Source organism: Quercus suber, unplaced genomic scaffold, assembly GCF_002906115.3.
Source record: "Quercus suber isolate HL8 unplaced genomic scaffold, Cork oak 2.0 scaffold_542, whole genome shotgun sequence".
NCBI lineage: Eukaryota > Viridiplantae > Streptophyta > Magnoliopsida > Fagales > Fagaceae > Quercus > Quercus suber.
In genome coordinates, this window is record NW_027069990.1 from 339,409 (window position 1) to 483,234 (window position 143,826).

Sequence of the window (143,826 nt, forward strand, 5' to 3'; positions counted from 1 at the left end):
GAGTTTTTCAACCAAGAAAAGAAAAAGTAATGTGATAAAACTTATCTTGGAAAGTGAGAGTGAAAAAAAAGATTTAAAAAATAAATAAAATATTTTTTTTCTTAGTTTTGTGTGGCCACGTGAAGAGACAGAGGGCTTCTTCAACCAAGAAAAGAAAAAAGTAATGTGATAAGAGTAATAAGACTTATCTTGGAAAGTGAGAGTGAAAAAAAGATTTAAAAATAATAATAAAAGATACTAAAGATACTGGAAGAGAATAAAAACTAAAAAAAAATAGTAATAATTGTTGGCAGGTACACCGCATACTTTAGCTTGTATATGTACAAGAATTTGAGTAAAAAAGAGATTTAGAATTAGCCTTATAATTTTTTTTTTAAATGTCTAGTTAATTAAACAAAAATTCACATTTATTATTAGTTATATATATATATTAAATATATAAAATAGCGGTAAATTTGAAACGGTATACCAGTATTGACCGGTATTCGAAATATATCATACCGGTGACTACTCCACATTTTTTAAAGTTTTTTTTTTCTTAATTTTGTGTGGCCACGTAAAGAGGCAGAGGAGTTCTTCAACCAAGAAAACAAAAAGTAATGTGATAAGACTTATCTTGGAAAGCGAGAATGAAAAAAAATATTTTTTTTCTTAGTTTTGTGTGGCCACGTGAAGTGGCAGAGGAGTTCTTCAACCAAGAAAAGAAAAAGTAATGTGGTAAGATTTATCTTGGAAAGTGAGAGTGAAAAAAAAGATTTAAAAAATAAATAAAATATTTTTTTTCTTAGTTTTGTGTGGCCACGTGAAGAGGCAGAGGGCTTCTTCAACCAAGAAAAGAAAAAATAATGTGATAAGAGTAATAAGATTTATCTTGGAAAGTGAGAGTGAAAAAAAGATTTAAAAATAATAATAAAAGATACTAAAGATAATGAAAGAGAATAAAAACTAAAAAAAAATAGTAATAATTGTTGGCAGGTACACCGCATACTTTAGCTTGTATATGTACAAAAATTTGAGTAAAAAAGAGATTTAGAATTAGCCTTATAATTTTTTTTTAAAATGTTTAGTTAATTAAACAAAAATTCACATTTATTATTAGTTATATATATATATATATTAAATATATAAAATAGCAGTAAATTTGAAACGGTACACCAGTATTGACCGGTATCCGAAATATATCGTACCGGTAACCACACCGGTACAACTTCCGGTACGGTATTGACTTCCTTGATCCATACTCCATATTCACAACCAATAATTCAAGGAAAAGGCACTAGACTACTAGAGGCCTAGAGGGTGAGTGCGAAGCAATTTATTAGATCAGAACAATCATGGTACGGACATGGATTTTTTTGTTGTTGGTTAGAAATGGCATCCAATAAACAAATGCCATGCATGACACATTTATGATATATGAAAAGAAAATAGAGAAATAACATGCATGATCGGTAGAATTTTGAATTTTAAAATAATTAAGATGCGTTTAGATATTGTTTATTTTACTAAAATTGATAAATTATCGCTAAAAGTACTATAAATAAAGGTAAAAATTAATTTAAATAATCTAATAGGGCTCTTGAATAGTATCAAAAAGTATAATAAACCTTATAAATAGTAATAAAAATAATAAAAATAGTAAAATAATTTTCATTTATAATTTCAATTCAATCGCATGCTTAATAACGCCCTATTTTTGATACACTAACCCCACAATGATTAGCTTCCCAATATGAATGAGGAAGCACATTTTGAGAGAGTTGAGTCATGACAATCAGTCAAATTACCAATAAAGCAAGTCATATATTATATCATTAGTTAAAGTTTGGATTATTGATAATGTATAGTGTATAACTGACAATGTCAACATCTAACACATGTATAAAAGATGGTTTCACTCAGCTTAATTGTTGTGTAATATAATTAAGGGTTGTATTTATTACATACAAATTATTATGTACAGTTTTACACATACTTATTTTTGAACGAAAAACATGATTTGTAGTCACAATTATTAAGCATTCATAATAAGTGGGGATTCCTTTTATTCGAATTATTGGCTAAAAAAAAGAGAGTAAAAGACTGAGTAAAAAATTGCCAATATAAAGCCAAAGAGATTCTAAAAGAAAAAGTTCTATTATTGAGGTGATCAAAAGTATATTAGTTAAGAGTAACGCAACTTTTTTATATATAAAAATAAAAATAATAAATAAAAAAGTTATAATGAAACTTTAAACATTAACATCCCGTTTGGTACATGTGTTTAAAAACTAAAAATTATTGTTTGAAAATATTTATAAAAATACGTGTAGGTGAAAAGATGTGTTAAAATGCGTGAAATGTTGTTTAAAAATTAAAAATAATTGTTTGAAAACTATCACCAAACACCCCCTAAGTGATTAGATTATAAATCACATACACCAAACATCTAAATCAGATCTCCGCAAATAATCGTACGAGAGAATGTCGATTGATATAGAAGAAAAAAAAAATTTTGTGTTAACGGGCACCGCACGATATCCGATAACCACAAAATTTTTTTACTTTTTCCTGACATAATTTATGTCTAATTTTGCCATTCACGTTATTTTTTCAGTTTTGCAGGTACTATTCACTTTGTCCAATAATTCACGGGAAAGACACTAGAGGGGTAGAGGGTGATCAGTGCAAAGCTATTTATTAGATCAGAACAATCAATCAGGGTAGGGACACGGATTTTTGTCGTTGTTGGTTAGAAATGGCATCCTATAAACAAATGAAATCAAAAATATTGATAGAGAAAGAAATAGCAAACTTTATTGAAATAGAAAAATATCTATATATTATATACAGCCCCGGTAATAGTCTTAGCCATGTGACAACCAAATAGCCAAATTATGCTAGTTTAAATAAACTTCTCTATTACATTCATAACATCTTAAACCAATTAGCTCTCAGCAAAAAATTAGCCTTGGCTATAGATGGCTTTGGTTAGAACTAACAAAAGTTACAAATTATCTTTGAAAATGATGCAACTTTAGGCATATCTTAAAAGCTTGTAAGAGCATTTGCAGCAGTGTAGTTATAATGCTATATTGCTATATTTTAGCTACACTAACCCCAAAATCATACTCACAGCAGTGGAGCTAAATCTATCATTTTTAGCTCCATTGCTACAGTGCACATCTATAAATAGATGTGCACTGTTCATGAGAGCTAAAAAAAATATTATTTTATTAAATTTCTCTCTCCTCTTCCATTAAAAAAATACTTTCTTTCTTTTTTTTCCTCTCTCTCTCTCTCTCTCTCCGGCTACTCTTCTTTCTTCCTCTTTCCTTCTCATTTTTTTTTTCTCTCCCTCGTCTACTCTCTGCTTCATCATCGCTGATCTTCATTGTCATCGCCCATGTTGCCGTCCCCCACTGCCGACCCATCTCACCCAATCCTCCATCTCACCGCTCACCGAACGCTGACAAGCCTAGTCCTCCATCTCACCGCTGATCCAAGCTCCATTGCTGACCTAAGCTTCATCATCGATCCAAGCTCCATCGGCACAACCTTCATCAAACTCAAGAGCGCCGTGGGTTTGTGTTTGATTTCAAAGTGGGTTTGAGTTTGTGATTTGATTTTGGGTTTGTGGGTTGGGTATCGGTGAGTTTGGCAATGGGTATCGATGGTTGTGGCAGTAGGTGTGGGCGGTGGTGGCTGGTGGCGGTGGGTTGGGTTGGGTTTTGCAGTGGGTTTCAGTTTGTTTCACAATGAGTTTCGGTGGATTTCAGTGTGTTTTCCAGTGGGTTTTGATGGGCAGTGGAGTGGGTTGGGTTTCTAATGGTGGTGGTGATGATTTGTGTGGTAGTTTTTGGTTGGCAGTGGTTGTTGTTGGGTGAGTGTGGGCGGTTGTTCTTGGTTGGCCGTGTTGATGGATCGGTTTGTGGTGTTTTTATTGTAGTGAGATAGATTATTTTATTGTAGTAGATATTATTTTATTATGACGTTTATATTATTTTAAAATAGATTCACTGCTGCAGCATGTGTGTAGGTAAAATATATAAAGTAACTTTTATTGGTGCTAAATAGCTAAAATTATAGATCCACTGCTGTGGATGCTCTAAGGATTTCCTCTACCACTTAAATTCAAAACTTCAAAGAGTTAAGGAAGCCAGCGTGAAAGTCTCCTATTTCATAACTTTAAAACAGAGTGTATTTCCCAACTTTTCAAACTTTGCAACAACAACTTGTTGACCCATAAAATCCATGGATCTAGCTGAGATTCCCTCAAAAATATTTAATTTAAATTATAGTAAAACATCAAAAGTGCCGTGAGACTTTTAATAATCATCAGAAAACAAAAATTATTGTGAGTCCATTATTAAGTTATCTGTTTGCCTTTTTTTTTTTTTTTTTTTCAAATAATATGTAAAACTTGTTCATGAGAGCTAAAAAAAAAATATTATTTTTATTAAATTTCTCTCTCTCTTGCATTAAAAAAATACTTTCTTTCTTTTTTTCCTTCTCTCTCTCTCTCACTACTTCTTTTTTCTTTTCCTTCTCATTTTTTTTTCTCTCCTCGGTCTACTCTGCTTCATCATCGCCGATCTTCATTGTCATCGCCCATGTTGCCGTCCCACACTGCCGACATCTCACCAATCCTCCATCTCACCGCTCACCGAACGCCGACAAGCCTAGTCTCCATCTCACGTTGATCCAAGCTCCATTGCTGACCAAGCTTCATCATCGATCCAAGCTCCACCGGCCAGCCTTCACCGAACTCAAGAGGCGCGGGTTTGTGTTTTGATTTCAAAGTGGGTTTGAGTTTGTGATTTTGATTTTGGGTTTGTGGGTTGGGTATCAGTGAGTTTGGCAATGGGTATCGATGGTTGTGGCAGTGGGTGTGGGCGGTGGTGGCTGGTGGCGGTGGGTTGGGTTGGGTTTTGCAGTGGGTTTCAGTTTGTTTCACAATGAGTTTCGGTGGTTTCAGTGTGTTTTTGCAGTGGGTTTTGATGGGCAGTGGAGTGGGTTGGGTTTCTAATGGTGGTGGTGGTGATTTGTGTGGTAGTTTTTGGTTGGCAGTGGTTGTTGTTGGTGATTGTGGGCGGTTGTTCTTGGTTGGCCGTGTTGATGGATCGGTTTGTGGTGTTTTTATTGTAGTGAGATAGATTATTTTATTGTAGTAGATATATTATTTATTATGATGTTTTATATTATTTTATTATGTTAAAAGCTAAAATAGATTCACTGCTGCAGCATGTGTGTAGGTAAAATATAAAGTAACTTTTATTGGTGCTAAATAGCTAAAATTATAGATCCACTGCTGTGGATGCTCTAAGGATTTCCTCTACCACTTAAATTCAAAACTTCAAAGAGTTAAGGAAGCCAGCGTGAAAGTCTCCTATTTCATAACTTTAAAACAGAGTGTATTTTCCAACTTTTCAAACTTTGCAACAACAACTTGTTGACCCATAAAATCCATGGATCAACTAGCTGAGATTCCCTCAAAAATATTAATTTAAATTATAGTAAAACATCAAAAGTTCCGTGAGACTTTTAATAATCATCAGAAAACAAAAATTATTGTGAGTCCATTATTAAGTTATCTGTTTGCCTTTTTTTTTTTTTTTTTTTTTTTTTCAAATAATATGTAAAACTTATTCTTCTTAGCATTTTTTTTTTAATAGAGAGCAAACTAATCTAAAAATATGGTAAGGGGGCAAATAAGCGTTAAACTCCTGTTTGAGGAGTTTGGGGGAAGGTCAAAGGGGGCATTTTCCCCGCCCCTTTGGCTCTGCTTGGGCCTAACCATAATATGGATAAGCCATTAGGTGTTGGTAAAATGGGAAGCATGCCTACTTGCCATAAAACCCTAACTCATGTTAAAGTCGCAAGTTTTAATTAGCTCTAATAAAATTTTTTATAAACTTAGAATTCGAATCCCGCTTGCACAAAAAACTAATTAGTGTATTGCTCGAGTTAAAGAAAAATCTAATAGAGCAGATGATAGGGTTCAAATTATATTATATCTAATAAAATAAAATAAAATAAATTGCCAAGTTATATTGAATAAATTATGCTTAATCATTGTCACAAGATTCACAACTCGCCACAAGACTTACTATTAAAAAAAAAATGTTCATAACTCTCTAAGAGGAAAAAAAAGCAGCTTCCATGTTTGAGGCCAAGCTACATTTGATATTTGTTTTTAAGAATTCGTTATTTAAATATTGACCTGCAGTTTGTGCTAATGGGTGTTAGACCTTTTCTAATAGGTAAAATGTTAAAGTTACTATAAATGTTACCGCATTTGATATTTGAACATTTGATATTTGAATTGTTTGTTTATAATTGGTGAGTTCGTTTGACCATTAGTCAACTTGATGAAACTTGGTCAAATAGGGCATTGGTTATTTTGGCACGTAATTTATGAAGTTGGTTAATTTGGCATCCAATCAAGACCAATTAAATCAACCACCATGATCCGCATGATCCTAAGGTTAAAAAAAAAAAATGTAATTCTTGAAATTTTTTGGATTCAATTTGGGATTTCAACACCTACAAAAAAGACAAACAAAATATAGATTAAGTCTACTATCACAACAATTTTCTACAACTTTTGTTACAATTTATCTACGTGACAAATAGTAAGTGGTGGAAATAAAATAGTAGGTTCATGATTCCATCGCTCACGAGTCACCAAATAGTAAAATTGTGACAAAGCTGTGAAACTAATTGTAATACGAGGCTTACTCCAAAATATGATGCCACGTCAATCTTTCAATTTGGAAGTTAAACTCAATTAATGAATCAAAGCAGAATTAAAAAAAAATGAAAAAAAAAAAATTTAAGTTTAGGAGAGGGTTCAAATCTTGGACATCTCCAAAGAACCAACTGACCCGAGAATCAAAATAAATTCATGAATCGCTGACTAGTAGAAATATATCAATTTGGTTAACAAAAGACACTAGCATCTTGGCTACTGTCTAGAGACAACGTCACGTGGGGGGAAGGAAAGAAATGAAAACAGACATAAACATAGCCATCAATCATAAGGAATAGTTGCATAAATAAATGAGATTGAATAGTATATAACAGGCGACCTAGCGATAATCCAAATTGACCCGTCTACTTTGATCCACTATCTAGACATGGCAAAACGGGTCAGAATTTTCTGACTCGACCCGACTCGAAAATACCCGACTCGAACCCGATTTTTTTTTACCCGAAGCAAAAACGGGTTGACCCGTGACCCGACCCGTGTTTTTTGCGGGTTAACCCGACCCAAAAAAAAAAAAAAAAAAAAAAATTTCCCCACAATTTCGGCAACAGTATTGCCGAAATTGTGGGATTTTTTTTTGGGGGCACTCACACATTGCACTCCTCACACGCACAAAGTCGGGCAGATTGGGTAGAGGAATTACGGCAATACCATTGCCGTAATTCAAGTTTTTCTCACTCCTCCAATTTTCTCATTCTCTCTCCTCCTTTTTCTTGAATTTCGGCAACGTCAACCTCTCTCCTCATTTTGCCAAAACACTTCAAACAGTACCTATAATGTAAAAATGTTTTAATTTTGGCAATATTTAGCCAAAAGACTCATTCTACAAGCCTCTTTTTAATTTTTAATTTTTTAATTTTTATGTGTGTTTATTGTAAGCATAGAGAATTGTAATATCTAACGAGAAAGATCTCAAGAGAGTTGCATTAATTCCTATAAAAGATGTAATATTGTATTTTGTTTGAAATATATTAAACATATTAGTGTACAATGTAATAGGTTCAAGCTCACCTATTTTGTATGCAAGGCAAGTCTTCTACTTGTACTAGAAGTCTAGAGTTTAGTCTATTATATATACTAATGTATTAATTATAACACATACTTTGTACTACATTTTTATAGGCCAAAATGGGCTTTTACCCCTTTCACACAAAAAATTCAACATTTTGTCTCATTTCTTAAGCTAATTAGGAAAATGCTCTTGTTTTGAAACATCGAGTTATAGTGAATGTGGACTTACGAATTTTTTTTTTTTTTTTTTGGAACTCGAATACTTCACATGGTACTCGAGTTCATGGAACTCAAGTACTTTACACGGAACTTGAGTTCCATGAACTCGAGTTCCAAATTTTTTATTTTTTTTTTTAATTTTTTAGTTTGCTATAACTCGATTGTCCAAAAATCGAGTTTCAAAATATGAGTATTTCCTTAATTAGTTTGGGAAATGGGGCAAAATGTTAGATTTTTTGTGTGAAAGGGGCATTTGCCCATTTTGGCCAACTTTTATATAATAAAGATGTAGCTCTTAGGGTTTTCTCCGTGAACATAGGCCGTCAAGGCTACACCACATAACTCCCGTATTCTAATGTTCTTATTTTATACTTTCTCTTTCGCATCTACTTTAGCATATATAATATAGTATACACATCAATGCTAATATTTAACATATTTGATGCTACCTTAAGAATTGAAAATGAATTGAGAAGATTTTGTAACTAATTTTATTATTATAACATGCATGATCGGTAAAATCTTGAATTTTAAAACAATTAATGACGCCTTATTTTTGATAGACAAACCCCACAATGATTAGCTTCCCAGTATGAATGGGGAAGCACATTGTGAGAGAGTTGAGTCATGACAATCAGTCTATCACCAATAAAGCAACTCATATATAATATTATTTGTTAAAGTTGGATTATTGATAATGTATAGTGTATAACTGACAACTTCAACATCTAACACATTATAAAAGGATGGTTTCTTTTTTTTTTTTTTTTTTTGCTAAACTATAAAAGGATGGTTTCACTCAGCTTAATTTGTGTAATATGATAAAAGATTGTATTTATTGCATACAAACTATTACGTACAGTTTTACATACCTATTTTTGAATTAAAAACATGACTTGAAGTCACAATTTCAAAGTTCAAAATTGTGATTTTAAATCGCAGTTTAGTTCAAAAATAAGGTGAATTTAATACTGTGTAACAGTTTGTGTGCAACAATTATTACCCTAATGTGAAACTAGGTTTCTATCCATGATGGGTTTGGTAGAAGTATCTTAATTGTGTAGGTAATATCTTTTTGCTATTATGAACACACTTTTTTATAGATTTGATAGTCAAAATAGTTAGTGTACATGTGTTATTATAAATTTATAATGATCGCAAATGAGAGTGAAGGAGAGAGAAGTTAACCGGGAGGACAGAGTGGTGGAGCATCCTCTTCTTTTTGATTTTGCTATTTCTGATAATCAATAAAATCCTCTTTTTTTTTTTCTTTTTTTTCTTTTTTGCAATCAAATCTTATTCCTTTGCGATAGATAGTGAAGGGCAGTCCCTCCTATATATGTGATGGATGCCAACCCGTACATAGCGTATGCGTTTTGGCTTAGAAGGAAAATAATAATAATAATAATAGAAGTGATTTTGAAACAAAATTAAAATTATATACAGTATTATATATCAGAACATGTTCAAGCCATGTACTTTCACATTAGTCTCTTAAAATTAGCATTTCACAATTTGGGATTGTAACTGCTTGTAAAATTAAAATTTGAAAGGTTTGGCCTTGAGGTTTGCTGGAAAATGTATTCATGAAGATATTCTAGTGTTAAGCAAGGAATGCATGGGTTTTGATTAAAGTTTGCACATACCATAGAAAGTTAGGTGTGACAAAAAAGAAGCAAAGGTCGGTCCGTATATTTAACAGTAAACGCAAGTGGGTTTATCTTTACATAACAAGTTTATGTACCTTGTTTAACTTTGATGAGCCTATTTATTGCATTTTACTAGTTGAAGTTTTGTAGTGCATGTTGTGTGGGAAGATGTTTATGGAGTTTATCACTTTGTCTTAATCTTGAAGTCACATGTTATTTGATTGTCGGACTTGATCCTTTTGAGAAAGGTATAAATAACCATCTCACCACTGTTCACTAGCCAATCATAAATACCTTAGTGCATATCATAAGATTTTGTGCTCGAGAAAGTGTAGCACATGCACAAAAAGAACATAAGGTGTAGCCTCGGTTTAATTGCTTAATGCTTAAAATTGGTGTGTACTATTAGGGTTGATGCCATTGCACATAATTAAAATTGATGTGTACTATCAGGCTTGACGCCTATTCACATAACTAAAATCTGTGTGTACATTATGAGGCAAAATTCAAGAAACTTACATGATTGCAAACTTATGTTCTAGGAGATGTGGGGTTTATAGGATGTAACTCTTTAGGTGATAGTCTCTTTTGAATTCTATGTGATGGATTTTGTAGACTTTGTGATTGATTGCTATTCACATATCACCTCACATGTATCTCAAGCTTTTGCTAGTTGCACACACTACACAAGTTACTCTTTGCTAAACTTGGTACATTATATTGTGTGTGATCTTGTTATGGCCATCTAAGATTAAAAGTTCCTTGATCTTAATGCAAAATGTGTTTAATGTTTGCGCTTTGAGGACAAATTGATTGAAAATCTTGATTTTGGAAGATCTGAGTTGAATTCAAGTATTTTTGAAAAACTTTTCGTCTCATACTCATGCATTTTTTATAAAACAATGTGCTTTGAGGAGTTTCTGCATTAAAATTCTTTGTTTTCAAAAATCTGATTTTTCCATACTTTCGATCGATCGAACCTGTTTTTCGATCAATCGAAATTGCGATTAAAATTTTTGGTTTGAGTCTGCCTGACTCAATTGATGTTCGATCGATCGAAACTGAAAAATTTTCAGTTTCTATATTTTTGACCAAAATTTTTTTCATGCATCATTTGTGTTTATGACTCACATGCATTACATTGATTTTTGTATCCATCTTACAGTTTTGCAGTTATATCTCTCATTGTTTTCACACATAACATGCATACACTTTGCTACATTGGGTACTCAACTTGATTTAAAAATTGATTGATTAATTTTTGAGTTTTGTACACTCTAGTATATGCTTTTTCTTATGTGTAAACTGTAGAAAATATTTTTCTTAAGAGATATGATGGATAATTAATGTGCAAATATTTTCTCTACTCATGCAACTGTTTATGGGTCACATAGTGCCATATTTGCATTTTATTGAACGAGAGAATATTTTTTCTTCATGTGTATCCTCACCTTAGTTTTTAAATTTGGTTTGTGTGTTTTTAACTTTGGTCCTGCTGGTGAGGATGTTCCAGATCCTGTTAGTGACACTGCTGCTGCTGCTAATTTTCCCCCACCTCCTTTTTTATTTTCCCCAAACTGTTTTTCCCAAAACTTGTTTTGTTTTTCCTATTTTTATAGGGGGAGAAGCTTGTTTTTAACCTTTGTTGTTCATAGGGGGAGGTGTCTCTATTTTCTATAGAGTTGATTTGTTTTGTGTTTCCTTCTCTTGATTGTCTATTTTTTCTTGACCTTTGTTACTCTTTGTTTGAGTTGCCTTTGTCAATACGTGACAAAAAGGGGGAGATTTATTTGAAATGTGGGAGTATGTGTGGAAAATACAAGAATGTTATGTTTAGGGGGAGTTAACCTTGTTTTGATGTATCTAACTTAGGGGGAGAGTTAGTTTGCATATTTGTTGATTTACTACTTCTGTCACACATGCGTTTATGCATTTTGTTTAGTGTTTCAAGAAATATACAGGTTGATTAAATTGAGCTACTGTCTACACTTGCAACTGATGGATAGTAGTTAGGATTGAATTTTGGTTTATGAGCATTAATTATTTTGTAAAGGGCTTTTTAAATTGTAAACTTTGAGCTTAGTGTTTGTGTTTTGTCATGGATTGCCAAAGGGGGAGTTTGTTAGGTTCTAAAGATTTAAGAATTTATGTATTTAGAACTCTAATTTGTATTGTTGGCAAACTCTGATCAAAACAGGTTATTTAGTCTTGTTTAGACTTGCTCAAAGTTGGTCTTTCATGTAAAGTTGGAATCGAGTGGCTGCAAGATGCATTGGTGCATTTCGGCCTGGCTCGATCGATCGAAGGAAAGGCTCGATCGATCGAATCTCGGGCAAAATGTTTTTCTGCAGAAAATTCTAGCTCAACCCCAACTCATTAAACGTTTTGAGTTTTCTGTTTTTACCCTAGGTATATAAAGAAAAACCCTAGCCACGTTTTTAGAGTTGCTCCAGTTGAGTTGTTGCTCATACTTTTCTGTTTTGTGTAAATCTCTTGTGAGATCTAGAGGAGTTTGCCTTTACACAAAGCTTAGGGTTTTCAAGGTAGAGATTACTTCAACATCTTGATGATCAACTTGGTTACTACCATTAAAGCTTAAAGAATATCAAGTGTGGGTGCTTGTAGCTGATTGGAGAATTCAAGAAAGAAAGAGTCCGTAGATTCGGAGCTTGCACGTGGTCGTGTCAGTAAGTTCTACTGGTGGGTAGCATTAGGAAGTCAAGCAGGGAGCTTGTAGTCCTTCTGTATGAACTTCGATTCTTTCGCATAGTAGATTCAAGTTTACCTTGAGGATAGCTAGGTCAAATCCTCCCCAGGTTTTTACCGTGTGGTTTCCTAGGTGATCATATCATTGTGTTCTTTATATTTCCACTGCTTTGCATAATATCATATATTTGTGTTAACCTAGATTTGTTTAATTTTGACTAAGTAATCACTTGGCTAATTAATTAGATTAATCTAATTGTGTTTTAAGGGGTCTAAATTTCCATCAGATCCTTCTGTGGTGAAGATCGAACCTAATATATGCAAGAAATGAACTTACATCTGGATAAATAATTAAGGATTTTAACTTACCCAGAACTTCCGATTCAAGGAGTTGGCAATAGTTTTCAGATCTGTCTTAACACTTAATGAAAACAAGTGAAGATGCCATTGAGTGTTAATTTCACCCAAATGTGTGGTCCGTGAAACTTGACATAGCTTGGGCTCTATTTAACACTTTTAAAGATGCCATTGAGTGTTAATTTCACCCAAGTATGTGGTCCGAGAGACTTGACATAGCTTGGGATATGTCTAACATTTAATGAAAGACAAATGAATATCACAAAATGCTAATTTCACCATAGCATCTAGTCCGAGGACTCAAGCATGACTATGGTTCATTTTAAATACTTATAAAAGATGTGTTTGTGTGTTAATTTCCCCATAGCATCCAGTCTGAGAACTTCAAGCATGACTATGGTTCTGTTTGAACACTTATAAAAGTTGTCATTGTGTGTTAATTTCTCCATAGCATCTGGTTCGAGGACTTCAGGCATGACTATAGTTCTGTTTGAACACTTATAAAAGTTGTCATTGTGTGTTAATTTCCTCATAGCATCTGGTCCGAGGACTTAAGGCATGACTATGGTTCTGTTTGAACACTTATAAAAGTTGTCATTGTGTGTTAATTTCCCCATAGCATTTGGTCTGAGGACTTTAGGCATGACTATGGTTCTGTTTGAATACTTATAAAAGTTATCATTGTGTGTTAATTTTCCCATAGCATTTGGTCTGAAGACTTCAGGCATAACCATAGTTCTATTTGAACACTAATAAAAGTTGTCATTGTAGAAAGTAAGAAGCCTTTATATAACAAATGAATATATTGATAAAGGAAATTCTCATTAATAATAATACTTTTTCAGGTTGTTTAGATTCTAAGAGCGAGGTATTACATGCTCGTCTAAGTCTTCCAAGAAATACACTCCTATACCAGCCACCAAGGTGATGCGATATAGTTCTTCCCAATTTAGCCCTAGCTTTCCCTACGTGGGGTTCTTTGCAGTACCCAAAACCCTTCTTAACACCAGGTCACTAGGTGCTAATGGTCTCAGTTTCACGTTGGCATCATAACCCTGCTTAAGCTTGTGTTGGTAGTATGCTAATTGGACCATTGCGTTTTTCCTTCTCTCTTCAATCAAGTCTAAACTCTTTTCTAACAATTCATCGTTACTGCTCAGATTGAATGAGCTGGTCTTTAACGTTGGGAAGCCAGTTTCCAAGGGGATAATAGCTTCAGCCTTGTAAGTCATTGAAAAGGGGGTCTCCCCAGTTGACCTGTAAGGTGTGGTTTGATATGTCCAGAGGACATGTGACAGCTCTTCTACCCACTTTTCCTTCGCATCGTCTAGCCTCTTCTTGAGCCCATTAACTATGACCTTGTTAACGGCCTCGGCTTGTCCGTTTCCTTGAGGATAGGTTGGGGTAAAATATCAATTTGTGATTCCCAAGTCACAGCAGTATCTCCTAAAGGATTTGCTATCAAACTGAAGGGCATTGTCTGAGATGAGGGTACGAGGGACCTCAAACCGTGTGACAATGTTTTTCCAAACGATTTTTTTGGCATCCACATCTCTAATATTTGCTAGAGGCTCGGCTTTAACCCACTCACTGAAATAGTCCGTGCCAACCAGCAAATTCCTCTTGTTCCTTGCGGCCTTGGGGAAAGGGCCCACAATGTCCAAGCTCCATTTAGCAAATGGCCATGGGCTTGATAAGGGGTTAAGAACCCCTCCTGGTTGGTGTATATTTGGTGCGAACCTTTGACACTGGTCACAGTTCTTCGCGTATTCTTGGGCCTCTTTTTGCATGTTCGACCACCAGTAGCCTTGAGTGATGGTTCTGTGCGCTAAGGATCTGCCTCCAGTGTGGCTTCCGCAAATTCCTTCATGCAACTCTTCAAGGAGCAATTCAGTTGCTTCAAGATGTATGCATAGCAGGTATGGCTCAGAAAAAGATCGTTTGTACAATTTCTAATCCTCAGATAGCTAGAACCAAGGGGCCTTTCTTCGCACTTTATCAGCCTCTGACTTCTCTTCGGGCAAAGTATCCTCCTTTAAGAATAGCATTATGGGGTCCATCCAGCTGGGCCCCACTCTGACTTGGTGGACATAAACTGCCTTTCTGTTCACCCTCGTGGGCCTACACAAGTCCTCCATAAGGATGACCCAGGGTAAGCTTTGGGCCGAGGAGGTTGCAAGTGTGGCAAGGGAGTCAACATGGGTGTTTCCACTTATAGGGACATGTAACAAGTTGAAAGATTCGAAGCTTGACTGCAAGTGTCTAACCTAGTTCAAGTACCCTTGCATTCTTTCATCTCTCGCTTCAAATTTCCCTATCACCTGGGCACTGACTAATTTGGAGTCTGAGAACATCTCTATTGCCTTTCTGCCCATTCTTTGAACCATGGCCATTCCCGCCAATAGGGCTTTATATTCAGCTTCATTATTGGTGGCCGAAAATCCCAATCTTAATGATTTCTCAATGATGATCCTTTCAGGGGATACTAGTACTAACCCCACTCCGGAACCCTTTTGATTAGCCGCACCATCAATGTATACTTTCTAGGATAGGGGGCCCCGTTGGGAGAGCATACCAACCAATTTTCCATCCATGTGTTATGTTTCTGTTTCTTCTCCTAACGGGGATTTAGCAAACTCGGCTACCAAATCCACGGGGACCTGACACTTTACTAAAGTGCGGGGCATGTATTTGATGTCGAAAGCCCCTAGGACCGTGGCCCATTTGGCAATCTTCCCTGTGTATTTGGAGCAGAGCCCTGAGCGGAAGCTAAGTTAGGACAATAACCGTGTGTGCCTGAAAGTAATGAGGGAGTTTGCATCTGGCGTGTACCACTGCCAGAATAGCTTTCTCCAGCGGCAGATAACAGATCTCGGCTTCATGCAGTGACCTACTCACATTATAAACTAGCTTTTATGTGCCGCCGTCAACTCATATTAGGACCAAGCTTATAGCATGAGAGGCCACGGCAATATAAGCGAATAGGACTTCATCAATCTCAGGGTTGGACATGATAGGAGGCCAAGAGAGATAATCTTTAAGCTGCTGGAAGGCCAAGGCACACTCCTCGGTCCACTCAAACCCCTTCCATTTATTCATCAGTTAGAAGAAGGATCGGCACCTATCCACTGACCGAAAGATAAACCGGTTTAGGGCGGCAGTCATTCCGGTCAGTTTCTGAACTTCCTTGAGATTCTGAGGTGGTTGTAAATCATTGATTGCTTTAATCTAGTCAGGATTGACCTCAATTCCCCTATAGGTCACCATGTAGCCTAGAAATTTGCCTAATCCCACACCAAAGGAACACTTGGAAGCGTTGAGGCGCAACTTGTGTTTCCTCAAAACTTCAAAAGTGCTCCCGAGGTCTCTCAAGTGCTCGGACACTACCTTGCTCTTTACCATCATGTCGTCTATATAGACTTCAATTCTCTTACCCATCTGCGGTTCAAACATCTTGGTCATCATCCTTTGATAGGTAGTCCTCTACAAAGCTCAATGCTGGTCGAGCATTTACTTTAACCCTCTTTGGTTTAGAATTTGAGTCCTCGGTAGGTAGCTGAGCAACAGTCATTATCTTGGAGGGGTAGGACCCAGTCTTCCCAGGAGCGACAAAGATAACATTTATAGTGCCTAAGGGAGGTCTCGTTGAAGCATCTCTCCGTGGTTCCTGGCCAGTCTAGTTCCCTTGGCCACTAGAATGGTGTAAAAGGTTCTTCAATTTCTCTTCTCGGACCAGCTGGTCCAAGTGGTCCCACAAGTTCCTACAATCCTCGATGGTGTGCCCTGGCCCCTGGTGGTATTGGCAGTAAAGGTTCTGGTTGCGTCTTGCGGGGTTGCCTGCTATCTTATTTGGCCATTTAAAGAATGGATCATGCTTAATCTTCTCCAGAAAACCTGTTGTAACAGCTCTCGGAATACAGCATTAACGGCCTGAGCATTAGTAGATCTTGACTGCCCTGCAAAATCTCTTCGTGGCCAGTTGTTATTATATCAGTCCGACCTGAAATCCCTTCTCTTCTGAGGGATAACCTTCTCCTTTCCTTTTCCTTGCAGCTGGTCTTCCTCAACCCTTTTGTACTTGTCAATCCGATTCATGAGTTAGCGTATACTAGTAACTAGTTTCCTAGTCAAGGAGTTCCTTAGGCCATGCTCGGTAGGCTGTTCGAGCTTGAAGGTGCTGACGGATACATCGTCAAAATCACCGTCTATCTCATTGAACATTTTCCAATATCTGTCTGAATATATTTTCAGAGTTTCTCCTTCTCTCATGGACAGAGACAGTAGGGAGGCTAGAGGCCGAGGGACCTTGCTGCACGTTATAAAGCAGGCTCCAAACGCTTGAGTGCGCTCCTTGAAGGAATCAATGGAACTTGCCCTCAAGCCATCAAACCACCTTATCACCACCGGTACCAAGCTAGAGGGGAAAACCTTGCACATCAGGGCCTCATTTCTGGCGTGCACTGCCATCCTCTGATTGAAGTGGCTTACATGCTCCACGGGGTTCGTTTGGACATTGTAGATGATGAAAGTTGGTTGGTGGAAATACTGAGGAAGCGTCACCCCCTCGATCTTACGCATGAAGGGCGACTTAGAAATCTAGCTCAATGCCCTACTCATAGCGTCATTCCTTAGACCTTTGCGAGGTGGACTCCTGTGCCTTTGTTTGTGGTGGTGTTCCTCGTCGTAGGAGAAAGACTCACTGGGTGGGGTCCTTGACCTTCGTCTATAATTGGCATCCTTTCCATCATCAGAGGAAGCACCAAAGCTGGAAGGGGTTCGTTTTCGCTATACATGGCATAGCTTTCTCTTCAGCTGGTCAACCTCCAATTGTAGGGCTCTGGTATCCTTCTCGTAGGAGAGATGCTCGAGAGTGACTTCTACCGGACTGGACAGTGTGCACACTCCCCTTCCGGTCCCTTCTACATTTGAGGTTGACAAAAGGATTTTGATGTTAAGATCCTATGGATTCTACCTGTTGTGGACCTGAACCTACCATCGTTAGCCGTTGCACTCATTATTGCCCAAGTTTTCTTCCCACAGACGGCACCAATTGTATGGACACATTTTGAACTCTTAGCCCAAAAGGTGTATGGACTCAAGCCCAAAAAGCCCACAACAATAAATTTGTAGAGAATGAGTTGGAAAATTGGGCTTTAGTAAATTAGACAACGAAATAATAGATTTTTATGTTAAGGAAAGAAAGATAACAGAAATTTATCATAAGAAAGCATCCTCAGCCAAATCCGAGAAGATTGATTCTTTTATATTGCTTGTGAAATTTTGTTATAGAATTGGATTTAGGCTGCTACAGTATTTCTTTCTTGATTTTCCAATCCCTCTCTCATGGAGGGTCTCTTACGTTATATAGGTCCCTCCCAGTAATCTTGGCCTTTCACTTGTTGATCATCCAAGTCACCACTTGAGTGCCTGTCCCATCAGACACCCTTTCTGGCTTTCTGTGAATTGTGGTAGCCATGGCAATGCCGTTCAAGGGTCTTCTCTACATAAATGCGGCCAGAAAAGTAGTTGCAGTGCATCAAATGTGGTGGTACCAGCTTTTCAATAGGTGCTTCCACTTTTTTAGCACACTTGAGATGTACGTTCCCGTTACTAGAGCTTCTATAGAGGTTATCCTCATCGTGGAACACCTGTCTGAGCTATGCTTGTCAAAGCCGAGAAGGAGATACTCCTCGGACCACCTTCTATCCCTTGCTCATGGGGCTCTACACCAGGGTTCTTTACAACTATTTGTTCCTCCTCTGACATACCAACGTCCTCGGATAAGGCCCAAGGCCCAATATATAACTTTGGGCCCTTACCCTTACAATAGCTATAAGGAATTTTGATATAAATATATATATATATATTTATATATTTAAATGTCATCAACGTAGAAATTATCAAATTAATGGAGATATATATTGTTTTTTGGAATAGATAAAGATTATCAAATTATTGGAGATATATACTGTTTCTTGGGATAGATTTATATTAATCACCTCTTGAAGAATTTGGATTGTGCTTATCCCTTAATAATCAAGTTTTGTAGCTTGATATTCTGATAAAATAATATTAATTTAATAATATTAAAATTTTGAAAATTTAGATGATAAATATTATCTAAATTAAATTTTTGTATGTTAAATATTATCTCCTAATTTAAGAAATATATCCTAACAAATAAAAAATTATGTTAATTAGATGATAAATATTATCTAAATTAAATTTTTATATGATAAATATTATCCCTTAATTTAAGAAATATATCCTAACAAATAAAAAAAAAATAATGTTATTCAAATTTTATTTAATGATAAGAATGAATTAAAGTCCTAGTAATATACTATTCATTTTTAGTTCTTTAAAAATCTAATAATTTAATAAAATTTTTTCAATTTGGTGAAATCACGTGGTGCAACCACGACATCTAAACCTAACTTTTGTTATATAATAATATAATATGATATCAGAAATGTGTCATGCATGGCATTTGTTTATTGGATGCCATTTCTAACCAACAACAAAAAATCCATGTCCGTACCATGATTGCTCTGATCTAATAAATAGCTTCGCGCTCACCCTCTAGGCCTCTAGTATATTCTAACAAAAAGAAATCCTAATATATTGGTTTTTTTTTTTTAATCCTAATATATTCTAACAAAATACTATAGAGCTAGCCAACGATTCGGAAAAGGAAATCATTTTGCTCACACTTTGACCACCGTCCCTCCGAAATCCGAATACGTTGCTTCTCCCGTACAACTAACTCCTTTTCATATAACGCGTATGACCACTAAATGTGAATTTGATCTCAACTTCAAAATTTATTAAAACTTAATGGATACTTTCCTTATAACTATTATTTCAAATGATCCAAAAGAAGAATTAGATCCCAAAAAAGAAAAGAAAAAAGTTTTACATGAGGATTTTTTGGCTTACGGATTACAATATACAAGTCAAGGAATAGAAGAAAGCTTCCAAGAATCTATAACTACTTTCAATTACCAACCAAATGATATGAGCATCGCATATTCAGCATGGGAAACACCCTATTCAATTCAATCTCATCCACCCACTTGACTCATTCATTTGGTCCCTCACAAAACCCAAAGAGACAAAATCCTACAACTGTATTTTTTCTCAGTTTAATTTTCTGATGTCTATAATAAACTAATGAAAATAAACTATCCCAAATGAGAATTTTCCAGTTAGAAATTTTCAAAATAAATCTGTTGTTGAGGCTGAGAGCATATTAATTTGTCACAACTTATTTTTAGCTTATATTCAAAATTTTTTGAATTATGCGCAGCTTTTAAAACTTTTTTTTTTCCTCCCACCGAAAAAATGTCACCCAAAATGAACATAAAATCTATGGACAAGCATGGAAAAATTAGAAAAACTGAAACACCTGTGAAAATGGAAATATCACTATTAGTGATCAACATACATTGCTAGGGTTTGTTTGAATAGAAGGATGAAAAAATAAGGGAAGAGAAAATGTAAAGAGGATAAAAAATATTTTAGTTTTTACAATTTGTAGTTGAAACAGAAAGGATGAAATGATGGAAAATATATATAAATCTCTATGCTTATCCCTTAATAATCAAGTTTTGTAGCTTGATATTCTGATAAAATAATATTAATTTAATAATATTAAAATTTTGAAAATTTAGATGATAAATATTATCTAAATTAAATTTTTGTATGTTAAATATTATCTCCTAATTTAAGAAATATATCCTAACAAATAAAAAATTATGTTAATTAGATGATAAATATTATCTAAATTAAATTTTTATATGATAAATATTATCCCTTAATTTAAGAAATATATCCTAACAAATAAAAAAAAATAATGTTATTCAAATTTTATTTAATGATAAGAATGAATTAAAGTCCTAGTAATATACTATTCCTTTTTAGTTCTTTAAAAATCTAATAATTTAATAAAAAATTTTCAATTTGGTGAAATCACGTGGTGCAACCACGACATCTAAACCTAACTTTTGTTATATAATAGTATAATATGATATCAGAAATGTGTCATGCATGGCATTTGTTTATTGGATGCCATTTCTAACCAACAACAAAAAATCCATGTCCGTACCATGATTGCTCTGATCTAATAAATAGCTTCGCGCTCACCCTCTAGGCCTCTAGTATATTCTAACAAAAAGAAATCCTAATATATTGGTTTTTTTTTAATCCTAATATATTCTAACAAAATACTATAGAGCTAGCCAACGATTCGGAAAAGGAAATCATTTTGCTCAAACTTTGACCACCGTCCCTCCGAAATCCGAATACGTTGCTTCTCCCGTACAACTAACTCCTTTTCATATAACGCGTATGACCACTAAATGTGAATTTGATCTCAACTTCAAAATTTATTAAAACTTAATGGATACTTTCCTTATAACTATTATTTCAAATGATCCAAAAGAAGAATTAGATCCCAAAAAAGAAAAGAAAAAAGTTTTACATGAGGATTTTTTGGCTTACGGATTACAATATACAAGTCAAGGAATAGAAGAAAGCTTCCAAGAATCTATAACTACTTTCAATTACCAACCAAATGATATGAGCATCGCATATTCAGCATGGGAAACACCCTATTCAATTCAATCTCATCCACCCACTTGACTCATTCATTTGGTCCCTCACAAAACCCAAAGAGACAAAATCCTACAACTGTATTTTTTCTCAGTTTAATTTTTTGATGTCTATAATAAACTAATGAAAATAAACTATCCCAAATGAGAATTTTCCAGTTAGAAATTTTCAAAATAAATCTGTTGTTGAGGCTGAGAGCATATTAATTTGTCACAACTTATTTTTAGCTTATATTCAAATTTTTTTGAATTATGTGCAGCTTTTAAAACTTTTTTTTTTCCTCCCACCGAAAAAATGTCACCCAAAATGAACATAAAATCTATGGACAAGCATGGAAAAATTAGAAAAACTGAAACACCTGTGAAAATGGAAATATCACTATTAGTGATCAACATACATCGCTAGGGTTTGTTTGAATAGAAGGATGAAAAAATAAGGGAAGAGAAAATGTAAAGAGGATAAAAAATATTTTAGTTTTTACAATTTGTAGTTGAAACAGAAAGGATGAAATGATGGAAAATATATATAAATCTCTTTTATTTTATTTTTTTGGTTATAGAGAAGAAAAATGAGAACATGTAAAAAGTTATTTTTATAAATTTATATTTTGCCCATCTTATCAAAAAGGGAAGACGAAACCCAGTCTTTTTTTTTTTTTTTTTACTTTTTTTCCAATGATTGAGTCGCTTCTAAATGTTTCTTCTGCTTTTTGGTAGATATGTTTTCAAAAATGGGGACTGCTGGTTTAGTTTTTGACAGGATGAAACAAAGAACTGTTCTTTTTTTTTTAATAGAAAAACAAAGAACTATTGTTTCATGGAATTCTTTAATTGATGTACAAAACGGAGTTCCTGAGAAAGCAATGGCAATTTTTCAGAAGATATTTCATAAAGGGGTTGAAGTTGAACCGACCATTGCTTCTATTGGGATAGTGGGCCTTGGAGCTCATTATATGTTTGGGCATTAGGCCCATGGCCCAGGCCGAGGATAAGGTTTTGTCTGAGGACGGAGAATCTTTGTCAGAAGGCTGTGTTGACAAATCAAAGAGTCAGTTTTGGCCTTAAGAACTCAACAGGATTGGTCGAGGATAAATGTATCCTCGGCCGACCAAATCCGAGGTCAGGAGAAACGGCTTACTAATGCCCAAGAACCTCCCAAGAAGCTTTGTCGGTATGAATAAACATTGCAGAGACAATAGACCGAGAGGAGCCCTAAAATATCTTAAGAAGAAAGCTGTCACCACCGCATTTAATGTTCTGTAGCTAACTTCCTAGTAGCATTAATGTGGAGAAAACCCCTGAATAATGCATAGTTGGCTGCCCCAAGGCATACACAACCAAATATGGTATCTAATGGGACAAGCGCTCAAGTGGTGACTCAGATAACCAACAAGTGTAGGCTCAAGATGCTCTAAAAGGAACTATATAAGAGGAGATATCCTTCATGGAAAAGGGGATAAAAAATTAGAAGAAAAAACACTGTAGCATTCAAGAACCAAACTTGTAACCCAATTTGAGAATAATATACAAGAACAGTACACCTCGAACCTTGCTGAGGACTATTTTTCTTCAATAGAATCTTATCTCTTTTTGTTCTCTTAACATCTGAATCTATTACAACGTTTGTTTGATCTACTAAAGCCCAGTCTTTCAACCCATTCTCTAAAAATTTATTGTTTTGGGCTTTTTGAGCTTAACTCCAACACGTAGTGGGCTAGGAGCTCAAACCTGGTCCTTACAGCTTCTATTATGGAAAATTTGTTCAAAAATTATTGGATGAATTGAAACTTGGATGTGATGTTTATTTGATGACTTTAATAATATTTCTCTGATGATGTCATAATTACTTTAATAATTAATTAAAGTTTGAATATAGATATTAAATTTATAAAACTAGCAAAATTGACTGATATTTCTATATACATGAGGGAGATTTAATGATTTTCAAACATTTATTTAAAAATTTAATAAAATAAAATAATAACCATGAAAACATTAAAAGTTATGATTAATTTTTGAAGTAAAGTTGAATATCTTTGAAGGATTTTGATTATAATTTTTTTTATATTCCTTTTAAGAGATGGATAATTTAATTTAGTAGCATAGAATTGTGTTAAGTTGTTTTTATATAATAATAATAATAAATAAATAAATAAATAAATAAAATTGCTTTAACTTTACTTCAAGTATTTTTTTTTTAATTGTTGATCAACAACTTGCAAGCTTAGCTAAGTGGTACTGGTTAGACTCTAGCTCCAACTCTGATCATGCCTAGGTTCTAAACCTAATAAGCATGCTTTTCTGATTTTTTTTTTATTAATTAACAAGCATGCATTAACCGCGATTGAACTGTCACCGATTCTACATGAAGCGTATGGTCTAACCGTACAAAAGTGCTTGAACCGTGATTGAACCGTCAATGGTTCTACATGAATCGTGTGGTCCAACCACGATTTAAGGGTTTCATAGGATTTCAAATAAATTTGGTTCTCTATGTTTAAAATTTTAATTTTAGTCTGTTTCCAGTTTACCCAGATCGGACCACTCATTCTGGTCCAAGTTTGATGATGTGCATGAAATATATACAATAAAGTACTTACATATCTACATATTTAGCCTTACTTTTATGTTATTTTGCGAGTAATTATATAATATCTTTGTGTTGCAGGTAACAAGAGCCATGATAAAGTTAAAGAAGATGAACCCAATCAAATATAAGTCCAATTGGAGCAAGGAATCAAAGGAAATTTGCACCAAATCCAAGTCCAATTTGGATTAGGATTCCAGCCTGCACATTAGTTAGTATTTTTGGCATAACGTTTGGCTCAAATGTCCAATCGAGATGATTCAAGTTGGTCTGCAAACTTAACTTAAAGGGCTACAACTTTGTAGTTTACCAAGAGCCCGAATTCTGATGTTAAATGGGCCAAAATCGTCAGTTAAGTGAAGCCTAAAAATCTGGGATTTTCTCCGAACTGGAATTCAACTTGTAATAGGATTCCTTGACCTATTTAAAGGCTCTTTAGGGCAAAATTCAGAGGGGACTGAGGCCAGTGCTAGGGCTAAGGGCTGAATTTATAGGGAGTGCGGCTACTTCTTTGGTTTTCTTCCATGACAGCTAGTTTTATTTATTTATTTTTTGTCTAGTTTAATGTTTAGTATTTTATTTTTATGTTTTCTTTCAATTACCATGAGTAGCTAAATTTATAATTAGGGTTGAGGATGAACCCTTGTTAAGGATTATTAGTAATATTTATGTGATTTGATTTTTCCCACAATAGTTGTTCTTTAATGATTTAAATTGTTCTTGCTTCATATCAATTGACTAAGATGGGATTCTACATATGAGTTCAATCATGTTTTTCTCATGATTTAGGATTTATCTTAATTAATTGAATGTTTGGTTTATTAATTCTTGATTATAAAATTGGATATCAATGGATACAATTTATGATATGATTTTTAGAATTTGATAACATTTCCCTTGTGATTAATAACCAATTGCATTTGATGGGTTTAGACTCATGTCAAAACACTATATTTAATCGATTTTAAGGTTACTTTATAATTAGGTTAATTATGGAAGCCTTAGGTTAAATATATAATCATTAATATCATGCAAGTGCAGAAATAAAAATGTGACAAGATATGATGACCTAGGAAATTAATGAAACATGTTGTTTCACAGATAAAAAAAAAAAAAAAAAAAAAAAAACCCAGGGGGACTTGACCTTATCAATCTCATGGTGAACAGATTCACTTTAAGATAGAGATTTACAGTTTAAATAACCCTATTTGTTATAAAACTAACTACAATTATTGAAATGAGTTCTGATTCCCACAGACATCTCTTATTTTAATCTACTACAATGTGAACCTACAATCCACGACCGCAATGTCCCCTGAATGATTTGAATCCAGTACTCTTGATATCTAGAGAGCAACAACTTGATTCCACCGTTCAATGTCACTACAACAAAATGTAGTTTCAGTGACGAATTTTAGTGAGGAAAATTTTTTCCTCACAAAAAGGTACTATATAGCGACGAAAATTAGATTTCGTCCCTATTTATAAAAAAAATTAGTAATATTTAGCAACGAAAATTAGATTTAGTAGCTATATGTTGTGTTGAACTTGGGCGCCAAGCAAAAAATGTTGGCGCCAAAAAAAAATCAGCTACAACGACAAAATTTGTCGTCGCTAAACGTTTAAGTTTTTTGTGACGAAAACTTTCGTCGCTAAAGGTGTTAGTGAGAACACTATTAGGGACGAAAACTATTTCATCGCCGAATATAACATATAGTGACGACAATAAGTCGTCGCTAAAAATAAAATCATAAATATTAGTACATTTTCAGCGACGAATCTAAGTTCGTCGCTATAGGTACCCAATAGTGACGAATCTGAGTTCGTCACTAAAAGTTTTATACTAATATGAACTCAGCACCAAGCAAAAAATTGTTGCGCCAAACTAAATTTAGCTACAGCGAGGAACCTTTTCATTGCTAAAAGTTTAATTTTTTGCGACAAAACTTTCGTCGCTAAAGGTGTTAGTGAGAACACTATTAGTGACGAAAACTATTTCGTCGCTAAATATAACATATAGTAACGAAAATAAGTCATCGCTAAAAATAAAATCATAAATATCAGTACATTTTCAGTGACGAATCTAAGTTCGTCGCTACAGGTAGCCAATAGCGACGAATCTGAGTTCGTCACTAAAAGTTTTATACTAATATGAACTCAGGTGCCAAAAGAAAAATTGTTGCGCCAAACTAAATTTTGCTACAACGACAAACCTTTTCGTCGCTAAAAGTTTAATTTTTTGCGACGAAAACTGTCGTCACTAAAGGTGTTAGTGAGAACACTATTAGTGACGAAAAGTATTTCGTCACTGAATATAACATATAGTGACGAAAAGAAGTTATCGCTAAAAATAAATTCTAGTTAAAAAGTTCATTATTAGCTACAAATTCGAGTTCGTCGCTAAAGGTATCCAATAGTGACGAATTCAAGTTCGTCACTAAAAGCTTTATACTTATATTAGCTTTAGCCCATATTTTTTGTTTTCACTTTTCCCTTTTCTGGTTTTTCTCTCTTTCCCTCACAGCCCATCCGAGTTCGTCACTTCAACCCTCACAGCCGCTACAGAAATCGGCGATTCGGCTCGCCGTCGACGCCGATTCAATGACGCTTCAGCTCAAGGATGCTAATGCGACGCACCTAGCGACGCTTCAACTTGGCGATGCTTCGACTTGGTGACGCTTCGCTCGACGACGCTAAGGCGACGCACCCAGCAATGCTTCGACAACACTTCGGTGACACACCCAGTGATGCTCTGGCAATGCTTCGGCTCCTACCCAGCGATGCTCCGACGACACTTCGGCTCCCACCTAGCGACACTTTGGCTTCCCTTCGCCGATTCAACCTCCCACTTCCAACCAGTGACCCTTCGCCTTCCCTTCACCGATTCCGACTTCTTTTTTGTCCTAACTACTTCAAGTAAGAGACTCTAAAATTATATTTATTTATTGCTTTTCTTTTTTGGTTTCTAAGCTAATCAAAATTCCATGTTTTGCAGCAAATTTGGGATTGCTTTTTGGTTCAAGATGTAAATTTCATTTTGTACAGAGAAAAGTCAAGGCTTGTTGATAGGTAAAAAATACCCTCCCCCCTTTAATTGTGAGAAGAATCTGACACTATTTTCCTTTTATTACTATTAGTACTTGGAAAATGTAAATTTCAAAATTTTTGCTGTTTTTAGCTAGTGGGTATTGCTTTTTCAGTGATTTTAGTTAAAAATAAACATGGTTTTTTTTTTAGTATTATGTTTTTGTGTAATAATTAATAGTTTAATTCCATGTTGATACCCATGTATTCCTTACAGTCATCAACTAAGCTCCTAACTCTTCTTCATTAATTTTCACAAGTATAATTTTTTCTTTTTTATTGTTTCTGGTAGTTGTATCAGTTTCAAGACTGAAGGACTTATAAATTTAAGTTTTCTTTTGCAGGCTAAATACATATTATTTGCAATATCTTTGGATTTTTTTTCTAAAAGTCGTAAGCTTAGCTTGGGCAAAGAAAGTAAATTCTAGTTAAAAACTTATAAAATTTTATACTTGTGAGGTTGGAAATTGGATTTGTGGTGGTATGTTGTGTTGGAGAAAGCGAGTGGCTTGCATGGTGTTATAAAGTGGTTTAAATACATATTGGGAGTGTTTTATATTCCTTTGAATTATGATTGGGTATTGTTGATTAGATGTGATGAATAGTAGATTTCAGTACTTGTAAGCATTATAATTGTGATGTTTGTAATTGGTTTTCTTGTGGATTGTTGGTTTGAATTAGTATTATTGATTAGATGTGATGAATAATATTTTATTTGATTTAAATATTTGTAAAACTCTATACTTGTAATGTTGGAAATTGTTTTTGTGGTGCGTTGTTGTGTTGGAGCAAGCGGATGGCTTGCATGATGAATAGTATTTTATTTGATTTAAATACTTATGAAATTCTATATTTGTGATGTTGGAAATTGGTTTTGTGGTGGGTTATTGTGTTGGAGCAAGCGGGTGGCTTACATGGTGTTATAAAGTGGTTTAAATTCATATTGGGAGTGTTTTTCATTTCTTGCAAATGTGAATGAGTATTGTTGATTAGATGTGATGAATAGTATTTTATATGATTTAAATACTTGTAAAACTCTATATTTGTGATGTTGGTGATTAATTTTGTGGTGGGTTGTTGTGTTGGAGCAAGCGGGTGGCTTGCATGGTGTTATAAGGTGGTTTAAATTCATATTTGGAGTGTTTTTCATTTCTTGCAAATGTGAATGAGTATCGTTGATTAGATGTGATGAATAGTATTTTATTTGATTTAAATACTTGTAAAACTCTATACTTGTGATGTTTGTAATTGGTTTTGTGGTTGGTAGTTGTGTTGGAGTAAGCGAGTGGCTTGTATGATGTTATAAGGTAGTTTAAACTAATATTGGGAGTGTTTGAGTATGCAATGTACATTTGTTTAAATATTAATATAGACTTGTGCATTCATGAATGGGATATTGTGCATAAGTTATCCTTATTTTACCTAAGTAGCTTATAGACTTAGATGTTAGAATACATTATGCATGAGTTGTCCTTATTTTGCTAAAATAGCATTCACCTTGCAATTGTAGTCAAACATGGATAAAAGTTAGATGACAATGGGTAAGACACCTGATGGCACATTAAGTCATCCATATATTGAAGGGGTCAATGCATTTATTAATTTTACAAAGGTAGTTGTGGACTTGAGTGGTAATATTCCATGCCCATGTATTCACAGTGTGAATTGCTATCGACAATCTCTTCATACTGTGCGTATCCATTTGCTTCATCGTGGGATTATGCAATCTTACATTAATTGATATAATCATGGAGAATCTTGTGTATTGAACGAGAACATTCATGATAATGAAATGTAGGATAATGATCATATGGATGGTATCAATGCCTTGGTAGGTGACCGAATTAAAGGGGAACCAAGAAATGTAACCGAAGATGAGGAGGTGTGTCATTTTGACAAACTTGAGGAAGATGCAAAGCGTGAGTTGTATCCAGGTTGCACTGATTATAGTATCTTGAAGTTTGTTATTGAGATGTTGAATGTAACGGTAATGACCAACTTGAGTAATAAGGGGTTTGATATGATGCTAGAATTGCTGACAAAGGTTTTACCGAAAGATAACTTGGTTCCAAGGTCAACTTATGAAGCAAAGAAGATATTACATGACTTGGACATGTCATACGAGCATAAAGATGCATGCAAAAATAATTGTGCACTATTTTGGAAGGAAAATGAAAACCTTGATAAATGTCCGGTGTGTGAGGCGCCTAGGTACAAGGATACACGTGCCCAAGGTAAGAAGATTCCTCATATGGTATTGTGTTACTTCCCATTGACACTGAGACTGCAGAGATTGTACATGTCAGGCCAAAGAGCTAAGGGCATGAGATGGTATATAGACAAACGTGTGGATAATGGGATAATGAGGCATCTGGCTGATAGTGAGGAGTGGAAGGAGTTTGATTTGCAATATCCTAATTTTGCCCTCGAACCTCACAATGTAAGGTTAGGGTTGGCTATAGATGGATTTAACCCTTTTGGGAATATGAATAACAACTATAGTACGTGGCCTGTCATACTTATCCCCTATAACCTATCGCCTTGGCTGGTTATGAAAGAGCCATATTTTATGTTGTCTTTGCTTATTCCTGGTTCCTATCAACCGGGAAATGAGATTGATATTTACTTGAAACCATTGGTTGATAAGTTGAAGGAGTTGTGGGAAGAAGGTGTAGAAACTTATGATACTTATAGTAAAAAGCATTTTCAGATGCGTGCAACTTTGTTGTGGACAATACATGACTATCCTAGATTTGGTAATGTGTCCGGGTGGAGGACAAAGGGTTGTCATTCTTGTTACACTTGCAATGATGAACCATATTCAGAAGCTTTGGAAAGTAAAATTGGATTCATTAACCATCGAGCTTATTTGCCTATGGAACATCGTTGGAGACATAGTCGGTTGCATAATAATTTACCAGAGAAATGGAAGAGATTTTTAGAGTTACAAGTGGGAAAGATACAATAGCAGCTAGATAGAATGCCAAATATAATTTTAGGAAAGTATCCAAGTAACAAGAAGAGACAACTCATTGGGGAGCCAAATTGGTCAAAGGTAAGTATTTTGTATAAGCTTCCATACTGGAAAAATAAGAAGCTTAAGCACAACATTGATGTCATGCATGTGGAGAAGAACATTATGAGAGTACATATGGTACTTTGTTGGGCATTAAGGGGAAGAACAAGGACACTGACAAGGTACGAATAGACTTGCAAAATATGAACTTCAGGCACACGTTGCATTTGAAACAACGTCCTAATGGATCATATGACAAGCCTCAAGCTTTCTTTTCATTAAGCTCCAATGAAAGGGATGGTTTTTATAACTTTTTGAAATCAGTCAAGTATCCGGATGGCTATGCAGCCAACATATCAAGGTCAGTGAATGCAAAAAATGGTAGATTATCTGGTTTGAAAAGCCATGACTGTCATGTGCTACTACAACGAATTCTTCCAATTGGGTTGCGAGGGTTTGCAGATAAGGACATTAGTATTGTAATGTTTGAGTTGGATAACTTCTTCCAAGACTTATGCTCAAGGACCCTAAAGCGGAGTGAATTGGAGAAACTAGAAGAATGTATAGTTCTTATACTATGCAAGCTTGAGAGGTTCTTTCATCTAGCATTCTTTGATGTTATGGTCCACCTTGCTGTTCACTTGCCTCGAGAAGCAATTCTAGAAGGCCTGGTACAATATCGGTGGATGTATTTAATTGAAAGGTAATTAGATCATTTGATGCATTCATCAATTGCATCTTTCCCACATGGTATAAAATGACATATTGTGCGTATTTTTTCCTCATAGGTACCTTGGAAAATTGAAAAGATACATTTCCAACCGAGCTCGACTAGAAGGTTCGATTGCAAAGGCTTACATTCTTAAAGAATGTATTAACAACTGGTCTTTGTATATTGATGGGATCGAAATTGTACATAACCGAAGAGAAAGAAATGAAGATTTTGGTGAATCTAGCTAAGGATTGATAGTTTTTTTCACAAACTGCCCAACCTACAGGTGGTAGGCGAAATGATGGCGACTTGTCTCGTGCATTGCTTGACATTGCTCATTGGTACTTGTTGTACAATAGTCCTGAGCTAGATATTGTTTGATCAATTTTTGAATATTATTTGCAATGATTAGCTAAAAATAAATCACATTATGTTTAACAACGAACACAAAAGCACATTGCATAATCCTACTAGAAAAGTCATAACTCAAATCCAATGACAAGAGTTTCCCAAGTGGTTCAGAGAACATGTAAGACATTTGAAATTTAATCACACACTAACAAATTTAAACATTTAAATTTATTCGTCATTACTTATTACTAATTAATATCACTTGTGTCATTATAGATGAATAGATTGAAAGTTAACGAATCATCAGAAGCTACTAAACAGTTATGGTCATTAGCAAATGGTCCTAAGCCGTATGTGAAGAAGTACACAGTTTGTATGGTCAGTGGTGTAAAGTTCCATACAAGGGACCTAGACAATCGTCGTGTAACTCAAAACAGTGGTGTATGTACCGAAGGGGACCATGAGGGAGAGGTGCACGACTTCTATGGTCATGTGTGCAAAATTTGGGAATTAGAGTATATGTTTCACCATAAAGTTGTTTTATTCCAGTGTGAATGGTACAACACTAGTACCAATGGTCGATGGAGAACAATAAGAACCGATGCACACTGCACGAGCATTGATGTTACAAGTCGATGGTATCAAAATGATCATTTTATACTTCCTAGTCAAGCAAAACAAGTTTTTTACCTTCAAAATACCAAATTGCATGACCCTTAGAAAATTGTGCAATGCATCCAACATAAAGGAGTGTTTGATGTCCCGAAAGTCGGGGGTGGAGAGTCCAATGATAATACAGAATATAGTGATGCATTCCAACAATAAGCAATTGTTGATGTTGTCACTATCAATGTTAAAGACAATATTATTAAGTATTGTATGGGTGATGTTGAAACTGAGGTGGTTCATGAAGGTGGAACTTCAGGAGACGCTAATCAAAATGAAGAGCATGACATACCTGATGTTGATTTTGATATGGATTATGATATGTAGAATTCATAACAATTGTCTTAAATGTTGTGTGTTTGTCTTAAAGTTTTATGCTTGTTTAAGTAGTAATTGTTATTGAGATGTTTTGTACTTATCTTGAACTTGATATGGATATTGATGTGGTCATTTGTTATGTTGAGTTAGTACCAATTGTGTTCAAATTTAGCACTTGTGAATTGCTTGATATGGATAATGGTGTGGACTATGATATGTAAAGTTAGTAGTAATTGTTATTGAGATGTTTTGTACTTATCTTGAACTTGATATGGATATTTGATGTGGTCATTTGTTGTGTTGAGTTAGTAGCAATTGTGTTCAAATTTTGCACTTATGAATTGTTTAATATGGATAATGGTATGGACTATGATGTTAAGTTAGTAGCAATTGTACTTATCTTTCATGTCAATACATAGTTTCAAAAAATGCCAAAAAAGGCCAAATACACTCATAATATACTGAGTTATGAGATGGCAAGATTGGATAGAATGAGGCAAAACCAAGAGAGAATTGATACTTTGGGATTGAAGCACATCTCAACTTCTCTAAAGGATTCAGCTCAGTCCAATTGTGCAAAAGGGAAAAGAAGTAGAGCTAGTGTTGTGGTAGATGATGATTATGTACCACCTATTAGTAGCGATGAGAATGATGTTGAGTTATCTAACTCTTTAATCCATAAGGTACAATAGATGTTCCATAGGGTACAATAGATAATAACATTGTTGTTCTATTATTTTTACTGACTTTGTTGTTCCATTATATGTATGTTTGTTAGTTACAAATGGTACCAGGATGACTTACACGCTCGCGAGGTGAGGCATCTATTCCGGTGGTCCAATCTATGGTTCAATCTACGGAAACACCTCCTGAAGCAAATCCTTTCGCCCAAAGTTATTCTAGTGTGGAGGCTACCGACGCATTAACTACCACGACTAGTAAATTACATAGAACATACTTAATTACAACTACACCCAGTCTTTACTATTGAGATTATACTTAATGTACATAGAATGTATAATTTTTCAACATTCATAATTTTTAAATAGGATCTACTAGCAAAAATACCTGTGGAGCAACACGTGGTATAGCAATACGAGCACTTGTTGAAAAAAGTGATAAACTGCCAGTACATATAGCTGCAGAATATAATGCTCCTGTTAGGAAGAATGCGTGCAAGCTTATCAATCAAATTGGCGTACAAGTGCAAAGTAATTTGTCCAGTTACAACGTAAAAAATTGGAAAAGTGTTGATGCTGCTACTAGAGATGTAGTGTTTCAAAATATCATGGTAAATTTACATTGATAGCGTATAACTCATCTTTGTTGTCACTAAGCATATTAAATTCATATAATAATATTTTTATAATGTATATATACTTCATTTTACAAGATCAGTTTGAGCTAGAAGGAGATTCCAACTTGGTAACGAAAACAATAAATACAAAATGTGGAAGATTATTGAGTTGCAACTCTAACAAGTTGTATCATATTTATAAAAAGCTCGTACAATCCCATGGTGCTGACTATGCAGAAAGCCACCACACCAAAGAATGCGATACTTGAGTAGTGGACTGGACTCGTTGAAGGGAAATGGACCAATAAGGACTGGCTGGTAAATTATTTATGCGTATATTATTATTATCCAATATTTACTATATTATGTTGTCAAATGATTAGATTAATACTTAGATGTAGTAAATGTATATTGTTTTATTCATGATCTAATAAATATCCTGAATGTTCTTTATTAGGAAAAATGAAGAACGAACTCTAAAAATAGGAGCAAAACTGTAAGCAAACATAGATGCGGGACAAAGGCACTTGCTGTTAGGGTTGATGATGAGGTGTGTGTTTTTTTCATTTTCTTAAACCTTAGTATGTTACATGTTGTGATTAATTAACTATAACTAACTAACACTTGAATGTTAATTAATTAGACAAATAATAATTGCGGTCAAGTTCTTGAATTGGCAAAAGTCTACAAAGATGTTCATTTCAATACAAATACAAATAAATGGATACACCATGAGAATGAAGCGACATATGTATGTGTATCATTCCATTCCTATTATTCCATCCTTATCTGTTTGTAAAACTATAACATATGTAGTATTAATGTTGCGATTGTTTTTTTTTTTTTTTCTCTTTCATTGTCAAGATCCTAATGCAATTCCCCTTACACAAAAGGACATTTCAAACTTGGTTTTTAAGAAGAAATCTGGTATTGTAAAAGGACTTGGCATGAGACCTTCCTCTTCTCTAGTAACCACTGCCTCATCTAGTTCTTCGGTGGAGTATATTCATCGGTTAGAAAATGAGATAATTGAGCTCAAAGAGGCAAGAGATAGGGAAGAAGAGGAGCGAGTTAAGGAGTAAGAGGCGCGAGCTAAACAAGATAAGGTCCAAAAGAATATTCTTAACTTTTTGAGGAGCAAAGGTTATGATAACGCTTTTACCTATGGGGGTGGTTCATCTTCAAGTTAAATCACTTATTGGTTAGTACTTTATCTTTAAGTTAAAACACTTCATTTTTATGTATCATTTGAAACTAATTCCTTTGATATCTTACTCTATATACTTCCCATATATGTCTATATGTTTATGCCCAAATGCTATGGTTTAGCAAAATGCTACATTGATTTAGTTAGTTGAGTGGGCCAAGTTAGAAGATAATATGGCCAATTGCAAAGCATTCATCAAAACATTTTTTTTTTATAGGTGCATAGCATTTATCAAAACATGGGTTCCTTTGATGCTGTAGTCATCATATTAGTGCTCAAATACATTTCTATGGTGTGATTGCTATTCCAAACCAACTAGACATTGAAGGACATAGCTCCACAAATCATGGCTGACCCCTGCCTCTATGTCCTGCAATGTACTGTAGGTTTTGGGAGCCAGAATTGACAATTAGGAACTATGCAATATGCACATGATTTTTAATGCCTGTGACCTTTAGCCACCAGCTCTCTCTATCTATTATTATGCACATGATCCTATGGCATGATGTTTATATTTTGTTTGGGCAGATTGTTTTAAGATAATGAAGGCTCTAAAACTAATTGTATTATATTACACTTGATGATTTTAACGTAGTGTTTTTATATTTGTGCAGATTTCTTATTAGTGGCTTTGGGGGGATTTACTTTTGACATTATTTGAAGACATGAGGACATCTTCCGTTTGGTTCTAATTATATTATGCAACATTTTTTGTATTGTTATAAAACATCTTAAGTTATTGTATGTGTTGCGAACAATTATTGTATGAAAGGAGTTTGAATTGGATATTTGTTTTAATTTTAACTTGTGGAATGTACGGATCAATTTTTTATAAATGTGTTGTTGAAATAAATGTGTTAATCAAATGTGAGGTTTTAATAATGTAATGACAGGTTACAGGTTAATATCAACGCTATGAAAATAATAAAAACAGAAAATACATTTTAGTGACGAATTTTTTCGTCACAAAAAATACATTTTGTTATAGTGTGTATGTGAATGATCACTGATAGTGACTTGAAAGGGCAATAGTTGCTAACTTTTTAGATCTCAAAATGAGTAGCTCTAAAGTCTTGGAAAACATGCATCAAAATTTTCTTATATACTTATTGGCTTAGGTTAGAAACCCTAATTATCGGATGGGCTAATGGTTTGAATATTTGATTCTAAAAATATGAAGTTTGATTGGTTGAACTTCAGTTTTGATCAGTCAAAACTATTAAAATTTCTGATCTTTGAATCACTTGAAATCTTATTTTTGCACACTGAATTGCAGTACCTTGAGCATAGTCTAAACATTCTTATAGATTATATGAGCTATAACTAGACAAGTTTTTATTCACTTGTTTGCGAACAAACTATACCAATTTAAAACCTAACAACATCGAAATAAATTCTGGATTGAATTTTTCCTAGTTCTAACACAAATAATCTTTAAAAAAAAATATCTATGCAAAAAGCATTGGTCACTCAAACAATCAATAAAAATACAGAATTCTTAGTACATGGAGTCAAGGTATGTATTACAATGCAATAATATAAAAACAAAAAGATATGTATCACAATGCAATAATATAAAGATAGAATCATATAAGCAGTAAAGCAAGTGAACATAACATAATAAGTCTGATACCAAATATAGAGTTACAACTCAGCTCAAAACAAATAAAAGCATAGCGTATCAAGACTAGACAAAATAATATACAAAAAAAACAAATCCAAATAAAAACATAAAAGTTCTCCCCCTAAAACCTTCAACCCCCATAAAACACCAACTCCCCCTTTTTGGAATGCATTGCCAAAGGCATACACAATGGCAAACTACATATAACATACGTAAAGGAGATTATTCTTCTTTCCTATCATCAGTGTCACTCCTAGTAACTTTTATCAAAAGGCAAAATGGGTAGTAAAGGATGTAGCGAAGAAAACGATGGTGTAAGGAACTGGGAAAACAAAGTGGAGAAAATAGTATCAAGAGAGTAAGGTGGACGAATGAGCCAATGATTAAAACTAGATAGGCAAGCCAGTTGAGGTTTCTTAATACTAGATAATTACCTACCATGAATGCTACGGAGACCATTGTTAGAGCTAACCCAAAAATTGGCACAGCGAACTTAAAGGCAGCAATAATCAAGTTAAGATCACCGAGTTGTGCCCAGATGAGAGTGACAACAACAGCAATGGCACTATACATAGCTATGGTGTTGCAAATTACGAACACTTGGAACATCTGCTTTTCTAGAAAATTTGCCACACCTCCAGAGCCGTTGTAACCACCGGGCACCGTGAAAGACGCTGCAAAGGTTACAGTAGCCACGAGGGTTGCAACCAACAAGAGAGTGCCAACTCTGTCCTTGTATTTGTCTTCGCTGTGTAGCTTCAAAGGAGGCATCATAATTGGCATGTTCTTGCTCGTAGTGCTTCGAGGAGCTCGTGGGACGCCGGCATATCTCAAGGCTTCCCGTGTCAATTGCTGCATGGTGAACAAGAAACTTTTTGTTATGATCATATTGTTCATTTCTTGGAATGAATAGGAATGAATAGCACCTCTCTCTCTCTGTCTCTCTCAAGTATAATGTAGTCCAGATTGTAAATACTAGAAAGGATTATTTACAAGAACAGCAGCATATAGGTCTCACAAATTTGAGGGGTAATTGTATATATTTTACCGTGTCATATGATATTTTCTCCAATACCAAATGTTTATGTGATTAATAGCATAGTTAGGAATTTGACTTTTAAGAGCTAGATAAAAATGAGATTTTTTTTGCAGTACATATTTTAAGTACATCCCTATTATGTACAATAGTCTAAAACAATATTGTACTATTTAATACACAAGTTAAAGTACACTCACCATTTATCGATTCAAAATAATTTTATCGAGTTCAATCCTCGGAGATTTGGAAAGGCTCATTAGAAGTTGAAGTTTCAATATTATAACCTAAAGGTATATTGCTTTTAGATTATTCTCTTCTTTTCTTTAGAACAATGAGTTAATAGTTTTTCTTCTTAAAAAAAGAATTAATAGTTTTTAACTTTCCATAAATCTAGTTTTTAAATTAAATTATATAACTCATTAAATATAATTATTAAGAAAAAAAATCATTAATTCATAAAAAAAATACTAATAGATTAAAGATTTGTTAGAAAGTCGACAAATAATTATTCAAATCTTAATATATATGAAAAAATCTAATCAAATAATCAATTACATTTTATTTTTAAAAAAATAACGATCAATTATTTGCTTAGCCAAAAAATAACGCTATACTATTATTTTTCTATATTATATGATGTATTATAGTTTAATAATATTAGTTTTTATATATACATTATAATGTTATGTAGTATAATATAATTTTTTTTTCTCAGCAAAAAATTATTTATTATTTTAATAAGAAATAAAGTAATAGCATTCTCAGAAAATTATTTATTATTTTAATAAGATAAAGTAATAGCTGGCCACTACTTTTGTTGATGAAAACTTAATTTTAACCATACACGTGGTGCACGGTATCTTGGAAATTGGAGCAATGCAGACCAGTTGTCTGCATCATAAACAGCTAAAGAGAAAAGAGAAGGGGAAAAAAAGCAAGAGCAAATCAAACTTAACCTTAACACAGTGAGTTTATAGTTGAGAGAGAGAGAGAGATGCAGATCTTTTGCAAGAACTAGGTAGAATAGTTTGCAGTAACGTGATATTGTAATTTTTCTAGGATAAAAAGTAGAGTTACAATGATTACCGTTCGTAGCCTCCTTCTGCAGTTAGTCTAAAGTAAGCCAGAGAAGTTTGATGGGTCCGGTTAATGAATACCGCATATATTAACAAATTTATTTTTAAAAAATTTTTATCGAAAATTGAAACTTTTTTTTTTAAATAGTATGTTATTGTTTGCACTTAGAATATACATTAATAAAACTCAAGTTTTATAAAGATGGAGGACGGAAAATTAGAAAATAATTGTTTCTTTATTTGTTGAGATAATTGTTAAAATAACAACTTATGATAAAGATGGAGGGCGGAAAATTAGAAAATAATTGTTTCTTTATTTGTTGAGATAATTGTTAAAATAACAACGTATTTATCATAAGGTTGTGAAGATCCAATTATTTTAATCTAGTAATATATACTTCTATCAATTTATCGCTAATCAGACTATAACATAGTTTCTGCTTAAAAAAAAAAGAAAAAGAAAAGAAAGAGAAGAGAAAGATAGTATAAATGAAGGTAAATGGTTTATTTGGATACCACTTGCTGAAATTAAAAATTTTATTGTTGAAAGTATTGTAAATAAAAATAAAAATTAGTTAAAATAATATAGTAAGCTCGTGAATAATAGTAAAAATATGCTGAATAGTAAATAACTTATAATTTTCATTGCTTTCTAAACATACAGTTTGACAAAGATTATTTTTGCCAACTTATTTTCCTATTTAACTTATGTTACTACTATTTAAAAATTTCACAGAACTTTTTAATATTATTCATCAATTTAACAAAAAAAAATCAATTTTAACAAAATAAACGAATTTCAAACCGATTTTAAATGTGATTTTAGACACCATTATATATATATATATATATATATAGAAAATATATTTGAGTGGGGGGGGGGGGGGGGGCATGGTACCACCATGTGACACACACAATTAAAAAAAAAAAAAAGAGAATGAGAAAGACATTAATGAACGTTGTTTGGTTTAATTCTAGCACTAGACAATAGATGGGACAGGAAAAATCCCTGTAATAATTGTATAATGTGTCTAAAAAAATTTGCTACTAGAAAAGGGGTTTAGATCAAGGGTCACATGATTTGCAACTGTATAAAAAATAAGGATCACATACCTCTCGAAATGAGGGAAACTCCACAGTACTATAGTCACCAGCAACGTCGAGAGCTGTCTTGCCTAAATTATTTAACGACTTCAAGCTTACTCTTTTGTCCCATGTTAAAATGCTCACTACCTTAGGATGCCTTTGCTTGGAGGCCAAATGCAAAGGAGTGTTTCCAAAATTGTCTTTTTCATTGATAAGCATTTCAAGGTTATCTCTTTTGAGCATATAAGCTACCGCTTTGGCTTTCCCACTCACAGCAGCTACATGCAAAATGTTCTGACCGTTTTGGTTGAGCAACTCGCTCATATCCGGATATTGTTTTAGAAAAAATTCAATTACCTCGATATGTCCTTTTTTGGAAGCTGTGTGAATTGGAAAAAAGCCATTCAGGTCCATTTTATATCCGCAGTCTGATGCTTTTTCTAATAAGTACTGAACCCCGTCAAGGAATCCTATTGATGCCGCATGGGAAAGGGGAGTCATCCCTGTAATATCTTGGTTCGTGATGAGATGTGGCATTTTTCTCAAAACAGTATCTAGGATACCTGGTACACAAATAATAAGAAGAATTATAATTGAATTGAGTGAATTGAAATTTTGGTAATAGTGAAGAAAATAAACTATGTTAATAATAAGGTACCAAATATGACATTTACATTTAACTACTTGGCATAAATATAAGATGCAGGTTTTACCATATATTGTTTGCTAAAAGCCTTTAGGCTCTATTCTTAAAAATAAATTTGGGTTTGAATCTCTCATCCTAAAAATACAGAATAAACAAAAAAGTAGTGTTTGTGAAGAAAGAAAATTACCTATGTTCTTTGTAGTAAAGGCACAAGAAATGGTAGGGTGCACAATCGATTTGCCAGCCACATTTCGCAGGCAAGGGAATTTATTCAACATGATCTCCAAAAGTTCAACATCTCCTGCTTCGGCCGCCATATATAGAGGAGACTTGTTTTCCTTATTTATCGAAGAACAGGTCACCACTGGTTCTGTCTCAACCAAGAATCTGGCCACCTCATTGTACTGGGTTTTGAAGGTCACCTCTTGGTACTTGTTCATCAAGGCCAAGTGCAGTGGAGTATTCCCCCTCTTGTTTTGCTCCTTCAGTGGTTCGAAGCTACATTGAGATTCCTCCAGATGCTGGTATGATGCTGAAAGCAGAAGTTTAACTATAGGAAGATGCCCAGCACTTGCAGCAACATGCAGAGCAAGGTCACCAGCGGAGTTCTTTCTCATGACAAGTTGTTGGCACCCTTTGGTCTCGAGAATCACTTTTACAGCCTTCTCATGGCCCGAGCTTGCTGCAACATGAAGGATTGTATTTAACTTGGGGCTTGTGTCGAAGAGGTGAGAAGATTCCATATCTCGTGCTTTTTCTATGAAAGCAATGTTCCCATCTTTTAAAGCCTTGAACAATTCTGGATTCATGTTTGTAGCTGTGAAGAACTCATCATCATCGGAATAATCATCATCATCATCAAATTCATCATCATCATCATCAAAAGAATCGGGCATTTGAAACCCAGCGCGCCTACCGTTTTGGGCCACGTACCCCATTGGTTTCGGAGGAAGGAAAAATTTGGGCACTGGCATCACCGATGGGTTTTTAGCTACATTAACCTTCGGGAGATCTTTCTTCATTTCAGCATCAATGGTAACATCTTCCATTGGCACCTTTCTCTGTGGGATCTCATCGGGGGTGCTGGAGATTGTACTTGCCATTAATGATTTTCGGAAGTAAAGAAGCTCTAGCTAGTAAATTAGGTTTTCTATACAACTGAATAGGGTAGTTCCACGCTAGAATCCCTGCTTAAATAGATCTCCGGGAGCAATGCATGTGGCCTCTTTTTCACTTGTGTGGAGCCACTCCCATGTGAAAAAAGAGACAATTAGTGGGTGTAGTTTCCTAGAAATCATCACTCGTATCTCAGTTTTTATTCGATTCTCAAAATCGTGAGCCCCACCAATATAACATTTGTTTGGCTTGATTATCATTACTTCATTTTCATCATTCATTATTCAAAAGATTGAGAATGAACAGTGTGGAATGAAAAAAACTTTTTGGTGTTTTTTGATTATTGAGTAATGAGTTAAATGTCAATTTAGTAGTAATAAAACACAACTGGTGAGACCCAATAATAAGACTTGTCACCCTCAAAAGTCTCGGCTAGCTTCTTCCTCTCTTTCTTTCTTTTTCTTAAGTAGACCCCTCGTACTCCAAAAAAATTTACCATGCGTCAATGCGAGTCCTCTTTTCCACATGTGTGTAGTCTACTCTCGTGTGAAAAAGGAGACACAATTAGTGAGAGTGTGAGACCCATTAACAAGACTTGCCACACTAAAAAGTTACAGCGAGCTCTTCTTCTCACTTTCTTTCTTTTTGTTAAATGGAGGTTAAGTATTTGTTTGACAAAAATTATTTTTATTAAAGGGAGATCTTTCTTCATTTCAGCATCAATGGTAACATCTTCCATTGGCACCTTTCTCTGTGGGATCTCATCGGGGGTGCTGGAGATTGTACTTGCCATTAATGATTTTCGGAAGTAAAGAAGCTCTAGCTAGTAAATTAGGTTTTCTATACAACTGAATAGGGTAGTTCCACGCTAGAATCCCTGCTTAAATAGATCTCCGGGAGCAATGCATGTGGCCTCTTTTTCACTTGTGTGGAGCCACTCCCATGTGAAAAAAGAGACAATTAATGGGTGTAGTTTCCTAGAAATCAATCAAATCACCACTCGTATCTCAGTTTTTATTCGATTCTCAAAAATCGTGAGCCCCACCAATATAACATTTGTTTGGCTTGATTATCATTACTTCATTTTCATCATTCATTATTCAAAAGATTGAGAATGAACAGTGTGGAATGAAAAAAACTTTTTGGTGTTTTTTGATTATTGAGTAATGAGTTAAATGTCAATTTAGTAGTAATAAAACACAACTGGTGAGACCCAATAATAAGACTTGTCACACTCAAAGAAGTCTCGGCTAGCTTCTTCCTCTCTTTCTTTCTTTTTCTTAAGTAGACCCCTCGTACTCCAAAAAAAAATACCATGCGTCAATGCGAGTCCTCTTTTCCACATGTGTGTAGTCTACTCTCGTGTGAAAAAGGAGACACAATTAGTGAGAGTGTGAGACCCATTAACAAGACTTGCCACACTAAAAAGTTACAGCGAGCTCTTCTTCTCACTTTCTTTCTTTTTGTTAAATGGAGGTTAAGTATTTGTTTGACAAAAATTATTTTTATTAACTTATTTTATTATTTAGTTTATTTTTATTATTAATAGGTCTCGCTATATTTTTTTGTACTATTGATGGGTCTTACGGTACTATTTCAGCTAACTTTTACTTTTATCTACAGTACTTTTAACAAAAAAATTTCAATTTCAATAAACTAAACGGATCTCAAATAGATCCTAAATGTGATTTTAGACTCTATTTAATGAACATTGTTTGATTTAATTCTAGCACTAGACAATAGTTGGGACAGGAAAAATCCTTATAATAATTGTATAATGTGTCTAAAACAAAATTTGCTATTAGAATCCATAACAGATGTGGTATTTGTGCTAAATGATATAATATAGTACATTTGGCACATTAAATACCAAAGGTAGAGCTTTATTAGATATGTTAAACGTGTCAAATTTTTACAACATTGAATAATAATATTGTAATTTTGTCACAGCACGGACGAATACGACATTTATGTTTATTTTTTTTGTTCGACTTGTCATACTCAATAGTCACGGGTAGCTCTTCTTTTTCACTTTCTTTCTTTTTCTTGAATAGACCTCCCGTGCTTTGGAAAAATAAAAAATATACCATGCATCAATACACGAGTCCTCTTTTTCACATGCATGGAGTCCACTATATTTCATTAAAGAAAAATTTTTAAGTAGGATTAGAATATAATAAAATAATGTTCTTTTTATCTCATATTTATAATAAATTTTATCATAAATTTAATAAACGACATCATTCTCAATACTTCAAAAATTCCTAATAATTATTTCTCACTAAAAAGTAATCATCACTCATAAGTCATACCTCAGTTTTTTACTCGTTACTAAAAAAACGTGAACTCCCAGAAAGGATTTTGAATATCTTGCACCCGGCATATGCCGGGTACAGCATATAACTTCTAGAAAGGACAGAAAGAGCCTCTTTTTCTTCAGCATCTTCCTCTTTCTTTCTTAATATTTTTTTCTCTTTTTTCCTCTTTCCTCTTTCTTCCTTTTTCTTTTCTCTTATTTCTTTACGCCTTTTTTTCTGTCTTTTTCTTTTCTATTTTTTCTTCACGCCTTTTTTTCTCCAGCTTCATCCTCTTTATTTGTTTTCCTTTTGTCTTTCTTTCTTTCTCTTCTTTTCTCTTTCTTCTTCACGCCTTTTTTTCTCCAGCTTCTTCTTCTTTCTTTCTTCGCCTATTTCTTCTCTCAACTTCATCTTGTTTCTATCTTTCTTTCTTTATTTCTTCTTTCAAGATCTGTGGTTTTTGTTTTGGTGGGTTTGTCTGGTACTTTCTACGGGTTTATTTGTCTTAGTATTTGTGGGTTTTATTTCGGTTAGTATTGTATTTTAATCGTGATTTGAAGCCCCTGATTTGATTTTAATGGTGGCTTCCCTTCGTTTTGTTTGGGCTCCAGAGAAGAGAGGGAAGCCAGCTGGGTAAAATAAATGAGGAAATGACGGCAATAGCAGGCGACAAAAAAATGCTAATAAGTCCAACATGTTAATAATCAATGCCAAAATTAAGCCTAAAATATAAGACAAAATGCGATATTGAATAATTTTCAAAGTGAAATAAAATGAGTAATGTAAGAGCCCAAAATTTGGGATTGGGTCCTATACAATGAATTTTGTAGAGGGAGAGTCCTATTATCAATTAATCTTGCAGGACACAGGAAAAGAGAGATTCGTCACACCATAACACGATAATGGCATTGGAAAAGTACTTGGGACTCAGTCCGAGGTTCAACACTCGTATTTATAAGGCTCTAAAAAGTTTGACTAGGTTACAACTCTGTCTTTCTCTCTCTTGTTTACGTATTTTCATCCTCTACTAATTCTATGGGGAAATTCTAATAATAAATTTTATTATAAATTTAATGAGCGAATCTCACTATAATTATAAAAAAACAATACAATTCTTTAATACTCCAAAAGTATCAAAAAAAAATTACTCTACACTAAAAAGTAAAAATCATCACTCGTAAGTCATATCTCAGTTTTTACTCATTACTAAAAAAAACGTGAGCTCCACAGAAAGAGCCTCTTTTTCTTCAGCATCTTCCTCTTTCTTTTCTTAATATTTTTTTTCTCTTTTTTCCTCTTTCCTCTTTCTTCCTTTTTCTTTTCTCTTATTTCTTTACGCCTTTTTTCCTGTAGCTTTTTCCTTTTTCTGTCTTTTTCTTTTCTACTTTTTCTTCACGCCTTTTTTTCTCCAGCTTCATCCTCTTTATTTGTTTTCCTTTTGTCTTTCTTTCTTTCTCTTCTTTTCTCTTTCTTCTTCACGCCTTTTTTTCTCCTATTTCTTCTCTCAACTTCATCTTGTTTCTTTCTCTCTTTCTTTATTTCTTCTTTCAAGATCTGTGGTTTTTGTTTTGGTGGGTTTGACTGGTACTTTCTACGGGTTTATTTGTTTTAGTATTTGTGGGTTTTATTTCGGTTAGTATCGTATTTTAATGGTGATTTCAAGCCCCTGATTTGATTTTAATGGTGGCTCCCCTTCGTTTTGTTTGGGCTCCAGAGAAGAGAGGGAAGCTAGCTGGGTAAAATAAATGAGGAAATGACGGCAATAGCAAGCGACAAAAAATGCTAATAAGTCCAACATGTTAATAATCAATGCCAAAATTAAGCCTAAAATATAAGACAAAATGCGATATAGAATAATTTTGAAAGTGAAATAAAATGAGTCATATAAGAGCCCAAAATTTGGGATTGGGTCCTATACAATGAATTTTGTAGAGGGAGAGTCCTATTATCAATTAATCTTGCAGGACACAGGAAAAGAGAGATTCGTCACACCATAACACGATAATGGCATTGGAAAAGTACTTGGGACTCAGTCCGAGGTTCAACACTTGTATATAAGGCTCTAAAAAGTTCGACTAGGTTACAATTCTGTCTTTCTCTCTCTTGTTTACATATTTTCATGAGTCTTTTGGTTAAATATTACCAAAATTAAAATATTTTTGCATCATAGGTACTGTTTGAAGTTTTTTGGCAAAATGAGGAGAGAGGTTGAATTTCGGCAACAGCGTTGCCGAAATTCAAAAAAAAGAGGAGAGAGAATGAGAAAATTGGAGGAGAGAGAAAAACTCGAATTACGGCAATGGTATTGCCGTAATTCCTCCGCCCAATCTGCCCAGGTTTGTGCGTGTGAGAAGTGCAATGTGTGAGTGCCAAAAAAAAAATCTCACAATTTCGGCAATACCATTGCCGAAATTGTGGGGAAATTTTTTTTTTTTTTTTTTTAATTTGTGGCAATGGTATTTCGGCAATACCATTGCCACAATTGGGGGGAAATTTTTTTTTTTTTTTAATTTGTGGCAATGGTATTNAATGAAAATAGAGTCTTTGCTAAATATTGCTAAATTAAAACATTTTTATATTATAGGTACTGTTTGAAGTTTTTTGACAAATGAGGAGAGAGGTTGAATTTCCGCAACAGCGTTGCCGAAATTCAAGAAAATGAGGAGAGAGAATGAGAAAATTGGAGGAGAGAGAAAACTCGAATTACGGCAATGGTATTGCTGTAATTTCTCTGCCCAATCTGCCCGGTTTGTGCGTGTGAGGAGTGCAATGTGTGAGTGCCCAAAAAAAATCCGCACAATTTCGGCAATACCATTGCCGAAATTGTGGGGAAATTTTTTATTTTATTTTATTTATGGCAATGGTATTTCGGCAATACCATTACCACAATTGTGGGGAATTTTTTTTTTTTTTTAATTTGTGGCAATGGTATTTCGGCAATACCATTGCCACAATTGTGGGGAATTTTTTTTTTTTTTTAATTTGTGCAATGGTATTTCGACAATTGAAACAATTTCAGCAATGCGATTGCCACAATTGGAAAAAAAAAAACCCACAATTGAAAAAAAAAAAGAAAGAAAAAACAAAATTTCCCCAATTGTGGCAATACCATTGCCGAAATTGTGGGAAAATTTTCCCACAATTTCGGCAATGGTATTTCCGAAATTGGTTGGGTTTTTTTTATTTTTTTATTTTTTTATTGTTTACTCATTGTGGCAATGGTGTTGCGGAATTTCGGCAATAGGAAAAGATAAGTTTTTCTTTTGGCAATGTCATTGTTCCATTTGAAAAAAAAAAAAAAAAATTTCCAAATACCGTTTGGTATTAATTTTTTTTTTCAATTGTGGCAATTGAAACAATTTCGGCAATGCGATTGCCACAATTGAAAAAAAAACCACAATTAAAAAAAAAAAAAAAATCCCCACAATTGTGGCAATGGTATTGCCGAAATACCATTGCCACAAATTAAAAAAAAAAAAAAATTCCCCACAATTGTGGCAATGGTATTGCCGAAATACCATTGCCACAAATTAAAAAATTTTTGGCTTTCAGCCGTATAAGAAAACTTAAATCACTGTTCATGGTACTGTGCGGCTACTGTTTAATGAACAGTAGCTGCACTGGTTGACTTTTGTCAATGAACAGTACATTTGTGCACTGTTCACGGATCCACAATTTTCACTTTTCAGTAACTTTTTCATTAAAAATGGGTCCTACGATACTATTTACACATTTAAAAATTATTTTGCTACAGTATTTTCAGTTTTCAATTTTCAGTTTTCAGCTACATCCAAACGGGCCTAATGTGGAGGACGGTGTGATGTTGCTGAAAGTCTCCTCTTCCAAAGAGTTATCCACTCTTCGTTGGAGATCCCCCCAATCTCTGTGGTCCTGTCTTCCAAAGAGTCTGGCTTTTTTTTATATAATTTTTTTAATTTTTTTTATAAAAAAATTTCTTAAATAAATATTTAGTGCACACAATTATTTTTATTTTTAGATTTTTTTTTAAATTGAAAAAATATTGGTAATTTTTAAATTTTTTATAAATTTTATTAAAAATAAATAATTTAATGTGTTTATACATATATATATATATATATTGTCGGTGGAGTGTATATTGTCATGATTGAAAAAGACAAAATAGTTGTTAAGTCTCATTATCACAACGATAAATAAGTTTCTTACATGTTATGTAGGCGGAGTGTGTTTTTGTCCTTCTGTCTCAGCAAACCTCTAACGTGGAGGTGATAGGGAAGACTCTAGGCCCCAGCTCTGTTATTGAAGGATGAGAAGAGAGAAAAAATAAAAATTACAAAAGTAATTAAGTGTGGATTTAGGTATAAATTAAAAAATCGGTTTATTTTATTATTTAATTTATTTTTGTTATTATTTATGTGTTTAATTATAATTTTTTATATTATTTATTAGTCTCATTTTATTTTTTAGTTAATTTTTACTTTTATTTAATTTATAAAAAAATTTTACTTTTACTTACAGTATTTTTAACAAAAAAATTTTAATTTTAATAAAATAAGCGGTTTCTAAACAAATCTTAAATAAGTTTTACAAACTTTATCCAAAAAAAAATAATTACTCCCAAAAGTATGAGTATTTTATTCTAAATAATGTAAAATATGGGATGCATTTAACAAAACACTACGTATATAATGTAAGTTAGTGAAGTTTGTTATTCTGTTTCCCTTTCCTTTGACGTGAAGGGTAAGTTCAAGTAGAAAACGTTAGTGTTAAAAAATGTCCGTAGATTTGAATAGTGGCTTCTAGGCCTCTTTCATGCACACGTGTAAGCTTCCTTCTTCTTCTTCTTTTTTTTTGAATATGTGTAAGCTTCCTTCAGTGAGTCTTTTGGCTAAATATTGCCAAAATTAAAATATTTTTGCATTATAGGTACTGTTTGAAGTTTTTTGGCAAAATGAGGAGAGAGGTTGAATTTCGGCAACAGCGTTGCCGAAATTCAAGAAAAAGCAATGGTATTGCCGTAATTCCTCTGCCCAATCTGCCCGGGTTTGTGCGTGTGAGGAGTGCAATGTGTGAGTGCCCCAAAAAAAAAAATCCCACAATTTCGGCAATACCATTGCCGAAATTGTGGGGAAATTTTTTTTTTTTTTTTATTATTTGTGGCAATGGTATTTCGGCAATACCATTGCCACAATTGTGGGGAATTTTTTTTTTTTTTTTATTTGTGGCAATGGTATTTCGGCAATACCATTGCCACAATTGTGGGGAAACTTTTTTTTTTTTTTTTTTTTATTTTTATTGTGGCAATGGTATTTCGGCAATACCATTGCCACAATTGTGGGGAAATTTTTTTTTTTTTATTTATTTGTGGCAATGGTATTTCGGCAATATCATTGCCACAATTGTGGGAATTTTTTTTTTTTTTCAATTGTGGGGTTTTTTTTTTCAATTGTGGCAATCGCATTGCCGAAATTGTTTCAATTGCCACAATTAAGAAAAAATAAAAATAAAATTTTTTTTCTAAACGGTATTAGGGAAATTTTTTTTTTTTTCAAATGGGACAATGACATTGCCAAAAGAAAAACTTATTTTTTCCTATTGCCGAAATTCCGCAACACCATTGCCACAATTAGTAAAAAAAAAAAAAAAAATTCCCCACAATTGTGGCAATGGTATTGCCGAAATACCATTGCCACAAATTAAAAAAAAAAAAAAATCCCCACAATTGTCGCAATGGTATTGCCGAAATACCATTGCCACAAATTTAAAAAAAAAAAAAAAAAATTCCCCACAATTGTGGCAATGGTATTGCCAAAATACCATTGCCACAAATAAAAAAAAAAATTTCCCCACAATTTCGGCAATGGTATTGCCGAAATTGTGGGATTTTTTTTTTGGGGGGCACTCACACATTGCACTCCTCACACGCACAAACCCGGGCAGATTGGGCAGAGGAATTACGGCAATACCATTGCCGTAATTCAAGTTTTTCTCTCTCCTCGTATTTTCTCATTCTCTCTCCTCCTTTTTCTTGAATTTCGGTAACGTTGTTGCCGAAATTCAACCTCTCTCCTCATTTTGCCAAAAAACTTCAAACAGTACCTATAATGCAAAAATGCTTTAATTTTGGCAATATTTAGCCAAAAGACTCTCCTTCAGTCCCATATAAGCCTGTTTAGTAAATTCAATTATTTTAAGAATCATGTCAAGAGGTTTGTAATTCAATTGGTAATTTTCAGTATTTTTAAAAGAGATGTTCAATGTTCAAATCTCAATACAACATATATGCTCCATGGAGTATAAATAAGTAAATGAAGTGGAAAGCAATAAATATTTAATAATGAGTGATATTTTTAAAAAATTAGATCTCCTAGAAATTTATAATATAAAAAAGATGTAACCTTAGAACAGCTTGAACTCATCCATTAAATATTATATCATATTTTTTCCAATATGACTTTTTTCACCCCATGAATACATTACTTCTGCTAGCAATGTATCCTGAAATGATATTGTCTCTGTCTAGATGCCTTTATACTTATCCGAAATCTTCGCTGAAGCCTTCTTGGATTTCTTTGGGTTGCACCGCTGGTGCCTTGCCCTTTTTTTTCATGTCTGCCTTGAAAGGTCTTTTATTCATATTAGTCTACAATTGGCTTTTGGTAAGAGGATTAGTTGGTATATCAATGTCTTGAAAATAAACAATATTTTGAAAATAAACATTCCTTTGCAAAGCTTCTTTAAAATTCATTTTAAAAACTTTTCTGTCAATAACTTTCCGTAAAATTCTTTTGAAATGTTTTATAAGAAAATTATTTTTAAAATTTAAAGTAATAAAATAAACTAAACAAACTTTTCCCTTTACACCTTTGTGCTCTCGCTGAGTAGTGGCATAAGAGAAATCATAGTGAAGTTCATCAATGTCAGAGTGACTGGAATTCAAAAAATTCACAAATTCTGCCATGATTCTATTCATTTCGTAAGTATTACTATATCTCTCATTCTGCGAATATGTGAAATAGAGATTCTCCATAAAGTTTTTCATCAACCACTATAATAGTCTGGAGGAAATCTGTCAGGGACTTGTGATTAACTTTATCTGTTAAGAGATTAAATCTATCTTTGTTCAAGAAATTACTACAATTAATGTTTTCTTTAATGATTAATAAAGGGAGATCTGTCAAAACTTCTTTTAATAAAACATCTTTTATATGAGTTTTTTGGATTACTGTAAAGGGTGTAAGTATGCCCTTTATTATAATTTTACTTGGTATATCCATAGTTGTCAGTATCGTACGATACGCGATAGGTATCGTACGATATGTATCGTGTGTAAAAAGTTCTGTATCGTATTGGCATATCGTAAGTGCTCATGAATCGTACGATACAATATGCGTATTGTATGAATCGTATCGTATCATAAAATCGTACGTATCATACGATACATATACAAATGCTTTAAAATGAGATTTTTTGTTAAAATTTGTACTTTTATTTGCATTTAACAAGTTGTTAGACTTGTTTTTAACACAAAATTATTAGGTTACTTAATTTGGCCTAATAAAATAACATATTCATAAGTTTTTCTCTCTTCTCTTTCTCCAATAAAATTTGGACTACACAGTACACACTTACACTTCACTTTAATATTTGTAAATTTATTTTTTATACTATGGATAAGATATTAATTGACAATATAATTATTTTTAATTTTTGTCATTATTGTTATAAGTCCAAGAAACTAGATTGCCAAGAAGAATTTTTTTTTAATTATTAAAATAAAAAGAACAAGAAGAGACAGTAAATGTTAATGACGATGAAGAAAATTTTAATGAAGAACTAAGTTTGCAAAATGATAAACATGATAATAGCATTGAGTTAGATTGGGTTTATTAGGCAATATGATGAAAAAAATAATTATTTTTGGGTCATTTGTAATATATTCTCGCTTTTGAATTTAAGCAATTTGAATGTATATGTTATAAACACATGCTAATTTGATTTATTTAATTAGTTTGTTAAATATTATTACATAAGTGATGAATAAATTAGTCATTAATTGAATATATTTAAAATTGATAATAAATATACCATTTATATATGTATATCTATAATTTTTCGTAAATTTTATTAAGTGCTTGTGTATCTTACGATACACGATACGATACGATACACGATTCGAAAAAATCAAAAATCAATTCACGATACGATTCACATTTTGACAACTATAGGTATATCTATCAAATTGTCAATCCATTCATAATGACTATCAAACCATTAGTCCGTTCATAATGACTAAAAGAAATTGTAAGCATAGTTTTATAATTTATATGTTTTTCATTAGAGTCTTTCTCGGTGATTGTACTATGTATGTGTTGGTGCCTTTGCCAAAAGAGTCTGACATTTTTTTTTTTAATTTTTACAATTTTTTATAAAAAATTTTCTTAAATAGATATTTCATATATGTCCTAATCTCACCCTATAATATGTATTGTCGATGGAGTGTATATTGTCGGGATGGAAAAAGACAAAATAGTTGTTAGGTCTCATTGTCACGTCAATAAATAAGTTACTTACATGTTATGTCGATGAAGTGTGTTTTTGTCCTTCTGTCTCAGCAAACCTCTAACATGGAGGTGATAGGGGAAGGTCCACTCTAGGCCCCAACTTTGTTATTGAAGGAAGAGGGCACATAAAAAATAAAAATTAGCAAAGTAATTTACTGTGTATTTGAATACAAATTAAAAAGTCGGTTTATTTTACTATTTAGTTCATTTTTGTTATTATTTATGTGTTTAATTGTACATTTTAATACTATTTATGAGTCTCACTTTGATACTATTTATGGGATTCACTGTACTATTTTAGCAAACTTTTACCTTTATCTAATTTATAAAAATAAAAAAACTTTTACTTTTATTTATAGTATTATTAGCAAGAAAATTGTAATTTTAATGAAATAAGCAGTTTTTATAAATAAGTTTTACAGACCTTGTCAAAAAAAATTACTCCCAAAAGTATGAGTATTTTGGGTAAATATTGGGTATTTTCGGAGTATCATAAATGCGTACTCCTTCCTCTCACATGAATTGTAGGTCCCAATAAAATTAGATTTTCAAAAAGCATATGATAGAATGGAATTGAGTTTTTTTATGAAGGTTCTCAAGGCTTTGGGCTTCAATGAAAAGTTCTTCAACCTCATTTTTCAATGCATCTCCACAGTTTAATACTTTTTGTTACTGAATGGTGGAATTTGTCAAAGTTTTAATCCTAACCTTGGCCTAAGGCAAGGTGATCCTCTATCGCCATATCTTTTCATTCTTGGAAGCAAGGTTCTTATGAGACTTATTAACAGAGAAGTTGATCAAAAAAACATCTCAACATTTAAAGTGGGCAGGACAGCTCCCTCCATTTCTAGACTTTGTTATGTTGATGATGTGATTATTTTCTACAAAGCAAAGCATTCTAAACTACTTAGTCTAAAAAAAATGTTTGGAAAAGTATTGCTCTTGGTTTGGCCAGCTTATAAGCATAGAAAAGTCTGGTGTTTTCCCATCAAAAGGAGTTAGTATTAATTTTTTGTGTCAAGTAAAATGCTGCTAGGGTCTTAATTCCCTTCCCCAAAGTACCACTTATCTCGGAGTTCCCCTGTTTTTATCCAAGAACAGGTCCAATGATCTGAAGTTGGTGAAAGAAAGACTTGAGAGTAAGTTGAGTAGCTGGAAGGGCAGGAATCTGTCATGGGCAGGGAGAGCAACTCTAATTAAATCTATGGCGCAATCTATTCCAACATTCACTATGGCTGCCTTGCAGTTCCTCAAGAAGTTATGCAATCAATTATATTCAGTGGTCCGTAAATTCTGGTGGAACCCCAAAACTAAGTCAGGTCATTTATGGACTCCTATTGCTTGGTCTACTCTATGTAGATCTCAGAAGGAAGGTGGTTTGGGTTTTAGGAACTTTTGGGAGTTCAATCAAGCCATTCTTTCCAAATTATCTTGGAGGCTTTTGTCGGGTAAGAACTGTCAGTGCGTCAATGTTTTAAAGACAAAATATAAGGTGAGACACAATTGGTTAAATCATTGCTTCTTGGGTAAGGCTTCTCCGGTTTGGAAAAGTTTGTCAGGTGTTAAGCATCTCATCTCTAAGGCAGCTTGCATGTTGGTGGGGGATGGTAATTCCGTAAGGATTTGGGAGGATCCTTGGGTGCTAGATCTTCAAGGGTTCATTCCTACTCCAAATAATGGAGTCGACCCGAATGGTATTATTTTAGTTTCTTAGCTTTTTAATTCTGATTTTTCTAGTTGGGATGTCCATAAATTATATTGGTGGTTTGAAAATTCCATAGTTGATCTTATTTTAAAAATTCCTATTTTTCCAACTAGTAACAAAGATCGGTGGGCATGGACTTACACAAGCTCTGGGGAATTGTAAGTTAAGTCGGTTTATTGGAGCTGCAGGGAATCTATGCATCATAATTTTGACCCCTTTGGAATTGTATTTGGAAAGCTAAACTCCATGAGACGCACAAAATGATGATTTGGAGGATTGCTACAAGGTGCTTGCCTACTAAAGATAAGCTAAGCATGTTTGTTGATATTGGTGATGTTTACTGTCCCCTCTGTAGGTTGGAAACTAAAACCTCCCTTCATCTTTTTGCTCTTTGTCCAGTAGCTAAGGCAGTGTGGTTCAATAGTAAATAGGGGCTGAGAATGGATTCTTTTGGATTCTTTTTAGAAATGGATTTCATTCAATTTTTGTGTTCACCCCCATTTACCAACCAGCTTAGTCAGAAGAATGATTTCTTGTTATTTGGGCCATTCTTTGTGATGGATTTGGAAGCTAAGAAATCAAGTGAATTTTGAAAACCTTTCCTTGAGATGTGATGAATTAATAGCTAGAGTTTGGAAGTTATTTATGGAATTTAAAATCACTAGACTGGTTGCTCCTGCATCTGTAAATATCAATCAGCCTTTGCAGCCTTGGTCCCCTCCAAGGCGTCTATCTGTTAAAATTAATGTTGATGTAACTATTGGTCCAAATTATTCATCCTTAGCCTTGGTGGCTAGAGACTGGAGAGGGGATTTGGCTTTTGCTTGCTCTCAAAAAGTGAAAACCACCTTCCCTCTCCAGGCAGAGGCTGAAGCTGTGAGATGGGCTATCTCTTTGGCTGCAAAATTGGAGGCGGAGAATGTTATTATTGAGATAGATTCTAAGATTTGTCAGGATGCTATTCATGAGCTGATGATGCCCCCGCCTTGGAGAATTGCTTCTATCTTAGCGGACATGCAGTCTCTTCTTGTATCTTATGCTAATGTGTCTGTCGTTTGGGTTCCTAGGCTAGCTAATATGGCAACTCATTCCCTAGCTAAGTGGTCTCTAGCTTGTAATTTTTTTGGTTCTTTTGATTGGGGTAGCTGTCCTTCTTGTTTTGCTTTTGTAATTAGGAAGGAAAGGCTAAGCTAGCCTTTGTTTGTTTTTTTGTTTCTCTATTCAATAAATTTTTCTTTCCATAAAAAAAAAAAACAAAAACAAAAACAAAACAAAACACAATGTATATAATGTAAGTTAGTGAAGTTTGTTATTCTGTTTCCTTCGACGTGAAAGGTAAGCTCAAGTAGAAAATGTTAGAGCATTCGCATCAGTCTGGCTAAATTTTTCCATCTATTTTACACTAAGAACCTACTTTTTCTATTTTACACTATCACTTTTTCAAAACACACACATCAGTTTATCTATTTTACAATCTACTCTATTTAAATAATATTATTTATTCTTTTTTTATTATTATTTATTAATATCTCTATGTCATTTTTATTTCTCTCTTTCATACCGTATCACTCACAAACACTTGCACGCATCACTCCCTTTCTCAGTCCTCCCTCAACTACTTCCTCTCTCAAACACTCACAAACGACGGCAGATTTGGCAGTAGAGCAGTAGTAGATCGATAGCAGAAGCAGCAACAGATCGGTGGCAGTAAATCGGCAGTAGCAGATTGGCGGCAACAGCGGCTCCATTGGGTTTTTCACGTGGGTTTTCCGTTGGGTTTGGTTTTGATTTTGGTTTGGGATGGTTTTCCGGTGAGTTTGAATTGATTTTGAGTTGGGTTTTCTAATTGTTTGTGTTGATTTTGGTTTAATTTTCTGTTGATTTTGGGTAAACTTTGTGGTGGATTGCAACTATTCAAGTGGCTTGTGTTGATGTTGGTTTGGTGGTGGTAGGTGGTGGTAGGTTGTGGTGGTAGCGGTGGACCGGTGGTGCTGGATTTGTGGTTGGTGGTTATTCTCTGCTTCTTCCTTCTTCTTATGTTCTGCGGGGATGTTGTGAATGATGGCGAAGAAATAGTCTGACAGTGGAGAGAGAAAAAATAATAAAGAATTGTTATACACAACTACAGTAACCATACATATTTGCACAGTTACTATAACTAATGTGTAAATATGCATATTTTTACCCCCACTGATGTGAGTAGTTTTTTAGAAAAATTGTGTAAATTTTTTCACTTTTTGTATTTTGGAAGGACTAGTGTGGACGCTCTAGTGTTAAAAAATGTCATAGATTTGAATAGTGGTCAAATATGCTGTTTCTAGGTCTCTTTCATGCACATGTGTAAGCTTCCTTCAGTCCCATATAAGCCTGTTTAGTAAATTCAATTATTTTAGGAAACATGTCAAGAGGTTTGTAATTCAATCGGTAATTCTTAGTATTTTTAAAAGAGACGTTTAATGTTCAAATCTCAATACAACATACATGCTCCATGGAGTATAAATAAGTGAATGAAGCGGAAATCAATAAATATTTAATAATGAGTGATATTTTTTAAAAACTCGATCTCCTATAAATTTATAATATAAAAAAGATGTAATCTTATTATAGCTTGGACTCATCCATTAAATATAATATCATATTTTTTTCCAGTAATAAGACCAAACAAAACCAAAGAGATTATGGAAATATCCCTATCCAGTCGATTTCTTTTAGAGATAAAATTATAAACATCCAAGTAAAAAACTTTAATTGTTGCATATAATATAAACTGAATTCATAAGTTACTTCTTTTGGGTTATAAATTGACCACAGTTAATTAATTCAATTACCTAAATTGATTAATTATTTAAATTACATGCAAAAATGTGGAGGCACAAACAAATCACCAATCTAAACCAAAGTGCAATGGAAATTAAATTTGACATGGTAATTTGTTAACAAATGGAGAAAACCTTCATCAGCCAAAAATCCTTCCGGGTGAATTTCAAATCACCACTCCTAAGAATCCACTAATTAAGAACAAACGATTACAATTATAAAGAATCTTACCACTGCCCACCCTATCTTAAAATATCAACCTACAGTTGAACATTTGCTCCAATCTCCAATTGGACTTGATCTTATAGAAGACTTTTTCCTTCTACACAACTCCCAGTACGTGACTAACACCAACAACTTGAGATTTGTTGTTGGATGCAAAGTTCTTCAATCCACGCTTATAAATCTGAAAGCTGCTTGGTACATAACCCTAAGGCGCACAAAAGTCACAGCAACGTCACAGGAGCATGTATAACTGCATATGTCTCTGTGTTTATCTTTCTGTATGATAACGACTATAAAATAAGTCTTTTATATCTCTGAAAAACTTAGGCACAAAACCCTAGAAGGCCTTGGTCATCATGAGTGGAAAACATATCTAAATAGTCGAAATCTACATTTCTCAATAGATTGAGAGGTATCAAGGCAAGTATTGTGGTTCATTAAATCTCAATAAATCAAGAGTTGTTGAGCTATGTATCTAGACTTTATGTTTTGTCTTTTTTGCACTGAAGCTTGGGTAATCCTCATAACTTCAATCATACCACTTGATTTATAAGTCTTATGCTATACTTGTACCCACTTAAAACCATGGATGGAGCCACTGTTGGACGACCCCAATTTTTTATTATAAATATTATATATATATATATATATATATATGTGGGTATTAATTTTAGCAATTTTGTTTTATAAAATTACACTTTGCTCCCCTTAACAATATCATTAATTCTTTTAAGAGTATTATTGTAGTCACAAACATTTTTACAACATTTTTACAAATTGTTGAGGTATCAAATTCTTATTGGTTAGCATTTGGGCCACCACTTACATTGTTTTTTGACTTACCAATAACCACTCATAACATTAGCAATTATGGGCAAAGTTTGTAGATCTAGCATTTTCCTAATTTTAAATACTATAAAAAATTTATAGATCTAAAATCTAAAACAAAATCTACAAGCCCAAAAAAATTAATCTAACGACAAAAATTACCAATAGTAAAACTAAAAAAAAATTAAGTTTAATCAACCAATTTTGGGTTGCTGATGAATTTTATGGGTTTGTGCTTATTTTCGTATTTGTTGTGGGTGTGTTCAAGGATAGAGTCAGACCTTAGATTTAGGAGCGGCTTTGTTGCTGGTTATTTGTGGTAGCTTTGGCCTCTAACTCTGCTGCCTCTTAGTCACTAAGGGTTTTTTTTTTTTTTTTGGATGTGTGAGCTGCCGGGTAAGAACAATATTATTTTGTTTAAAATTTTTTAAAACAAAATTCTCTAGCTTCATTAACAAACCCAGAAAATGAAAGGGTAAGAAAGAATGAGATGAATCGTTGCCGCCCTAAACAGAACATTCTTGTATTTTCCACACATATTCCCACATTTCATCTAAATCTCCCCCTTTTTGTCAAGAATTGACAAAGATAACTCAAACAAAGAGTAAAAAAGGTCAAGAGAAAATAGACAATCAAGGAAACACAAAACAATTCAATTCTAGAGAAAATAGAGACAACTCCCCCTATGCAAAGGTTAAAAAAATTTCTCCCCCTATAAAAATTGGAAAAACAAAATAAGTTTTGGGAAAAACAGTTTTGGGGATAAATAAAGACACATAAACTAAAGTTAAAAACTAAGGTGAGGATACACATGAAGAAAAATATTCTCTCTTTCAATAAATGCAAACATGACACTATGTGACTCATAAACAGTTGCATGAGTAGAGAAAATATGTGCACATTGATTATCCATCAATCGAAAATCCGGAAAAATCAAAATTTTGAAAAACAGAGCATTTTAATGCGGAAACTCCTTAAAGCACATTGTTTTATGAAAGAAGTGCATGAGTATAAGATGAAATTTTTTTTCAAAAACACTTGAATTCAACTCAAATCTTCCAAAAACAAGTTTTGCATCAAAATCAAGGAACATATAATCTTAGATGGCCACAACAAGATCACACACAATATAATGTACCAAGTTTAGCAAAGAATAACTTGTGTTGTGTGTGCAACTAGCAAAAGTTTGAGATACATGTGAGGTGATATGTGAATAGTAATCAATCACAATCTCTACAAAATTCATCACATAAATTTGAAAAAGACTATCACCTAAAGAGTTACATCATATAACTCCTACATTTCCTAGAATAAAAGCTTGTAGTCATGTAAGTTTCTTGATTTGCCTCATAATGTACACACCAATTTTATTTAATCAGAAACTTATTAAAGATAACCAGGATAATATACACATCAATTTTAGCATTTAAACCGAGGCTACACCTTATGTTCTTTTTGTGCATGTGCTACACTTTTTCGAGTACAAAATCTTACTATATGCACTATGGTGTTCATGATTAGCTAGTAAACAGCGATTAGATGGTTATTTATGCCTTTCTCAAAAAGTTCAAATTCGACAGTCAAAGACATGTGACTTTAAGATCAAGACAAAGTGATCAAAACTATAAATATCTTTCCCACACAACATGCACTACAAAATTCAAACTAGTAAACTGTAAGAAATAAGCTCATCAAAGCTAAACAAGGTACATAAACATGTTATGTAAAGGTAATATGACCAATCTTGATTTCAAATCCAAGATCTATAATACAAAACACTAAAATTTTTTTGGTTTAAAAAAAAATTTATGACCAAAAACAAAAACCACATATTATGCTAAATGAACAATACACAAGCAATGCATGATAGTGCTAAACTAAGCTATAAAGGGTACACAAATAAGAAATATCAATTTCTTAATTAACCCTTGAGTACATGTACAAATTAGTACATGCTCATACAAAATCAGAAAAAGTTTAGCATTTATATAACACATGCTATTTAAGTCTCTCCACAATGTTAAGCATGTTCTAAATCAAGAGAGAGATATCATAATTCATGTAATCTTCAAGAAAAATAAAACAAGACTTAAAATAAAATATTTTTGTCTTTTTGAAAATTTTCAATGTTTTTGGATTTTTTTAATAAAAAAAAAAACCTAAAAAACAAAACAACCAAAACAAAAACAAAACATGTCCACAAACAATTGAAAGAAGTAAATCAGGGACAAGTCAACAATACTCACATTGGAGAATCTTTTCTCACCCATATAGCACAAGTCTTTGGCTTTGTAGGTGAAAATCTATGAGAAACAGAGTGTATTTGTGGAATTACACTAATGTTCTGAGAGAGATTGAAATCCTGCAAATTCCTTTCATAAGCCAACAAGCTCAAATTTTTCAAAAGAATATGAAACAATTTATATGGACTTATGGCGGGAGAAATATCATCACAAATCCTAAATTAAAACATAGAATGCTTAAATTTCAATTTATGACAATTAGGACGAATATGACTGGAGACACCACAAAAGTGACAAACAAGAACAAATTTAGGAACATTAGTATTCCTAACAGCAAATCTAGTCTTAGATTTTGGTTTTTGCCTCAACAAAGAACAATTTGGTCTAATATGACCAACAACACCACAAAAGTGATAGGTAGGCACAAAAACAGATTTATTATGCTCTTTAACAGTAAGTTTAGACATAGGTTTAGAAATTTCAGCGTCTACATTAGAACTTTTACCTTTGTCTAATCTAGCAAAATAAGCATTTTCTTTATTATTTCTTTTGAAACGAGGGATATAAACTTTTTCAGTTTTAGGCTTAAAAGAAATAGAAACACTTCTTTTATCAATAATAGGCTTGGCATTAGTCAAATTTTCAAGTTTAGCTTTAGATTCAACTAATTCTTATTCCAAACTTTTCATCTTCTCATCTTGAGAGAAAATTTGATTTCTCAAAAATTCATTCTTTTTATTAGATTCATTTAATCTAACAATCAATTCCTCTTTTTCAAGATTAGCTAATTTTAACTCTTCCTTGAATTTCTTAGCAATTTTCATAGATTTCTATAATTCATTATGGAGAGTTTCACAAGCATCAATAAGATTAACAGAAACATGAGAAGAAATATGATCAGGAAGACACTTCAAATTATCCATGACAACATGGGTCAAGGATCAGCTCTTAGATCAAAAGATCTAAAACAAGAGAGCTATCCGCTCTGATACCACTTAAACAGTTTTTAGACCCCTTAAAACACAATTAGATTAACCTAGTTAACAACCCAAGTTATTACTTAGTCCAAATTCCAGATCTAGGTTATTACAATCAAACAATCATATCAAGTATAGCAACGAAAATATAAATAACACAAAGATATGATCACCCAGGAAAACCAAACCGGTAAAAAACTTGGGGATGATTTAACCTACCTATCCTCAAGGTAAACCTGAATCCACTATGAAAGAATTGAAATTTTACAATAGCGACTTAGACCACTAACATCCTATTACTACCCATCAATAGAAATTTACTGACACGACCACGTGCAAGCTCCGAGATCACAGACTCTTTCTTTCTTGGATTCTTCCAGCAAGCACAAGCACTCCCACTTGTGTATCTTTAAGCTCTTATTACAGTAACTAAATGATCATCAAGTTCTTGAACGAATCTCCTTCTTGATAATCCTAATCTTGTGTGAAGGAAAGCTCCTCACAGATCTCACAAGAGATTCACACAAACAGCAATATGAGCAACAAAGACCTTAGAAAGGTTTGGGTACAAAACCCTAGATATAAAAGAGGCACTCTCTTCTTTCTCTAAAAAGTCTCTTAAAAACGTGCTTAGGGTTTTCTTTATATAATGAGAGAAGTAGAGCTGAAACCCTAATCCTTAATGGGCTTGGGCTGAGTTGAAAAATTCTGCAGAAAAAAAAATCTGCACTATTTTCGATCAATTGAGCCTAATTTTTGATCAATCGAGCCAGGCAGATTTACACAGTAAATCCTACAGAACACTCCATTCCAACTTTACATAAAACACATCCTTTAAGCAAGTCTAAAATAATACTAACAACCTATTTTGATCAAGGTTTGTCAACATTACACATTAGAGTTCTAAATACATTAGTTCCTAAGTCTTTAGAACCTAATAATCACAATAAAAAACAGTAAGACACTTAAAATTATCCATAATAACAGGGATCAAGGATTAACTCTTAGATCAAAAGATCTAATACAAGAGCTACCCGCTTTGAAACCACTTGTACATTTTTAGATCCCTGTAAACTAAATTGTTTAACCTAATAAACTAACCAAGTGAATACTTAGGTTTATTATTCAGATCTAGGTTAAAACAATAACAATCAAATCATGTAAAGCAGCGGAAAATAAAGAACACAAAGATTTGATGACCCAAGAAAACCAAACTGGGAAAAAACCTGGGGAAGATTTAACCTAGCTATTCTTAAGGTAAAACAGATCCACTATGAAAGAATTGAAATTTTACAATAGCAAGTTATACCACTAACATCTTATTGCTACCTTGAGTAGAAAGTTTATTACCACGACTACGTGACAGCTCCGAGTCCACGGACTACTTCTTTCTTGGATTCATAGCAACTACAAGTACTCCCACTTGTGTTTTCTTTAAACTCTTTATGCAACAACTGAAGCAATCACCAAACTCTTGACATCAATCTTAATCTTGATAACCTTAAGGATGTATGAAGGCAAACACCTCTAGATCTCATAAGAGATTCATACACACAACATATCAACAACCTTTAAAACGTGACTAGGGTTTTTCTTTTTATACTAGAAGCAAAACATAAAACCCTACACGTTATATGGGCTTGGGCTTGAGTTGGAAAATTCTGCAGAAAAACAATCTGCATGAGTTTCGATCGATCGAGTCTAATTTTCGATTGATTGAGCCTTGCAGAAATTGAATAGTAATTTCCTGCAGTTACTCGATTCCAACTTTACACAACATACACACGTTGAGCAGCGTAAAACTAGACTAAAATGTTTTGATCATGGTTTACCAATATTACACATTGAAGTTCTAATACATTAAGAACCTAAAGTATTAGAACCTAACAAAAATAATTAAAGGAAAAGCCAAGCAACCTTCTGTTGTTTCCTGTTTGTTAGGCTCAGGCTTTGTTGGCTGCTGTTATTGAAATCTACATAAGAATCAAATTTTCTATGAAATCTTACTTCACAATAATAATATAAATGCCTACCCAGATGGTAAGTTATGATTGGTGAATGGTTGTTTTTACAGGAATCTATCAATGACACCTTTTTTTAAAATTTTTTATTTTTTATCATTCACAACAACTTGCTAACACAATAACTTGTGAAAAAAAATATTTCTATACACATTGATTCTTTTCTTCATAGAATATTTATGCTTCTAGTTATAGTGCTCACGCAAAGTCATGTCAACCCTAACACAATTTGTTTATTTATCAGGTTATGTGAGTCATGTCGTGTCAACTTATTTAATAATATGTAAAAGTTGAGTAATTCTGACATGATTAATAAATTTATCATGTTCATATTGACCTATAAAGTCAAATACTCGTAAACAATCACCACATGTAAACATGAATTGCAATCGTTAAAAAAAACAATAAAATTATGTGAAAAAAGAGAAAGGTAAATTAGTTGATGAAAGGGAAAACAAATGTTAGGAAATACTGACTTCTTCTTACAAAAATATATAAATAAATACAACTTATTGTATACACACCCATGAAAATCATGAATTCAAAAGGTTAAAAAATACTTTTTTTTTTTAATGGAAAAAAAAAAATCTACTTATGACTGGACCAACTCAAAACTGTTTATCATTACGTAGGGAAAGATTGTTGTTGCTATTTAATTTTCAGCAACTTGCGTTCACAAATGTAACTGATGATATAGATGGTTCAATTCCTTATTATCAAAAATAATTGGCCACTCACATGATCATCATAATTCATGATGATTCACATGATCATAAAGAAAAATAACCGAATTAATAATTATCATTATACCCATTATCTAAGTGAGAAAATGACTTTTTTCAATTCCCACCTAAAGTCTCTTTTTTCAACTATCAGATTCAATTATGCGCCCAGTAGAAAGGCCACTCTATATGTTTGTGTTAGGCTCTAAAGACTTAGGAACTAATGTATTTAGAACTCTAATGTGTAATGTTGGCAAACCATGATCGAAACAGTTGTTAGTCTTGTTTAGACTTGCTCAAAGTATATGCATTGTATGTAAAGTTGGAATCAAGTGGCTGCAGAAGTATTAGTTACTTTCGTCCTGGCTCGATCGATAGAAGTTTAGACTCGATTGATCGAATCTCGGGCAAAATGTTTTTTCTACAGATTTTTCCAACTCAGCCCTAGCTCATTTAAAACGTTTAGGGTTTTATGTTTTGCCCTAGGTATATAAGGCAAACTCTAGTCACGTTTTAAAGATTGTTCATATTGCGGTTTGTGTAAATCTTTTATGAGATCTTTAAGGAGCTTTACTTTACACATGCTTAGGATTATCAAGAAGGAGATTTCTTCAAGAACTTGATGATCATTCAGTTGCTGCCATAAGTGCTTAAAGATACGCAAGCGGGAGTGCTTGTACTTGCTGGAGAATCCAAGAAAGAAGGAGTCCGTGGTCTCGAAATTTGTACGTAGTTGTGTCAATAAGTTTCTACTGGTGGGTAGTAATAAAATATTAGTAGTTTAAGTTCTATTGTAAACTTCAATTCTTTCTATAGTGGATTCAGGTTTACTTTGAGAATAGTTAGGTTAAATCCTCCTCAAGTTTTTTACCGGTTTAGTTTTCCTAGGTCATCATATTATTGTGTTATTTATTTTTTCGCTGCTATGCATGATATGATTATTTAATTGTGATAACCTAGATCTGGAATTTGGACTAAGTAATAACTTAGCTTGTTAACTAAGTTAATTCAATTTTGTTTTAAGGGGTCTAAAAACAAGCAGTTTGTTTGTCCGTTTTTATAGAATTCGAAGAAAATGGTCTCATGTTTTGGTCTCGTCAAATTGAAACTCATCTTCTAGACCCACAATGTGCACAAAAGCTTACCCACTTGCGTTTACTGTTAAATATACGGACCAACCTTTGTTTCTTTTTTGTCACACCTAACTTTCTATGGTATGTGCAAACTTTAATCAAAACCCATGCATTCGTTGCTTAACACTAGAATATCTTCAAAATACATTTTCCAGCAAACCTCAAGGCCAAACCCTTTCAAATTTTAATTTTACAAGCAATTACAATCCCAAGTTTTGAAATGCTAATTTTAAGAGACTAATGTGAAAGTACATGGCTTGAACATGTTCTGATATATAATATATAATTTTAATTTTGTTTTGAAATCACTTCTATTATTATTATTTTTTCATTTTATGCCAAAAGGCCCAAAACACACGCTATGTACGGGTTGGCATCCATCACATATATAGGAGGGACCGCCCTTCACTATCTATCGCAAAGGAATAATATTTGATTGATTATTAGAAACAGCAAAATCAAAAAGATGAGGATGCTCCACCACTTTGCCTCCTGTTATGCCTTTAAAAGTTTAGTCTACTCTCTCTCAATCTCTCTCTCTCGAAAATACATTCCAAAAAGATTTTCACTGGATATTCACAGTTCACACTCTATCCTCCCGGTTAACTTCTCTCTCCTTCACTCTTATTTGCAATCATTATAAATTTATAATAACACATGTACACTAACTATGTTGACTATCTAGTCTTAAAAAAAGTTTGTTCATAATCGTAAGAAGACATTACTTACACAATTAAGATACTTCTACCAAACCCATCATGGATAGAAACCTAGTTTAACCATAGGCTAATAATTGTTACACATAAACTGTTATACGGTATCAAATTTACCTTATTTTTGAATTTAATAATCGTGACTTTAAATTATGTTTTCAATTCAAAAATGAGTATGTGTAAAACTGTACATAATAATTTGTGTGTAATAAAAATACAACCCAATCATACTACACAACAATTAAGCTTAGTGAAACCATCTTTTATACATGTGTTAGATGTTAAAGTTGTTAGTTATACACTACACATTATCAATAATCCAACTTTAACTAATAATATCTTTCTCAAAAAAAAAAAAAAAAACCTTTAACTAATGATCTTATACATGAGTTGCTTTATTGGTGATTGACTGATTGTCATGACTCAACTCTCTTATAACGTGCTTCCTCATTCATACTGGAAAGCTAATCATTGTAGGGTTAGTCTATTAAAAATATGGCGTCATTAATTGTTTTGGGTAAGGTTTGTGTCTAATGAAAATTTTTATTAGACACGGCAAAATTTAGATACATGTCTAAGAGTAAACACGTGTTCAAGATCCAACGTGTTCAGTGAAAACTTACAAACTGATTTATTTTAAAATTCAAAATTCTACCCATCATGCATGTTATTTCCCTATTTTCTTTTCATACAATATATCAGACTGTGTCACGCATTGCATATGTTTATTGGATGCCATTTGACCCAAATAAGAAAGGAAATTCCGGTGACACAATTATTTGTATAATTTGTGCATAATTTATCCACGTGACGAGTTATAGTTAGTAAAGAAGTGACCCGTCATTATTTTTCTATTAACTACAATTCACACAAAATTGTGCAAATAGTTGTGTCACAGCTACTACTCAAATAAGAATGCTCTAACAAAAAACAAAAAATCGATTTCCGTACTATGATTGCTCTGATCTAATAAATAGCTTCGCACTCACCCTCTAGTGTCTTTTCCTTGAATTATTGGTTGTGAATGGACCCAACTGCTTCTGCATAAATAATATCAGTGCTACGTAGTTTCAATTTCCAATGCCCCTGTGAGACTGAAGTGAAGAGATTAGAGCCAGTGAGAGATCAAATCAAAAGTCTAATATTTAATTTTGACCGTTCGATTTTGGTCATGATTCCTATTTTAACGGATGATTTACAAATAGGGTACCTGTGCCGATTGAATCACTGCTTTATAATCTGTAGCCACTAATCTTCACCGTGGATTTTAAATTTTGATTTGATATAAACGGTGGATTTGTATATTGGGAAGTTGTGCAACAAAAAGCAGACATTTGATTTGGCTTGTATACTGGCACACGTTTCCTAGAGCCAGAGGCCGTATAAGTTGGGCTATACTAATAATTTGGTCGGTTCAAGCTTTCGTGTGAAATATTTTATAAACCGCCACCTAAACCGATCATTCGGTTCTTAATAATTATAACCCGTGACCGACCCATAGTAAGATTCGGAGCAGTCCGTGGACCTTAGCTTCGGGTGGGTACGGACCGACCCGTACTAGGTGTGCTAGAGAAAGAATATATAAATTTTTTTTTTTGGGAATATATAATATATAATTGGAACATAAAAATCGTGGGAATTTGGTTATATACAGAGAGAGAAAAGATTCTAATTTCAAGTTGAGAAGCAAAGAAAGATAAATAAAAGTTTTTATTTTTGCTGAATAAGAAAGATAAAAGGTTAAGCTAACAAAAAAATGATCAAGATAATTTGGTGGGTTAATTTTAGATGGCCTTGGTACCTAAAACTAATGGGTGACCAATTTAATCGCTATTTTTTTTTTTTTTTTTACCGTACTAGGTGTGCTAGAGAAAGAATATATAAATTTTTTTTTTTGGGAATATATAATATATAATTGGAACATAAAAATCGTGGGAATTTGGTTATATACAGAGAGAGAAAAGATTCTAATTTCAAGTTGAGAAGCAAAGAAAGATAAATAAAAGTTTTTATTTTTGCTGAATAAGAAAGATAAAAGGTTAAGCTAACAAAAAAATGATCAAGATAATTTGGTGGGTTAATTTTAGATGGCCTTGGTACCTAAAACTAATGGGTGACCAATTTAATCGCTATTTTTTTTTTTTTTTTTAATTTCCTTCCATTAATCACTATCTTCAGGGATAGGATAAAGAAATTCAGGAAGTTAAATAAGAAACATTTGTTTTATGATATAAATGAAAACAGAAAATTAAATTTGGTTTTTCATTCTTTTTTTCGTTTTTTTAATATCCAATAAAATTATTAGATGGAGTTTAAAATTTTTGCTCATCTGAAAAAATAAAAAATTTGTTGCTGATCTGTTAGCCAAATTGGCATTCCGTACTTGTTTTAATGATCCCTAAATTAGTGGGGCAATTCTAGGCCATAAGGCAACCAATTACTACGAGTTATGTTTTGATTTTATTTTTCATATAAAATAGCTAAAGTTTAAAATGAAAAACAATCATACACATGGCAAGTAGTAATTAATGAAACATAGAGTGATACACGAAAAGTAATATAGAGGATTTGCATTCCGAGAACCAACCTCATAGTCAAAGATCTTCATAGTTTCTACCATGTTTTTGTTTATTGTTTTTCCCTTGAGGAAAAATAAAAAAATATTATTGAATTGGAACTTATATGGAAAAATAAATTGATCCAATGACAATAGCAGAAGAGCAAACTCATACCTTTGTTTTATGTTTTTTGAATATTATCTAGAGGCAAGGACTCATTTCCTTTTCTATTTCTCTAAACTAGAACAAAACAGATTGGAGTGGGGTAGGAAGGGGGTGGAATGTACTAATTCGTGGATTGATTTGTAAATGAACTAAGTTGTTTATTTACAACTTGGGTTTGACTTAAAAAAAAAAAAAAAAAGTAATAACACTTCCCTCTCTTAAGTTTTGAGGTTTGAAGAAATTAAAATTCCCTTTTTATTTATATTAATAACAAAATATTTTAAATTTCTTTAAGATTTTCTTTATAAATTTAGAATAAAAATACAAAATTTATCAAATTCCAAAATATTTGCAACAGCAAATCTCTCTATAACTCGCTAAGAAAAAAAAGGGAAAAAAAGCAAAATTTATTACGTAATATTTTAAATTACACTTTAATTTAAAAATTAAAAATAAGGGTTTTTAATTTTGGAAACCTACCCTTAAGCACCAAGCTAGTACACAAAATTTTAATATTAATTTAACAAAGTTTAGTTAAACAGATGTAAAGAAAAAAATGTTTTTTCCCTTTAAGTTCAGATTGAAGTGTTATTTCTCCAAACTTTAAGAAAGGAGAATGTAATTACCCCTAAAAAAATGTGTATATTTGTTAATTTATTAAATACGTTAAGTTCAAGTTCAAGTTAAAGTTTGACTATTAAATAATTTAAATTCAAACATAATAGTATATTTATGAACAAGTTATTGAATGTCAAAATATGATACTCAATCTAAGTTATATAATATTATATGTTTGTATGCGTATATAATAGATTTGAAATTTTAGATTTTGGCTAATGCCATTACCTTCACATCTATTAAATTATGCCATAAAAGTCATAACAATAACATAGAACCTAATTGCTAACAATATAATATGGTCGTGGCTTTATCGTGGCCATAATTGCTAACTGCCTAATAAGTAAACAAATGGATGGTATAGAGCCTAACATGCTCAAAAGTTAGCCTTCATAAATCTTTATGTACTAATCTATAATTGCATCGTAGAAACTAAAATGAAGTAATAAAGACATCCTTAGTATGAAAGTAGGTTCGCTGCAAGACTATTTTGTGTTAGCTAGATAGATATCAAATGTGACTTTTTAAGAAAAAAAAAGATTTATTATTTCATACGAAAATGTTACACAAATTTAATTCTTTGAGAGGATAGTTAGTGGTAGAAGTACATAGCAATGCCACTTCTATAATCTCAAGTATAAGGCACCTAAAACATGCATTGTAGTTGATTGCATCTAAAACATACACTGTAGTTGTCACTTTGAATCGATCGCCCACCAAATACCAAAACTGAATACAATATTGCATTACTTGGTTTCCCTTTAATCTCCAACCTGATTTACAATCATAGCACGAGGGGCTATGCATCAAGTAGTTCACCGCATTGGACATCATCAACATTCCAGATGAAAGCGAGTTAACAAAAAAATTTCCACGGTTCTAACGAGTAGAATCCCATGCATGTCAGATGAGGATAATGAAAATAAAAAAGAGAAAATTAAGTGCATACTCCCAAAAGTTTCATGGCTATACACAAGTGACAGCACACAAAAGGTTCAAATAATCTAGAATAATACAAGTAAATGTTGGATGCAAATTATAGGCTCGAAATTGAAAACCAAGTTCACTGGTAATATAAATTTCTTGGTGTGCTACTGCTTCACAATATTGTTTCTTGAACTCCATGATATATACTACGGTTATGTGCCTATGATATGTTAATGGAGCTTCATCAATCAATACTGTTGTGTCTTAAATCAAGCATAGAGATTTTCCATTTCGCACTTTGGAGCTCTGTCATTCAACTGTGTAGAGCTTTATTAATAAGCTGTACCTGTACCAGAAGTTCAGAATGTAAGAAAGGGCTTTCCGAAGTATATCCTTGCGCTTATTAATTTCCATCAATTTAAAATGTGCTTCATCAAAACGTTCAAGACTGCACAGCCAAAGATGTAATAACGGGAAAAAATAGTTAAAAGTACTCATAAGCAAAGCCAATAAACGAAAATTTCCAAACTAAAGGGGCATTTAGGCAATTAACAGGAAAGTGTGAACCACAAAAGAATTTTGATGAAATTCTCTGCTCCAAATTTTGTGATAGTGTAAAGAATATAAAAGGATGATTCCAACGTTTAAGCACTTCTAAACTTCATTGAACAATCGATCAGGTGCTTTCACCATTAAACATCGTGATAAATTTTCCCAACATTGGATATAATTTTATGAATTTTACTAATATATACTTTAAAGGTACACACTAATTTTAGCATCTAAAACATACACTGTAGTTGTCACTTTGAATCGATCGCCCACCAAATACCAAAACTGAATACAATATTGCATTACTTGGTTTCCCTTTAATCTCCAACCTGATTTACAATCATAGCACGAGGGGCTATGCATCAAGTAGTTCACCGCATTGGACATCATCAACATTCCAGATGAAAGCGAGTTAACAAAAAAATTTCCACGGTTCTAACGAGTAGAATCCCATGCATGTCAGATGAGGATAATGAAAATAAAAAAGAGAAAATTAAGTGCATACTCCCAAAAGTTTCATGGCTATACACAAGTGACAGCACACAAAAGGTTCAAATAATCTAGAATAATACAAGTAAATGTTGGATGCAAATTATAGGCTCGAAATTGAAAACCAAGTTCACTGGTAATATAAATTTCTTGGTGTGCTACTGCTTCACAATATTGTTTCTTGAACTCCATGATACTACGGTTATGTGCCTATGATATGTTAATGGAGCTTCATCAATCAATACTGTTGTGTCTTAAATCAAGCATAGAGATTTTCCATTTCGCACTTTGGAGCTCTGTCATTCAACTGTGTAGAGCTTTATTAATAAGCTGTACCTGTACCAGAAGTTCAGAATGTAAGAAAGGGCTTTCCGAAGTATATCCTTGCGCTTATTAATTTCCATCAATTTAAAATGTGCTTCATCAAAACGTTCAAGACTGCACAGCCAAAGATGTAATAACGGGAAAAAATAGTTAAAAGTACTCATAAGCAAAGCCAATAAACAAAAATTTCCAAACTAAAGGGGCATTTAGGCAATTAACAGGAAAGTGTGAACCACAAAAGAATTTTGATGAAATTCTCTGCTCCAAATTTTGTGATAGTGTAAAGAATATAAAAGGATGATTCCAACGTTTAAGCACTTCTAAACTTCATTGAACAATCGATCAGGTGCTTTCACCATTAAACATCGTGATAAATTTTCTCAACATTGGATATAATTTTATGAATTTTACTAATATATACCTTAAATGCACACATTAATTTTTATTTTTGAAAAAAAATTTCTTAGAAATTAAAAAAGTATTGAAAATTTTTTCAATCCCGAAAAAAAGTTTTCAAAAGTGGAAGGCTTTAACTGGACCCTAATTTTATTTATTATTATTTTTTTTATAAGCTTCAATGATATATATTAAAAGGAACGATGTACATGGGGACAATTTGCAACAAGAGGGATTGAAGCGCCACAGGCAGATTGTCATTATTTAAACATAAAGGCAAGTTAGAGTTCATGGTAATTCTGGCTGCTATGTGGGCAGCAGAGTTACCAGATCTTCTAACCCAAGAGAAAGAGCACCTATTAAAAGAAAAAGCTAAGCTAAGGACGTTACTTTAAACAGTGCTAATGGACCAATCTGGACACACAGACGAGGAGGGTGGGTCACTGCATTCTTTGGAGTCTCTTTTGAAGATGACATGGATTGTGCAAAGAAGAGCTTGGAGAGGGCAACAGGGCTTGTGCATCTTGGTCCGTACATGTATTACTTTGCCAGCATGGTCTCTTGCAATAGCGGCTAGGGCTGTCGAAGATGTTGATACGGCAGCATCCATATTTACCTTTATCCAGTCTTGTGGGGATGGAGTCCAGCAGGTGTTAACGAGAGGGCAGTGTGTCTGTGAATTGCCTTGGGATATGAGGGAAAACTCAAGGGTTCTATCCCTGATTCTCAAGCTGGATTTTTGGATGATTGGTTGGTTTCCATTGTGCAGGGAGCTGTTTCTAAGGCACCAGATTTCATCAATGACAAAAGCCATGGTTGAGGCTATGAAACATTGCTGAATATCAGTGTTGGATGCTTGGGCGGGCACTAGGACGAATTTGATGATTTCCTCAGTGCTTTGGATGTGGTGTTCCTCAGGTTTTAGCCCCCAGCAGCTAGAGAACCAGAGGGCCCTAGCAACAGGACATGACAAGAAAAGATGGCAACTTGTTTCAGAGTTATGTCCGCATAGATTGCATGATGTATCTGTGATATGTATCCTATGCCTTAGATTGTCTCTTGTGGGCAGAGCAGTGGTTACTAATCTCCACAAAAGAAATTTGATCCTTTCTAGAGTTTTGATTTTCCATAGCCCTTTCCACTGAGTATCACTGATGGTACTGGTATTGAGAAATTCTGTGGTATGCTGGTATGCTGATTTTACTGAGAAAATTCCTCTTGAATTTGCCACCCATATGAGCTTATCTTTCTTAGGCCCAACATTGGATGTAAGGCCATTATTGCTATGAAAATTTTAGTGGATTTGACACCAAAAGAAAATCACAAGTATTTGGTGCAAGTATACAAAACGTGCATGATTCAGAAAATTAGGCCGTTACCAATGGAAGAAAAGGAAGAGCTTTAATTTGGTAGGAGTTGAGCATAACCATTGGAAAATAAGATATCAATTAGTCCACGTAATCCCCTACAATAACACAGTATAATGATATTGAGCAATGTGTTGGTTATAATTAAAAAAAGGGTAATTATAATTACAGATTTCTATAGTTTAAGTTCGTAGATAATAAGAAAAAGGTAAGATGATAAAGAAGAATAAGGATAAATAGTTACCTATATGCTGAATGAGAAACCCATTACCATAGCCTGTACTTTATGGCCTTTAATTTCACGCATATACAAATAAGTGGCTAACTGTAAAATTTGTGGACACTCGGACTGCAAGAGAAAAGTAAAAATTTTATTTTAGTGTATGGTTGTAAAATGATTACGAAAATGACATTGATCAATGAAAAAAGCTTTCAATATATCCCTCACTACCTTCAATTCTCGAGCCACAAATACACAGGTTACCATTGCTTGCAAATTTTATATCACCAAATGCCCTATCAAGTCCCTTTCTCAAAATATGCTGAATTCAAGGGAACAAAAATCAAATTATTGAGATAAGCCTATTGAATGAGAGAAATTAGAGTATATTAAGGATACAAAGCACAAGATTGTAAGCTAATATTTTGGCCACCAATACAAACAGTCGAGAACTAGGAACTTCTAGTTATAAGATAAAGGTAAAGCTCACCACTGCAGTGTGCAAATCCTTCTCAATGCTTCCAACTTCAAACATGGGCATCAATAAAGCTTGTTAGGCCTCATCCATTTGAGTGTCAGAACCAAAAGACCTTGTAACCTAAATCAGGATTAATAACCAACTTGAGACAGTTTTGAGATTAAATTATATGCATCAGGAGATAAGATCAGACTCACAATGCACAGGTTAAACAAAGCATATGATTACTGGAGTTCCACTATCAACGTTTTGAGGGAGTCCAGCCACAATATCTTTGAATGCACACCTTATAGTTTCCTACAGAGAAGGATGCTCTTTATGCAAGTTACAAATTATCATTTTCACAGCAACTTATTAATGCTCCAGTGCATAGCCCACACCTCTGAATAAGGGATCACAAAATGAATCCAATTTTACCTCTGCAACAAGCAAACCAATATTCATGCCAACATGAATTTCATCACCGTTTAGATAATAAAGTCCCTCTTCAAGTTCCATTTACTCCAAGCAAGTACAACCGGTTGAAATGCACAGATCAATAACCATTGAACATATAAACTGGTGTTGCCCAGTTAATGACAACTATGAAAATGAAGTTACAGAGTTATTTGTGGCAAACAATATATATTTAGTATATGTCCTAGGCACGAATGGTTAAACTACTTTGGAGGTGTCACTAACCCATATGATGTTCAGATTATGGTGCTACAAAAATTTTAACCTTTTGCATGACATTTCCTCTTGCACAAGATTTGCTTCCATAAGGAATATTGTTTCAAGTTCACCTTGCATAATAAATAAGACAAAATGAATTATAAATAAAACAAAAAGTATAACATCATTTTTAAAGATTGCCACGTAAATTATTTTGTATTTTTAATTGTGCATTCTAAGCCTTTGTATTGTCTTTGTTGTAGTACTAACTACGCATTCAAGTGCAACTTCTACAATCATAGCCACCAAAATGGTGTCTAACAAACCATATATTGTTTTGGTCTCTTATCTTTCCTCAATGCTGCCTTTCTTCTGTAAATTTTATAATACAAAATATTGATGTACAATTGACTTTTCAACTAAACTTAATTTTACGCTTAGAAACTAAACAATCTTGCAACTTATTATTAATTTATTGAGAAAGGAATCAATATAGGATCACAGACCAATTTTAAAGAAATTTCTTTTCATTAGTAAAAGATATCAAGATGAACTATGCTTCAGAATGCTAATCAAATAAAAGCAAAGCAACTAGTAGTAGTCAAGCAGACATTGGCACAAAGAAAGGTAGCCTTGACTGTTACGGTGTGATTTCAGTGTTATTTACAATTACTTAGTCTTGTACATTAAAAACCTAGATAGCAATAACATCTTGAAATTCAGTTCTAATCAATGGTGAGAAAATGCAGCAATTATTCAATGCAATGATGTGGGGCAGTCTAATAGAAAAAAATTGACAACTAGTTAAGCGAAAAAAGTGAATTGAATTTATGAAACATGAGTATCTAGCTCTTGATTGTATTAGAAACCTGAAACCCTCATATATGAATATGTGATACATCAACACAAGAACAGTATGACAGAGAGCAGCAGAAAGGCAAGAAGAGTTATAAGCAATTTTACTTTGCCTAAGCCAAAAGAGGAGGGAGAAAAAGAACATAAAGGTTTCCTGAATCCTGTGATTACCTAATGAAGAAATGAACCAAAACAAATGAGGATAGTAAAAAACTCCTTCAGCAAAAAAATTGTAATAAGTTAACAAGAAACTCTTGTTCACTTCCAGTAATGTTGTTCCATAAAAGCAGTATCGGATCGTTACCTCCCACATTCACAATCTTCCAGTTGGGATGTTGTTCCAAGGTGTTTGTAACATCTTTTTCAACCTGGTGTTTGCATCCCATGCTTGCCGCAGCACACTTTAGCCCTGAGACAAGAAACAAGCATATGACATTGATTAAAAGGTTGACATATATATATATATATATGTATGTATATATATATATATATATATTTTTTTTTTTTTAAGTACCTAACAGTTATAAGCATTCAAAAATATAGATAAGAAATTACATAAAGATTTTGCGGGTCACCAAATAGACTGGCCTCTACAGAAGACCAGCATTTGAAGTCAAGATTGTTTTTGCTGCATCTTTGAAATGATAACAGAGCTTTGTAGTTAAAAGTCTACTCGTGATGTCTGATGCCCATGGGAACACAAAATTTTGCATGATATCTGGACTGAATGAGAGCAAAGTATTCTTGTGCCCTTAATAGGTTGGAAATTATTGTTACTGACTATGGATCAACAAGAAAATGCAGCAAGCATCACGGAAAGAGAAGAATAAAAAGTTAACTGTAGGTAAATTAGAATTGAGGTGCCCATATCAAAGGCAAGAGTTATATGGCTTCAATACTGATATTTTTTGCTCATTCTGATGACAAATTTGGATTCTTTTTTCTTTATTTGGTCCAATCTTCTCTTGTCCACATTTTATAAATCCATTCCAGAATTAGGAAATTATAAAATGGCAACAAAAGGTAGGAATTTTTAAACAAAAAAAAAAAAGGCATTTACCAGTCTCTCTTGCATGGGATGTTTTATCCAAACACATCACAGTTCCCAACTCTCCCTGATTAATGAACAAGAAGAAAGAATGAGAGAATTAATGGATAAGCTTCATGCTTTTTTTTTGGGTGTTACTAAAGGGGAATTCTAGTTTCACTTCTAGGATTACAGATACCATAATTATGTTGAGCAATATTTTTGGCCTAAAAAAACCTTTGTCATCACCCTTTCTCAAATATACAATTTTTATAACAACAAAAATAGAAGAGTTATTTACTTTTTTTCGACTAAACTTCTTCTCTTGCTAGAAACTATACAATGTTCCAACTCATAATTGGTAAAACTGCTAAAAAGGAATGGACATAAGAACAAAATTTGTTGGAAACAATGAACATAAAAAGAAGAATTCGTTTTATGTGTGCCTATTTCTTAACTATAAACAATCATGTAATGTTGTAATATGGCTTTCTGCAAAGAAAATCAATTAGCTAATACAAGAAAGAAAAGAAAATTTATGGAGCATTTTTCACTAGTTTGATTGTTTGAAAAGCTGGAAGCAGTGATCAAACAAGAGATCTATGGCACCAAAAAAGAAGTGAAAGGAGAAAGAGTGAAGAAAAATCACACTTTGCCTCAACCATAAATGGAGAGAGAGGGAGTAGTTACAAAGTACATTTATCTTCAGTGTTCTGCAATCATCTGTATCATGAAGGAAATAAACCCAAATTAATGAGGAAACTCCAGGAATAAAATACATGATGGGATTGAGGTGGTAAAGACCAAATAAGTCATAAGAATCTAGTAGAAAACACTGTTCATCCAAGGATATAGGATTACAAAGAAAACAAGACACCACTGATGGCTACTTTATCTAGCTAACAAAGCCAAGGCATTGATTATATCTTCTTCTCTACTCCAGGCTATCACTTTCATTCTCCAATACATCCGTGCCACGAAATACTTCAGACTCTAAGACAAGAAACTGACAAATGGCATTAATTTGAAACTTGATTAATAGCAAGCACCTAACCCTACAAAAAGGAAAACTAGATAATTCGCAAGTGTTCAAAATTATAGATGGAGGACTACCTAAGATGTAGTGGTCAATTAACTGGTTTACTCTTGATGTGTCCACCCACATCTCGTTGACTTCTAAAAGAGAACAATTATTCATATTAAAGAACTTTCTTTGATACACCTATGAAATGATAATGAAGGTCTATACATAACCCTGTCTCAGTAGTGACTATCATTTCATTATAAGAGAGGTTCACCCTTGATGTGTCCATACTCCATACATCTTGTTGACCACTAAAAGAGACCCATTATCATAAGATATGCTTCCCATATTGCCTCTTTGAAATGATAATTGAGTGTTTTTTTAGCACCTCTCCCAACAATGCATCCATGTATAAAAGTTTGCACCAACACAAAATTTGCTTCTCCAGATAGAATTTAATACCTGGAATAGACAAGGCCAACCAAATATTAAATATTTAGTACATGGGAAGTGGAGATGGGGAAACAGGTAATGGAAGTATCATATGACGAAGGTAACACAATTAATATACCTCATGATAATGTAAGATATCCACTTTTCTCATCACACTTCAATACTTGACATTAATTTCTTCAATAATCCATATAAAATTCTATATTGACAAAAAGCAGCTTTACAGTTCTTCTAGCAATATATGTGTATGGATAAACAACGCCTCTTTTCTTTCTTTGTAAGAAATAAGAAAGGTAGCAATCTTGATATTTTCTAATGCTTTGATCTTATTTGTAGCAGAATGAAATTAAAACCACAAAAAAGAAAAAAGAAAAAATAAAAAAAAAATAAAACAAGAACAAGGGAAGTTGCATAATATGAGAATCCCCCCTATTATCTCCATTAACATTCAATCTGATCATTTTCCATTTTAAATAATTCCCCAATAATACTGGCAGTTATTTTTTTTTTATTTTTTTGCAAATAGTTGTTCCTCACTCGTGAAATTTATCTAGTTTACTAAGGAAACAAAATGCAGAACTTCAAAGTAAGGCTGATGAGAGGCAAAAATCAGACGATGCTAAGGCTACAATGAAGAATTTGGAAAAAGCTAATCTTTTAGATCATTATCACTTTGGAACATTCGAAAACTAGGAACTTCAAGTAAAAAGATGTTTATAAAGCCCACCTCTGTAGTGCAATACACCATTTTCTATGCTTAAAACTTCAAACACTAAGAGTCTTATTTAAGGTATGTAAACAACAAAAGACCTTTTCTATGGGGGAATTTGAACACTGGATGTATTGGAAACACCATGAGATGCAGTTGAGCTAAAAGACTCTTAATATTACACAACCCAGTACTAACAAAATCAAGGATCTTAAAATAATCCAATTTTACCTCCACAGCACAAACCAATATTTGTGTTGAATCATATTGCATTACCTCATATTAATATCACATAATTTCTTTCCAAGTCCCATCTACTCCAAGCAAGCACAACTGCTAAGATGCAAGAATTAATAATTACTTAACATAGAAATTGGAGCTGTTTCCCAAGCTAAAGATAACTATGTAAAGTCAAATCTTAAAGTTTAATGTCAAACAAGATATATTTTGTAACATGCCCTGGTCCTGAATGCTGCACACAGCTTTGGAGATGCAACTGACCCCTCATGATGTTCCAATCATGGTGCCAAATGGTTTTGCACGACCATTCCCTCTTCTGCAAGATGTGCTTTCCCAAATGAAACATAGTTTGGAGTTCACCCCGCACAATAAAACAAAGATGAAGGAATGATAGAATGAAACACAAAGCAGGAGTTAAGACAATTTTGCCAAGCTTTGCAACTGAGATTATTTTGTGGTATTAGACGTGCATTCTAGTGAAACTTCTAGAAGTACTACCCCTTAAAAAAATGAAAATAAAAGATAAAAAGCATATCTAGGAATGGATTTTTTTTTTATTAGTCATATCTAAGCAATGGATTTTGGACACAAATTCTTTCTTATTGCACTTTTCCTCACAAAATTTGTAATAAGAAAAAATGACAGCCAACTGTCTTTTCACAAAACTAAATTCTCTGCTTAGAAACTCCTAAATCTTAAAAGTAATGGTTAATTGCTTAGGAGAAAGAATTGATATAAGACCACAACCCATTTGAAAAAAAAAAATGTAATAGTTGGGAAAAATTACAAACTCAGGAAAAACAAATTTGGGGGGGAGGGTATATGAAGCATGATTAAACAGTTCTTGATTTTATGAGAAAGTTGAAAGCCCCCATAAATGAATGTGTGATAAAAGACATAATGACAAGTGAAAGAATAGAGGCAAGAAGTTATAATTTGCCTCAGCCAAAAGCAGAGAGAGAGCGAGTACATCTATGTGTAGTATTTCTATAATTACCTATATCATGAAGGAAATAAACCATAACCATAGAGGAAACTTGTTGAGTGAGGATAAGATCGAGGCAGCAAAGAAGTTGGAATAGACTATTAAGAAAATGTTATTCACTTCCACGAATGCTGCTCCAAAAAAAGCTCTTTCTTAACCAACTAACAAAGCCAAGGTATTTGTAATTTTTTCTTCTCACCCGGTGGTAACCAATTATACTTCACACTCTTCAATGTAAAGAATCACTTCAGCCTCTGAGACAAGAATAAAAAAACATGCGATTTTGATTTAAAACTTGATAACTTGCAAACATCTAACCCTATATCTATAAAACTTGCTCATCAACAAAATCATTTTGGAGTGTAAAGAGCCCGTCTCTTTCATCTTAAGATTAGCATATAGATTAAAGATGCGAATTATCTAATTTTCCTTTCATGTAACATCGCAGGGTAGCTAGTTTAGCTACATCTTTGAATTGATAATGGAGATTTTTACACACACACACACACAAAAAAAAAAAAAAAAAAAACCTGTGCTATGTGTTAGGATTTTAAAACTTTTAAATAATATGCTCAATGATATCCAACAAAAGGTGCATGTATAACCAAATCAAATCAGATTGAATGAGGCCCGAGGAGCATGAAACATTTTGCATGATGTCTGGACTGAATGAGAGCAAAATATACCTAGAACCTTGATAGGTTGGACATTATAGCTGTTAAAAATGGACAAAGAAGAAATGCAACAATAGAAAAATGGGGCAGAAAAAAGGAAAAAGAAGTTACCTGTAGGAGAACTATAATCGAAGTGCCCATATTAAACCAAAAGCTAAATGGCCTTGATTCCAAAATTTTTGCACAAACTGATGATGAATTTGGGGAATTTTTAGACTGGTCCAATCTTCAACTCTTCACCTTTTACATTTTCATTCTAAAATTGAGCAACTATGGATGGCGTCAAAAAGACAAACAAACAGCAGACTTTTATATAATTATTCCCTCTCCCTCTTTATTTGCATGAAACACTTCAATCACTAACAGACAAGAAAACCACATGCCCCTGGATTCAAACTCTTGAACCTGTGACATTAAAGCTGAAAATTATGAGCTCAATTTTCAAGCCCTCATAATTTACAGATAGAAGATTGCATAAGTTGCAAATGGTTATGTACCTTTCTGACCATTTGTCAGCATGTGATTCAAAATGAAAGCCTTGCTGCAATTTTAATATGATAAATGAATTTCTTTGGTGGGTCTTTCCCAAACATGCATTGATATGCGAAAATCTGCTCTAACACAAAACATACTTCCCATAGACTACAATTTGATTTCTGATTCAATGAGGCCTACAGAATAAATATTTAGGATGAGGAATTTACCACTGAGAAAACACTTTAAAAATAGAAAAGTCATCTTATCGTCAGTATGAAGAAGAAAAACCATATAAAATCAAATACAATAAAACAAGATGGCTTTAGTTTTTTTTTTATAATCATAAAACAAGATAACATATTGAATAACAAGGGAATATGAAAATAAGTAAAATGCAGTAGTAAAATGACGTTAATATTCTCATAAAAAAAAAAAACGTTAAACTTCAATCTGACCTTTTCTTTCTTTCCAAATAGATAAATCTCCAACACATTTTTTGTAATTCTGTGAATAATGGGCAAATAAAATTGAACTATTTGGTCACAAATCTGACGAATTTATCATAGATCTCCAGTTTCTTCAATGGAGTTGCCAGAAGAAAGTCTGGCAGCGTCTTCAGCTTGGGGCATTTCCAAATTTCCAATCTCCTATCTCTGTTGAATCAAATTGCATTACCTCATATTAATATCACAAAAGTTTTTTCCAAGTCCCATCTACTCCAAGAAAGTACATCTGCTAAGATGCAAGAGTTAACAATTACTTGACATATAAATTGAAGCCGATTCCCAAGGCAAAGACAACTATGTAAATTCAAATCTTAAAGTTTAATCTCAAACATTTTGCAACATGCTCTGCTCCTGAATTCTGCAGATAGCTTTGGAGATGTAACTGAATGTGTGATAAAAGACATAATGACAAGTGAAAGAATAGAGGCAAGAGGTTATAATTTGCCTCAGCTGAAAGCAGAGAGAGAGAGAGAGAGAGAGAGAGCAAGTACATCTATGTGTAGTGTTTTTGTAATTACCTATATCATGAAGAAAATAAACCATAACCATAGAGGAAACTTGTCAAGTGAGGATAAGATTGAGGCAGCAAAGAAGTTGTAATAGACTATTAAGAAAATGTTAATCACTTCCACGAATGTTGCTCTAGAAAAGAGTATCCAACTCTTTCTATCCAACTAACAAAGCCAAGGTATTTGTAATTTTTTCTTCTTGACCGGTTGTCACCTCTTATACTTTGCACTCTTCAATGTAAAAAATCACTTCACGTCTGAGACAAGAAACAAAACATACAATATTGATATAAAACTTGATAACTTGCAAGCATCTAACCCTGTATCTATAAAACTTGATCATCAACAAAATCATTTTGGAGCCTAAAGAGACCTTCTCTTTCATCTTAAGATTAGCATATAGATAAAAGATGCGAATTATCTAATTTTCCTTTCATGTGTCACATGGCAGGGTAGCTCTTTTAGCTACATCATTGAATTGATAATGGAGATTTTTACCCAAAAAAAAAAAACCTGTGCTACATGCTAGGTTTTTAAAACTTTTAAAATAATATACTCAATGATATCCATTAAAAAATTGCATGTATCACCAAATCAAATCAGATTGAATGAGGCCCGAGGAGCATGAAACACTTTTGCATTATGTCTGGACTAAATGAGAGTGAAACATACCTAGACCCTTGATAGGTTGGACATTATAGTTGTTAAAAATGTACAAAGAAGCAAATGCAACAATAGCAAAAAGGGGCTGAAAAAAAAAACAAAAAATAAGAAACAAAAAAACAAGTTACCTGTAGGAGAACTATAATCAAAGTGCCCATATTAAACCAAAAGTAAAATGGCCTTGATTCCAGAATTTGGGTAATTTTTGGACTGGTCCAGTCTTCTACTCTTCACCTTTTACATTGTCATTCCAAAATTAGCCAACTATGGATGGCATAAACAGACAAACAAACAACAGACTTTTATCTAGTTATTCCCTCTGATCCCAGTGCTAACATCCCACTCTCTCCCTCTTTATTTGCATGAAACACTTCAATCTAAAGGACAAGAAAACCACATGCACTCCTCCGGATTCAAACTCTTGAACCTGTGACATTAAAGCCAATGATTATGAGTTAAATCCTCCTGCTAAATATTTATTCTAGAAATTTAATAGATAGAAGATTGCATAAGTTGCAAATGATCACATACCTTGCTGACCTTTCATTTGTCAGTATGCGATACAAAATGCAAGCCTTACTGTGATTTTAAAATGATAAATAAATTTCTTTTGTGGGTGTTTTCCAAACTTGCATCCATACGCGCAAATTTTCTCCAGCACAAAATATGCTTTCCAAGTATGAGGATTTTACCATAGAGAAAACACTTTCACAAAGAAGAGTCTTCTTGTCATTGGTATGAAGAAGAAAAACCAAATAAAATAAAAATACAATAAATTAAGATAACTTTTTTTTTTTTTTTTGGATAATCATAAAACAAGATAACATATTGAAGAACAAGGGATTATGAAAATAATTAAGACGCAGTAGTAAAATAACGTTAATATTCTCATTAAAAAAAAAAAATAGTTAAAATTTAATCTGACCCTTTTCTTTTTCTTTTCAGATAGATAAATCTCCAACACATTTTTGTAATTTTGTGAATAGTGGGCAAATGAAATTGAGCTATTTGGATGGATGCGACTTGATATAAAAAGAAAGAAAGAAAAAAACGAAGGACACAAAGTGAAAGAAGTTACCTTAACTGAATGGATGGGACTTGCAACGCCCCCAATCGATCGAACTGAGATTTAATATTGCGTTGGACGACCATCTCTTCGCACATATGTAAAATCAATAAAGATGTTGGGTATGTGAGAAATCTTGGGCCATTGATCTCCTATCACTGTTTTGCAACATTCCCTGAGAATTGGACTAGCATTGATCCTCAGCGTCTTCAATGGAGTTGTAGGAAGGAAGTCTGGCAGTGACTTCAGCTTGGGGCATTCCCAAATATTCAAATACTGAAGACGTGGCATAATAGTTATAGTAACACCACTTTTTTGTGCTTCTTCTCTCATTGTTCCTCCAATCCCATCCCATTCTTCCCACTCTTCCATATCCCAAAATTTAAGAGACTTTAAATTAGGGAATAAGACAAGCGGAGAAGAAGAAGATGATGATGCCGATCCCTTCTCGTCGTCTATCTTGTTGTTGTTGTTGGATTCTTCTTCTATTCCCAAAAATTCAACGCTCACCTTTTTCACTCTTTCCGTATTACTTATCCATAATGATTCGAGGAGCAATAGCTTCCCCAAAGTGGAAAAATGCTCTCCATTATTCAGATTGACACATGAAAGTGATTTCAATCCGGGTAAAGTTGCCAACGTCATACAATTGGAAATTCGACAATCGATAGTCAATTCCTCTAACGAAGTTTTCTCGAGGAAGTTGGGCAATGACTTTAGCTTTGGGCACACATCAATTGTCAAAACCTGAAGACGTGGCATAATTAAAACTAATTCTGAAACACAACTTTCTCTCATCCCATCCCATTCTTCCCACTCTAGCATAACCTCAAAATAGAGAGATTTCAAATTAGGGAATGAGATTAAGTGATGATGTTGATCCCTTCTCCTCATCCTTCTTCCTATTGGATTCTATCCCCAAGAATTCAACACCCACCTTTTTCACCCTTTTTTGATAAGATATCGTTAATGATTCGAGGAAACACAGCTTCCCCAGAGGAGGCAATTGCTCTAACTTATCCCAATGCTTAAGCTGAAGCTTTTTCAAAATGGTCAAAGACATCACCCAATTAGGATACCCTGTGCCCCCGTACCCATAAATCCATAAACTCTCCAACTCTGGATGTGGCTCCAACGCATTAAGAACTAATTCATCATTCTCCTCTCTTCTATTCTCAGCTTCCCCACCAAACCATAATCTCAACTCACGGAGGTGTATCTTCTTTTTTAGTTGTGCATTCTCAGCCTCTTGTACATCTGTTACGTTTTCCAGGCCTTTTATCTCAAGAGACCCTTTAAGGTGGACTAGATTCTTCAACTCTCCAAGTTTACATTCCCCAATATTGTTTATACCACCTATTATGAATTTCTCTAATGTTCTAAGAGAACTCAATCTCCCAATCCCTTTGGAAAGGGTTCGGTCAATGCATGACAACCATCAATAAGAAGATGTCTCAATTTAATTAGTTTAACCATTCCTTGAGGTAATTTCTTAATTTTACGACAATTACTAATATCCAAATTTGTAAATTACATAAATTACACATTGTTTCAGATAATTCTGTAATATCAGAACAACCTGATAAATTGAAAAATCTTAAACGTTTTAATTTTTCCACTTCATTTGGAAGTTTTTCTCAAAGGCACTATATTCCAAATTCAATGACCGGAGACATGTCAAATGTTGGAATAAATCAAGTGGAAAGACAATGCTTGAATCTCTAAAAAAAAGAGTTCGTAGATTTTTTGCATTATAAATAGATACTGGAAATTGTGTTTTCTTCTTTAATTCTAATGTCAAATGGCGAGCACTTTTTAATTCTATCCCCAATACTTTGTCAACATCAATTGTGAAGCATTCATTTGTTGTCATTGTTAGGGCAAAGTCATGCACTATATCATGCATTTTACATCTTATTATCTTATCATCATCGTTGTCATCTTTCTCAAAATCTTGGAAGAAGGAGTGCATAACTAATTTTTCAAAGTGCCTTTCTCCCATATCCTCCATATCATATTTCGAGCCAGAATATCCTTGTGCCATCCATTGGTAGACCAACTCATTTCTAGAAAAGAGATAATTCTTTGGAAAGTTAGCACAATACAAGAAGCATTGTTTTATTGCTGACGACAATTCATTATAACTATATAATAATGGTCCTAAAACACCATTTTGAACATCTTCTAATTCCCATAAATTACTGTCCAAAATATTCTTCCATTTTTGCCTACTTCTTTGGCCGCCCATGACACTCCCTAGAATCTTTGCAGCGAGTGGCAAGCCTTTACACTTATTTGCTAGTCCTCGACCAAGTTTTCCTAGTTGCTCATCGTCTTTGTCAACAGACGCCACTAGACTGCATATCAACCAGCTGTCTTCGTCAGATAATACATCTAAATTGATGGTATAAGCACTATTTACCATCTTTGCAACTCCCTCCTTACATGTGGTGATCAAAATTCTACTACCTTGAGCGCCACATTTGAGTGCAAGTACGAGTGGCTCCCAATCATTGGGTTTTTCAGACCACACGTCATCTAAAACAAGAAAAAACTTCTTTCCCCTTATCAAATCACAAATTCTATTTACTAGATTTTGCAATTCAGTATTGTCAGGGGGTTGATCTACAATAGATTCAATGATTGCTTTGGCAACCCTAATCTGATCAAAAGGATTAGAAACACATACCCATATTAGTGTTTCAAAATGGGCCTGCACATCAACATCATTGTAGGCTAGTTGGGCAAGAGTTGTTTTTCCCATACCTCCCATGCCTATTAAGGAGATGACATGGGGGCTCTTTTCTTCTTGGCTACCCTTGCCCAAGAGGTTGCTCACTAGCTCATTCCTTTCCTTATCACGACCACATATTTTAGACACATCAATAAGGGAGGTAGTTTTTGGTCGAGCAACTGCTTCAGTATCCCTATTCAAGTAAATCCTAAACCCGAACCTGTCACTCTCTTTGCGAAGCTCATCTAAGTTTTCACTCAATTCTTTTATTTTGTGAGCAATACCGTGACGCAAACCAAGTTTTTTAAATTGACGAAAACAACACGAAGAGGAAGGGATGAAAGAGCATACCTTCTTTAGAATAGGGGAGCTTTCAGCTTTTTCTTGTTTCTCAATTTCTGATTTGATCATTGCAGTGTTCCACTCGTCCAGCACATCATCCATCTCGTAGGATACATCTTTAAGCCTTTTTAACCAAAGCTTCACAGCTTCCTCCTTCAGCTGTCTTTTCTCAGCATCATCAAGCACCGCCTGGATGGTTCGGAGATTGCCTTCAAGCTTTCGAACTTCTTCATCAACACCAATGACCAACCTTATCTCTTGTTCAGCCTCCTGAAAAGTGATTGAAGCAAACTGCTCCAAGAGAGAAGAAACTATAGATTCAGCCATACTTGGAAATGGAAGTTTGATAGATATCAGAAGAAAATGAAAGAAACTAGGATAATGGATTTGCGAAAGTGATTAGAGGTGCTACAAATGTTCTTCTTTCCTGCTTTTATAATTGACAGGAAGAACCAAGGAATCTATCACGGGCACTCAACATTGATAAAAGGCAATTATGTAGGGACAACTTCTTGTTGTATACTAGCATATAATTGTTACAAGATCTTTACCACCAAACAAAGAAAAGCATAACCCTTAAGCGAAAAAGCAAAAGAAGGAAGAAAAGAATCAGAGGAAAAGCTAAAGGACCATCTGATGTTTATTACGCTCGGTCAAGCTTTGTTGGATGCTGTTAAAAGATGAACATTTACGCAACGCAAGGGATCCATATATATGCATTGCTTCTTGTCTTGGTAAAATATTTATTCTTCTAGTTTCTTTTCTTTTTTTTTTTTTTTTTTTGAACTTGAAACAGAGACTATCTGAACACATTACCTTTTTGCAGTTTGAAAGATTGATGCATGCTTTATACATTGAGATGTGCGGTGACCTTAATTGAAACTCTCCTTGTGGGAAATTAAAACGTTGCAAAAAATGTCAAACTAATAATTAAACTATTTAATGTTTCTCAAAAAAAAAATTTGAAGTATTTAATTTGTAGAATCATTTAAGTCGTCATAGAACGAAGGAAATGCTAGCCCTTCTCAATCTATGGTGCTCTGCACCAACGACTTTACCCCAATAAAGCAAAGCTACAGTCGTTTTATTAACTAAACAAAGCTACCTGTCGTATTTCCACTGTTATGTGAGATGAGTTGTAAAACACGTGATATGCACGTGGTTAGTTAGTTAATCAAGATTCTTTTTAGTTAGTCACGTAACTGATTTAGCAGTAAGTTAGTTTTTCTCTTGGATTCCATTATCTCCGTTTATTCACATATATAAGCAGAGGACCATATGTAATTATTCAATTTTATTCATTCAATGAAATCTGAGTTTTCCTCTCAGTCTTGATAGATAGGTTTCTTATTCAGCCAAAAAAAAAAAAAAAAAAGATAGATAGGTTTCTTTGTTTGTGGTGCTCCTTGTGGCTCTAATGGCCCAATTATGTTTATATGCAGATTTTGAGCCTTTTTTGTGGGTTGTGTCTTTAAGCCCAGGAAAAAATAAGTCATAAACAAAACTTTTCCAGTATCAAAGTATGGATCTATGTTAACATTAAAAAAAAAAAAAAATATTAACTACATTGTAATATGGACTAAAATAAACCCCATAATTTGACATTAACTCAAAATTAAACCTTGAAGTTCCAATTGCATCAAAATTCGGGCTATAATTTTAAAATAGTTGCAATGGAATATTTAGTGACTCTTTATTAATTAAAAGTAATGCAAACTCTTATGTACTGCACTTGAATTTTTTTTTTTTTTTAATTTGGTAATTACAATGAGAGAAAGGAGATTTGAACTTTGAATTTTTTTTGTTGAAAACACTAAAATGTGCCAACTAATTAAGCTACAAACTCTTGACTTAAAAACTTATAAAAATAAAAATAAAAATAAAAACAAAACCAAACCAAACCAAACCTCTAATAATCAAACTGTGGAGAATAGAAATTTGGTAAGGTTACATTGCCACGTCAAGGAGGCCATTGTAGTTCCAAGGAGATCACACCCTCGGACAATAAGGCCACATTAGTGGCACGTTACCAAAGGAGGTCATATTGTAGAGAAAGAGTTTCGGAGAAGGGGTTAACCTTGACATAACTGAAGGAATGGCGGCTGCCACCACATTTAATACATCCCACCAAACCTTCTGGCTGTATTTATGTGGAGAAGACCCATAAACAGTGCTGTTTTGATTGCCACGACTTACAAGGGGTTTGCGAAGGTGTCTGATGGGACAAATACTTAAGTAATGGCCTGGACGATCAACAAATAGAGGGCTAGGATCATCTAAAGAGAGCTATATAATATGAAAGACCTTCCAGGGAGAGGGGATCGAGAAATCTGTAGAGAAAATACTATAGCAACAGGAGCTGAAATTGTATCAAAGTTTAAAAGAAGTATAATTAAGGACCACTCTCCTCAGATTTTGCCGAGGAAGGTTTTCTTTGCACAAAGTTTGTTTTTCTTTACTTTCTCACTATCTTTAATCCACTATGCGTGTTGTTCGACACATTGAAGCCTAGTCTTTAAGCCCACTCTCTGCAAATTCATTGTATTGGGCTCTTTGGGCCTAAATCCTTCTACCTTTTGGGCTCAGATCCAAACCCTGCCCCTACACAAACATAGCAAAAATGTAATTTTTGTGGGAGGCTTTTTACTTTTGTTTCTGTTTTGTGATTAAAATGCCAATTTGAAATCATGCGAATAAATTTTTTACTTTTTAGACTAGTCTCACTTGTAGTTAATTTACGTAGTTTTTGTTACTTTAGTTAATTGAAACTCAATGAAAGTCCATATTACAATATCGTCAAAACTATGGTTTATATATTAATGAACCTTCAAGATTTTAGTTAAACCTAGATTAACTACATTGTAATATGGACTATATTAATCCATTTATAAAAGGATTATGCACATGATCAATGATGCTAGTTTCCAGGGTAGTGGCTTAGCATGACCCACAAAATACTGAATTAATACTCAAATTCTATCACATGTTCTTAGTTTTTACAGTATTAATCAAACAAATAAACTTTGGAAAAAGTAATGGAGCAAGGAATTGTTCAAAGATGGGATAATAATTTGTAACAAATACCAACTCAATTCGCTTTATCTTCTTTACTTGCTTTGTTGTGCTCCTTTTTCTTTCTTTCTTTTGTATGGTGGCTTAGTCAGTAGACCATATGGCTGGAATCATTAAACCGAGACCCTTAAGGTGGGGAAGCTAAACCTCATGGAGTCCTAAGATTTAAAAAAAAAAAAAAAAAAAAAAAAACTAACCAAAAGCCATAACTTTAACCCTTGCTCTGCTTTCATATATTTCTTAGATATCTCTCTCAGGCATTTAATCAAATAGTTGTATAGCATACTCAAAAGTAATAATGCAACACGCATTCACTAGAGCACTAGCCACATAAACATCAATTGCAAAAACAATATAAAGAATATATTCCATTCATTTGATATGTATACTATAATTTCAACCCCAAATTTTAATATTTTTTACATTTGTAAATTTTATTAACTTCTATGAAACAAACAAGCTCACAGAAACCCAACCCCAAAAAATTAAACCAAACCAAGAAATTCCTCTAGAAATTCACTCATGGAAAGAAAAAAATAGAGGGTTCTTTGTGGATTTAAATACTAATACCAGCAAAAAAAAGAACGAAAGAAAGAAAAGAAAAAAACATACCAGGTGGTGGCTGTCAAACAGTGATGGAAGCACAAGCTTCCATCAAGACACTAGCAGCGATACGACGGGGCTACCTATCACGGTGGCTCTGGTTCTGCCGTGTCTCTCCTCTCTCGAGTGCCACAGACCTAGCTTTCTCTTCTTTCCATCGATTTCACATTAATAAAGTTGAGTTTGATAATTTTTAAATCTCACGTGTATCTCATATGCTCTAATTCTGTTAGCTTTTTAACACCAAACTAAAGAGCATCCCCATCAGCTTGTGCATAAATGTGCAAAATGAAAAAAGTAACTAATTTTACACAATTTGAGCAAAAAATCATCCACATCAGTAGGTGTAAACTTGTGTATAAATACACAATTACTACAATAACCATGCATATATGCACGGTTACTGTAGCATGTGTATTTAATATTTTAATAATTTTTTCTCTCTCCTGGTCTCTGATCTCACTCTCACTCTCACCTAACTCTCTCCTTATGTCTGCTCTCACCTCACCTCACTCGCCATTTTCCTCATGCCTCCACTATCGCCGATCATCAAACCCTCACTCTTAACTCTCTCCCTTTTCCTCATTTGATCAAATCATTTGATAAAATAGATAATAAAAGCCATTCAAAAAGAGAACTAAACAAAAAGAGAGAAAGCAAAAATTCATTCTCTTCTTATCTCAGATCTAATCGTAAGAAAAAAAAAAGTCTTTTTCATCAGGTTTCAGCAGCAACTTTGTCCCTTTTTTTTTTTTTTCAAGTATGGGAGCGGCATACGGAATGGCGAAGTGTGGAGTTGGGGTGTGTCGATGGGTGTGATGAGTCCAGAGTTGGTGATGAAGTCAATTGTGTCGGTTTCAGATTGAACTAGTGATGAGACTAGAGCGTCGATGGCGTCGATTGATTGGGTTTCAAATTGAGTGAGTTTCGAAGTGTTTGTTTCTTGGATTGAGTGGGTTGATTTTCCTTGATGATACTGGTTGGGTGCATGATGATGGAGAAATTATAAGGTTTACATGGTGGACAGGTTACGTGGTCCACCATTCTATTAAAAGACTCACACTTGTTTAAAATTATTAAGTTAGAAATTTTTTTTAAATAGAAACTAATTACTGACTCAGCAATTTTAAACAAATGAGAGTCTTTTAGTGGAATGATGGACAAGTGACGTAATCCGTCAGAGAACGGTATAATTTCTTGTGATGATGGTGGCTAAGTGTGGAGAGATCGTTGGTATTGTAGGTTTTTTTGTGCATAATAGAAGGAAAATTTGCACCCACTGATGTGGATGCTTTAAGAGGTATTAATTTGGCAGATGTGTATAGTTTATGGAGCAAATTGGCCAATATAAAAGTTCAGGGAGTGTTTGGCCAGTGGTTGAAAGTTGAGGGGGTGTATGAGCATTTTTCCCTACAATATAACCAAATCTGAAATATTTTGAATGTACAGGGTTTAGTACAAGGATGGAACCATGATTTCAAGTTAGGGGGTCAAAGTATAAATAAAAAAAATATGGGCTACTGGTTTGCTGTCATTTTTTTTTTTTTTTGGGATAAATTTTACTTTAAACCCTCCAGTTTAGAGGTAATTCAAATTAAACCCTATAATTTCAAAAGTATCAAATTAAACTTTATATATGAAATTTTTTGTGTCTATATACTTTCTCCAAATTTTAACTCCAGAAAGAAATTTGTTACCTTTCACTAGAATTAAATTGTTTATGCAAAAACAATTAAACTAAGAAAACAATCTTCCCTTTCTCCGATTTTCTTAATATATTTTATTTTTATTTTTTTTTGGAGGTGAGTTGGGGGGCCAACATTAATTCAAACGATATATTAAAGCATTTTCTTGCCATAAAACCTTTTATGGCTAATAATGGTGAGACTTATACAAAAGCTCACCAAAAATAAATCCTTCATAAAAACCATAACAACCCTCTAACACCCAATTATTATTAATTTTCAAAACCCAAACTTTCTCTCATTCCCCACCAAACCCATATCACTAAAACAAAACAAGAAGACTATGTAAACAACCCAATTCCTCCTTTGGGTCCCACAAGTGTAGTAGAAGTTTTTGATTTAGGAAAATTCTTACATGTTTCTGGAGCAATGTTCCCTCCTCTCACGAGAGATGGGCCCCATTGTAGGACCCATGTGTGGGGCCCTCCCCTCATGTGAGAGGAGGGAGCATTTTTCTCAGAGCACCTAGTATTTCCCTCGACTTAGGTATTGCATAAACCCTATTTACTCAATTGGGTTTGTGCAATTTTTGGAGAGCAAGGCTAGTGAGATTGACTTTGATGATGTGAGGATGGTTTGGGTTGACACTATATTGTGAAGAATGAAGACAAACAAGCATTCTTTTGTTAAATTTTTTGGGCCAAAGAAAATGAACGAGCCTTTTCTCTTTTTATTTTTATTAAGTTTTTGTTAAAAAAAATTTGGGCTAATAATTTGTGGACTATGGTGATTTGGGCCGATATATTGTTTTTTGGGTTAATTTGTGGAGTTATTTTGGCTAATCTACATAAGGAGGCCAAGATTTTGGTGGGAGTTGGGAACCAAGTTTTATTTTCCTTGGACTAATTCAAATTAAACCTTAATATATGTACAAAAATTTTTCTTTCATAAAGCTCAAGGGGGCAAGGCCTCTTTGGGCCCTTGTGTGGTTCCATCCCTGGTTTAATATCACACAAATAACATCTTAAAAATCAAGATCTTGAAAAGAAAAGAAAAAAGTGTTAATGTAAAGTCTTATTTTAAGTAGATAAACAAATAAAAGACGATGCAATAAGATTTATACATTTCAATTCAGAATGAAACAAGATACAATACTCCAATAATGGAAAGTTTAGGGGCTTTGATGTCTGAAGGAGAAGGAAGGTTATATAACACAAATAAAAGAACGTTTAGAAACAAAATAAATAAATAAAAAGACTTGTTTTCGACATCATTTAACAGATTAGTATTTGCATTCTAGTGACAATTATGGATTCCACCATTCAATGCAATAAAGTAAAGCTTTCTATCTCCTGAAAGGTTTTATCTATACTATTTAGAAGCGGATCCCCACTTTGGATTGGACTTTTATATGAGTCAAAAATACTCCTAAACCTTAGGTTTAACAGGAAAAAAACTTGAGGACAACCAGGTAAAAATATATGAGAGATGCTACGTCTACAACATTTTTACAACAAATCATAGGTGGTTAGTTGTTATTGGTTCAAATTTGAAACTAACACTAAGATTGTTTTTTTGCCCCAACAATAACAACCAATAACAACCTGCCACCTATGATTTGTTGTAGAAATGTTGTAGACATATCATTCCTCAAAATATATTTCCAGCACCACTTAAAATGCCTATAAAATAGGATACTCTCCTGCTAATCTATATTTTCAAAACAAACTTATCCATTTTTTTTAAGGAAAATTATGACACTAGACAAAAAAGAAAAAAAAAAAAACCTCATTGCATGCATGAAACGCGTGCGATGAGGCTAGTTTTGATACTAATTGTTTAGATTTACTTTTAGAAATAAATGTTTTAAAATATGTTTTATATAAATAGATGAAAATATTTCAATTAACGTATTAAATTATAAATTATATAAAATGTTAGATTCTTTTTCTAATGCATGTATTTTTTATAAAATATTAACTAACAATACATGCATCTATAGAAAGAAGATACCAAAATTTAAATTGATAAAATCATATTTAAGATTGACTATGTCACAAAAAAAATTAAGTGGATTAATGATATTACCAATTGAAATGAAAATTTAGGGAAACTTGAACACAAAAGCATATTATTAGTAATCTTGCATCTCATAAGGTAAGATTTAAAAAAAAATGGAAAATATCAAAACATAAATATTATTTAATTAACATTTAAAAATAAGAGAAGACTCCACTATAAATTGCCGCCTCATTTCCAAAACTATGTTGAGGTGGCCATAATTGAGCCTTATTATTGTGGACTGCAAATTTGAGCAAGGTTTGAACGAATCTATTTAAAGCTATACGAGGTATTCGACGTAAACAACACCATTCAAAATTTACAAGTTTTTTAAAATTTTATTTTATATTTAAAATACATTATACATATGCAATATATTTGGGGCCATATTTTGCATGGAATGCATTTAACATGCCAATAACAAACTTATTATTTCATTATTTTGGCATGATCATTCTAGTATTAGTAGAAAGAAATCAATTTAATTGAGGCTTAAGTATTTATAAACACACAAATATCAAAATGATAGTTGAAATACTAGTTGCGAAGAAGTGTTCAACGATTACCACCATTAGGATATTGGAAGAAACTAATAATTCTTCACAACTAGGCCAATCATTGGGGGAAAGAAGCTATGCACTTTATTCTTTTCTCAAGCACATTCATCATCATCACCCTTTCTTTCTTTTTTTTGGTAGTAACGGTATCCATAACAGTCCAAACACCTGATTCTACTCTCTTTAATTACTGATTCAGAATCTTTCTTAAATGAATCTTTAAGAGAGAATTGATATTTGCAATCTTCTTTCCACAGCAACAATCCTAGAAAACCCATGTTTTCTATTCCTTCCCATACTCCATGATCTTTCTTAACAAGGTGCTTTTGTCGATTCAACTTTATTGAAATCTTAATACTCAACAAATGCCTTTCTCTTGAAATTCATTCTTGCCTCCAAAGTTGTCTCTGCCATCTCAATACATCTGTTTACTAGTAATTGAAGATTTGGATATGTCTGGAAAATTGAGTCAACTACTCTAGGAGTTTCTTAAGGTTGAATGCATTGCAGTCATGTATCTACGAGCTAAATCTCTCTTCGTATGGTTTTTTGATTGGAGATTCTAAGTTGTTGTCAAGATCATTCAAAAAATAGTGGCATTCTTGTAACATAGGTTCAAAGGTCAAACTAATATAGTATTTGGCTAATTCATTGATCAAATCAACATGGAAGAACAAGAGGGAGGAGATATTGGGGACAAAAAATGAACTTTCTTGATGCAAGCAATGACATTTTGGATAGGAGTAGGACCTTTCATTGCTTTTGAGGGTGAAACTTCATTTATATAACAAATTATTCATTGTAACAAATTATATATTCATTTGTGTAATTTGAGGGTGAAGCTTCTGTGTATTATTATTGTGTGTGGTTTGAGGGTGATAAAGATGGTGGTGTGGGATTAGGAGTAGGACCTTTCATTGTTTTTGAGAGATGGGATTGAGAAAAAAATTGAGGGAGAGATAAAATGAGGGATTTCTCTGAAATACTAATTGCTTGTTCTTTACTCAAATGGATCAGCCTAACTGATTCTCCCTCTATTATTCATTTCAAAATTTACTAATAGCTACTAGTTGCAACGAGATACCACGTGACTATTTTGAGAGAGCACGTGCATTAGTTCCAAAACTCTAACATTTCTTCAAAGTTTTAGGGTCTTGTTTTGCTCTTTGTTTCATGGTAACATTCAATTACTCTATTATCTAAACTAACTCCATTACATATATGAGTTAACTCTTTTTTTTTTTTTTTGCTAAACTACATATATAAGTTACCTAATTCATAAATGAAAGCAAAGCAAAATTATGGAGCATTTCTAACTGGTTTTTTACTTTTCAAAAAAGCTGGATGCACCTAGTAAATAATTATTTGATCAAACAAACTTCTTCTACTTCTTTTGTTTTTTTTTTTTTTATTGCCTCCAAAGTTGTCTCTGCCATCTCAATACATCTGTTTACTAGTAATTGAAGATTTGGATATGTCTGGAAAATTGAGTCAACTACTCTAGGAGTTTCTTAAGGTTGAATGCATTGCAGTCATGTATCTACGAGCTAAATCTCTCTTCGTATGGTTTTTTGATTGGAGATTCTAAGTTGTTGTCAAGATCATTCAAAAAATAGTGGCATTCTTGTAACATAGGTTCAAAGGTCAAACTAATATAGTATTTGGCTAATTCATTGATCAAATCAACATGGAAGAACAAGAGGGAGGAGATATTGGGGACAAAAAATGAACTTTCTTGATGCAAGCAATGACATTTTGGATAGGAGTAGGACCTTTCATTGCTTTTGAGGGTGAAACTTCATTTATATAACAAATTATTCATTGTAACAAATTATATATTCATTTGTGTAATTTGAGGGTGAAGCTTCTGTGTATTATTATTGTGTGTGGTTTGAGGGTGATAAAGATGGTGGTGTGGGATTAGGAGTAGGACCTTTCATTGTTTTTGAGAGATGGGATTGAGAAAAAAATTGAGGGAGAGATAAAATGAGGGATTTCTCTGAAATACTAATTGCTTGTTCTTTACTCAAATGGATCAGCCTAACTGATTCTCCCTCTATTATTCATTTCAAAATTTACTAATAGCTACTAGTTGCAACGAGATACCACGTGACTATTTTGAGAGAGCACGTGCATTAGTTCCAAAACTCTAACATTTCTTCAAAGTTTTAGGGTCTTGTTTTGCTCTTTGTTTCATGGTAACATTCAATTACTCTATTATCTAAACTAACTCCATTACATATATGAGTTAACTCTTTTTTTTTTTTTTTGCTAAACTACATATATAAGTTACCTAATTCATAAATGAAAGCAAAGCAAAATTATGGAGCATTTCTAACTGGTTTTTTACTTTTCAAAAAAGCTGGATGCACCTAGTAAATAATTATTTGATCAAACAAACTTCTTCTACTTCTTTTGTTTTTTTTTTTTTTGGTAAAATTTTATATACTTTCTTTGACACGTAGGGATATAACCACACCCAAAAGTTTTGCAAAAATAACAATCCTCTTTGTAATAAACCTAACAATTATAATTAGGGGTAGAATTAGGATTGCGTGAGTTTTAGCCAAATCTCTAGAACAATATAAAGTAATAAATAAGTAAATAATAACCTCTCTCTCCAAATTATAAAATTTTATAATAGGAATTATTATTTTATTATATTTTTAATTGATACGAAAACAATAGACACCTATTATTATTTTGTCAAGTGAGGCAAAAGTGTAGGTGTAAGTGTAACAAGAGTTAACCTAGGTGGTTTGGCCGAGTGGTTTGGCACTTGGTCTCAAAGTACTTGTCCCGGGTTCAACTGAATGTGCTCTCCAATTTGAGTCCGGGTATCTATACTTTGAAAAAAAACCTCTAGACTAGTGATTTAACCCACTAAGACCTACTCGTCGTGTGCTCCCTAGTTCGTTTGATTAAGTTTTTTTTGTTTTTTTTCAAAAACATTTATTTTGTTTATTTTATTATTAAGCATAGCTTTTTATCTTCTATTTTATTCAAATAAATTTATCTTGATCTAAATAAGTAAAGAAAATATCTTCTAAAAAAAAAAAAATTAAAGAAAGTATCAAAGTACACTAAAAAAAAAATAGGGAAAATAAAAAACTCTAATTATTTTTTGAAAAAATAGATTTGAAATTCGCGGGGTTCTGTCATACATTTCAACAAAAACTCCTCTCACATAAACCCTAGATAAACCCAAACACACACATTCTCTGTCTCTCTCATATGCAAGTCTCAGACATGAGAGCTCTAAGACTCATCATCTACACCAAAACCCAGAGACTGCACCGCCTCAATCCTTCGATTCCCAATTCACTCTCTTCTTTTCCCCAATTTTCCCGCCACTTCCTTCACTCCACTCCCTCTCTCCACCATTCCAACTCCACCGCCGAACCCACCCCTCGCGCTTGGTCTATTTACGACCCTGCCCCTGGCACCGACACTCCCAAACTCCCCGCCCCAACTGTCAGTAAAGACTCTAACGGCCGCGACGGAAATGGGAATGCGAAGAAGCCCAATTTGGACATTGTCGGGAACAGGAAGAAAGGGAAGGCGAGATTCTCTTGGGTCTGCGCCGATTGCGGCCACTCCAACGGGCAGTGGTGGGGCACGTGCCGCGAGTGCAATGCCGTTGGTACCTTGAAGCGGTTTTCGGAAGGTGGATCGGCTGAGGTTTCCGAGGGGAAGACGTGGCTCTCGCACAAGGCCGGAGAGTCGCGGCCGATGCGGTTGACGGACGTCAATCGAGGGATCAATCAGTTGAATTGGCGAATTCCACTGTGAGTTTGGTACTCTCACTCTCTGTTTGGTTGCTAAGAAAATCACTTCATTTCCACCAAGAAAATGTGTCACATGAATTGCTGACTTGGATCATCAATTTGATGACGTGGATCATCTTGTTGTTTGCCACGTCATCAATTGGATTGGTACTTGTTTTTGTAAAATTTTAATTATTGTTTGATTATCCTAAAAAAGAAAGGTCTCTTTTTTATTATTATCAAGTTCTTTGAAATTGATGGGGGAGTGTATATTATGTTTATTTAAGAATTGCATAGTGGTTTTAGCAGTGGTGGGGCACGTGCCGCGAGTGCAATGCCGTTGGTACCTTGAAGCGGTTTTCGGAAGGTGGATCGGCTGAGGTTTCCGAGGGGAAGACGTGGCTCTCGCACAAGGCCGGAGAGTCGCGGCCGATGCGGTTGACGGACGTCAATCGAGGGATCAATCAGTTGAATTGGCGAATTCCACTGTGAGTTTGGTACTCTCACTCTCTGTTTGGTTGCTAAGAAAATCACTTCATTTCCACCAAGAAAATGTGTCACATGAATTGCTGACTTGGATCATCAATTTGATGACGTGGATCATCTTGTTTTTTGCCACGTCATCAATTGGATTGGTACTTGTTTTTGTAAAATTTTAATTATTGTTTGATTATCCTAAAAAAGAAAGGTCTCTTTTTTATTATTATCAAGTTCTTTGAAATTGATGGGGGAGTGTATATTATGTTTATTTAAGAATTGCATAGTGGTTTTGTTCTTAAAGATATGTGATTTTGTGTTTTGTGATTCTTATTTAGGCACGGACCCTTTGGAAATGAGGTTTCTAGGGTGCTTGGTGGTGGCATTGTACCAGGTTTGCCATTTAGTATTGTTGTTACTTTTTAATATTTTTGCTTTTGTTTTCTCGACCTTTCTACAACTATGATGAGTATTGTTAGCTAAAAGTTAGTAGAGCATAATATTGACATCATGGAATTCAATTAATGTATGTTTGATGGGTATTGTTTAATGTCAATTTAGCTTTTGGGAATGAAAAGATTATGCTATTTGGCTCTATTTCTCTGTAGCATTTTGACCAGCTATTGATATAGTTGCTGCCTCAAAGGAAAAAAAAAAAAAATACACACGCATTCTTTTAATAAAATTAATTTTCGTTGGACGTTAAATATAAAAATCATAAGTTAAACAAAATTATAATTTCTCTCATCTATATTTTTCGGTTCATACATCAGCAATTCTTTTGGTTTCTGAATTGTGATTTTTGAACACAAAGATCCTTTCTTGCAAAGTGACCTTGTTTTGATTTATACAATTAACATCTGATGGCTATTTTTTTTTTTTGGAAAAAATTTTAGTGTTGAATTATATAGAAATGGTTTTGAACTATTTTTCACCAATTACATTTTACTTAATATTTAAAAGAACAATTTATATACAAGCCTCTGCCTTGGTTATTAATCTGGTGAAATGAAACCTGTTCTGCTATTTTTTAGCCTGTGATAAATTTTTTCATTAGTTAATTCTTCTGCTCCTGTGACAAACTATTCTATTAGTTGAATGTTTGAGCTTCTAATTCAAAGAGAGTTCAATGCTTATTTTAGCTGTGTGTCTTTTTGGGTTTTGAAGGTTCTTTGGTTTTAGTTGGTGGTGATCCTGGAGTTGGCAAGAGTACACTGTTGTTGCAGGTATAAATTTGTTAAGGATCAAATTTTCATATATGTAACTTTACATTGTGAGCATACAGATGACGTTGTTGCTTAAAGTTGCTCAGAAATGCTTGAACTTTTTATACCATTGGCTGCACTCGTAATTATTATATTTCTCTACATATGGTTTTATCCTGATATCAGTTCTTACTTTTGATTCGAAGATTGCTGCTATGATAGCTGAAAGGAATGATCTTGGTCAACCAGCACCAGTTGTGTATGTTTCTGGTGAAGAGGTTAGCATTTGTGAAACTTCATACTGGCTTGTTGCCTTGATGAAAGCAGAAAACTTGATTCTGTCAATACATTTTTGGTCGTGTTTTAGCTGCCTAATTCTTGGTAGGCATATTATTTTCCTTGTTAGGTAAGAAGCACATGAACATGAAATAAGGGGCAAATTTTTAGTTTTAATTTTTAACTGATGGTTTAATTGTACTCAATTAAGTTGGGGAATATTGCTTCTAATGCTTTTGAAATAGACTCAAGTCCTCTTATTCTTGAAAGGGTTTCCATAAGCCTGTGATGTGTTGACTCTAGATGGAGTTAAATCTTCAACTTAGTGTTTCTAAAAATGGAATTTGTGATTTCACCATTTTTGTGTGGATTTTTTTTTTTTTTTTTTCACTTTCCTTGGACCTTGCTATGTATCTGGAAGTAACTTTAATGCTGTTTCTCCCTATGGCAGAGTGTTGAGCAAATTGGAAACAGAGCTGACCGTTTGAGTATAGGAGCGGATGAACTTTTCTTATATTCTAATACTGAGATTGAGGTGCATGATTCTGGACTTGACAGTTTTTATTTTTTTATTTTATTGATTATTTTAATTTCAGCCAATCATGTTGCTCATACTCCGATCATTCTAAGATTTATGTAATTTTATTTTGATACAAATCACTCTTGTTTTTTGAGTTTCGAATCTATGTTGTTGGATTTCTCATTGGGTTACATAGCGTTGATGTAAGATATCAGCATCAAGTGGCAGAAAAAAGACAACTTTCATTAAATCCAATATATAATGTTATAAATGCTAAGTGAATGTTTGAAGAGGACATTGATGCAAAGTGAAAACTCTTGTTGATTTAAGATGAGGTGCAATCTGACTTGAAAAAGATGAGGTGAAATTTGTCCAATAAGTCATGCTTAGAAACTACTACTTGTAAATATCTATCAAATGCTTCATAAGTATAAAATTGCTGGTCTGCGTATCTGGAACATTGGTGAATGTAGCCTAAAATAATTGGTGCATTTGCCTGCTTTCAGGACATATTAGGGAAAAGTCAGCCCCTCTCACCTCGGGTTATAATTGTCGATTCAATTCAAACAGTTTATTTAGAAGGTGTGGCTGGAAGTGCTGGAGGGCCTGCACAGGTTAGAATTTTCAATCCTTATACCATTCCAGGCAAACAAAAAAAAAAAAAAAAAAAACCTGGTTTTAGCTCAAGGTGTTTGACCCATATGGGCGGGCTAGTTCTGTTCTGCTTTTTTCAAGGTGATGCATACAATGGAATAGTCTTAGGGCACCTAGCTCCCTTTTCTGTTTGAATATATTTTTTCTATTTGGTAATGTTTCCAAATCCTCTGATTTTAAAGTATTTCGTGTAGCATTTATATCCGCGCTAATTTCTCTTTTAGGTTGTCAACAACTCAAAAGGTTTTCAATTTGAAAATGATTTCTTATATTCTTACCTTCTCTCAGATTATGAATATAATAATGCACTTTGGACCAGAGTTTAACTTTTAAAGTGCACATATTTGCTGTGATGTTATGTGGTGGTTTCTGGACAGTACATATACTAGGTTCTGAGATTGCCCTGATCCATGACAGGTGAAGGAATGCACATCAGCCTTGCTGCGTTTTGCGAAGAGGACTAACATCCCCATTCTTTTGGTGCGTATACATTGTCCAAGTCTGAAAGGAAGCCAACATTTGACATTTTTGGATGCATATTCATCACATCTAGGTCTGAGTGTTTAAGCACACCACTAATCTTTTATTTATTTTATTTTTAATTTAATAAGACAATTTAATGTTTTATGTTAAATCCTTTAAGTTGCATTTGTCAGCATCTGGGGTTTAAAATTGTTTGGCATGTCTTTAGTGAGGAAACACGGACACGAGCACGGGTTTTGGTACTACACGTCAATTTTTTAAAAATTAGGACTTGGCACAGTAGGGATACACATATTAATTAATTATTAAAATTAAATATATTTTAATTTATATTTTTAAATATTGTTAAGAATTTATTTTTTCATATAATGTTAAACATATATCAATTTAAGGTCAATAATGGATAATAAAGTGAATTCATGACTAAAAAATGATGTTTAGAAATTAGAATACAAACTAAGAATGAGATCCAATAGTTTAAATAAAAGATAACTAGATAAGCGTTCAAGATTGAAACTAAAAAGAAATAAAAGATAAGTGTCCCTCCCGTGTAACGCAATTTTTCAAAAAAAATAAAAAGTAAAAGGAAACGGCTGGGACACGTGTGCAGAAGTGTCCCAGTCTCCCAGATGTGTCCCGTGTCTGACCCAGGTACGGAATCCCGAATGAAATGTCCATGCTTCATAGGTCTTTAGCTTCATTAAAAGTTGCCAAATTTATGGTTGTTTTGAATGGTAAGCACTTGATGATGGGAGCAGATGATTTGCCAAAGAGTTGTAGCTCAAATGGTACATTCTCCTCCCATAATAATGGGATAGTGGGTGAGGTTATGGGTTCATGATTCGCTGGTGCCTATATATCTTACCAATAAAAAATAATTCCAATAGATGTGTTTTTTCGTTGATGGTCAGTTAATCATTTTTTACTATTTGGTGGGTTTTCACCTGTGTGTGTTGGTTATATTGTGTTTCTGTTTAAATTTAAAATCTTTATTATATTGCCACTGTAAAAAGAGACTGTGATCAACAATCTGCTCTCCATGAAATTGTTTCATGATTCTCTTGTTCCATGCCATTTTCTTGTCAGTTATTAGTTATTACCACTTATGTCCTCTTGTTTTGAATAAACATGCAAAACAATAAAATACAAGCAACACAAGATACAAAATTAATATCTTTTAATAAACTCTATGCCAAGATCCATAGGCGACATCAATAAAAAATTACTATCACAAATATGAATTACAACCTCATCCACAAGCTCTCACAAATATAATTATATAAACCAACCTAAATCCACAATACGCCCAAAAGTGCTCTCACCCTAACATATCTAACAAATCTATCTTCTATCTCTCTCACACACTACAAAAGCTACACCACCACCCTATTTATTGGGGTTATTACTCCTCTCTATTTCTTTTTTGATATGTGAATAACACTCTATAAGAATTATTGCTCCCTCTTATTATGCTTCTAATCAATGTGGGATTCTAAAACCAACAAGTAAACCTCTAAGCTTATCACCTCATGGGTTGGACTTAACAATTTCCACTCCAGCCCATGTGATGTCTTCATTAATATCCCTTTTTGTACTTTCTTTGCTCCCTTTTGTTGGGAAAGGGAGCTCCCTAATGTCCTTAACAAAAGATATGATTAGTTGAGTTTAAGCAATTTTTAAATTCTCACTCAAACTCAGCTTATAACCAAACCAGTTGCATTCTCTACAAATTATCCTCTTTTCTATCTAGTAGTATCTTTCCTCTTCGGTTGTTGAACTAAAGGCTCCTCTTTGCTTTTGCTCCTCTATGCACTTCACATATCTCTTCATTACCATCAAAACAATTCTATTAACTTATATGACATTGCCTCTTATAGAATATTATCCATAGCCAAAATAATCCAAGCAACCTAAAGAAATTATATTTCTTCTAAGTTTTGGTACATGTCTCACACTACCCAGGTTTTCATTGAACATCTTAATTTTTATTGTGCCTGTTTCTATTACTTTACATTCCACATTTCTAATAACAGAACTTTCATCATAATCTTTTTTTGTCAGACCTACCTCTATTCCTACACATATACCTATCTTTATTACTACACATACAAAAGGAGCTGGCAGAATCTAAAACCCACAATTTTTTTAATAAAATCTGTATTTTTGCTAACTACAAGAACATCGCCACTATTTTCATCCATGATATCTATTGCAGCAGTTGTTGTATTTGTATACTTCTGCTATCTTGACTTTTTCTTGGTCAAGTTTTAACTTCTTATGTTGATATTAGTTATGTTGTATCTGTTGACAATATTAGCACTAGACTTTGATCTTGACTTCTTTATATCAAAATTCTTCTTGCACAACATACTCCTACACTGGCTTGATTTGGATTTCACCACAATTGTCTCAACTTCCAAATTATTTGTTAGCTTTTTAAACTTTTCTGTCTCTAAAAAAACCGACATCTCATCTTCAAACTTGAGTGTCTCCTTACCAACAGTGCAGTCACCAGGTATCTGCAGTCACCAAGTATCATAGGAAGGTGAAAGTGAGTCCAAAAGCAATAGGGCTTGATCCTCCTCAATCTTGGTATTTATGTTCGAAGAATTGAGTAGTTAAATTTTAAAAGCATACATATGATTCTTAATTTTAGTAACTTCCTCCACAAGCAGTTGATGCAACTCTTTCTTCAAGTACAAACGACTTGTAAATGGCTTTTAACATATTTATCTTCTTTAACATTTTTCACTATTCTTAAGGTGAAATCTCGTTCAACACACTATACTTCTAGGGAAAGACTTAAACGAATAATACCCACCCCCTTCATCTTAAGTTCTTCCCATTATCATTGGAAATAGTGGCCAGTTTTTGAATTCTTACCAAATTCCTTAATCAATCCTCATTGCACTAAAAATACGATATCTTTGATAGTGATTTACAAAGACTAAATTGTTTTTTTCATCAAAGGCTCCATCACCTTTGTTCATCAACGTGGGATCCCAAAACTAAGTGAACCTCCAAACTTATCCTCTTATGGGCTGAACTTATAATAGTATGATTGGTAAGTTGGATATGCAATACTAAGCATCACCTGAACTCATATGAACCTCCAAACTTTATCCCCTCATGGGCTGAACTTATAATAATATGACTGATAAGTTGGATATGCAACGCTAAGCTTCACCTTTCTTTAGTATGACTGATAAGTTGCTTATGCAATGCTAAGCATCACCTTTGTTTTGGCACTCGAGTAATTTTCTCAAGTGTTTTGATTTTTTATTTGTCTTCTTTACTTTAGACATGCATTTAAGTGTAACCTTTTCTTTTTCAGAGTATGATCAGTTGATAATACAGTATTGTATTAGACTGATCTGTAGGCTTTTCTTCAAATATTGTCTATCAATTGTTAAGTTTTCAACTTTTGTGATAGCTAAGTAATGCTTTTTTGCTCTTTTGTATTTCAGATTGGACATGTGACAAAATCTGGAGATTTAGCAGGGCCTCATGTCTTGGAGCACATTGTTGATGTTGTTTTATATATGGAAGTTGGTACCTTGTTACCTTTTCTTTTCCTGCATAGTTGGTAAAGGTGGCACATAGTCACTTTGTTGTCTACCTTTTTATATTTTCCTTCACTAGTGCTAGGAGCCTCATAGCTCAATTTACACCTCCTGATGTTTCCAACAGAGACATCCAGGACTCAACCCCCACCCCCCCCCCAATCCTTAATATCCTGTATCAAATTAGAACGACAACCATAAATTATCCTAGACTTTGTCAAGTTAGGCAGTTGGAGATCAGATATTCCTTGCATTGGAAGCCATCAAGATTTTTACTTTATTCTCATCTGAGTGGTTTTATTATATCCTGTCTTGCATGCATATTACTAAAAATAATTAGCTTCTTGCAATGTATGTATTTCATGGTTAGTTGGAGCTTCCAAATGTGATGGATGTGCTAACTATGCCATGATGCCAGAAATAGATAACTGATATTCTCGTGTCAATATTTAGGGGGAGAAGTACTCATCCTATCGTTTGCTTAGATCTCTGAAGAATCGTTTCGGATCCACTGATGAGGTATTCCATCAAGAGATGCTGTTGCTTCAATTTTTTTTATAATATGTATCCTACATCATTATGTTGTTTATGCTTCAAATTACATTCCACTTAAAAATTGCATGCAGAACCATTGAGAATTAACTAAATGGGCATATTGCCCTTCAATCCTTATCTTTACATCTTTTGGTTGGCAGCGCTGATAGTGATGATTGTCATGACAGTATTAAGTTTTATTTTTGTGTTTGAAGCTGTTGCTTCATATTTTGGTTATGCTTGCTTTTCTGTCCATGGCTACACTAGCTGACGCACTCAACAAGTCATCTTGAGCTTATTGATGTTTTTTTTTTTTTGGGGAGAGAATTGAGCTTATTGATGTTAATTGAACAAAGTGGTCTGTCTTCAATCTTTTTTGTGTAAGTTGTGTAGTCTATCTCACATGGTCTAGCATTGGAATGAAAAAGAACATGTTGACAAGTTATATAAGTTACTTATCAAAAAGGCACGGTAATCTGTAAATAAAGTTTCATTTTGAATACATTTCTTTAAAAAGTAGTATCCGTGCACAAAACTTCCACTTTTCTTGTGGAGTTTGGGAGAGGTCAACGTTAGGCAGCCTTACCCCAAATTTTTTTGGAGAGGCTGATTCCTGGACTCAAACCTGTGACTGGTCGCTTTTGAGGCATTTGCTATTGCACCATAGCTCAACCTCTAGCAATGAATTGAATGCATTTCTTACAGAGCTCTAAGTTAGTCTAAATGGACAATAGGCTTTCTCCTTGAAGTTTTTATTTTCTAGTGTAGCACTTATATTACTTAGGCAATTATGCATTTTCCTTTTTGTGAAGGGTATTCACCTAAAAATTGAATGGTAAGGTTTACTTAATAGGAGCTTCATCATCCTTCTAAATATTACTAGAGTTTCTTCAGTTTGTGTTGATGATAGGATTAATGCTTGCTGTCAGCTTGGAGTATTTGAAATGTCACAATCCGGGCTGCAAGCTGTTTCGAACCCCAGTGAGATGTTTTTAAGTGATCAGTACTCAGATTCAGAGTATTTAGCTGGACTAGCTGTGGCTGTGATTATGGATGGATCTCGAACTTTCCTAATCGAAGTTCAGGTAGTTTTTTGGTAATTTTGTACTTCATTTTTAATCCTTTGTTGCATCATACATTTAACTTCGACATGTTTCCACAAACTATATGATTCTATGACACAAAAAGGAAAACACTAGCTGACGCACTCAACAAGTCATCTTGAGCTTTTGATGTTTTTTTTTTTTTTGGGAGAGAATTGAGCTTATTGATGTTAATTGAACAAAGTGGTCTGTCTTCAATCTTTTTTGTGTAAGTTGTGTAGTCTATCTCACATGGACTAGCATTGGAATGAAAAAGAACATGTTGACAAGTTATATAAGTTACTTATCAAAAAGGCACGGTAATCTGTAAATAAAGTTTCATTTTGAATACATTTCTTAAAAAAGTAGTATCCGTGCACAAAACTTCCTCTTTTCTTGTGGAGTCTGGGAGAGGTCAAGGTTAGGCAGCCTTACCCCAAATTTTTTTGGAGAGGCTGATTCCTGGACTCAAACCTGTGACTGGTCGCTTTTGAGGCATTTGAATGCATTTCTTACAGAGCTCTAAGTTAGTCTAAATGGACAATAGGCTTTCTCCTTGAAGTTTTTATTTTCTAGTGTAGCACTTATATTACTTAGGCAATTATGCATTTTCCTTTTTGTGAAGGGTATTCACCTAAAAATTGAATGGTAAGGTTTACTTAATAGGAGCTTCATCATCCTTCTAAATATTACTAGAGTTTCTTCAGTTTGTGTTGATGATAGGATTAATGCTTGCTGTCAGCTTGGAGTATTTGAAATGTCACAATCCGGGCTGCAAGCTGTTTCGAACCCCAGTGAGATGTTTTTAAGTGATCAGTACTCAGATTCAGAGTATTTAGCTGGACTAGCTGTGGCTGTGATTATGGATGGATCTCGAACTTTCCTAATCGAAGTTCAGGTAGTTTTTTGGTAATTTTGTACTTCATTTTTAATCCTTTGTTGCATCATACATTTAACTTCGACATGTTTCCACAAACTATATGATTCTATGACACAAAAAGGAATAAAAAAAGTAGCGCTAGATCTCATTCTAGCTAGAGAAAATCCTTTAATTCATAAGGGGCTTGGTAAATTAAAAAGAAATAAATTTGGATCCACTTGCTTACAGAAATAAACTGATTGCAATTTTATTGATAAATGGAATCCATAGACTTGACTGTAATAGGCTTGCTATCATATTCGACTTGTCTAGAAACATTTTGACTGACATTTAAATATCTATGTAGGCATTATGTGCATCTGGGTCAATAGCTTCAAGGCAAGTTAATGGCATTCAAGCAAGCAGAGCTGACATGATTATTTCTGTAAGCAATGCTCTGGAGTTCTTTTAATATACATGCTCATGCAATATCTTCTATACTGATCTCTGTCTTTTTGCTATGTTTCACAAAATTTCCTTGGATGGTGAGAAATAATTAAATTAAACATTCTCTTTGTAATGTAATCTGACACCCACCTTATCAAATTGTAGTTTTCAAATGCTCATTGCCATTGTGATGTTTTACTCTTATGCTACTAGTGCTTTGCAGGTTCCAGTTCCACTTTGTTTGTGAGATTACAATGATTCAATTGAACCTAGCATTTGTATTTAGCAATTAGATTAGGCCAACCTTTGATTTGTTTATTAAGTCAATTAGGCCAATGTGGTTGTTCATGCATTGACCTAAGGACAGGGTTCAAACTCAAGACTACATGCTCTAATATCATAATAGATTATTGATTCTCCCAATAGTTTAAGCATTTAGGAAATTGTGAATTTAATCATTTAACTATAATTCTAACAAAAAATTTTCCTCGACTGCAAGACAAACTTTTGGGATCATTTGATTTTTTTTTTTAAAATTTAGAATTCAAACAGAAAAAATGTAGTCTTAAAATTTTTTTTTTTTGGGAAAATTTAAAATTTAGAATTCAAACAGAAAAAATGTAGTCTTAAAATTTTTTTTTTTTGGGAAATGTGTTATATTTTATTTTCAGCAACCAGAGGGTAAGGCCCACTTTGTCGCTATGTTATTGCTTTTCAGTTTTTTTATTTATTTTTTTAAATAAATAATTCAAATCACTATTCTAGATGATCATCAAGATGACATTTTACTTCTTGGCAGTGAGCATAAAAGGTTGCCTTAAATGATGGTCCACACCTGTAAGCTTACCATCTTGAATCTCTTATACATTGTAGGTTCTGATGAAGCAAACTGGCCTCAAGCTTCAAGAGAATGTAAGTTGATGTTTCCGCAGTAGATAAAGTTTTATCTTAAATCATTTTGGATGAATATTTTTTAACCTAGTATGTGGCAATCAGATGACCATCAACATGCATTTTAATCTCACAACTCATTAAGTATTTAAATAAGTCACATGACTAAATAAGTTGTATAATAAAAAATGCACGTGGATAGTCATTTGATAGCCACATATGGATTGGAAGAGAATTTCATCCCTCCAACTCCATAATCCTCTATAATAGTTGCTCCCCAATTTAGTTTTCTTCTCTGTAGTTATGTGGCTTATAATTGGGTTCTGTCATTTAATTTCTTTTGAAGTTTTTCCCGGATTGAGGCTTTCAACTGAATAAGATTAGTGAAAACTTTATAATGTTTTGAAGACGAGGTAACAAGGGAAAACATAATGACTTATTAAAAAAAAGGTGCAGAGCTATTTTTTAAGCTTATGAAGCATGATGAGGACAACACGTTATGCTTTTAATAACAATAGAATCAGCTTTTTTAATATACAGTCAAACACATGAATATAAGAGAAATATCAGTTGACAATAACATTCAAATTATGTTTGGAAGAAATTTGAATATATGCCATTTAAACACAATATTATTATTCCATACACAGCAGATCCTGATAAACCCTACTTATCCTACACTCATACCCAACCTTCATGACATACACGTTTGATCTAGGAGACTAGCACAGTAAGACTAAGAATTTTGACACCAGACCATTATTCTAACAAATTCATTGATAAATCTGCACATCACCTCAAACTGCTAAAAGCTGTAATGCATTTTCATTTTAGAGTACTATAGCTAGTAGAAGTATTCAATCGCATGATTTTTTCTTTTTTGGTTTCAATGCAAATCCTCCATGGTGACTTTATTGTTGCCATTGGTATAATTTTTTAAATACCGAGCCCTTTGGTGCCTTTTATTCAGAGATTGATTTATTTCAGAAAAAAGATGGCGCAGTTGATTATTTGATTATGAAATGTGTTCCCTTGTATTTTGCTATCTCTTGAGCTATGTTAAGCACTTGGGCCTTTATTGATCCTTTTTCCTTAAATAGTTAATGTGTTTTAACTTAATGGTACTAGCTAATGTGTTCTCTTGTTTTTGTACTTTTTACTATAGGCAATCTTTTTAAATGTTGTTAGTGGGGTGAAGCTGAGTGAGACTGCTGGGGATCTTGCAGTAGCGGCAGCAATTTGTAGCAGGCATGTGTTTTATGATCCAATTCACCTCATTACCTTTTCCCTTTTCATGCTTTATTTCTTTAAATTAAATATTGGATTTTACATACTTTATGAGATTTTTCATAGCAAATTTTAAACATCCAACTTGATGCATTTGTTAGTATTTTTCAGCATTTCTACAAGTTTTGCAATGTTGATTGAAATAAAAATAAAAATTACCTTCTGCAGTACTTTCTTTTTTTATGCTCTTGCCCCTTGGATGTATTTACTGATTACAATTATCTTTCTCCTTTCTTTCTTTTCTTTTTCTTTTTTTTTTTTTTTTTTTTTTTTTTTTTTTTTTTCGTCTCCAGTTTTTTGGAGTTTCCTATTCCAAACAATATTGCGTTCATTGGTGAAGTTGGACTTGGTGGTGAGCTTCGCACGGTAAGCAATATGGTTCCATTTTATTGGTATTAATTGTTAACATTGCTATAATAATTTATTTAAAAAAAATTACTTTCAGTAACAAAGTTTTACACGTACAATCTTTGTTGAACTTAAGCCAGTCTGTTAGCATCTCCTTCCCTGTTTTCAGTTATGGAATCTTCTTTCTATTCCATTTGTGACAGTTACTTTTGTTGCTTATATTGCATTCAGTTATATATTTCCTATGCGCAGAGTATATCCTCCAGCATTCCAGATTTTATTTTTCTGCTAGCCCTTCTGAAGAAAAGAATGTAAAACAGATTTCAGGCAGGCCCCACCAGATTTTACTACTTTTTAGTTTTTGTTTAGTGATACTGTAGTTTAGCTGAGTTATCACGCTCTTCATGTGTAGAACTTATTGGAGTTTGGACTCTATCAAGGCTTGGCCCCCTTTATGGTCTGCTTGCCAAACTTTTGACTAGATTGGTCAGCCTGATTTGTGAATGGAGCTGAGCCCAAGTAACCTTTCTGATAGTAGTATGCCTAGAGCTAGGCAAAGCAACTAATTCCATGCACAAAATTTTGATAAAATTATTGGATATTGTTGATTGGTGTTTAGAATTCATTTCAATAATGCAATACCAAAGTTTATAAGTGGACCTTGTCTTAGCAGTTCATATGAGATTTGCTAGCATTGCAGCTAGCACGTATATTTGGAATGCTTTTTCCTTTGTTTATTTATTTTCCTGCTTAAATGGGACTTCTGGTTTTTGAAACTGTTTTGTTTCAATATTTTAGGTACCTAGAATGGAGAAAAGGGTATACACAGTGGCAAAACTGGGCTATAAAATGTGTATTGTTCCCAAATCGGCTGAGAAATCTTTAGGATCTCAAGGTTTTGAAGGAATGGAAATCATAGGCTGCAGGAATCTGAAAGAGGTTATTAACACCGTGTTCAGGGCACACTGAAATGAAGAAGGAGATCAGGTTTAATCCTTGTGTTTTACATTAAGATTTGTAGAAATTCTGTAAATCTTAGGTATGAAAATGTTACACATGAAAAATGGTACAATTATTACAACCGCATAGCAAAATGAATATATTGTTTATTTTGGCGCCCTTTGCTGATCCCTAATCAATTATATTGTATTTTCCGTTATGTATTTTAATGTGCTGCTACATTCCACATCAGTCCTTGGTGTATCATTGACAAATATGTAAATGATAAGATGCTTCATGTTCAAAACTTTGTCAGAAGAATGTAAGTGCCAAAACTAATAAAATGTTGCCAGAGAAACTTCACAAGAATGAGCATCCCATGCAAAAACCAAAAAGAAAAAAGAAAAGAAAAGAAAAAGGAATGAGCATCTCATGCATTATTCAAGCGAGTGGTGGCAGTAACAATTTTAATAAAAACTTTTCCCGTTGAGAAGTTGTGGTTATGTTAGTAGGGAATAATGTTTGCCTACCAGTTGCATTGGTGTAAGCTCCTAAGCAAACTGACATTGTACATGACAGAAGTATTTGCTTAAAGATTCCTTTCGGCCTTAGTAAACTTAAAATAAAACTTGTTCATAGAGTGATGCGCAGGATTGTTATTGAACTCGAGCTCCACTTATCCTGTTGCTTCCTTATGTATTGGAAATATTCTTCCTCCAGCCCATTACATGATCATTGATGATTTATAAAACCTTTTTCGTGTACTAAACATTTAAACAAATCACATAACTATTAAGCAAGTCATGTGATAAAAAGTACATGCATATAATCTTTTTATTTTTTATTTTATAGATATGATAGTATTTCAAAACTATGGTGTCCATTCCATAATAATTGTTCTTTATCATTAAGCCAAAATACCAATTAGTTTTTAGTGTAAACTGAGATTGAACTTCAGATTTTTTATTTAACAACAAAAGACTTTACTTGTTAATTTAACTGAAACTTACCGTAAATAATCTTTTGAGTTGTCATATAGTATATTTTCGAGTTAAACTCTGTCCATGCTGGAAATGGCAAGATTGACTTGTATTTGCTAATCACTAAAGTCTTATAGATGACCTTGCTTCGCGCTCAAAGCTACGAACTAGGGTTTTCTCATGGAAAAGGTATCTTTGATTTAGGGCATCCTAACAGATGGCCTTGGTGGTACCAGCTTTCAAAGCAAAGGCCTGTCTTTCTCATGGGAAGCAGGGGGCAGAGGAAAAAATTGCCATGACATGTTTCCTCAAGATCTTTGATGTTTATAACTCTCTCTCTCTCTCCAATCTGATCTACAATGAAGTGGAGAAATGCACGTAGACACAGAATTTAAGTGCAAATATATCTATTTAGTACTTGTGAAGTGCTCAGAGATAATTGTATATCCCGTATAATAATGTCATAACCACCGTTCAGAATAATATACAGTGAGTGGTTCTTTATGAAAGTATTGTAGCCCCCCATCTATGGTAGGGTAATTTCACACTAAAATTATATGAATCACCACTGGGTATAGGGTTCACTTGGTAGAACTTATATCAGCATGCAACAAAAAGAAAAAGAAAAGGGGCACCCCCAATGACAGATAACTTCAAATTAGCAGCTGCTCAAATTGAATTGGTGCTGCTAATCACTTTTGGTTAGCCATTATGGTTTCTAAATGGCTGTTCCCATTTACTAGCAGGATTGGTGGTTCTTCCTCTCTTGTGTCCTCAGTGACATCTTTCAGCTCTCTATGCTTAGTTGCTCTTGCTTCTAAATGGTTCTCCCCATTTATTGATTGGATTTGTGGTACTTCCTCATTCTCGTCTCCAACGACATCTTTATGGTCCAAAAAGCTTGGCTGATTGGTTGAACACAGCAGCCTTGCCCACATCCTGTCAGTTATCACAACCTTGTTTTGTGTCTCGATCACCCGCTGCACAGAAAATTCAATTTACTTGAGCAAACTAGTCCATATGAGTTTTTAAAAAAAGAAAGTTGTAGTTGCTTGTAATAAAACTGATATTGCTCCAGCTTTAATTGAAAGAGCTCATCTCTCGTTTAATCCACTGGAATTTTTTTTTTCTTTCTTTTCTAGATAAGTTGCAAGTTCCCTTCGGCAATATTTAAAGAGGAGAAAATTAGGCTTGATATTATCAAACGTTAATTAAATCTGTTCAATTTGCATGACGTTGTAAACTGGAACTTTGTTCAATTGGGCTTCCGGGATGTATAATGTAGCAAGAAGCATAGTTTCAGATTGCTCGCACATGCAGGGGCCATACATATGCAACTCCAGCAGTTACGTGCAAATAGCCCACAGAGACAACTAAATATGATTTAAGGGAAGATAAGAAATTTGTTTTGAATCAAAGAAACTCACCCGGAATGGTATGTAAGCATGTCTTCCATTAACAGGGCCAACTGTGAAGCCTGTATACCCTGCCATTGCACCATGAACTGCACTGTGTGCAAGGAGGGTGCAATAAACATTATCAGATGCATTGCTCGGAACAGCACGTATCATGTAAGTGGGATCTGCAAGCAAACAAGGTCTTATCATTTTCTAATCATATTTAGGACAAACTGAAAAAGAAACATATAATAAGAAGAAATTATTTCAATAAACTAACCTATATATTTGAGATTTATAGCCATCTTCCGTTTCTTGAAGTGATCCTGAGCAACAAAAAACCTATGATTAACTTGGAAAAACTTTTCATATTTGTAATCTAGTCACTGGTAATTAACAGCATTTCTCTGAAAAGAAATAAAAATTATAAGCCCCCACAAGATTTTCTATATATCATATCAATTGAAGTGAGTGACACTCAATTCACCATGTTGCAGTGCTAATCGCTTACTATTTGTCAAACTGAAAAGGGGCACCTTATACAGTTGAATAACTTGAATTACTTCATAAGTCTCCGGTATCATATCCCAAAGCAAAAAGGAAATTATAGGCAAAGCCTCTAATTAGAACTTGGAAGTCACTACACAAATACTCCTCTTACAGTTCTTTCATTGCTAAATCAAAGCTGATATGTTCACAATTGCAAGGCATGGCAAAAAAATATACATTTAACACCAAAGTGAAATAAAATATCCTAGAATTTATACCTTAATCCTCTGAGATATCCATAGACCCACATCATTGAGTAGCTTATTACCAGAAGCATCCTGTTGGTCATTGGCGCGAATGCTTTCAGAAAGCAGCTCTTGTCCTGCGCCTTCAGCCATTACTATAACCATGTGTCCATGTTCTTTCAATCTTTTCTCAATGTATTCAAATAGCCCACCAGGTCCTTCAAGATAAAAGGGTGACTCGGGGATCAAACAACAGTCCACATCTCGGCTAGCAAGAGTAGCATACATTGCTATGAATCCTGCATGACAAGAATGAGGTGAAGCTAATTTAAGAAACATTGTTTCTCTTTATAATAGCTGATTTAATTAAAAGAGTTTATGAAAGAGAAATGCCTCAAAAAAAGAAAAAAGGGTTGGGGGGGGGGGGGGGGACGCTTAATGAGAACACTAATTGACCTGGATGCTTAATTACTAGGCGGACATGCCCCATTCAGTAATCAGCACCCTAGGTTGATCAATGTGATCATTTAAGAATGCTTCAGGCTTGCTCAAGTAGAATTAAAGACGACCAAGTAAAAAGTGAAAGAAGTTAAAACAGAAAGACTTAAATAAGGAGGAGAAATATTAATATTGGTATGGATTAGTAGGAAGTGATTTAGAATTTAAATTTTCTATTCCATAAAATGACAAATGCAAAAAGATGAAATTTTGCTCAGAATGCTATGATTTGCCACGTGAATCAATGATAAATCTAAGAATAATTAGCAAATTATAAATATAGCTCAAATAACGAGAAAAAGTTCTAAGTACAGGAAAAAATAATTGGGGGGGATGGGGGTGGAAGAAAGGCAACAAGGAAAGAGAAACTTCTTATAAATTATGAAGCCGTCCACATGCATAGATGTCACAAAATCAATGAAAAAAAGTAAAGAAATGGAATAAAGATATATCCTAAATAGTGGCCCTAGTTGTGTAGCCATGAAAATTGAATGTTCATTGCTAAGGAAAGTCTTTAGCTCTCTTTTCAATGGAAGCTCATTTCACTGTAAAATTAAGCACAGGTTCAAATCAAACCAACAATTTTTCAGGTGTGACTTCTTTGATCTGTTAAAATAGCTACTAAAGGAAAGAAGCTTACCACTGTAGCGGCCCATTAACTTGACAAATCCAATACCATTCTCAATGCTTTCTGATTCAACATGGGCTGCATTAATAGCTCGTTGAGCCTCCTCAACTGCAGTGTCAAAACCAAAGGACTTATCTATAACCTGAACCAAAAAGGGCATAATATTCAATATTGAGTCAATTCCAACATCATATCAAAGTTTTGGATCAGAAGATGGGTATAAATAAAACTTCAGATGTTAAGCTTGAGAACTACCGGAATGTCATTATCAATGGTCTTTGGTATTCCTGCCAACACAACTTTAAGGCCACGCCTTCTAATTTCCTGCATTCATAAGTTATTTATAAATAACTAAATACTATGACCAGCAATTATTCTAACTCAATTTTACAATTATATTTTTAGCAAAACTCACACATAATCCCATCATTGTAAGACTTGTTTATCAAAAAAATCATTGCATCCACATTAAACTGAATTACCTCAAAAATCACAGAAGCCCCTTTCTGAGTTCCATCTCCTCCAATTATGTAAACCTGAGATGATATTTAAAAAGAGGAAAAAAAAATCAACATATGGGATTAGTTTGCAAAGGTAGATGCAACAATGTAGAATGCGGTCAGATGTATGAATTAAAAAGGGCAGATAAATTAACCTGATTAATTCCCCGGTCCTGAATGCTGTCAACAATTTTAGATGTATCATGGCCTCCACGTGATGACCCAAGGATGGTGCCACCACGTTTATGGATGTCATTCACCACCTTTGGTGTCAAAGGAATTGTATTTCGAGCATAAAACCCTCGGTAACCTCCCTATATGTACAAAGAGACCCTTTTAGTCAATATTCTGGAGTACTAACCAACACCAGAGTTGAGTCATAAAATCCAAGTGTTGTTCTCCTTTCGGATGTCAAAAAGTTCAACAAGAAGGAAAAGAATATAAGAAAGAATGTTATCAACAACATTTTCGAGCATTGTCAGCATTCTACCTTCATTTTCCTTGTACTTCCCAAAAATCCAAACAAGGACCTAGACTGAAGTTTAATGTAATGACAGAAGCGTTTGCTCACCTCAATCCCAAGAACTTTGTGGACACCATACATGTGGTATAATCCACATACTATTTCCCTAATCACTGTATTTAGACCAGGGCATAGACCACCACATGTTACAATACATGCATGCACGTCCTCTGATTCAAAATACACCTGAGAAACATTCAAAACATATGCCGTTATTCACAATAACATGGACAGAAGAATATCATGAACTCTTAAGGGGGAGTAAAAGTCTAGACCTTTTGACGAGGTCCAGCACGACGAAAATGTGTCCCTCTTGGACTATCCTTCGCAACAACAATCTATACAAAGGAACAATATTGGAATTAGAAAACTATACACTTGCATTTCAGTAAAGCCATTAAACAACAGAAATTCATCAGAAAGAACAACCAGTACAGATCATTTACCCGTTGAGCAACCGTATCATCTACATTAACAAAATACTGCCTGGTCAAATCAGAAGACAATTTTAAATGAATCATCAAATCTGTTTATAGTATCCGGGCATAAATTAACCATCAAACACAGCTACAGAAAGAAGAATTTATGCATTAACTTACTTAACAACTGAATAGGCAGGATTGTCTTGTAACGGATTCGGATATGTCTGCATGATAACATAATATAAAGAATAAGCTACATCTCACATAAATTCCTTTCCTCTTCAAGTCAAATTTAATAGAAGTAATCACAGTGCTTATAAAACTTCAATTGTTGATTACAGGCCGCTCTTTGAAATTTATTTTGTTACATTGTCATGAAAGTGATCACAATCTATACTTTTCTTCCCAATTATTAAGTTTCTTTCCTTCTTTCTATTTTTTTTCCTCTGTTTTTCTAGTTTATACACATTAAATACAACAAAAACATACATACATACATACATACATATATATATATATATATCCAAAACAAAAAAAAATTGAAAAAAAAAAAAATCATGATTTCTCTTAAAAAAAAAAAAAAAAAAAAAAATTGAAAAAAAAAATCATGATTTCTCTTAAAGTTTATTTTCTGGTGCCTTCTTAGAATTTTTTTAAATAAAAAATAGTCCCTATTAAAAAAAAATAATAATAAAATAAAACGAATTATCTGACTTTCTTTTCAGTTATATAGTTTCCCCTTGAAAAAAAGAAAAGAAAATAATTAACACTAAAAAAATTTAACTCCTATTACTATTACATAGTATTAATTTCCAAAAACATAAGCAAAAGCAATAACAATAAAAATAAAATAAACCGAAAAAAAAAGCTTATTAATTCCTTTTCCTTCTCTTTTAATTCAGTTCTCTCCGCAACCAAACAGGCCGTAAATAAGAGAAAATTATAAATTCAAGAAAGAAAATTTCGTAAATTCTATTTCCATTTCTTTCTTCTGTTTTCTCTGCAACCAAACAGACTCATGCAATATTATCATATAAAGCAACATCGAGAGTCATAAATTGATAAAATTCCTTGCTCTCTCTGTTTTGTTCTCGGAGACCAGACAGACTCTCATGCAGTAATATCGTATAAACGCAGACCGAAAGTCATAAAATTCGTTTCATTTCCTTTTCTCTTTCGTCCCCCTCTGTTTTTCTCCTCCACCAAACAGACCATCAGAGAGAGAAAGATCAGTTAAAGTTAAAAAAAAATTTAAATCAAAATAAAAAAGTTCAAAAATTGCGTTTCATTTTCTTTCCTTTCATTTTCTCTGCAACGAAACTCATAAAATTCATTTCTCAGCAACCAAACAGAGCCTTAGAGAGAGGAAAAAACAAGACTTTTTTTCCTTCTCTGTTTTGTTCTCGGCAACTAAACAGACTCTCAAGCAATATCATCGTAAAGCTCCAGACGAAAGTCATAAAATTCCTTTCATTTCCTTTTTCCCTTCCATTCCCTCTGTTTTACTCGGCAACCAAACAGACCATCAGAGAAAGAGAGAGAAAAGCTAAAGTTATCAACTTCAAAAAAAAAAAAAAAAAAATTCAAAAATCACTTTTTCCTTCTCTTTCCTTTCATTTTCTCTGCAACAAAAGACCGATAGTGATAAAAATAAAAAAATAAAAAAAAAATCATTTTTTTTCCTTTTCTTTTCTCAGCAACCAAACAAAGCCTTAAAGTGAGAGAGAGAAAGAGAGAGAGAGATACAGACAGGGAGGTCAGGAATGTAATCGGTGAAGTGAGGAACGTCCTCAAGAACATAACCAGCTTCGCCGGAGACGATTTTGGGCCCGGAGTTGACGGAATTTGCCAAAGTGCCCTTGTAGTTGTTGCGGTGGCGGGGAATTGGGGTGTGATTGGGTGTGGTGGTGGTGTAGGAGTTGGTGGGGTCGAAGCAGCGGAACTTTGGTGTGGAAAGAGAAGCAGAGCTTGAAATCGGAGAAGAGTCCATTGACCGTTATGGAATGGCGCCAGCACTGAACCGAATACATTACCTGCCCCCTTATTTGTAGGCACCGTTGGTGTGTTGACTTTTTGGGTACTTTTATTGTTTCACACAATTCAATACATGTCTACTTCCAAGGTAGTCTTCTTTTCTTTTCTTTTTTCTTGGTAAAATAAGTTTAAACTAATACTAATTATATATAACTTTTTTTTAAACCGACCAAATTAGTCTTTAAACTTTTTTTTTTTTAGGAAGTAAAATGGGAGCCTTTATAGATATATTACACCCGCGGACAAGGCGCCAGTGACCTCGGTCGAGATAGCCCAATCTTGGAGGTCCTTCTGTACTACTGTGCAGGGAGTTACCCCACTAAGGATGCCCACCAACGAATCTTGCGGGTAGCGAGATTCGAACTTAGATGTGATGCATAAAATGAACGAACCTTACCCACTCAGCCAAGCCCCGTTGGTTTAATCCTTGAATCGTTACTCTTTTTTTTTTTTTTTTCACAATGATTAAAACCTAGTTGGTCGGTTTTGAAAGGTAATAGACTTAGAGCATTCACTTTCTAACCCCCCTTTTTTTTTACGTACTTACATTTTAAAATATCTTAGGTGGTTATCTATTTTATACTACATGTTATTAAAATATTAATTTTTCTTATTTTTTAATATGTTTCTCTTTCTTCATACACAACAAGCTTATCAATTTTCTTCCTTCATCTTCAAGACATGTAAAAAAAGAATAAACAACTAAATAAAAAGGGATAATGTCAATGTAAATTTACTTGGTTATTATAACAAACTTGTAAATTTACACAATTATACACAAATTAATGTGAGTCATTTTTAGACAAAATTTTATAAATTCTATACATTTTTCTATTATATATAAAGTAATGTAAATGCTCTTAGTTAGTATTAGTCCAAACTCCATAATTGTTAATTGTATTTTACCCTTCTTTTAGTGGGATTGGAATCCATTTAAGGGTAAACTCATGGTTAAAATTGAAAGCCCTTGAATCAAAAACAAAATTATCTCTCAATTTTTTTAGCCCTTTTTTTTTTAACATATCACAAATACATTGAAATTATCTAAATCTGAGGTAGGTACATACCAAATATAATTCATTTCTCATTTTTTGTTCTATTTTACATTTCACCAATTATGATACGATGTGTGTCTAATTTTTTTTTTTTCATTTTAAATTTTGGTTATTTTATAAGGAACATAAAACAAATATATGCTAAGTAATGATTATATATATATTGGAACACAAAAAAAAAAAAAATTTTGATTATTTTATAAGGAAAATAAAATAAATATATGCTAAGTTGTGATTAAATATATAGCGGAAAAAAAATTAAAACAATAGGTTTGTATTTGGTACATACTTACTAGTGGCTGCAGCTATTTGTTTTATTATTTCTATTTTTTTCAATTGAAGATGCGTGAACGATGACGCAAATAAGGATGTAATGGAAGGCAAGGAATCTCGTGCAAGATATTCTTTCATCTGTCCTGGGGTCTACATCCTTGGAGGTTCATATGTTGACCACATATTGTGTGAGAAGTAGAATACATACGTTGTATGCAATAATTTTTCAAAGGTAGGTGAGTTGGAGTTCAACCTTTTTTTTTTTTTTTTCTTTTTTTTTTTTCACCAAATGTGGTAATAAAGATATTAACTTAGTTTAGATAGACAGAGATTTTTCTATTTTTTTGGGTAAAAATTAATAATATGCATCTATTATAATTTGGAAATATATATACTTATTTTAAAATAAAATTTGTCATTTGACATGTATGATATTATTTCTATGAGAAGTTATCATCCATTAATGAAGGTATTTTTAAACCACATAAAAGTTCATTTGAAAGAGAGGAATTCCCTTATATATAGTATAGAATTCATTAGTGTTTATTTTTCAATCCTCTAAAAATATTTTTTATATGTAATTGAAAATAATTCAACAATAAAAAAAATCTTTATAAAAAAAAACAAATTAATGTTAAAAAAATTGTAATTCAAATTCCATAAAAATAGAATGCACTTTTCATACTAAAAGAATAACAAGATAAATCTTATACTTAAAATATAAATATTCCCTATTCAAACTAAAATATAATGTTTCTTACTATATATATATATATATATTTTTTTTTTTTTAATTTTTAAAAAGGCCTCTGAACAATAAAACTAAGGCTATATAGGTAAATTAATAACTTTAAAAATTCAAAACTCTTAAAATTGGAATACACGTAAATATATAGTTATATACTTTTTTTACTCAAACAACTCAAACGAAGTTGTGAGTTTCAGTTAGCTCAACTGGTAAAGTTTTTTATGGTTAAATAAGAGATCTGGGGTTCAATCTTCGCCTGCATAAAAAACTGATTGGCGTCTTGGTTTGATGATAAAGAACTATCATTAGGACCAGACGCCATAGGTTGAAATTGTTGACAACAGCCACGTTTTCAAGCGCGGCCTATCTTATGCGACTATAGCTCCCTGTGGGACCTAAAGCTGCGTTTCTAAAAACGCGGCTACAGATCACCCTATAGTTGCGTTTTTGACCCCATATAGCTGCTTTTTTACACACCTACAAATGTAAGACCTATAGCCGCGTTTTGTGGTAAATGCGGCTATATAGGTCCAACTTATAGCCGCATTTTAAATGCAGCCCAAACTGGACCTACAGTCGCGTTTTCTACAAAACGCAGCTATAGGTTACGAGGCTATGGGTGTGAAAAAAACGCAGCTATAGAAGCCCCGACAAAACAAATTGCCAACGCTTAACAATTCCCAACCAATTGCCAACAAACAAAACAAGTTCATTGCCAAAAGATTAATTACTTAAACAAATAATTGCAAACAAGTTCCCAACAACAAATTTTTACATCACAAAATGCATATCCCTCAAGGATTTTTTACATCACAAAAAATTGCCAGCAAACATCATGGTACTTCATCAGCCAATTTCTAGCAAGCATCATGGTACAGCCAATTACATATGACAATGAGAACACCGGAAATAAGCTAACGTTTTAAGCTAAAACAAACAGACTCTAAACAAAGAACCAAGTATTTTGCTCAATCAGTCTATTAACAAGGTCAACATCCCTTAAATTTTTGGAGCCATTATCATATATGAGCTTGTTAACATAGTCTTTTTGCTTGTATCCATTTAAAAGCATGGCATCTTAAAACAAGATTAAGAGTGAGACATAGTTCACTAGCTGCAGTTTTAAAGGTTTAAATCTTTCCAAATTCTATACAGTATCATAGATTCCACTCTCTTCAATTTCATATATACACATACATTTACATAATCCATATTCACTGCTGTTTTATAAATATAACAACAAATGTTATAATTTCTTAGATGGAAAGCTACCTTCCAGTAAGGTCCCTTCATATTCAAGCTCACTAGTCATCAAATTTCAATTCTTTCAAGTTTCAACAATAAAATGCGAACAATACTCCATGTCAAGTATACCATGTTCTAATTAACCACATTGCTATCATTATCCTTCCTTTAAAAAAATTAAATAAATAATGTAAATTGCATTGGGAACTATCAGCAACATTTAGCAAGTGTAAAAAGGTATGGTTGAAATTTTCTAGCTTGAGAGTGAGCTAAGAATGAGCTAGGTTGAAATGGGTTCAATTGTGTTTTTCAATTTAGGGTTTTTTCTAATTTATAGCGAACCTAGAGCTGCGTTTGATAAAATGCAGCTTGAACATATCTGGAGCTACATTTAACCAAACGCAGCTCTAAAAATGTTTAAGCTGCGTTTATTAAACGCAGCTCCAAACATGTTTAAGCTGCGTTCAATCAAACGCAGCTCTATAAGTGTTTAAGCTGCGTTTGTTAAACATAGCTCCAGACATGTTGAAGCTGCGTTTTATCAAACGCAGCTCTATATTAGTTTAAGCTACGTTTATTAAACGTAGCTCTGTGATATATTGAAAAAAAAAAATGCGGCTTCAGACCTGGTCTATAGCCATGTTTAGTAAATGCAGCTATAAGTCCAGTACTAGAGCTGTGTTTTTGTAAAACGCAGCTGTGGGGGATAAGGGGGTTAGGCCCAAGTTAATGGGCCGAATACCCAGGAGAGGACTGTTTCACGTCCGAAGAGAAAGATACGGAGAATGCAGGGCCCAGAGTGAAGTGGAACCCTCCTGTAGAGAATCATCGCTGTCCGAAGAGGATATCTCTAGTCCGAGGAGGACATCACCTGTCCGAGGAAGATGTTTTACTTTGATGTGATATTGGAGACTAAATGAGTAGAGGAAAAGCCTGATTGATTGTCCGAGGACTCCACCTGATCAAAATAAGCTCAAAACATATCCAGGAACGATAAGGATGAGGAAATATCTGAGGGAAAGGCTGCTGCCACCGTATTCAATGCACTGCAACAGCTTTTCTGGCCGCATTTATGTGGAGAAGACCTCTGAACAGTGCTCCATAACCTACCGCCACTCACACAGAGATGAAAAGAAGCTGCCTGACGTGACAGGTACTTGAGCAAATCCATGGATGGGGAGCACGTGGACGGTAGAGATGAGGATGAGAGTGGCTATATAATAGAGGGAGAGGGTTTGTTACAAACCATGGAATGTATGGAAACTGATCAATGAATAGTAAAAAAGAGTGATAATCCTTTGTTGTGAATCCCTTTCAACTCTAGTTCTTCAACCCATACTCTACAATTAATTGTCTTTGGGTTTACGTAAAGAAATCGGACCCTACAATGGCGGTCTGTGGGGAGAGCTTGAGAGTAAGGAAGAGCAGCAGCGGTTGGTCATGGCTGGTCAAGGCAACAACTGGCAGAATCTGGGGCTCCCAACATATTGACCCCTTTCTTAACCTGGAGCGGAGGCAGGACCGTGAAGGTAGTGTGCATACTACCCCACTGATCGAACCCAGCCTCGAAGTGGAAGTCGCGTTCCCATGCAGAGAAAAACAGTATGCAAATAGAGATCGAAAGATTGAAGAGAGAATTGCGCTATGAGAGAGGAAACACATGTAACACTCCTGATGACGACTGGGACGATGGGCAGGATATTACTATGAGCAGAACTCTCAAACTCCAATCAGTGAGACTTTCTCATATGAAGCTGAGCGCCCTCGTGAGAAGCGATCTCGAGGACCACCATATGAAGCGGTGGGCAATGATGCCATGAGTAGGGCCTGAGTCAGATTTCCAGGTCACCTTCACCTGTAGGATCGAAGGAGCAGAGATGCCTCGGCGTTTCAACCAGCCAACCTTTACTATCTATAACGGCAAACTGACCCTGTGGAGCACGTCAGCCATTTTAACCAGAGGATGGCTGTCTATGCCAGGGATGAAGCTCTGATGTGCAAGGTATTCCATCCAGTCTGGGTCCTGTAGCCATGAGATGGTTTGATAACCTGAGGGCGATTCCATCAATTCTTACCAAGAGCTTACTCAAGCTTTTGGTTCGCGATTCGTCACCTGCCGAAGAGTGCCAGGCCATTATCTTCTCTTCTCTCCTTAAGCATGCGTGAAGGTGAGACACTGAAGGCGTACTCGGATAGGTACTGGGAGATGTTTAACGAGATGGAGGGCAACTTCGACGCCATGGCCTTGGAGACGTTCAAGTTGGGTCTCCCACTGATCATGGTTTGAGAACGTCTTGTCCGGTAAGCCAGTTGTTNGAGGTTGTATATAGAAGTAAAAGTTCCAAGTTCACTCTAAAGTCAAGCAATGACGTTTGTCTCACAATGTTTAATATAATTTGCTGATCGATTAGAATAATAATTTTTGCGTAACATGTATGAAGTGTACAAGTTTCCAAGGTTAGACTTAGTTAAAATTCGAATTAATATGAAATATTTTACGTGTGGACAATCAATATATTATGCGTCTATAAAAGCTGCGGGTAGGTTTTTCTTTTTGCCATGAACATCTATATTGAAGAAAAATTGTTCAAGATAGTACACTAGTAATAACTCCATATTGCAATGTCGAATTCTGCACGGTATAAATTACCCAAAATTGGAGATAAAAGTAAGCTACATTATGAATTTAAACATTTCCTCCTTTATTGTCCACTTGAAGTATATTTATTATTTTGAAAAAAAAAAAATTGCATCATTTTAAAATAAAAGTCGGGTTTCATATGGATTTAAACTTTAATTTCCTCCTTTATTGACCACTTGAAATAAAATGACATCATTTTAAAATAAAAATCGTGTTTCATATGGATTTAAACTTTAATTTCCTCCTTTATTGACCACTTGAAAAGATATTTATAATTTTGAGAAAAATGGCATCAGTTGAAAAATAGAAGTTAGGTTTCATAAAGTTCAATTTCTTCCTTTGATGAATGAATGGAGTCCAAATCTTCTGTCCCACTTTTCCTGCTCCACTCCATGCTCCACCAATAAAAACTTGCCACATGTTCACCTAACTAATTAAATGCTACCATTTATTGACTTATTAATACTACCATCATTAATTAATGGTAGTAATTAATTAATTAGGTGAACATGTGTCAAGTTTTTATTGGTGGAGCATAGAGTGGAACATGAAAAGTGGGACAGAAGATTTGGACTCGAATGAATGAGTCCAAATCTTCTGTCTCATCAATTGTGATCCACTTCATACTCCACCAATAAAACTTGGACAACTAGCCTGTTTCATTAAATGAGATAACTCTGACTTTAATAAGAGAGGCTAGTTGTCTCATTTAATGAGATATCTCATTTAATGAAAAATGTTAGTTGTCCAAATTTTATTGGTGGAGTATAAAGTGGAGCACAATTAATGAGACAGAGGATTTGGACTCGAATGGAGTCCAAATCTTCTGTCCCACTTTTCCTGCTCCACTCCATGCTCCACCAATAAAAACTTGCCACATGTTCACCTAACTAATTAAATGCTACCATTTATTGACTTATTAATACTACCATCATTAATTAATGGTAGTAATTAATTAATTAGGTGAACATGTGTCAAGTTTTTATTGGTGGAGCATAGAGTGGAACATGAAAAGTGGGACAGAAGATTTGGACTCGAAAGATAACAAGCATTAAGCATACAACAAAGAAGGTGAGGCTTTAATTTTTTTTTTTTTGTTTGGATGTATATATAGGCGCTAAATTATGGAATATTCATTCAATGATGTCGTACCTGTCAAGCAACTTGGTTCCATCATTCATTTCCATCTTTCGGTTGAGCTTTTGAGCCGATTTTAATATATTAGAAAAAGTTTAGGATCACATAATTTTTCACAATTTTTTGTCACAATTATGTCGTGATAAAATGTGATTTTTTTTTTTTTGATAGGGACAAAGTGTGATTGATAAAAAAAAAAAATTATGAGTTTATATGTAAATAATAGTTAACCACTCATAATCTACCACGTTAAAATTGTAGCAAAAAAATTGTAAAATAATTTGTAATCTTAAAATTATTCGTATACAATAATACAATAAAATATAGATTATAATTTTATTTTTAATTTCTCTTTCTTATATCAGCAAGAGCAGCCGCAAATATATATATATATATATATAAGTGATTCTCGTAATTAATAATATACTTACGAGTTTAGTGCTTTGATTAATTGTGTGGCTTTTATATTTTCCCCTTCAAAGTAAAAGTGCATTCACTTCGCTAAGATTATTGCATCATTTTTTTTTTTTTTTTTGGTTCTCGAGAATCATTGCCTCTAATGTATTGAATGTTGAGTCCTATAAATTCAATAATAATTTTTTTCATAACGTTTTTATTAATTACTTAGAAAGTATATATGTATCACAGATTCATAATAAAATACATGTTAATAGTTGATCTATATAAAAGTGAGATTACACCAATCATGATTTATCAATTTATCACATAATAAACTATGATTTCCTTACCATTATTTTTATATTTTACGGATCATCTCAAAAATTAAAAAGAAAAGGAAAAAAATTCACCGTTTATGTATAATTCTTTTTTTTTTAATTTTGAAAATTTTTACGTCGAATTAATAAAAAGCAGCAAGACGTCAAACACTCGAGCTAATTCATGAGAGATACGTGACTTTGGTATAAGGGTGAGAGTGTGAGACCCGTGGAGAGGTGATCTGATACAGGTCGATTTGATTGTTGTGAAATCATGAAAAGTTTGAATTGTTGAAAACCACTAATTGCTACCTTTATTGGACTAGAAAATTCGAAAACAAATGTCGTGAATATAGAAAATGTGGATAGCTAGAGTCTGTCTAGGGACTAGGATACATGTCCTCCAACATGCAAGTCAAACTTTTCAAGTTTCAGCAAAAAAAAGTCAAACTTTTCAAGTCACACACAAGATATTTATAATATTGTGTTTATCAATTAAGAATTTATTTCAAATGAATAATATTTTTTTAAAAATTATTTTTTGAAGGTCGAAATTCCATTTATGAATGGAAAGATTTTTAGTCGTAAGATAACTACAAAGTGCATTTACATAAATTTCTATAGTTTTGGTTAACATAAACTCATAAAATATTCCAATTATAATTATTAAAACTATATTATGAACATTTATAAACTTTTTGTTTTTTAGTAAACAGTAATACTTATTAGAACACACATGAAAATGGTAATATTAGTGTTTTAAACCGGGTTTATAATACATTATTTAAGCAGACTACAATTACAAAAAGACCTAACCTTTATGAACTTAAAATAATAAGTTTCACAAGAAAATAATATATGGAGTTTCTTATGTAATACTTTTTGTAAGGACACGATTTGCTTCCAAAGCCCAAATGGATGGTCAATGGCCAAAAGAGCCCAAAACAATGAATTTGTTAAAAAGTGGGCTTGAAAATGAACTTCCAATGAGTTAGGTAGACAATGATCACAGTAGGTTAGTTATTACTGGAAAGAATAAAATAAACAGTTCTGAGCAAGAAAGGTTCTTCTCAGTCAAGTCCAAGGATGGTATGTTCTTATATATTTCTCTTAAACTTATACAATATTATAATTCTTGAGTATACAGTGATTTCTTCCTATAATTTTTTATGATCCCTTCGTAATGGGGGTTCTTCTCTTTTATATTTCCTTCCTTTCTTTCATCTCAGCCCTCCACGTGTAGGTCAGATTGCTAATCTCCTTGATACTTGTCCTATCAGCACCTTCATAAAATCTTTAGGGGTAGCTGTAAACCTAAAAGTTACTGTTTAGGTATCACTTCCACATTAATGCGGTCAAGGAGTTAGATGCAGAGTACTCAATGTGATGGTAGTAGCTTTCTTCTCAGATATTTACCAACTCTCTTTTGTCTCATCCCTCTTTGGTGTTTATCCTTCCAAGAATGATTGCTTGTTGCCCTGTTCTTGATGGATGATCAAACATTTGACCTCTACTCTGCTTAGTCAAGGAGGTATTTCTCATCGGACAACGTCACCTGCTCCCTGTGAACAGACTTCTTCCACAGCCCATTAATCTGTATGCCTTCGCTAGTATATATCTATCCTCGAGCAGTTTGACGTCCTTGGGCACAACCCAAGGCCCAATACATTTATCTAGGCCTTTCATCCCTACACTTTCCATGCTTGAATATTTATACATAATTTGGTATGTAGAAAATAAATTTGTTACAACAAAGAAATTGAGGTATTTTTTTTATAACTTTTGAAATGTAACAATAATATGCTTCTATATTTTTTCCTATTCTATTAAATTCTTAATTTTTATTTTTATTTTTATTTTTAGTTTTCTCTAATATTATTTATCTTTTATAAGTTGTAAACTATAATTGACATTGATAAAATACACTTCTCTCTATTTGTTAAATCAAATTTCATGTGAAGCATAGATAATTGATTTCTTTTTTTGAGAAACAAATAATCAATTATTAGTTATACTGAAATACGCAAAATCAAAAGGTAATTAAGAAAGTTATTTACTATGATATTATTGTAGCACCAATCACAATGATTAATTATAAGTTTTTTGAAGTAAAATTTTTCAGTAATTTAAGTATTTTCTTAACTAGACAGTAAGAAAAAGAGTGGGGGGTAAGTACCTAAATTTTATTACATCATTTTTTCAGGCTAACATGTCAATTTTAAATATAAAAGTAAAAATATTATTTGTTACGTTATTAATGTGACATTAATTATATTTATTGTTATGCTAGGAGATTGTGAAGTAAAATTACTAATAGTTCTAGCATTTTATATCAAGAAAAGCTAGCGTCATTTTTGTTAGGTTTTAAAGACTTAGGATTTGATGTATTTAGAACTCTAATGTGTAATATTGGCAAACCATGATCAAAACAAAATGTTTAGTCATGTTTAGGCTTGCTCAAAGTTATATATTTTATGTAAAATTGGAATCGAGAGGCTATAGATGCACTGGTGAATTTCGGTCTGGCTAGATCGACAGAAAGTTAGACTTGATCGATCGAAAGTCAGCCAGAATGTTTTTCTGCAGAATTTTCCAACTCAGCCCTATCTCATTAAACGTTTTGGGTTTTCTGTTTTTGCCCTAGGTATATAAGGCAAAACCCTAGCCACGTTTTTGAAAGTTGCTCTTGTTGTATTGTTACTTATACTTTGCTGTTTGTGTGAATCTCTTGTGAGATTATTGAGAAGCTTTCCTTCACATAAACTTAGGGTTTTCTAGGTAGAGATATTTTCAATACTTTGATGATCAACTCAGCTGCTGCCATTGGAGCATAAAGAATAACAAGCATGGGTGCTTGTATCTTGTGGAGAATCCAAGAAAGAAGGAATCCGTGAATTCGGAGCTTGCACGTGGTCATGTCAGTAAGTTCTACTGGTGCGTAGCATTAGGAAGTCAAGCGGGGAGCTTGTAAGTCCTTTTGTATGAACTTCGATTCTTTCGCATAGTGGATTTAGGTTTACCTTGAGGATAGTTAGGTCAAATCCTCCCTAGGTTTTTACTGTGTGGTTTCCTGGATCATCATACCATTGTGTTATTTACTTTTCTGCTGTTTTATATTCTTGATATGATTGTGTGATTGTGATAACCTAGATTTACATAAATTGACTAAGTTAATCACTTGGCTAATTAACTAGGTTAATCTGGTTGGTTTAAGGGGTCTAAAACCGTTCAATTTTATTTCGCTCCTTATTCATGAGACACACTGAAAATCTAATTGGCCAATAGTGTGGTGAATTGAACTTAAGAATTTTGACTTTACATCACATCGCAGACCAATAAACCCCCCCCCCCCAAAAAAAAACCAAGTAGAGACAGACCCAAGAGGGGGCCTAGGCCCCTGGGCTTATGAAAAATATACATATTAGGTATATTTTCAGTTAAAAAATAAAATTTTATATTTAGACCCCTCTTCTATGTAGCTTAACCCCTCCCCTCTAAAATCATCAGCTCAACCCATTCTAGTCCAGCTTAAACTCATGTAAATCATCGATCAGCCCAAAACATATGGATGCTTATTTGTTAATATTTTTATTTTTAGAAATGCTATAGGTTCATAGTATTTTCACTATACTTTTATAACAAATGTTAAGTGATAGGTTGTTATTAGTTGTTTTTGGTAGGTAAAAATGCAATTTTAGTAGTGGGTAGTAATAACTAACCATTTAAGATTTGTCGTGAAAATGTTACAAATATAGATTTTTTTTTTTTTTTTTTTTTTTGCTTATACTTCGACCCCCTTACTTGAAATCTACCCCCCCCCTCAAAACCAAGGAGGGACAGACCCAAGAGGGGGCCTAGGCCCATGGGCTTATGAAAAATATATATATTAGGTATATTTTTAGTTAAAAAATAAAATTTTATATTTTGACCCCTCTTCTATGTAGCTTAACCCCTCTCCCCTCTAAAATCATCAGCTCAACCCATTCTAGTCCAGCTTAAACTCATGTAAATCATCGATCAGCCCAAAACATATGGATGCTTATTTGTTAATATTTTTATTTTTAGAAATGCTATAAGTTCATAGTATTTTCACTATACTTTTATAACAAATGTTAAGTGATAGGTTGTTATTGGTTGTTTTTGGTAGGTAAAAATGCAATTTTAGTAGTGGGTTCAAATTAGAAATAGTAACAACTAACCATTTAAGATTTGTTGTGAAAATGTTACAAATATAGTTTTTTTTTTTTTATTTGCTTATACTTCGACCCCCCTTACTTGAAATCTTGGATCCATCCTCCACCCAAGTACTTGGGTGCTAATGTCAATTTTAGGAATATAGAAGTACATAGTACTACAATTATTATGGAACATGGCATGTAAATCGCAATGCTCATAAATTTTGAGCTAATGTTTACTTCACTATGTTTTTCTTAATTGTGTGTGGCAACCTCTCAAGCATCTTGCATCATGCTTGGGTCACGTTTCACGCGAAACAGAGAACCTGATACACATCCACATCGCATGCCTTATTACACGAGATCTATATGTATGTACCTTTCCCTTTCTAGTTTCTAGTTTCTACTAGATAATTCGTTCCCAATTAATGAACTAATATATACTGATCTGGCTGCCATAGTTAGTCGGCATGCATGCTACAAAGTTCAACTTGCACAAGTAAAAAATTAAATAGTAACCATAAAATATTTTTCATGCATAAACTAAGATATTTGCAAAGCATACCATGACCTATTGCTATAGTTCTCGAATTGTTTACGATAGAAATTGAACCCCAATCGTTTTCAATCTTACAAATTCCTTTTGACTATGAGTCTGTTCAAGATCTGCTTATTTTGTTAAAACTGAAAACTTTTTACTAAAAGTACTGTAGATAAAGGTAAAAGTTAATTGAAATAGTACAACTAGACCTATGAATAGTACCAAAAAGTGTAGTGAGACCCATAAATAGTAGCAAAAATAAGTTGAATAATAAAATAAACTAACTTTTTTATTTGCAGCCAAACGCACACTATTACCCAAATATGCATTTAAATATTTGACCCAAATATGCATTTAAATATTTGATAGATGATAGCTTTTCCAATTTTCCTTGAGCTGATTAGGGTTTGTTTGGGATCTGCTTATTTTTCTCAAACTAAAATTTTTTTGCTAAAAGTATCGTAAATAAAGGAAAAAGTTAACTGAAATAGTACAGTGAGACTCATGAACAATACAAAAAAGTGCAATAAGACCCATGAATAGTAGCAAAAATAAGCTGAATAGTAGTAAAAATAAACTGAATAATAAAATAAGTTAGCAAAAATAATTTTTGCTAAACTAACACTAATTTTTCAAATTATCAATACTAAAATTTTGTTTTATAGGGGCAATCTGAAAATCAATTTTGAAAAATCCTCATCTTCCTTGTTGTTTCCTATTGACTGGGTTCATGTCAAGAAAGAAAATGTAGAGAAATTAAAAGTTTTAACATTTCTTGAAACAATGGATCCCTTTGTACGTGGGATTCTCTTAAATTAATAATAATTATTTACTGCATCACTTTCAGTTTTTATATGAATTTTGAGAAAATGATTTTTTCCCCTAATAACAAGTGGCGAAGGGAGATATAGCCATATAGGTGATGCAGTATGCAAGTGTGGAAAGAGTCATTGTTACCATAAAGAGTAAGGATATAGGTGATTTGATGAGAAATACTAGAGTTATTTTAAATTTTATATATTAATCTTATGAGTTGATGTGTCAAATTTTAAATGTGAAATAAAAATAATTAAACTTATATTCATTATTTTTTTTTAGAATAATATTCATTATTTTTGTGGGGAGAAAAGCTCAATCAAACGTAGTGGGCTTAGGGCCCCATTTGAGGACTACTGTGCGTCCGAAAAGAAGGAATTGGTAGGGACAAAGTCCAGCTGGAAGAAGGATACCTGGAAAAGAAGGATGGGTACAATCCGAAGAGGTTGCCATCGGTTCGAAGAGGTCCTATTCCTCGAATGCGAATAGTATTGATGAATCGAACATGTAGAAGGTCCGAATGATCTTCCTAGCATCCCTACTGATCAAGATAAACTCTAAGTATATCTGGAAACGATAAGAATAAGGAAATATCTAAAGGAAAAGCTACTACTACCGTATTAAATGCACTGCAGCAACTTTTCTGGCCGCATTTATGTGGAGAAGACTCTTGAACAGGGTAACCTCATCTACCACCACTCACAAAAAGCTGAGGAAGATACATGATATGACATGTACTCAAGAAGGAACCTAGATAAAGAACAAGTGGACGATGGAGATGGGAGGAGAAGATGTTGAGTCCGTTTGGATAGCACTTATTGTTGCTGAAAGTTGATAAAAATTGATTGTTGCTGAAAACACTGTAGCAAAATAATTTTTAAATGTGTAAATAGTATCGTAGGACCCACTTTTAATATTTTTTAATACATAAACAGTGCGCTACAGTGCGTGAACAGCGTTAATTGTCTCCTGCACAGTGATTTTACCGTTCATGCGTTAAAAAAAAAAAAAAAAGCTCCGAAACGTGAAATTGGAAATGCACAGCAACTTTGAGTGCTATCCAAACGCAGGCGTTATATAAAGAAGAAGGGCTCCTAAAAGTGGGGGAGGTTTTTTTTTTTTTTTTTTTTTTTTTTTTTTTTTTTTTTTTAATAATATTCATTATTTTTGTTTGGGGGGGGGGGGGGAGCCCAATCTATCGTAGTGGGCCTAGGGCCCCATTTGAGGACTATTATGCGTCTGAAGAGAAGGAATTGGTAGGGACAAAGTCCATCTGGAAGAAGGATACCCGGAAAAGAAGGATGGGTACAATCCGAAGAGGTTGCCATCGGTCCGAAGAGGTCCTATTCCTCAGATGCGAATAGTATTGATTAATCGAACGTGTAGAAGGTTCGAATGATCTTCCTAGCATCCCTACTGATCAAGATAAGCTCTGAGTATATCTGGAGACAATAAGAATGAGGAAATATCTAAAGAAAAAACTGTTACCACCGTATTAAATGCACTGCAGCAACTTTTCTGGCCGCATTTATGTGGAGAAGACCCCTGAACAGGATAACCTTATCTACCACCACTCATAAAAAGTTGAGGAAGATACATGACATGACATGCACTCAAGAAGGAACCTAGATAAAGAACAAGTGGACGATGGAGATGGGAGGAGAAAATGCTATATAAAGAAGAAGGGCTCCTAAAAGTGGGGGAGGTTTTTTTTTTTTTTTTTTTATTGTAACCCTAAGTGTTGTAACCTGTATTCAATTTATCATAGGTCTCTTCGGACGTGAACTTACTTGGTCTTTACGTGCACATTTATGCTGGTATATACTTGTATGTTGTGATCAATCGTTGTAAGCTCCATAGTTAATCTAGCTCTATCACCCACGCTCTACAAATTTATTGTTTTTGGGTTTGGGTCACAAATCCCAACCCTACAATTTTATTGATCTGGAGCCAATCACATTGATTATCATGTTAGTTTGTATGTTTTTTTTATAATGAAATTAATGATAACTTTAACATTTTCAATAAAATACCAACCATATAAAATGTTAGATCCTATTGGTCAAGGAAAAAACCCCTTGAAAAGTTGAAAAGTCAATTTGTCACCCTTTTGCCAACAAAGTTCGGGACAATGCAATGAGAAGCAGAGCACCCAATAAATTGTTGGGGCAAGAAAAGATATCGACCATTAAGTTTGGTATCCTTTTGACACAACTTAACTACTTAAAAAAAAAAAATTGGAAATATAATATAAATATTATATATTTAAAAAGTGAGGTTCTAAAAAACTTAATTTTTTTAGTAGGTTCTACTTAGTTCAATTGGTAAAGTTTCTGATAGTTGAATAAGAGATTTGGAGTTCAATCTCTACCTACATCAAAAATTAATTAGTATTTTAACCCGATGATAAAGAACTATTATTAAGAGTAAATATTTTAAATTAAAACTCTCTAAAAATATAAAATAAAATAAAATAAGCTAATTTTAAAATGAATTTTGCTAATGCATGTCCTAAGGGCACACCATAATTAATTATTTTTGAATATATTTTCTCTAAAATTAAAAAAATATTGATAACTTTTTTAATTTTCGAAAAAATATTTTCAGAACTAAATGACTTAATTAACCGGATCCTTTTAAAATTTTGCAGTTTCCAAACGGGCACAAGACCCAATGCTTGCAGCAAAAACCAAAAGACACCTCCATAAACATGTTGTAGCACATACCTAATATGGTTCTCTTCCTCCAGCGTTGAGTTGATTTCAATGTCATCCATTACATTTAATCGTAATAAGTTAATAATGAACCCCTGGCCTGGCCAAAAAAACAAAAACTATATATAAAATTTTTTATTTTTTATTTGTTTTGACTCTAAACTAAAATTTTGAACACCCTAATTTTAAATTTTGTTTAATCCCAATTAAAATAAACTTGAATATGATTATCCTAATTCTACTTTCACAATAATTTTATAATAAAAGTTAAGTGGCAAGTTTTAATTGATTTTTATCTAGATCCTACAAATGACGTCACTTTTTTACATATTTTTAAAAACTTGCCACTTAGATTAATTTGTTGTGAAAGTGTTGTATCAGTGGCTCTATTTTTAAAATTGTTACTTCGCTTTTAAAATAAATAAACCTTCCCTCCAACTCTAGCTTAATTTGCCGTCGGCCACGGAATTAAATTGTTTTTCCTTGCACTTTTCTTCTTCATTAGTAAAAAATTACACCACTTTTAGCATACAAAAATTACAATGCTATTGACCCCATTAAAAAAAATTCCTGAAGCCGCCACTGTTGTCCTTGCTATCTAAATAGGAATGAAAATTTTTGTCAAAAAAAAAAAAAAAAAGGAATGAAACTTAACACGACAAACGTAAATTAGCCACACTTTAATTTTAATCATGGACCATATGACATGATACCACCCCTCGCCTAAGTTGGTGCACATCACTTCACAATTTTTTGTTTTTTGTTTTTCCACACAGAGAGAGAGTTTTGAGTTTCTTGACTGACAAGGCTCGACAGTAAAGTGTGTTCAACTAGCAGCTGGGCAACTTAAAAATGTCACATTTAAGTAACAGTAATAAATGCCGCAAAAAAAAAAAATGTTACTATTTTTGTCTCCATAAAAAGCGGCATAGATGGACTACAAAGCAAGGAAGTTGATACTGTACTGGTACCGGCCGTACCGGTTGCATACCGGTATCGAAATATTAACGTTTCGTACCGGTTTAAATACCGGCCGTACCGGCCATGTACCGGCCATACCGGCCAATTTCAAACAATACCGGCCGGTACCGGGCGTACTAGCCGGTACAGAAAAAAGTTTTTTTTTTTTTTTAAAGTTTTGTAATTTTTGAATTTTTGTTAGGGTAGAATGGTAACTTATTTGCATTAACTTATTAGTATTATTTGTTTTCTTAGTATGCAATGGTAACTTTTAAGCTTTCTATTTTTTATGTTGTGTGTTTTTTTTTTTTTTAATTGATACTAAAGTCTAAAATTATGAATAATTAGTTTTGAATTAAGGAAATGTTTTATGGTAAACTTTTATATTTATTATAATATATATACACACACATACACACACACATATATATATATATATATATTTATTTATTTTAAAATATAAAAAATAGCGAAGCAGAGCACCCAATAAATTGTTGGGGCAAGAAAAGATATCGACCATTAAGTTTGGTATCCTTTTGACACAACTTAACTACTTAAAAAAAAAAATTTGGAAATATAATATAAATATTATATATTTAAAAAGTGAGGTTTTAAAAAACCTAATTTTTTAGTAGGTTCTACTTAGTTCAATTGGTAAAGTTTCTGATAGTTAAATAAGAGATCTAGAGTTTAATCTCTACCTACATCAAAAATTAATTGGTGTCTTAATCTGATGATAAAGAACTATTATTGAGAGCAAATATTATAGATTAAAACTCTTTAAAAATATAAAATAAAATAAAATAAGCTAATTTTAAAATGAATTTTGCTAATGCGTGTCCTAAGGGCATACAATAATTAATTATTTTTGAATATATTTTTCCTAAAATTGAAAAAATATTGATAACTTTTTTAATTTTTGAAAATATTAACTAAATGACTTAATTAACTGGACCTTTTTAAAATTTTGCAGTTTCCAAACGGGCACAAGACCCAATGCTTGCAGCAAAAACCAAAAGACACCTCCATAAACATGTTGTAGCACATGCCTAATATGGTTCTCTTCCTCCAACGTTGAGTTGATTTCAATGTCATCCATTACATTTAATCGTAATAAGTTAATAATGAACCCCTGGCCTGGCCAAAAAAACAAAAACTATATATAAAATTTTTTATTTTTTATTTGTTTTGACTCTAAACTAAAATTTTGAACACTCTAATTTTAAATTTTGTTTAATCCCAATTGAAATAAACTTAAATATGATCATCCTAATTCTACTTTCACAATATTATTTTCACAATAATTTTATAATAAAAGTTAAGTGGCAAGTTTTAATTGATTTTTATCTAGATCCCTCAAATGACGTCACTTTTTTACATATTTTTAAAAACTTGCCACTTAGATTAATTTGTTGTGAAAGTGTTGTATCAGTGGCTCTATTTTTAAAATTGTTACTTCGCTTTTAAAATAAATAAACCTTCCCTCCAACTCTAGCTTAATTTGCCATCAGCCGTGGAATTAAATTGTTTTTCCTTGCACTTTTCTTCTTCATTAGTAAAAAATTACACCACTTTTAGCATACAAAAATTACAATGCTATTGACCCCACTAAAAAAAATTCATGGAGCCGCCACTGTTGTCCTTACTATCTAAATAGGAATGAAAATTTTTGTCAAAAAAAAAAAAAAAGAATGAAACTTAACGCGACAAACGTAAATTAGCCACACTTTAATTTTAATCATGGACCATATGACATGGTACCACCCCTCGCCTAAGTTGGTGCACATCACTTCTCAATTTTTTGTTTTTTGTTTTTCCACAGAGAGAGAGAGTTTTGAGTTTCTTGACTGACAAGGTTCGACAGTAAAGTGTGTTCAACTAGCAGCTGGGCAACTTAAAAATGTCGCATTTAAGTAACAGTAATAAATGCCGCAAAAAAAAAAAAATGTTACTATTTTTGTCTCCATAGAAAGCGGCATAGATGGACTACAAAGGGCTATTTGCTTATTTCCAATAGTTGATGCTTGATGGTGTACATTGGTCGATGACTCGATATTATAGTTTAGGAAGGACATTGTGAATAGCTAAATAATTAAAGGGAAAAAAGTGATGACTAAGGCCTTGGACACAAGATGGAGTCCTACTCCTTTGCTTTGGGCTTTCCATGTTCAGCATAATGAGTCCATTAGTATTGGAATTCATGCACTTTTTGGGATATGCTGTTTGGAAATTTGTAAAAAAACAGAAAGCAGTTTATAAAATTTGTACACCAAACCATTGTCTATGTTCATGAGCAGCTCCATTAGCCTCGCGATCAATGTAGTTAAACTTCAAGGTTTCTTCTAAAATTTCCCTGCGCAAGTTCTTTAAATACATCTTCAAATAACAGAACTCACCTCCTATCCTTTTTGTTGGTTGGTCCATTCAGTGTGCATTGCACCAAATCCTTTAAATCAGATGGAATTCGTAAGCTCAGTAACGCTGAGTTCTTCCATTGATTTAATAAACCTGATAGTGTATAAATTCAAGAGCTGACTCTTTAAAGATTTACTCTAGCTTGTTTTGGATTGATTATCATATACACATATGATATGAAGGCTTAAGAGATTATTCAAGTTAGGTTTAGCTACAACAACTTGTAGGTTCTCCTAATATATATGATTGTGATGAATGAATTGTTTGTTTGATCTTCGATTATATGCTGTACTACTTATCCATGAAGAAAAGAAAATGACAGAGTGATCTTCAATTCTATTTTCTGGCATAACATGAAGTTTCCGGCCACTAACTCATGGAGAACTTAAACTATCCTTCTTTCTAGTTGATTGTTTGACACCTTTGTATGACTTTTTTATTTTATTTTATTTTTTTTCCTGCTGAATCCTTTATCTGCTGTCTTGTTACTATAACTAAACTACCGAAGAAGATTTTATTAAGTGGACTCTGGACAGGTGAGGCAATACCAATCAGTATCAATAGCTCTACCTTATTTTTCCCCAAAAAAAACCAATATCAATAGTTAACAGACATCTAAAAGCTAGCACTTTATGTATAAGATCAATGCTTATGGTAAAAGAGAGCAAACCGAATTGATATTTACATTTTCAAGTCTTTATGTACAGTACAGTATTGTGTTGTGTAAAATATAAATATGTTGTTAAAAAAAGAATTATATATAAATATAATGTACATAGTAACATAAGGGAGTATTGATATAGTCATGGGCTTTAAAACAAGTTTGGGCCTCAAGCCCCATTAGTATTAATAGATCTGACAGCTTCCACATTCTATGGCTAATATTATTATTCCTTTTACTTTTTTTCTTTTTCTTTTTTTTTGTGGGGGGAAATCCAATGGTTAGAATCTTTGATAATTAGAGAATGTTCGGAACAATTTATTTTATTGAAAACACTATAAATAAAAACTAAAAGTTAAATAAAATAAACTAATAGTTTTTTTTTTTTGGGTGAAAGTACAGTTGAAAAATAAAAGGTTGAAGAGAAAGCCACGCAGGACCTATTACTTTATTAGATTCGCAAACCAGCATCCACATTAGTGAAGTCATAAATTTAGTAGTATAATTCTATAAAAAAACTAATTTATCTATCTTACTTTCTTACTTTACAAAACATCTAACATTAATGATTTTATTTTACTTTTTAATACAATAAAATAATATATCTACTATAATAAAATAATATATTCACTACAAAGCAGTGTGGACACATGAATAAAATAATATATTTAATATAAAGCAGTATGAACACAATTTAATAATACTTTTTTTTAACCCATGAGCTATTGTGCCTTTTAGCTGAACATTGTAGCTATGGAGCCAAATTATTTGGCTTTGGCTCTACCAATGTAGCCATAAATTTGTGTTTGGTGGTGCTAAAAAACTATATACTAGTTGGGCTGAAACCACTCTTCGTCCCATTTACAAAGTGAGAATTGTTGAACAAATATTTTCTATTTCAAAAACTCATGAAAAATGTTGTTTGTTTTCTAAGAGAAATATTAATGATTTCATTGCTAAAAAACTTAGTTATTTGCATATTGGTATGGCTTAAGTTGCTGTTAAACCACTCACTAGAAAAGAAATAAATGCTTCTATTCGCATGTGTTTAAGAGATGCTAGATTTAGCACCACCAATACTAATGCTCTTATATTTAAAAAAGTAAACTGACTTATTATGTAAAGTAAAATGTGTGTGGGCTTGCAAATAGAAGCAACTAGTCGCTAACTCATGCAATGCATGAAGTAGTTAAACAAAAGTTTTAAATTTTCACTTTGCTTAGATATGATCACTTGAAAAAATAAGTTACAATTTAAGAGGGGAAAAAAAAATACTAATACCAATAATGTTAGGCATGTCATGTCTATTATCAATGGCATCCTTTCTTTAATGAAAATTAAGGTCTCAATCATTTTTTTTAATATAATATAATCCCCCCCCCCCTCCCCCAATTAAACCCCCCCCCCCCCCCCCCCAAAAAAAAAATCATGAAAATTGCTAAAATCAAATTTTGAAGGGAAGATAAATTGAGCCTTGGGAGTTATCCCTTTTTTGGATAAAATAAGGTTCATAAGCTTTTACTTTAGATTGAAAAAAAATGCCTTTTCTAAAATCTCCTCTAAAATAAATTGGGATGATATACAAGTGATTCGACAAAGTAATTGATATAAAGTTTTTCATATCTGCCAAATGATTACGTCTGATATTCGAACAACATTTATGTTGTGATGTTGAACCCTTGAGAAGTTGATTCATATCTCATCCTCATTTGAGTTATCAAAAAACAATTTGCGAGAAAAAAGGGAGCAACCCATGGACACAACTTTCAAGACAACATTGTTAAGAAATTATCAATATATGTGAAAGAAATGTAAGAAAAACAAATTTTGTAGTATTTGTTTGGGGGAAAAAAACTAGAGTCTGTTTAAATACCGCTTACTTGCTGAAAACTGAAAACTTATTACTGAAAATACTGTAACAAAATAATTTTTAAATATGAATAGTATCGTGTGGGACCCAGCAAAATATGTAATCTACGTTTATCTTAAAGTTGGCTGAAAAGTGCACAGTTGCCATGGGACCCACCTTTCAAATGCCAAACGCAAAACGCCAGTTGAAATGTGCAATCCAAACTCATTCTTAGTGTGTTTGGAAAAAATTAAAAAGTCAATTTATTTTCCTATTCAGCTTATTTTTGTTACTATACATGGGCCTCACTACACTTTTTGGTATTATTTATGAGTCCTACTGTACTATTTTAGCTAATTTTTATCTTTATCTACAGTATTTTCAGTAAAAAATTTTCAGTCTTAGCAAAATAAGTAGATCCCAAACAGACCCTTAGTGTATTAAATATAATATAAGAGAAAAACTCTTAGAAGAATTTACCAAAATAAGGTTGAAACACGACATAAGTATAGAAGATATGACATCAAGCATTGAAAATATATAAGCTAGAATGTTGTGATTACATAAGTGGCATAATAGAAAATACAAAGGAATCACATAAGAAGAGTTAATACCATTTTCTAAAATAACAAAATACAAGTCATTGCCATGATCTACTACCAAAATAAGGTAGGAAAAATATATCATTTACATGTGCCAAACCTAGGCCAAAAATAAGCTACTACCAAAAATTAGGTCGGAATAAAATATCATTTGCATGTGCCAAACCTAGGTAGCCTTTTTGGCTTTTCTACCAATCGGTCTATCGAACTCTATTATGTCATCATCCCCACCCCCCCCCCCCCTCTCCTCACTTTTTTGGATAAAATAAGGTTCATAAGCTTTTACCTTAGATTGAAAAAAAAAAATGCCTTTTCTAAAATCTCCTCTAAAATAAATTGGGATGATATACAAGTGATTTGACAAAGTAATTGATATAAAGTTTTTCATATCTGCCAAATGATTACGTCTGATATTCGAACAACATTTATGTTGTGATGTTGAACCCTTGAGAAGTTGATTCATATCTCATCCTCATTTGAGTTATCAAAAAACAATTTGCGAGAAAAAAGGGAGCAACCCATGTACACAACTTTCAAGACAACATTGTTAAGAAATTATCAATATATGTGAAAGAAATGTAAGAAAAACAAATTTTGTAGTATTTGTTTGGGGGAAAAAAACTAGAGTCTGTTTAAATACTGCTTACTTGCTGAAAACTGAAAACTTATTACTAAAAATACTGTAACAAAATAATTTTTAAATATGAATAGTATCGTGTGGGACCCAGCAAAATATGTAATCTACGTTTATCTTAAAGTTGGCTGAAAAGTGCACAGTTGCCATGGGACCCACCTTTCAAACACCAAACGCAAAATGCCAGTTGAAATGTGCAATCCAAACTCATTCTTAGTGTGTTTGGAAAAAATTAAAAAGTCAATCTATTTTCCTATTCAGCTTATTTTTGTTACTATACATGGGCCTCACTACACTTTTTGGTACTATTTATGAGTCTTACTGTACTATTTTAGCTAATTTTCATCTTTATCTACAGTATTTTCAGTAAAAAAATTTCAGTCTTAGCAAAATAAGTAGATCCCAAACAGACCCTTAGTGTATTAAATATAATATAAGAGAAAAACTCTTAGAAGAATTTACCAAAATAAGGTTGAAACAAGACATAAGTATAGAAGATATGACATCGAGCATTGAAAATATATAAGCTAGAATGTTGTGATTACATAAGTGGCATAATAGAAAATACAAAGGAATCACATAAGAAGAGTTAATACCATTTTCTAAAATAACAAAATACAAGTCATTGCCATGATCTACTACCAAAATAAGGTTGGAAAAATATATCATTTACATATGCCAAACCTAGGCCAAAAATAAGCTACTATCAAAAATTAGGTTGGAATAAGATATCATTTGCATGTGCCAAACCTAGGTAGCCTTTTTGGCTTTTCTACCAATCGGTCTATCGAACTCTATTATGTCATCATCCCCCACCCCCCCCCGCTTAGGGAAAATTGAATTAGAATTTGAAATTATAATCTAATTTTGCGCTATGTGTCTAAATTTATGTGGGAATAATAAGTGAAATTGAGAGAAATTCAAATTAGAATTTTAAATTAGAGTTTCAATTTGGACTATGTGTCCTAAATTATTTATTCTTAAAGATTTTATTTCTTAATTTTAGAATCAAATGTGGGACCACATCATAAATATTTATCCAAGTGAGTTATTAATTATAAAAACCAAAGAGTTTAAAATAAATGAATCATAAAAAAAAGGTGCTTCATAATAATTAAAAAAAAATTGACAATTTACATTTTATATCTAATAATATCCTTACAATTTTTTTTAAAAAATTAATGAAATATAAAAATGACTATCAATAGTATTTAAATTATATATATATATATATATAATTATATTATATATGCAT

General features: G+C 33.3%; 5 protein-coding genes across 36 annotated transcripts; 1 reads left to right on the top strand and 4 right to left on the bottom strand.

The window, feature by feature from the left end:
• Positions 1-36,110: 36,110 nt before the first annotated feature.
• On the bottom strand, positions 36,111-41,246 carry LOC112023707 (protein ACCELERATED CELL DEATH 6). The gene is made up of 3 exons (XM_024056329.2): positions 40,199-41,246; positions 39,393-39,928; positions 36,111-37,016 (listed from the first exon to the last, which is right to left on the bottom strand). The coding sequence occupies exons 1-3, from the start codon at positions 41,112-41,114 to the stop codon at positions 36,387-36,389; spliced, it is 2,082 nt and encodes a 693-aa protein (XP_023912097.2). The 5' UTR covers positions 41,115-41,246; the 3' UTR covers positions 36,111-36,386.
• Positions 41,247-70,446: 29,200 nt separating this feature from the next.
• On the bottom strand, positions 70,447-87,466 carry LOC112023729 (putative disease resistance protein RGA3). Of its 32 annotated transcripts, none has more exons than XM_065764133.1 (21): positions 86,994-87,162; positions 83,300-86,654; positions 82,350-82,648; positions 81,676-81,815; positions 80,999-81,196; positions 80,178-80,471; positions 79,405-79,646; positions 78,444-78,500; positions 77,095-77,467; positions 76,631-76,987; positions 76,015-76,069; positions 75,510-75,913; positions 75,259-75,363; positions 75,063-75,125; positions 73,863-74,230; positions 73,643-73,742; positions 73,458-73,565; positions 73,199-73,289; positions 72,992-73,096; positions 72,760-72,845; positions 70,447-70,996 (listed from the first exon to the last, which is right to left on the bottom strand). In XM_065764133.1, exons 1-2 carry the CDS (start codon positions 87,081-87,083, stop codon positions 84,894-84,896), a joined length of 1,851 nt encoding a protein of 616 aa, XP_065620205.1. In that variant the 5' UTR covers positions 87,084-87,162; the 3' UTR covers positions 70,447-70,996; positions 72,760-72,845; positions 72,992-73,096; positions 73,199-73,289; positions 73,458-73,565; positions 73,643-73,742; positions 73,863-74,230; positions 75,063-75,125; positions 75,259-75,363; positions 75,510-75,913; positions 76,015-76,069; positions 76,631-76,987; positions 77,095-77,467; positions 78,444-78,500; positions 79,405-79,646; positions 80,178-80,471; positions 80,999-81,196; positions 81,676-81,815; positions 82,350-82,648; positions 83,300-84,893. The 32 variants fall into 32 exon arrangements, with proteins under 32 accessions (XP_065620205.1, XP_065620194.1, XP_065620218.1 ...); XM_065764122.1 differs by having other exon boundaries at positions 71,771-72,845; XM_065764142.1 differs by lacking the exon at positions 70,447-70,996 and adding an exon at positions 70,997-71,098.
• Positions 83,351-84,112, bottom strand: LOC136063560 (probable disease resistance protein RF9). The gene has a single exon (XM_065764117.1). The coding sequence runs from the start codon at positions 84,110-84,112 to the stop codon at positions 83,351-83,353; it is 762 nt and encodes a 253-aa protein (XP_065620189.1).
• A 10,016-nt stretch (positions 87,467-97,482) lies between the features above and the next one.
• On the top strand, positions 97,483-111,853 carry LOC112023714 (uncharacterized). Its single transcript, XM_065764152.1, has 16 exons — positions 97,483-98,129; positions 98,924-98,979; positions 99,753-99,811; positions 99,997-100,068; positions 100,518-100,601; positions 101,093-101,200; positions 101,658-101,720; positions 105,191-105,271; positions 105,740-105,805; positions 106,750-106,823; positions 107,713-107,800; positions 108,129-108,206; positions 109,082-109,120; positions 110,265-110,347; positions 110,680-110,752; positions 111,533-111,853. Exons 1-16 carry the CDS (start codon positions 97,576-97,578, stop codon positions 111,701-111,703), a joined length of 1,749 nt encoding a protein of 582 aa, XP_065620224.1. The 5' UTR covers positions 97,483-97,575; the 3' UTR covers positions 111,704-111,853.
• Positions 111,854-113,043: 1,190 nt separating this feature from the next.
• Positions 113,044-119,394, bottom strand: LOC112023695 (ATP-dependent 6-phosphofructokinase 7). The gene is made up of 13 exons (XM_024056317.2): positions 119,106-119,394; positions 117,533-117,579; positions 117,380-117,419; positions 117,209-117,271; positions 116,982-117,119; positions 116,566-116,724; positions 116,393-116,446; positions 116,166-116,234; positions 115,923-116,052; positions 114,818-115,083; positions 114,331-114,376; positions 114,081-114,235; positions 113,044-113,633 (listed from the first exon to the last, which is right to left on the bottom strand). Exons 1-13 carry the CDS (start codon positions 119,343-119,345, stop codon positions 113,346-113,348), a joined length of 1,695 nt encoding a protein of 564 aa, XP_023912085.1. The 5' UTR covers positions 119,346-119,394; the 3' UTR covers positions 113,044-113,345.
• Positions 119,395-143,826: the final 24,432 nt, after the last annotated feature.

What these genes read in the sequence shown, in the direction of transcription:
- LOC112023707 (XM_024056329.2), bottom strand. Translation starts at nt 41,114, where the DNA reads ATGGCAAGTACAATCTCCAGCACCCCCGATGAGATCCCACAGAGAAAG. An exon ending in CTTTACTACAAAGAACATAG is followed by an intron (nt 39,929 to 40,198) that starts GTAATTTTCTTT and finishes TTTGTGTACCAG; the next exon opens with GTATCCTAGATACTGTTTTG. An exon ending in AGTTTCCCTCATTTCGAGAG is followed by an intron (nt 37,017 to 39,392) that starts GTATGTGATCCT and finishes TTCACCATGCAG; the next exon opens with CAATTGACACGGGAAGCCTT.
- LOC136063560 (XM_065764117.1), bottom strand. Translation starts at nt 84,112, where the DNA reads ATGCTAGAGTGGGAAGAATGGGATGGGATGAGAGAAAGTTGTGTTTCA.
- LOC112023729 (XM_065764146.1), bottom strand. Translation starts at nt 87,083, where the DNA reads ATGCATATATATGGATCCCTTGCGTTGCGTAAATGTTCATCTTTTAAC. An exon ending in AGCGTAATAAACATCAGATG is followed by an intron (nt 86,655 to 86,993) that starts GTCCTTTAGCTT and finishes CTCTTGGAGCAG; the next exon opens with TTTGCTTCAATCACTTTTCA.
- LOC112023714 (XM_065764152.1), top strand. Translation starts at nt 97,576, where the DNA reads ATGCAAGTCTCAGACATGAGAGCTCTAAGACTCATCATCTACACCAAA. An exon ending in GAGCTGACATGATTATTTCT is followed by an intron (nt 108,207 to 109,081) that starts GTAAGCAATGCT and finishes TATACATTGTAG; the next exon opens with GTTCTGATGAAGCAAACTGG. An exon ending in TTGGTGGTGAGCTTCGCACG is followed by an intron (nt 110,753 to 111,532) that starts GTAAGCAATATG and finishes TCAATATTTTAG; the next exon opens with GTACCTAGAATGGAGAAAAG.
- LOC112023695 (XM_024056317.2), bottom strand. Translation starts at nt 119,345, where the DNA reads ATGGACTCTTCTCCGATTTCAAGCTCTGCTTCTCTTTCCACACCAAAG. An exon ending in ATTACATTCCTGACCTCCCT is followed by an intron (nt 117,580 to 119,105) that starts GTCTGTATCTCT and finishes GTTATCATGCAG; the next exon opens with ACATATCCGAATCCGTTACA. An exon ending in CCATTGATAATGACATTCCG is followed by an intron (nt 116,053 to 116,165) that starts GTAGTTCTCAAG and finishes TTTTTGGTTCAG; the next exon opens with GTTATAGATAAGTCCTTTGG.